Source organism: Sceloporus occidentalis, unplaced genomic scaffold, assembly GCF_023333645.1.
Source record: "Sceloporus occidentalis isolate IW3139 unplaced genomic scaffold, rSceOcc1.0.p SCAF_30, whole genome shotgun sequence".
Classification (NCBI taxonomy): Eukaryota; Metazoa; Chordata; class Lepidosauria; order Squamata; family Phrynosomatidae; genus Sceloporus; species Sceloporus occidentalis.
In genome coordinates, this window is record NW_028317010.1 from 1,079,322 (window position 1) to 1,223,500 (window position 144,179).

Below are 144,179 nucleotides of genomic sequence, written 5' to 3' on the forward strand. Positions count from 1 at the left end.
AGAAAACAAATTATTGGAGTGGGAAATAAGTGGTGTGGTGCTATTAGCAAAGTAAAGGATACCTCAGGTAAGAATGAATGCTTTGTCATCCCACTTAGCATATACAACAGGATGTAATCAAGCATTAATCTTAGGGACAGAATAGCATAGCACCTTCCCTCCCAAGGATGGATCTACAGAACATCAATACAGTGATGCCTACTACTAATATATGGACTGAGCGTTCGCGGATAACCAAAAAAGGAGATTTGAGGATAAAAATGAATAAATAAAAAGACTAAAGCCCCAATCCTATGGGCAGAAGAAATGGCCTCAATGAATGTTATTTAGCAGAATGTTCAATAAAGGTTCAGAAGGGTTATGAACAAGAGTGTGCAAACAATATGAAGGTCCCACAGGAGGGCTACCTAAGCAGCCAGAGCAGGCCAACGTCTCAGAGTAGGCAGATTAAAATGATTAAAGAAAGGCTTTCTTCTGTAGCAGAAGATCCTTTCTCTTACAAGGACTGCAATGTGGACACTTAAAAGGTAGCAGGTGTTTAACCCTGCTCAACTAATTCCTGTAAAAGAAATAAGATAGGCAACACCAATTCAGAAACAGCCTCCAAATCTTGAAACAGAAAGAGTGATGTTTTTCCTCAGTGGCAGAGATTCAATGAAACCTCAAGTTCTCAAAATCCTCTGTTCAGTTTTCATTCAACCACAACTCCAAAAATGATCACTAGAATATTTTTCTTTCTGATCTTCTGAAAAATATAGGAGGTAAAGTGTGGCTACAGCCTCTTTTATAAATGACAGAAAGACAAGCCAAATTTTCTTCAGCCCATGGACCAATCCTGTAGAAAAGAAGCCTTCTACAGAAATCATGTTAGAGATTGTAGAAAATCAATTGAGTTTGATACAGTAATATCTATAATATCTATATTCCTGCTGCAAAGAGAAAGGCTTGGAAAAGGATAAAGATGAAGAGCTCAAGGAACCATAGGAATGGTTAAAGACATTACGCCAAGAAAAGGCATCAGAGTTCTGATGGAAGTCTGCCATTCCTTCAGCAGTGAAGCCACAATAAGATGGACAGCCTTCAATCCTGGAGAAGGAACAAAAGATTTAACTTCAACTGTGGCCAAGAGCTTTATTTCAACTAATAAACCACCCTAGACATTGGAGGGTTGACAGAGCTATTTGAGTTAGAAACATTTGACCGCTGCCAGCCAGTCTTCTAGGTACAGAACTATAAGGATTTCAGGAGTCCTGTGACACGCTGAATATGCTTGGTGCTGAAAAAAGGCACAAAACGCAGAAAGCTTTTGAATCAATTGATGTACACACTGCTGGTTTGCTCCTCCTATCATGCCCAGGCATACCCAGATTGCAGCATGTACTGTTTGCCTTGGCATGATAGGAGTGTGATTTTATATAGCAATTTTATATACGGTATATATAAATATTTCATATACATGGAGTCATTTTTAAGGGGGGTCATTTTCAGTTTCGGCCAAGTGCATCCTGAATTTTTATTTCGGTGCATCCCTAGACTTAATCATAGGTCCAAAATGTTTTTGATCAAAAAAACTCTGATGTAGGAGAGGTTTTCAAACAATCTCAAGGTTGAGGTGTGTTAATATATATCTGTTTTGAAGACGATGTTGAAGCTTCAACTGGTAGCCTTGAGAAACAATACTTAAAACTCACTCTGAAGTTACCAATGTCCATTTTTGTAAAATAATTGAGTCTGGCCTCATAGAGGACCAGGTTAAATGAGGCATCACATAATTAAATTTAATTGTGGCCAAATTCTTAGTAATTTATTATCAAAAAGTCCTGTTGAGAGGAAAATTTGAGTAGGTCTGGCCACTAAAATTTACTTCTAAAATATTATGTTGTAGGGTTTTGTGGAAATGGAAAAGGTGGGAATTCTTCATAAATCCCAAAAGAGAAAAGTCTTTAGGTTCTCTTGTATTAGCAAATTCCTTAAAAGTCATAACCTCTTTGATGGCAGCAGTCAAAGTACCTGTTTCCCTTCAGGGATCCAAGGTTGTCGCTTTCTGAATTTGCTTTTCTTCTCCACAAGAAAAATAGACCCCTTTTAAAATGATCCCCCTCAGGTTCCAGAAAATCCAGAGCCTCTGGAAATGCTATTTGTTTCATAAAAGACACCAAACAAAAGAAAGTGATATGGTACACTCCAATAGAAAATAATAATAATAATTTACCCAATTATATATAGTAGCTTTGCCTCAAGTATGTTTTGCATATGAGGACATTAACATAATAAGGGGGAAAAGATTTGGTGCAATATTGCAAAAATATGACCCTTTAAATGAAGCAATCCAGTGCACTCACATTCAAAGTTGGTGCGCAAAACTCTCATATCCAATATGAAGAGTTAGATCCCAGATCTCTCCAGCAAGTTGAAGGTTAAAAGAAATACTCAGGTCAGTAGGTGGTATCTTAAAACCAATTATTTCATACATGTAGTGTACCATCTGTGATTCTAAGAGTAAAGAAAACAAAAATGCATACCCCAGAGGACATTACATGCAAACAGGCAGAGGCAAAAAAAGAAGCTTGCCACAAACATACTGTCTGTAGCTTCAGCAGGTTGAAGTAATTTGCCTTCAGTGGAGTGTGGGCGATGTCACAAAGCTCTAAAATAATTAAACATAAATCTCAATATCATAGCCCCTACACCAAGGGACTACATACAAAAAAAAAAGAAAAAAGAAAAAAACTCAAACAAAACCAAACACTGCCACCTGGTGGAGAGGAAATTTACAGTTCTGGTTTGTCCTGCCCGCAGTGTTTGCTGCCTGAGATACCAAGGGGAAAAAATGTAATCCAATAATGGCACAAAACAGCCCAACAGGAGCAATCCTATGCTTTACTTGTGTATTTATATTTTAATAAGTATCTGGTATGCCATGGAGTATTGTACCTACCTTCATGTGAGCTTTACAATGGCATGATTCACCTGTGGCCTCATAACTGTGAAAGAAGAGAGGCGCAAAAGTAAAAGAGGCATAAGCTGATCTGGAAGAGTTGACAGAGCGCAGGCAGAGCTGGTAACAAAAAAAAAAATTAAAATAAGTATTAATCACTCATTAACTGTGACATTGCGGTCTAACTGCAATACGCATAAACCAACTAGTAAAACGATGTAACCTTTCTACTTGTTACTTACCCCATCATCCAAAGGCTCAAAATACAACTCGTCTCCAATACGCGATAGTGAATGAATGGCTCGTCCAAGTGCTAAGACAAAGAGACACATGCAGGTAGTAAAGGTGACATGACCCGTTGCTATATAACCAGCAACTACTACAACTGTGTTTACCTTTGATACTGGCTCCTGTAATAACACACTTCACCACCGTCCCCATTTTCGTTGGATGAGTATTGCCAACTTGTGGGCTATGGTACAAGAGGAGAAAATGAAAATGTTTTCAAACAAATATGAATCTCTGTCTGTATCAATGCGTTGATTAGAAGTAAAGTAAAAAACCTAAGCCCTACTAAACTGACATAATATTTCAACGTTTACATTCATTTAACTGCATGGAACAGGTTTCTGGTTAAAAAAGGTTGATCCATGCGTAAGAGGTTCAGGCACTCCAGTAACACGAAGTATAGTCCGATTCTATAGGAGTCACCATTAGTTGAGCATGTGAATCACGTAAACCTATGATCTCTCTCATTGTTTTTACACCAAGGTTTATATTATTTGAAGACAAAACATTTAAAAAGCATATGTGTCTATTGCAACAACATATCAGTGCCTGCATCACAAAGAAGCAATTACATTTTTTAAAAGGAATTCAGACATTTAACGCCAATATAAACTGTTTCTAATGTATAAAAGAGTTAAATTCAGTTTTTTTACTTTTTTCTTAATATAATTTGATATTAATGAAAATAGCATCTTAAATATGGAAAATGTAGTCATGTTGGACCAAGAGAATAAGGAGTCTTTATTTAAAGTTGATACTTTTGGTGGGACAACCCAGAATCACATACGTTTTTGGGACTCTTATTAGACAAAATTCAACAAAACATCTTATGTATTTTGCACAGGTAGGAACCTTTGCCACCAGTACATATGAAATTAGGCTGTCATAAGACAAACTGGAGCATACTGTAGGCCGGGGATGCAACAATAGATGCGGTGTGCAACCTACTCGAGGCCGAAGATGCTGCCTATTCCGCAACTGTGCCCCAAATACGCTTTGTCAGCAACTTGAGACTGGAGATGCAGTCTACTCTGCTGAGCCACAAAAGAGGAACCTAAAGATGCTGCCTGAGGTAGGAAACCCCCAGTGGCCTAAAAGCTGGGATCTCTGATGACCTTCCCACTGGCCAATTACAGTAACAGTGTCTAAAAGATAGGAAATTATATATATAATACAGGCAACCGTTCTCCTGGCTGACAACCGAGGAGAAGAGAATCAGAAGAGAATTGAAGAAGCCGAGCATCATGTCCTGGATGCCTCAGTCACTTGAGAACGGAAAGGGCACCTCATCTCTTGTGATGTGAAAAGATCAGCTGGAGGAAACAACTGTGGGAGGCCGTGATCTCGTGTAAGTCACCCCTGGAGATGAGACCTCATAGCCTTCATGCAGGCTAGCTACAGTGAGTGCACTGAGAAGTTGCAATAATACAAAAGCTCAGTAGATGGAGCGAACGCTCCGTTTAACTCACACACGCAGAAAAAAAAAAAAATTAAAAAGAAAAACCTAACTCCAGCGGTTAAGGAGGCTGCTCGGGTGGGAAATAACCTTGTAGCACATGGGTTAAACACAGGAGTGCTATGTACAATGACCGATTCTGGAAAAAATGGGGCAAAGTGGAAAACTGAACCACCAAGTGGGAATAATTGCTCTGCATTTTACACTGTGTGCACAATTATGAGGCAAGTGGGTTTTTGACCATATCATTTTTATGCATATTTTCAAACTCAAAGTTGTATAAACTTATATCCAATGCTTATTGGATTAAAGCATATCGGGTGATGTGTATTTGTGTAATGAGGATAGGTGTGGACTAAGGAGAGGAACACCCTATGTCAAGGTGTGCATAATTATTAATCAGCTTCATTTTCTCTGGCAAAATGGACAGAAAAAGATTTAGCGGACTCTGAAAGGTCAAAAACTGTAAAGTATTTCAGAGGGATGCAGCACTCTTGAACTTGCTAAGATATTGGTGATCACAGAACCATCAAACGTTTTAATTGCAAATAGTCAACAGGGTTGCAAAAAATGTGTTGAGACTAAAAGACAGAAATTAACTGCCAGAGAATTGAGAAGAATCAAACAGGAAGCTATTATACTCCAGTGCTGTCAAGGTGTTCAGTGCTCAGAGACACGGCCATGGTACGGAAGGCTGAAACCCAACCACCACTGAACAAGACACATAAGTGGAAAAGTCAAGACTGGGCCAAGAAATATCTGATTTTTCAAATGTTTTATGGAGTGATGAGATGAGAGCGACTCTTGCGGGTCCAGATGGATGGGCCTGGATCAGTAACGGGGCACAGAGTTCCACTTCGACTCAGACGCCAGCAAGTTGGAGGAGGGGTACTGGTATATGCTGGTATTATCAAAGATGAGCCAGTTGGACCTTCTTGGGTTGAAGGTGGACTCAAACTCAACTCACAGACCTACTGCCAGTTTTAGAAGACACTTTCTTAAAGCAGTGGTAGAGGGAAAAAGTCTATCTTTCAAGACCATGATTTTTATGCAGGACAATGCCCCATCGCCTGCATCGAAGTAAGAGACTAACAAGACTTGTATTGAGGTAAAACATGAACTACTTTGTTCCCGGAACCGCAAGGGTTAACCACTTCCAGCACCAGACGATACTGTGAGAAAAGGGATCAGGAACTGGCTTGGTGTCCCTGTGGCCCCAAATACGGTGCTGTAATTGTCCTGAAAAAGAGTGATATAGGGAGCTCCTGATCCATTAGACGAGACTAATGTCCAGGTGAACAACAACAGTTTATTGGGAAAACACATGGCCTTATACACAGTTCAACAATGAAAGGGACATAAATCACAGTAACCACGGGGCATGTGATACACTGGGGATACAACAGGATAAACAAGAACCACACATAAACCCCCCTCCCAAAATGCAGGAACCTCAAATCTGTCCGAGCTCCACAGTCTTTAGAGCCTCTAGTACTTTGGGAAACGTGGCACTCCGTACCAGGGCCCATAGTAGGAAGGAGGCTGGCACTCAGTCCCATCCAGGGGAAGATGGCACAGTAGCTTCCGTGAAAGCCTCACCTAAACCCTATCGAGAACTTCTGGGCCCTTCTCAAACGGTAGATTTACGCCGAAGGAAAACAGTACACCTCTCCGTGTCAGTGTCTGGGAGGCTGTGGTTGCTCATGAACAAAAAGTTGATCGACAACAGATCAAGAAACTGACAGACTCCATGAACGTAGGGCTTATGACTGTTATTAAAAAGAAGGGTGGCTATATTGGTCACCGATTTGTTTTTTGAAATGTCACAAATATTTGTAACGTTTGAGCTGTTTGTTTAGTATTCTTGCTTTAATAGATGAAAACAAACACGTAAAATGGGAGAATTATCATTTTTTATTTAGTTGCATTATTCTGCACAATAAGTTACCCAACAATTGTACACATATAGATTTTCTCCTAAGAAAGCCAAAATCTCACTTTTGCTTTTTTAAATATTCAGGTTTAAAAGTAAAATGAATCCTCAAAAATACAACTTGCCCAATAAAGGATGCATTTAGATGTTTAATCCTGGAATTAGTTGTTTAGGTAACAACCATATAAACACTATACACTTTACCTAGGGAATGCTACATTTTTTGTTCTTAATCAGGACAGGTTAAAGTTGTTAATAGATTTTATCTGTTACCTTGTATACTCCAAAACACTAAAAGTAAATTGGCCTCCCTCCTACTGGTTATTCCAAACCCAGTGTCTGTGTCCCTAAATCCATAATCTGTCCCTTTATCCCAATTCTCATTAGTATCCTCCAACCTAAAAAGGATAAGAGTAGGCACTTAGAAGAAAAACAAATCATTTTAGTTATACAATTTGAGTTGTATAAATACAATCTAGTTTATAAACATATCTGATGTTTCTAAACACATTATTGGTACTTTCAGGTGGTACACTAATAGCCAACAAACATTTTCTGGTCACAGAAATAAAAAAGAAGACAGTGAGGTTGTAAATCAAGAAAGAAATATTTATTCCAAACATAGTCCTACGATTACATCAAGTTATCCTAATTAATAATTACAGTATTTTCCGGAGTATGAGACGACTTTTTAACCAGTGAAAATCTAATCAAAAGTCGGGGGTCGTCTTATAGGCCGGGTACTGAAACTTACCGAGCCGGACTGGACAATCACGAATCTCTAGGGGAGGTGCGAGCGGAGAAGCCGCCTCCCCTGGGCCGGTCTTCAGGGCCGCGCCGAGGTAGGTGCAAGATCGTGATCTCCCTAATTAGCCCTGATCAGCGGGCGCCCGATGAGCAGGGCTGGTTGGGGAGATCACGACCTCCCTCTAACTAGCCCAACATTAGGGAGCTCGAGGTCTGGCACTTCAGACCTCGGCTTCCGTGCTCCCTAATCAGTAAGCGCCGGCTATTGATGCCGAGTGCGGTGATGATGTCATGTCCCAGCGCTCGGCATCAATAGCCGGCGCGTAGTGATGAGGGAGCAGTAAAGCAGAGGTCTGAAATGACAGACCTCACGCTCCCACAACTGGATGGAAGACAGAAGATGAGAAAGGTGTGTGTGTGTGTGTGTGTGTGTGTGTGTAAGGGCAGTGTATGTCTGTGTATGGGCAGTGTATGTGTATATGTGTGTTTGTAAGCTGGTGTGTACGTGTATATGTGTGTAAAGGAAGGGGTGTATGAGGGCAGTGTATGTCTATACATGTGTGTGTGGACAGGCATATGTTAGGGACAGCTGACCCACCCAATCCAAGCAGGCTTTGTACACAACAACCAGCCAATCACCGGTAAGGTACATCGCTTGCCGTGATTGGCTGGTTGTTGTATACTGGGTAGAGGGGTAGTCTTTTACGGCGAGTATAGCCCAAACGCTATATTTTAACTGGAAAAGTTGGGGGTCGTCCTATACGCCGGACGGTACCCTTTAACTGAACGTTTACTACAGTACAGAATGGAGCACTGAAGAGTTAAGCATTTGAGATCATCAACAATTCACTAACCTTTTGACAGTCAACTGGGTGTCAATCCTGGCAATTAGGTATTCAAGCCAGCGAACAGGACATGATGCTATGAGCTCTTAACATTTTCTAAGACTGCATAGCAATGTTGGCAGTACCTGAAAATAATATAGGTGTAAATACAATGTTTCCTATCAACAATAGTGCTGCACTAGTAATATACTATGTTTTCCAAACGTAAACTACCAAACCGATGTAGCTACTATTTGCTAACGCGTCACGGATACATTGCACTGTTCCACAGGACCCGTGCACTGCAGCCTCTGCTACTTTAACGTTAAAAAAAATTGTCGTTTGTCGTTTTTTTGTGGGTTTTTTTTTACATTTTTAAGGAACCTTGGTATGTTGTATAAAATAATATCGTACGGTTAACGCACTACGAGACCCACACTCGCACTAACGTCTTAAACTTTACAATAACGTAAAACTCACACGCTGCCACTGTCCACCTCTTCAACGTTACTGCGGTAACCTGGCTCAATTTGATGACGTCGCAAAATCTCATTGGAGGACTTTCTCTTGTCAAACGCGCTACCTCTGGAACGCAGTTTCGACACTTACACGTAGTTGCGGGATACGTGTAATTTACCGATTCTGTTATACCTTGCAATAAATCCTTGTTTATATTCACTTATATTTGCGAGCGAGGCCGCAACTCGATACTTCCGTAAAGTAGAATAATTAGAAACTTGGTTTTATACCAGATGCATTTCGTTCTGATAGTATGAAAAAGGTAGCTCTCAAGTTTATCACCAGGGTCCTTTAACGAAAGGGACTCACCGATCTGAAGTTCTGTCATACATAAATAGGACAGTGTAATCTTTCAGTGAACGCACCCTGCACACCCTTTAATTTGTTGGCTTAATAAACAAGCCTCTTACTAAATATTTGTCTAAGGGGAACTGTACCTTTAGGTTTTCCTTTGGGTTCCATGTACCCGTCATACATTGATGTGTGTGTTAGCATTATGTATGAGATCGTATGGCCGGTGTTCTGAGCCACAAAAGCATATATGAAAGAAAAGCACAAGCCACAGTCCAGTCTTGTTTTAGTTTCCGTCTCTGCAGTCTGATGCTATGTTGTTGTACTCAGCATGTGAATGAGAGACCAATGAATGGCCAGCATTCTTGTCTAGCCATATACCTTGGGAGGTAGCTTTCTGTTTTTTGTTATATAGACGATTTTATTTTTATTTACACCAAGTATTCGTGCTAACAAAGGCATTGCAAATACACAAGTGGGAAGTGTTAATGTGGAATTTTAGCGCACCGTGACCCCGCTGCGTTCCTGCTTCCCCTGGGCAGTACAGGAAGTAAGCTGCCAGGCCGTGTAGAAGCGCTTGCCATGCAGTGGACGCCCAGTTGCTACCCCAGTGGTTTTTGCGTTCTCTAGGGGCCGTTGCTATGGGCCCCTCAGGAACGACTGGGCTCAGGGCAACTGCCCCCTTTACCGGCATTTAAGACAGCCCTGCTTGTATGATGCATAGCTAAATAGTTAAATTCCTTCAAAGTCTCACCACCCATTAAATTATATATTATAAAGGGTCAGCTCTGCCCTGGCATTGACCCTTTATAATTAGTTAGGGAGCAGTTAACCACCACTCTCCTAATTGTGACTAAACTCTATTGAATGAACCTTGAAACACTTTAAAGGAGCACTGCTGGTATTTCATTAAAACAAAGTTCAGTAAAACAGACCATATGATTACCCCATTAAGGTGGTGCCATGGGTTTGGTATATTTTTTACTATAAGAACAATAGACGTTATTATTTTCCAACATAGTGTTTAAAAGTTTATAAACCCTTTCCCTTCCAGAAAGAATGTTGTTGGCTTGACTTTTTTCCCCCCAACATTGTCAATCAAACAGTTAATATACTTTCTGATTTTGTAGATTTACAATTAATTACAGGAACAACCATGAAAGCACTCATTTCCTTCCAACCCCCCCGAGTGAATCAAGCACACGTGATCTCTCAAATATTCCCTTACGAAAAAACAAGACTTCCTCATTCGGTTCCTGAACCAGCTTGACCTCAAGCAGCCGATCTGCCCTCCCTTTTTTATATTACCTGCCCATTGTCCGTCTAATATATCGGACTGTCTCTTCGCAAACCCAACACTCTCCGCCCATAGGACAGGGAGCAGACAGGAAGCCGCAAAACAGAAGAGTTGAATTGCAAAAGCAGGGGAGAGAGAGAAGTGAAAAAAGAGGTGTGATTTTTATTTATTTATTTATTATATATAAATATTTATGTAGAAAAGCGATGTAGTTGTTCATATAACTCTTGGCATAATTTCTCTATGGTTTGTTTATATCTTTTCGATGTGCATGTATAAAAATGCTGATGTTTATTTTGTTTACATACAGCTTTGTTTTCCTTATCTGTCTCTGCAAGGTATCTACCAGCATGGCTGGATTATTTACTATGTTTTTTTATTCTTTTTATATTGCTTAACAAAACTTGGTTGCTGCTCTTGTTACTCCCCAAGTTCTTCCACTCTAAATTGTAACTTTGTATGGCTTTGGCTTGTAGTATTTGGTGTATATAGAACAATTTATTACCCTCCCAGATGTCACTGGATCTGGGTGTGCTATTCAACTACTTCCCTTTTTTGACATTAAATAACAAGTTTTTTTCCTTCTTCTTTAAAAAAAGACACATGTAATAATTGTATAAAAAAATAAATAAAAAAAATGGTATAAATGTGGATGGGGGCACAACTGGCACCTAGTTTGTGGGGAATACCCCTTTAGGGCTAGGCTGGAATCATGTGAAGTCTATGTACGGGAGTGGACCCTTCTTATCTACATTGTGAAGTGAGTGGCTCAGTGGATTTTAGCTCCTCAGAATTGTCTATTAAATTCAAAATGCTATAAACCTGGGCCCCCTTTTCTGGCAGGCTGTATACCAGAGGAACTCTTTCTCTAAACATTTCTAGTTATTGCTCAATGTTTTCATGTATGTATATATATATATATATATTTATATATATATATAATATATATATATGAGAGAGCTATATCTCTATGGTCTTTGCCCGATCTACTAGACACTATGTTGTAAACCTTATAAAGGATCGGTCTTAGTCACCTAGCCAGATGGTCTTTCTATTGGAAGCCAAGGAGGAATGGACTTCATTAGTTCAGTGTGGTGTCTGAGCAGGGAAAGGCAACTTAAATAACAAATGACTTACAACCTCTGGATCTGCACATAAAGGGAGTTTATTGGAACAAAAGGAGATAAAACCAGGTTTTGTCTGCTAACTACATTACTTTAAACACCATGGAATTTTATGGTCAAGATAAAAAAAATTGTTTTTTTTGGGGGGACTTACTTTTTAATTCTTTCCTGATATATGGTTTCACTAGCCAGGGTGTGTCGCTGAGCGGTAAACGCCGAGCCATTCTATTTACCATGAGGCAGTATGATGAGTCCGTGTTTTGGTCTAGAAGATCAGGCTAAAATAACGAAGATATAATATTTAGACGGCTGCACACATTATGAAAAAAACTACAACCGTCTCGAAACGCACTTTTTCTGAAAACTCCTTTATAAGGTTACGTGTTTTTGTATAAAAACTACATTTTGAGGGCAATTCCCCATTAAAGCAGCGGCTCAATGAGGTTTAACCCCTTGAAATCTGTGATTACATAAGTAAAATAACAATTTGGATGGCAAAAATCACAAGAAATGTGTTGACCTTACATATCCATATGGTGAAGAGAGGGCCCCAGACAATTTTAAACCCCTCAAAATTATTCAACCCTCAAATTTATTTCAAACATCCCATAAAAAAAGGTAACACTGGTTTTGCATCAAGAAAGTGTTATTATCTGTTCTAAATATGGAGTGAACTTTTGCATGTTTAGAAAACACCTTGATAAACGTCCTTGGTAGGGGGCAGATATAGAAGCATGGTGGTATTCTTTCTGAAACAATAAGAAAATACAATATTGTAAGATACTGTTACTGTGTATATTTATATTATACTTTTCCTAGGCATTTAATTCCAATTATTTGCTGATTTTACTTTTCAGATTAAGGATGGGCACAATGTACCGGGGGGAGGAGGTGTGCCTTGCTCAATTATTTTTGCAGTCTGGCTGTGAATATCAGTGTGTCAGTGAGCTTGGAGAACTCGGAGTGGTGGAGTTTAGAGATGTGAGTATCTCACCCTCAAATTTCATGCGTCTTAACGGGGCCACCTTTATTGGGGCATGTGGCTGGAAGTGGGAAAGCAGGGGTGGGGACATGGTCAGGGCAGGACCATACTGGACAAGCTAACGCATGGTGCTCTGCTCAGCATGACTGCCTGAAAGTTGGGAAAGTTTGGTGGTATGGTTATGTCTTTATATCTACACTCATATCTTTACAATTGTTTTACTATGAAGAATAAGTTAAGGTTTCTCATCTTGACTTACTTTATGTAGGTCAAGATGAGAAATGAAAACATTTACATTACAAAATGCAGATTACATAAGCTTAGCAACTAAATGTGGCTTGAAATATACCTTAGATTTAAATGTTTGTATATACTCTACCACTTATTTGTGCAAACACTTCTTTTCTCTTGTGCAGCTAAATCAGAATGTTAACGCCTTTCAACGTCGCTATGTATCTGAGATTAGACGGTGTGAGGAAATGGAGACAACATTTGGTAAATATCAAATCCACGACCCAGCTAGTAGAGGATAATATTTTGACAGTGTGGATAAATATGCACAGAGAAACACTGCTTACTTTACGGAGATGCATAGAGATCATTGATGTAAACCTAGCTTGTGTCACTGATCACTAGAGAAAATAATAGGACTCAATTGGCTCTTTTAAGAATTCTTTAATCTGTTTTTTTAGGATACCTTGAGCAGGAGATACGCAAAGCAGGTATGAATGTGCCAGAGTCTGCTCTGTCTCCGCCTGCTCCGTCACCCAGAGACGCACTTAAAATACAAGAAGAATCGGAGCAGTTGGCAAAGGAGTTGAGAGAGGTGTCTGGGAGCCGGCAATCTTTGAGAGAACGGTTAAGAGAGTTGCGGGAATATGCTAATATTTTGCGAGAAAGCCAGAGATTCACTGGACCGCTGGTGAGAGATTGAGCTGTTACTTACACTATATATCTTAAAAAATCTGGAAACAGACATGCTGTGCCAATACCATTGCAAATGGATATTATGTATGGCACGTGTGGCTTGTTTAAATGAGCACACTAGTGTATTATTTATTATTGTTGTTGTTTGATATAGGGCCATCGTATTCCACAGTATCATATAAGAGGCAAAGTGCTACTGTTAGGGATAGATACTGGCATTGCAGGAGAGGGACTAGGAAAGGTGAGCTAGGGAATATGGGAGGAAGGGCATTAACATGTAAATTTGAAGACATCCTTAAAGAAGGGGGTCTTGAGGGACTTTTTGAAGGACTTAAGGCAGGGAGAGGGCATGGCAGAGGATAGGGGCAGCCCTTGAGAAATCTTACAAGCGTGTGTGTATAGATGAGATGTTGTTAGTCGGGGAACCACTATGAATGACTTGGGTAGTAAGAGTCAGGATCTAAAAATGAATCCTGAAGCGCACGGGCAGTCAGTGAAGAGATTGTCAGAGGTGTTAATAAAGCAATGGGTGAAGAAAAAAAAGTCTGGCAGCAGCGTTCGTGGTGGACTGTAGAGGGGTGAGACAGGTATGAGGGAGACCAGCTAAGACAGAGTTACAATAGATAGATAAGGCAGATGATAATGAGGGGATAGACAAGAGCCTTAGTGGCATATTGTGTTGGGAAGGGTCGAAAGCAGGCAATGTTTTTAAGGTGGAGACGGCCATTTTTTTGAGACAGACTGTATATGACGGTGAATGAGAGGTCTGAGTCAAGGGTGAGTCTGAGGGGACATAGTGATGGCTGCACCGTTGACATTGAGGGAAACTGATGAGGTAATGTTAGTATTGTAAGAAGTTACGTTTTGGAGAGATTGGGTTTTAGGAAATGTGCAGATATAGGCAGAGGGAGAGAGATCACGAGAGGATAGGTAGATCTGTCATCGACATACAGGTGGCATTGAAAGCAAAATGTTATAGTGAGGTAGTGTAAAGAGAGAACAGAAAGGGTCCTCATACTGAGGCTTCAGGTACCATGATTGAGAATGGAAGGGGAGGGGGTAGTATTACTGGAGAGAGAGACAGGGTGTGAACTAGGAGAGAGCAGTGCTGTGTGAATATGGCATATGAAAGGACAATGAAGCCATATAAAATATATTGTATTATATTGTAACTAGCAAAATTCTAGCATAGATTTATGAACAATAGGATCTTGTCAAGTAAATCTATTTGCCGCTAAGTGTAGAAATGAGCATTTTGTAATTGGACAGAAAACTGATTAAAGGGCAATTGGCATTTGCTTCCTCCATGTGGTTCAACTGAGATAGGGGTGTCTTAGCTTGTATTGGTTTTTTAACTTCATTAAACGTGATGGATGGATATATATATATATATATATATTTATTTATTTTTTGACAGCCAGAATCAGAGACCTTGAGGGAGAGAGCTGATACGGATCCTCTGGTAGACCCTGCAGTAGCACACAGACAGGACCTGAGAGTGAGGTAAAGACCTCAAGACAAAGCTTATAGCCCGATTGGCCTTAGTTTCTATTATGTACAGCTTATAAAAACTCGGTTATTTGAGATTCCTCAACATATATGATACCCCACTAACTCTTAGCCCATGCATAATACTGCTATACGGTATACATACCAAAGTATTTTTATAATGGCCATAGAATAGCTATCCCACTTTTAATAGAAAAGCTAAAACTTTTTCTTATATGTAAAGCAGGATATTTCAAGTGTGTCTGTATATATTATACGCTATATGAACAAAAGTATTGGGACATCTGACCATTACACCAGCAGGGACATTTAGGGTAAATCAATGTTTATTAAGGTTTTTCAGTTTTATGGGAGAAGGAAGGGGGAAGGATACAGAAAATCAAAAGAATCAAAGGGGGGGGGAGGGAGCAGGTACAATTAACATTGAGCAATGTACAGATATCACGTCGACAGAATATGAGTACAAAGGAAAATGGTCACAACATAGAAATAAAGTGGATCAAACGGCATGGCAGGAACAGACCGCTCCAGAGCAATAGGGCACAAGGTTACAAATACACCTTTTCCACAAAGACAGAGCACGTGAAAAAGGGAGTGCGCCGGCACTCCGGCATTCGTTACCCACAAGGGGGGGGGTGCCGAGGCGTTGTGCCTACGTGCCAGGAGGAGCAGGGGCGCTGGCGCCGGGGAGCAGGGGGCAATCATGCGTGCCGAGGCAGACTTCGAAACCAGGCAGGCGGGTACAACTGACGCGGAGACTGCATGCCATGTATGCTCGGCGCGGGGACGCACTAGGGTTGGATGACGGGGGGGGCGAAGCGGGAAAAATGCCGACACTACCTGTGCAACTTTGAGTGAGCTCAGCGAGATAACCCGCACGGACGCCCCCAGCACCCAGCCTTGGTGGCATAGCCCTGGACCTGCAGGGAAGGAGGGCAGGGCAAGGATACAAGAGGGAAGGGAAGAAGGGAAGGCGAAAAACAGAAAGGAAGAAAGAAAAAAAAAAAAAAAAGGGAGAGAGGGGGGTCGGGAGGGGGCAAAGTGACCACGTTTCCACCACCCGGAGGGAGGCAAGGCAACTCGGAGGCCGCAGCTCAGGAGGGCACGCCGTCAAGCAATGGCCGAAGTTGGGGGCTAGCGAGCAGCTGCAACCAGTGAAACCAGATGCGGTGATGTTTTTCAGACCGGTCCGTGGCAGAGTAAATCAGTTCCTCAAGGACTCGAGTCCGCTCCACCCGTTGGATCCACTCCCGAATAGAAGGGGGGGAAGAATCACCCCAATGCAAGGGGATAAGGGCTTTCGCAGCTGTCAGAAGGTAGCGGACCACTGAATTCTTGTACCACGAAATCGGGTAGGGCATGTGGAGAAGGAGAAGGAATTCCGGCGAAAAGGGAATGTCCCTGTCAGTGAGGGATCGAACATGAGAGTGAATGGCCGACCAAAAGGGAGCTATGCTGGGACAGGACCACCACAGATGAAGCAAAGAGCAGGGAGACGCACCACACCGCCAACACTCATCCCTCCTATCGGGACAGAACCGGGCTGTGGCCGACGGGGGCCTATACCACAGGGCCATCAGCTTGTAGGACATCTCCTGGTCCCTGCTATTAAGGGAGCAGCGGTGAGTGAGCACGCAAATCTTTTCCCACTGCTGCTCGGTGAGAGTGAGCTGCAGTGAAGCCTCCCATTTGCCCTCATGAGGTGGGGGGGAGGGAAAAACAGCCGAGAGGAGGAGGCCATAGAGGAGCGATATGCCATGGGGCGGGGGCGAGGACTGGGTGCACAGCGCTTCAAACCGGGTTAGGTCCCTAAGGACCTGGTGTCTACGGCCCAGGGAACGAAAGAAATTGCCCAGCTGGGCATAGCGGAAGCGCGCGAGGGCCGTGGGAAGGGCCGTGCCCACCAGAGCCTCCAAGGGCTGTAAACCCGACGGGGAGAGGTATGCACGGATGCCCAGCGTCCCCCCGGCGGCCACCTCAGGGAAGACATCACCTCCCATACCTGGAGGAAAATCGGGATTGTCGCGTATTGGAGTAAGAGGAGACGGGAGAGAAGAGACTGAGGTGCCCCGCAGCACCGAATGCCAGACACTGAGCGTCGCCCGTATGAAGGGGTGAGGTGCCGCCCGCTGGCGGGCACACTGTGCCTCCAGCCAGGGTAAAGAACTAATCGACGAGCCCAGCATGCCGCTCTCCACCTCCAGCCACCGCTTCCCACCAGAACCACAGGCCCACTCCACTATCCGCAAGAGATGGCATGCCCGGTAGTATGTACGCGGACAAGCAGGGACATTTAAAACCTTTGGGGTGAACTTGAACAGATATTACGATCCTTCCCATCAAACACCCATGCTGGACCTCACAAATGCTCTACTGGATGAATGGCCAACAATTCCTACAGAAACACTCCAAAACCTTGTGGAAGCTGTTATAGAGTGGTGCAAAGTGTGGTGGGGGGGGGGGGCAACTTGATATTAATGTCTATGTCTTTTAGAATGCAATGTCATAAAAGTCCCTGTTGGTGTAATGGTCGTGTGTCCCAATACTTTTTGTCCATATAGTGTATGTATATCTATATATAGAGGGAAATATCTAGAAAACACTTTTATGGTTTTACTACAACATACTGTATTTATAATTGATACATTTGTAATCTCTTCTTTACACTTAGTTTCATGGCTGGCGTCATTCATCCATGGAGAATGAACTCTTTTGAACGCTTATTATGGCGTGCCTGTCGCGGGTACCTGATTGTTAATTTTGTGGAGATGTCAGAGCCCATGGAAGACCTTGTGACGGTGAGATCTAGCTATAAACCACTGTCGTGTTTTCACACGAGCAGTGAAATATGTTTAAACCCTGAGCGTATTATAAAAAGGTGATAGTTCTGCATTGCAAGCATGGAAGAATTTGATATAGGAACCTTTTTATGCTAAAATATGCTAACCTTCTTTTCTTGCTTGTTTATGCACACAGGGTGAGAGTGTAACTCAGATAATATTCCTAATTTCTTACTGGGGTGAAAGAATCGGAGAGAAGATAAAAAAGATAGCAAACTGGTGAGTGTGACCAAACATGCAAGCATTGTATGAATATGTATATAGGCATATATATCACTGTTTGTCATTTCTGTGATTTTATTGTTATTCTTTAAATCTATTATACCTTGTAGTTTTCACTGTCACATTTATCCTTATGCTGATGATGAGTCTTCTCGAATGGAGACACTTGCAGACCTCTTGGTTCAGATCCAGGACATGCAGAAGGTGAGATGCCCTACTGCGTGCAATGGGAAGATTAAACTTCCTCGGCCTTGCTGATGCGTGACAGATTCTGAATCTCTTGACTTCTGTAGGTTTTGTCTCAGACGGAGGGTTACCTGTCACAGATACTTAGTCGGGCCGTCTCTAGTTTACACCACTGGAGAGTCAGCGTAAGGAAGATGAAGCATATTTATCTCACTCTAAACTTGTGTAGCGTGCGGGAACGATGCTTGATTGGGGAGGTGTGGTGTCCCGTCGCTGACCTACCTATTCTCCAGGCTGCCTTGGCTCGAGCTTCTGTAAGTTTTCATTTCATTTCCTGGATGTTTTATTATTTTTGTAGGATACAATAATTTAAAAGAAATTATTCTGTCAATAACCACAGCTTTTTTAAATAATTATACACAATTGTTTGCTTTGCTGTTCATGGTCTAAAGAGCCATTTGTTATTAAAGCAGCTTTTGTTTAATATTAGTCTATTTACTTTTTTCAATATATTTTAGGAAAATATTGGAGGAGGTGGAGAATCATTCTGTCATCAAATCCCGTGTGCCATCAGCCCTCCTACCTTGATCCGCACAAATAAATTCACTTCAGGTTTCCAGGGCATTGTTGATGCCTATGGGGTGGCTAGCTATCAGGAGGTGAACCCAGGTACGGCTTAACTGGTATTTGCTATTCCATCATTACCTTTTGACGTTGGACTAATTTTTTTTTACTACTTTTTGGATGTTCCTGCAGCTCTCTACACAATAATAACCTTCCCATTCCTTTTTGCTGTAATGTTTGGCGATGTGGGGCATGGGCTCATCATGTTCCTATTTGCTCTCTGGTTGGTTCTTGGAGAGGACAACCCAAAACTTAAACATGCTGAGGGTGAGGTGAGTGCTTTCACAAGGCTCACGGGCTCAAAGGGACTGCTGTGCCCCAGACTTAGGCTTTTTCTTCTCATTCTTACAGATCTTTTCTATGTGCTTTGGAGGACGTTACCTCATACTTTTGATGGGAGCATTCTCTATATACACAGGCTTTGTGTACAATGAGTGTTTTAGCATTGCTAGCACAATATTCCCATCAGGCTGGAGCGTGGCTGCTATGGCAGATGTCAAAAACTGGACGTGAGTTACATAATTGTAATCCCAAATATGTTTTTTTTACGTACGTGTGTGTATGTATATATAACAAACAAATTTTACTTGTAGGGCACACTCGTTGACATCATCTATTCCAGCTCCTCTGGACCCCAACATAACTGGTGTCTTCATGGCTCCGTATCCATTTGGCATTGATCCGGTGAGAGTTTGAGTGTCAGAAAATCACTGGTGCATGTAGGAAGTCAAGCGTTCCAACCATTAGAAAAGTACTCCTTTATAAAACCTTTTTTGATTGACTTTTTTTTTTTTTTTTTTAACAGATTTGGAGCCTTTCCTCAAACAGACTCACCTTCCTGAACTCTTTTAAAATGAAGATGTCTGTTATTCTGGGTGTTAGCCACATGGCATTCGGAGTATGTCTTGGAGTCTTTAACTTCATGTGAGTTATGTGTCTGTGCTCTACATGTAATTTTTTTTTTTTTTTTTTTTTAAAGAAACATTAATATTGTCATGTCATCAGTACATGTGCTTTCATTTTTTTTCTTGTTTTCTTCCTCATGCAGTCACTTTAAACAGACGTACCGCATCTTCCTTGTTTCTATCCCTGAGCTGCTCTTCCTTCTGTGTCTGTTTGGGTATCTGGTGTTTATGGTGATATATAAGTGGTTGGTTTGGACCGTGGTCAATGCTGAATTTGCTCCAAGCCTCCTCATTCACTTCATTGACATGTTCCTGTTTACCAAGAATGATACAAACAGAGATCTTTATGAGGGACAGGTAAGTTCTTCTCATAACAGTAGTTGTGCAAATGTTGTATTGGCTGGTGATAGTGTAAAACATTTGCTCTACCTGTATGTATGTATGTATGTGTATATATGTGTATATATAATTTTTATTTATTTATTCTTGTAGCAAATTGTGCAAATGGTCCTAGTGGTTGTTGCTGTGGTCTGCGTCCCAGTTCTTCTTCTTGGAGATCCAATTTGTCTCTTTATTCAACACCGGAGGAAAAAACAGAATCAACAGATGGACACGGTATGAGCAACTTTCATAAAGGTGCTGAAGTGGAAATAATAAATAACGCAGCAAGCCTCTTATCACTCTTCAATTGCATTTTAGCATACAGTAAATGATGATGAGAGAAGTGCGTTATTAGTAGAAGAGGCCCCGGAACATGTAGAAGAAACAGAACAAAATAAAGAGACTCATGATGAAGAAGAGGTTTGTGTTGCCAATCATTTCCAATTTCCAATTCTTTTGCAGTAAACCAGCTTCTACAGGATTGGAATTGGGGTTTTTATAATGCTAAATGGTGCAATATAATGTAGTTATCTCAAACCTGAAATGTTACTATCCACCTATTCCTCTTCAGAACCTCTGTAACCAGTTTTATCCTTGCAGTTTGACGTGTCTGAGGTGTTCATGCATCAAATGATTCATACCATAGAGTACTGTTTGGGCTGCATCTCCAATACTGCATCCTACCTACGGCTGTGGGCATTGAGTCTGGCGCATGCACGTAAATATTGTCTTTTTATCTATTTTCAAACAAAAACCTGCAAACTAAAAGTAACGTTGGCGATGTCAGTGGGCTATCCTGGTGACGACCGTGGGTGGTCCTGATGACGTAGGGGGGAGTCCTGCCTACAACAGTGGGCGGTCCCACTGACAACATGGGGAAACACTCCCATTTAAAGGGGAAATGGACTGGGTGTGTCAAGACCCCGCGACCCGGAGATTTCAGGTGTTGAACCGGAGAAGCGGTACTTCTCTTGAAGTCCTCTGGTATGCATATGATGTATGTTGGATAGAGAGGGCAAAGGAAGCACAGACCAGTTGTGTGGGGGCAATGATGGCACAGACTAGCTGTCTTGTTGCACTGCATTTCATGCTTGAAATAAAAGTACAGCTTGAGTAAATAATAAAGTGCATTTGCTTTTTAAAATATTTTTTTGTTGCAAAGGGAACAAGGTCTCTAAATGTTAAGAATATTTCAACTATATATGAGATGAGACAGGTAACCCCCCCCCACCTCAAATGCAACACAATAAATGAAGAAACCATCAACACAAAAAAAAAAAGATCTCCCCTAATCTGCCTCCATGAATTAGACGGGGAGAACAATCACAATTGCCCAATCAGATTTGCACCTTAGCACCAATTACAAATGAAAAAGTTAAGTAACTGGCATTAGTTGTGCCAGTCGGATGTGGACACATTGCATTGGGGGGGTGTAAGGCCCACCTCAATATTTATGCTTCATAGCTAGCGAGGTAACATTGACTTCTTCAAGACTTGGGATGGATCCTACATTTAAAGAAATCCCATTTCTGGGTTTATGAAGGAAGCAAGATGCAAAATCTTACAGATCTCACTACTATTATGCATATAGTCAATTAAATGTAATTATAATATACCCTCAATGTGGAGCAGAAATTAATTTCAAAGTCAAAAAACTTTGTAGTTAATGTGAAGTATGATTTTATGTCCGTAATCTGATCTTTCTCTCTTTAGAGCTGTCTGAGGTCCTGTGGCATATGGTGATGAGAATCGGCTTTTCAAACATCAGCTTTGTTTGGAGCATTGTAATTGTTCCTGTCTTTGCGTTCTTTGCTGCTCTGACAGTCGCTATACTCCTTGTCATGGAGGGTCTCTCTGCATTTTTACATGCCCTCCGTCTGCACTGGTATGTATTTGGATTTATGCCCCTTAAATCTAAGTCTGACTGCTTTGTTATTTACAATATAGAGCTGGTATGGGCCTAATGGCCTTCTTGGCAAAAGGGGAGATCATGAGCCAGCTAAAGAGCCTCACTCCCTTCAGTCTGTCAGTTCCCACATGTCAAAGCACCCGCTATCTTTTGTGCTTACAAGCCGGGCTCCTTGGCATAGCTTGGGCGGCAGCTCGGTTTTCTGTTCTTAGCTAGCTCAACAACCTCAACCACAATCGCAACGGCTTTTCTTTTTCTCCTGTTATTTATACCTCTTTTTTTTTTTTTTTTTTTTTTTTCCCTCCTCCCACTATAGGGTTGAATTCCAAAACAAGTTCTACATTGGAGCAGGATACTCGTTCACACCGTTCCGCTTCGATACAATCTATTGATCTGCAGCAGCATGGATTTCTTTTGCTGGCGGAGGCAGAATATACTACTGCTTATGTACAATTCTTAAAGTGATGAATCTTCGATCATGATACTGCAAAACAAATTACTTTCAACTATCGCTCTATCACTGCTGTTCTGTAAGTGAAAGCCCCTAATAAATCTTCCCATTTCCCACCAAAGGTGTTTGTTACTGATTAAAGTGATGCTAAGCCGGAAGCAATGCTCCAGATGGGATCAACTGAGAAATGGCCAACGCCAAGGAAGTAACTTCTTAAATATCTCTACCATGTGTGTGTAGCACCAGGTTATTAGCAGGAGCTAAAGTAAATTCATGTGTAGCTGTGAAAGTTGTGTAGGAAGCGCAGTTTCTTTTTTAACAACCGGGTATACTGTAAAGTAGGGGTAGAATGCGCCTTGATGGTGTGGGGCTGCTGTACTGGGGGAGCAGATATATAGAGGGTTGGAGCAGGTTTTAAAATGGGATGTGGGGGTAGGGTAAAGAAAGGATTAGAGGTGGCTAGAGCAAATTCAGGATAAAATGCATTTAGCACAAATACTGGTAGTTACCTGACATGTTTGCTAGCGTCTACCAGCTGCCAGAGAGGTGGATCCCCCGCAGCGCTCAGGGGACCTGGATCATTCTCCCTGGCAGCCAACCTCTGCTGCTGCCGGGCACTACTGGGGTAAATCGATATTTCTTCATTTTCAATGTTGAGAAGAGGATACAGAAAAAAAGGAAAGGGCAGGGGTGCGGGGAGAAAATAAGACAAAACAAATAGTCAAATTCCTACATATAGGATATTCGAAATAATCACGGAAACGCTTGGAGAACCAAGAAGGAAGTCCGGCATATAAATACATACAATATCTCACAGAAGTGAGTACACCCCTCACATTTTTGTAAATATTTTATATCTTTTCATGTGACAACACTGAAGAAATTACACTCTGCTACAATGTAAAGTAGTGCGTGTACAGCCTGTATAACAGTGTGGATTTGCTGTCTCCTCAAAATAACTCAGACAGCCATTAATGTCTAAATCTTGGCAACAAAAGTGAGTACACACTTAAGTGTAAAATAAATAAAAGACATGGAAAGAGTTAAAGTAAAAGCATATTGGAGGGGCCGGGCTTGAAGATAGGGCATAGGCACAGACTGACCAAAATGGGGGGGGGGGGAGCGCACTTCCCAAATGTAGCTTTTTAGCCCCCAAGCACCAGACAAATCCATGCATGGGCGGTATCACTGTACTCGGGAGATGTTGCTGAACACGTTAGGGTGTTTGATAGTGACGTATAGTGATATACCTCGAGCTACAAACTTATACATGAAGTACAATTTGTGTGAAAAAAATACCATCACAAACTTTGGCAAAGGCTGGTGGTAGAATCTCATGCATGGAAAGGGTTAAATACTACCATTTGACATACCCTGGGGTGTCTAGTTTTCAAAATTATATGGTTTGAGGGGGTAGATTGCATTGGCCAGCTTCTAAGATACCTGAAATAGCACATGGGGCAGAATGACCAGATTTAGGAAAAAAAATTGTTTTAATTGTACTAATTGCCCAATAACTTGCAGAAAAAAACAAAAATGAAGTTTGTTTTTTTTTTACATTTTTCATATTTTTTTTTTAATAAGAAATTAGATAATATGATCAAAAAGCCTTTCTTGTCCTGAAAAAAACAATGTATAACTTGTGTGGGTTCACTAAATGAGCACCGCAAAAGTGTTAAAACAGCCACAGTCCCAAAGGGTAGAAAAGGTAAAACACAGCCTGGTCCTTAAGGGGTTAATGATTTATTTCCACCTTCTGGGTATAGAAATTTCGCTCCTTTGTACCCCAGATTACCCTGTTTCTGAGAGTAGGTCTAAAAAAATAAACCCTTTTAGTGCGGGTGGAAGAACATGCCTTTCCTCATTTGAGGAAGTATTCGTGACAGAATGATAAGCGTCACCTGATTGTTCAGTCATACTTGGCAACATTTGTGGGATTAACTCTATTAAACTTTCTGCCTCTGCAAAAGATTTGAATGGTACTAAAGTCATTTTTATCTCTTTGAAATGTACAATATTTTCAAACCTTAACTTGACTTTAAATTTATCTAGATTGCTTTTTAATTTCTGTTCAAAATCAGGGTATAAATTATCCATTTGGAACGTAGTAGTCTACTACGTTTCCGTCTCTAATTGTGACACAATTTAAAGGAACACTGCAATGGTATATTGTCCCACTTTGAAAGGAATCACTAGTCAAAGGATTTTTTTATTTTTCAAATATTTTCTCAGTTTGGTCTTCTCTCACCATAATTCTGTTTCCTGAATAAAGGATGAAGTTTTTTTGGTTTTTTTTTTAAGTGTGATTTTATGTCACTCACTCTCACTTTATCTTTCTCCAGCATTGCTGGCAAATAAATTGGTGGCTTCCTGTAACCATCCCTCAGTATTCAAAAGTTCAGCTAAGAAACTCCTATGAACAACAGTTTATGGGTTAATAAAACCCACCAACTATAATAAACTCAAAAGCAGACAGAAAAAATCCTCACTCCCATTATGTCTAGGACTGAAACATCTGTACAATTAAAACCCGGCCTTATACTACACAACAAATGGATGAAATGGGGAAGTGTATTTTTTTTGGGTTTAGAAAAATACAAAAAATTCATGAGACTAATTACGCAGAACAGCGTACGCATTCATAAACCGATACAAATGATACTAAATTATAAGGTAAGTAAAGTTGGATGTTGAAATCACAAGCATGAGGCGACATTGGCAGCAAGGACTCTGCGGACGGATTCTATGAATCGGGGAAGAAACTGATGCTCCAATAAGGCACTTAAAGGTCAAAGATAGGAACTTGTATCATATGTCTCGTTATTTGAGTAGAGGGGAGCTGGTTATGGCTTTTCTAGTTCAGGGTGTAGTCAAATTATTCCAGACTAACCAAATATCTGGAAATTGCCTGTAATTCCAATTTAATCTATAAAAAAACCCTCCTCCATATCTCATTGGGAGGGGAAGTGTATTTTCATTGCAAGTGCTGATTCTCCAGCTTTCCTTTTCTTTTCAGAATGCTGGACAACAAAAAAAAGCTGAAAGAGCAAATTGCAACAGGGTGCCACCTGCTGTGGGTTGCACAAGAAAAACCAGCAAACTGCTTCTGAGAAAAAAAGACCGCAAAATGTGAAAATGGTGGCATGTAACACTTGCCTATATGTAGCACATGTTTATGTCGCAAACTGCATCATGTATGATGCAATTCAATGATGTATTCCGATCTCCAAATGGTTAGCAGGTCGCAGTAATTCACTTTTTTATAAATCAAAGTATTGTGAGAGTACTATTTCTAGGACATTTTCAAATAAATACATATACATTCTATGTACAACCAAAGGACAACAGTACAAGGTTTTAACCTTTTGGTGGGAGTTCCCCTTTAAGAAGCAAATGAACGATAATAAGCAAAGAAAAAAATAATGGAACAAAGTGTTCCGTTAATGCTAGACCCTTAACGCGTTTCACATGAGGAAGTGCTTAATCATAAGCAGCCTGAGGCTTATGATTAAGCACTTCCTTGTGCGAAACGCGTTAAGTGTCTAGCCTGTGTTTCTACCTTGTGCCTGTTTATGTACCTCTTGTTTTGATTTTATGGTCTATGGACTTGATTAAATTTTGACTTGATTAAGTCGTCACCTGACCGTTTTTGCGTGACGTGTCTGACCCGTCAATGGACGTTAAGAGACCCCTTCTTGGTTAAAATGGTCTGCATCCTCTAGAGCAAGGGTGTCCAACCTGCAGCCATTCAGCTGCTGAAGGACTACATCTCCCATGCTCCTCTGCCAGCCACTTAGCTGAAAGAGCATTATGGGAGATGTAGTCCTGCAGCAGCTGAAGGGCCGCAGGTTGGACACCCTTGCTCTTGAGTGTTCTGTTATAGCCTAAAAGGAGCTTTAGTTACTTGTGACCAAAATGTACTCTGTTTGCCATATCGTGTCTTTTAACCCCTTAACGTCCATTGCCGGGTCAGGCACGTCATCCAAAACGGTCACTTAACGACCTATGACGTGCCTGACACGTCATCAGACTTAAACAAGCTTAGAAAGTGATCAACGATGTCGAGGCATTCAGCAACACCGAGATCAGCATGATGGGCCATCTCTGGCCCCTCCCCGGGGCGTCAACATCAGCCATACATTGTATGGCGGCGGACGCCCGTTTTAAAAGCGTTTAGGAGGCGATCAACGATCACCTCCTAAACTTCAATGGTGTCGCTGGAATGCCTCGATCAGGAGGCATCCAGCGACACCAAATACTTACCCCAGACTGCTGGGCAGGCAGCAGCGCCCCCACACGGGGGCATTTTTTGGTGGATGTAAGTGGCTGACAAACTCCTAGGCGCCAGGACAAAATTCTGAGTCGCCATGGCGACCTGGCATCTGGGATTTGTCGAGCCCTGTAGTAAGCCATATTCTCTCCTTGTAAGTATTGCTAATTCCAGACCATTATCCAAAAATCTACTAATGGGTCCTAATTCAGGACCTCATAAGCGTTCACATCATTATGTAGCTTCAAGGCTCCTTTGTGGTACTCTTCACTGAAGACGATGACTACCCCCCCTCCTAATCTGCTGGCTTGATAACAATAGTTTCATCATTTTGTGTGTCCTTTAATGCTTGTTCTTTATTTTACTAAAACTATAAGCATGTTTTATCTTCTGTGTTTTCTCTATCTCATCTATTGCTACCATTGAAAATGTCCATTGCTCCTGATATTTATGTATGTGGGAAGAAGGTGGATATTTGCTTGAGAGAAGTGTGTGTGTATATTTATATTTCTTCTTGATTATATGTCATAGACTCGGTCTGTTTTGTTATGAATTGTTTTTTAGACAGAGTTCCCTAGTAAACCTATGTAAGTCAACAAAAACAAAAAAATGATCCAGTTTGGCTGTAGGGGAAAACGTAAGGCCAGATGTAAGAACTCTTGTGGTGTCTATCAGGATATTTCAGATAGAAATGAAGTGAGCATACCATTTAAAAACTCTCTCTTTATTCAATGTCTTAAGAATTAACCTATGAATAACAGGCACTAATGGTGATATCTGAAATTTATAGTCACACATTTCTTTGAAATAATCAATTATGCTTTATAATCAGATGAACAGTTTCAAATGCATTAACCCATGATAACTAAATCATTTTAAATCCATATCCATTTACTTATAATGAGGTATTTTAGCCATCGTATTCATAATATAAACACTACAAAATACACCACCTGGTCGGGTCTCAAGGTCTCTTGGCTCGGTAAAATTAATACCGTAAAGATGAACGTTATGCGCCGGCTACTTTACCTTTTTTCAGACGCTCCCTATCCATGTCCCTCATTCCTTTTTCACATTGGTTCGCTCAGCTCTTCTTCGCTTTATTTGGGGACGTCGCACCCCACGTATAAAGTTCAGCACCCTGATTCTTCCCAAATCTCAAGGGGGCCTGGTGCTCCCATGTCCCCACACGTATTACAGGGCTTGCCACCTGTTACGGGTAGTGGAATGGATGCACTGTCCTTTGTAGAAGCAATGGGTTGGAGTTGAAAGTGATTTACTTGGTTTTTCCGTGAGGGCCCTGCCCTGGCCAGCTGTGAACACGGCTAAACATCACGCCTCCCCCCACCCTTTCATTTATGCTACGCTCAGGGTTTGGCATTCTTTATTACGGACCACAACCTTATCCACGGTGCCTTCCCCACTCACCCCGGTTCGTGATAATCCCGATTTTCCCCCAGGGCAGGGAGTTGACCTCTTTCCTGTTGCAATGTCGAGGGGCGATCGGACCCTTCGTACCTTTCTGACGGCTGATGGCCTCCGTCCTTTGGAGGACTTGTTAGAGGGGAGACGGGCCACTTTCCTTGACAGGTTCCATTATGCTCAACTCTCCGCCTTCTTCCGCTCATTCCATAGGCGGCACCATATCCTGCGGGACCTTACGACTTTTGAGGCCATATGCGTTTCTTCCATGCTCCCGCCCCATGGTGTGTCTTTACTATACGGACTGCTGTTATCTGTCTTAAACACTGTTACCCCGGTTTTCATGGGTAGGCGGGAGGCTTCTTTACAGTTATCCTTTACAGGTGCACAATGGAGGAAGATCTGTATCTTGACGCACCGTTGTTCTATAAGCAACAGGGATAAAGAAATGGCCTATAAATTGCTGGCGTTGTGGTATCGGCCCCCAGCGGTGGTTGCACGCTACGACCCCTCAGTTGCAGACGCATGCTGGCGATGTGGCACCTCACCAGGCTCTTTGATTCATTTGTGGTGGTCCTGCCCGTGAATAGTCCCATACTGGAAGGCCATACACTCATGCATTCTGAACTTTACTGATAAGCCTATCCCCCTAAAGCGTGAGTTTTTCTTGCTACAACATATGACCTTCTCATACGCATGGTACAAATCCTCTGTGACGCGTCATTTGGTGACTGCTGTCAAGGCGTTGATCCCCCTACATTGGGGCGATCCGGAGCCCCCGACCCTGGACGAATGGGTCCAACGGGTGGAACGTACACGCATACTTGAAGAGCTGATGCACTCAGCTACTGATAGAATTGAGCGGCACTTGTCGACCTGGTTTTATTGGAGTGAGTCCCTTTCTACTTCATGGTCCCGGCGTTCTGACAGTACCTGATGAGCAGCTGGAGTGGAGTGGCAGGAGGTCCCCCCCTTTTTCTTATTATTAGGTTAATTTTATTTACTTATGGATTTTATTATTTTTTATTATTTTTGAGGAATAAATAGGTTTTAACCACAGTTTAATTTGCAATAACATTGATTCAACATTTACTGGAAAAATATACTACACCTGAGAGACCTCAAAGAGTCAATAGGACAAGGGACGATTGAGCACTATATCCTTTGAGAGCAGGTCATGGCTCCCCTTAAAGTCCGATTTATATTTTATCTACCACAACACTATTATTAATTATACTGTACAGTGTTACGCTATTTTATTATTTTTTATTCTTTTGAGTATCTACTCTACCCTTGAGGGTGACCTAAACAAAGAGGAAGTGAACTTCACAACCCATAAAAACAGGGAACGGCTCCCCCTAAAGGCAAGAGTTGAATCCACAGCTATTTCATTACAACCACAATCTATTATATGGTTCTGTACTGTTTTTTTGTCAATGTTAATTGTACGCTCTAAATAAGAACACAGATCCACATACGTAGAGTATTTGGCACCCCACACACACACAAAAAAAATTAATGTTGGCAACAATATCTATTTCACAAAATGTAAAATGTATGTCAACTGGAAAAAACTAGAAATCTGAAAAACGAATTATTAAATTTAATTAAGTAACATTTACTGAACAGATATAGTACAGCATAGTAGAGCCCTGCGCGGGACTGCTTTTTTAATCCCGCTCCCGCTGATTTTTTGCCCAATCCTGCCCGCTCCCGCTGATTTTTTGTCCGCTCCCGCTGATTTTTTGTCCACTCCCGCCCGCTCCCGCAACATATGTGTCCAATCCCGCCCGCTCCCGCAAACATTCTGTCACAGCTTTTAGAGATAGTGTAGAATTTACACAAATGTGAGGGCTATGCTAAACTTTCAGAATACCACACATAAAACATTGCATTCCATTAAACGGACCATAGAATAAACACGTTCGTGTCAAGCTAAAGTAAAGCACCAGACACATATTTTTTATTATCTTAATAAAACTTTTGCTAGGCCACAAAACATCACAACATGTTAGTTTGCAGCAGAGCATGCAAAAACATATTCAAAATATGCGTAATAACTTCCACCTATAATCGGTGGTGTGTACAAAATCTTAAATAACGTGGTAATAAGAAACTTATCTGATAAATACCAATAAAAGGGAAAAATAAATATTGACTAAGGAGGCACAATAAATATATTACTTTAAAACTCAAATTAAGGCCTCAGAAATGCAATATATGAATGGTATAAATAAATGGAACAAACATAACAAAGGAATGAAACTAATGAATCCTTTGGCCTACTTAAGATTGCTGTGGAGGAAGAGAATGTTACTGACTGCTTGCGGTCCCAGGCTTGTGCGTCTCTCTTCCAAAATGCGCCCACACACACTAAATGCCCTCTCTGAAGGGGCACTAGATGCAGGAATACTCAAAATAAAACGTGCTAGTTTTATTCAAGGACACTGTCTGGGTCTGGCTTGTCCGAGAGTCGGGTGCTGAGATATTCAGCTATTTCAGCATCAACAGGCTTTGGTGCTGAACTGCAGTCTGTGAATCGATCAGAGCTTTTCTTTTTGGCTGGTGGTGGCTCACTCTGTGCTGTGGCCGGTAGGTCAAATCCCATCTTCTGGATAATTTCCGTTGCACCTTTGTTGGATTGGATTGTTTTAATTAAAACTCTTAAAAACTAATTTTATTATTATTATTATAGTTTTATTATTGTTTTATCTTATAAATTTATTTTCAAAATTTGTAAAGTTAGTTAGGTCCATTTTTTATCATAGGCTATACTATAGACTTTTTCACAAATATGAATAGTTAACTTTAGAACAAGGCTACAAATAACCTAATATTCAAAACTATATAGCCTATTTAAAGCATTCATAATATTACTTAACCACGTCGTCTCTTGCATCTGGACACAGCATTCGTGGCAATCTCATTTTAGGAGTCAGGAGCGTTGCAATCCTGTACATCATGTGGAGGGGATTTGCTAGGGTGTCACAAGTGCCCATCAGTTCTTCCAGACGTGAGGCACACACACCGGCGACTTCAGAGAGTAAGGGATCCAGGGATGCTGCTTGGCAGTGTTCAATCAGTCTGACGGACCACGGCAGCACAAGTGATGCGCCGGGAGTGGAGTTGTCAGACTCAAGGTCATTATTAGCATCCTTGAATAACTTGAGGAATGAAAAAACTGTTTTCAAAGTGTTCACATTGATCTGCGCAATTCTTTCGTACTGGTTATTGGTTACCAGTAATGTGGAGATCTCCTCATACTGTTGTAGTATGGAATCCAGCATATCATAATTCGAATTCCATCTGGTCTCAATGGATTGCTTGAGGGATTTCTTCAAGGTGTTCTGCAGACCTGCATGTTTGAAATATTTGACCATTTTTTTTGCATTGGTCAACAATTCAGACAGTTCAGATGTCTTGGCCAACACGTCTGGGGCAAATGCACTGGACAGGATGACGTTCAGGATGTGTGCATTGCAGTTCAGCCTGGTGTATCCACGCAAGGCAGCAACAATGTTGGCTCCACGGTCAGTGACAAACACAACACGGCCAACAAGCGACGTGTCTATTCCAAAAGCATGGAGTTTCTGGGACAGTAGTTTCCTGATCTTCTCTCCTGTTTTGGACACACCACCTTCAAAGGGAGCTGCAAACAGAACTCTTGAAACAAGACTAAAGTCAATGGTGTAATGAACGGTGCAGGATATGAATGATGTTTTACGGTAATCCTCAGTCCATATATCTGTTGTAATGGCACAACCATACGTTTCAATGATGGGCTTCATCTCCATTGCCACAGATGCCTGCAGTGCCTGTACTCTACCCTCGACATGTCTGGATACAGTGGTTGGGTGAGTCAGAGCATCTTTTACATCAAATTTGCCATATTTAGCAGCTACATTCACAAAGTGTTGAACTATGTGAACAAAGCCTTTCCCAGCAACGTCAAATGCCCGAATGTCTCTACAGCAAAGTGCGACACATTTCTCCGTAGTATCTGGCTTAATATGTGCAGGAAGAAGTACTTTGTTATTGAAGGATAGCTTACTTTGACCTTGGAGACGGGTGCAGCTGTGTTGCCTCAACCCAGAGGTACCAGATTTGTGCCCGTTGTATGTTAATACTTTTGCACATTTGTTGCAACATACAAGGTCCAATTCTTTTCCATTTTTGTCAGTAACAATGGAGAAATTTGTCCAAATGTCAGACTTGCCTTGCTTTGGTTTTGAATTGTATAAACCTGTTTTAATCTTCTTTTCAACTTCATTTGTTGACTCCATCTCCAGTGACGACTCTAGGAACAATATGTAGGTGAGCACATAAGAACAGGGTGAATTGAACAGTTTGAATTGAATACAAATGCTTTGTCATTCACCCCCCCCTTTTGTGTTTTTGCCCCTTATGTATCGCCCCCAGCCTGCCCCTCACCTTAGTATTGATTTATGTAATGACCCCAGCTGGCCCCCTTGTGAATGGATGCTACCAACACAGATAAAATGCTGCCCTGCAGTATGGGGGATGTATATCTGACTAGTTGGTATACATCCACCATACTGCAGGGCTGCATTTTTATCTAGGCTGGTCAGTAATATGTAAAAGTTCTATGTGCCCCCACACCCTTGTGTATTGCCCCCAGCTAGCCCCATTTTGTATAATTATCCCACCACCTAGCACCCCTTTAATATTGATTTATGTGATGCCCCCAGCTAGAACCTCCTTGTGAGGAATCATGTCAGCCCTGGCACCCTGATTGTATCCACAGGATCTGCCCAACATCCAAATTGGAAGCATAGGACTTGCCACTAGGGCTGCAACTAACGATTATTTTCTTAATCGATTAGTTGGCCGCTTATTTTTTTGATTAATCGGATGAAAAAACCCACAATATGCACATTTTTGTTTATCTAAAATCATTTAATGAACAGACTGGGTGTTAAAAACAAACATCAGAATAAAAAACTTAACATTTAAATTAACATGTGTCGCACTCTGCACACACACATTACTTTTATCTCAGAGTGGCATTTCTCAAACTAGGTTTTAATACCTAAAAAAAGTTTTCATATTTAATAAAAAGTATAATTGAGAAAAATGTATTTCTTGTTTTTATTTTTCTTATTTGCCAACCTGTCCCCCAGTTATGCATATCTGACCCCAGGCTTGCCACTCTGCCCCCCAGATATGCCATATACCCCCAGATATGCCACTCCACCCCCCAGATATGCCTTATATTCCCCTATATGCCACTTTCTACCCCAGATATCCCTTATATCCTCCTATATGCCACTCTGCCCCCCAGATTTGCCTTATACCCCCCAGATATGCCACTGTGCCCTTGATATGCCACATACCCCCTGACATGCCACTCCAACCCCTGATATGCCACCATGCCCCGTTATGCCTTACAGACCCTTATATGCCACTGTGCCCATGATATGCCACTCCAACCCCTGATATGCCACTGTGCCCCCAGTTATGCCTTATATCTCCACATATCTCACTGTGCCCCCCACATATTCCACTGTGCCCCCTGGAGTGCCCTATAGCCCCCTGGTGTGCCTTATAGACCCTTATATGCCACTCCAACCCAGATTTGCCTTATACTCCCAGATATGCCACTGTGCCCATGATATGCCACGTACCCCCTGATATGCCACTCCAACCCCTATGCCACTGTGCCCCCAGTTATGCCTTATATCTCCACATATGCCACTGTGCCCCCTGGAGTGCCCTATAACCCCCTGGTGTGCCTTATAGACCCTTAGATGCCACATACCCCGTGATATGCCACTCCAACCCCTGATATGCCACTGTGCCCCCAGTTATGCCTTATATCTCCAGATATCCCACTGTGCCCCCTGGTGTGCCTTATAGACCCTTATATCCCACTGTGCCCCCCACACATGCCACTGTGCCCCCTGGAGTGCCTTATAGCCCCCTGGTGTGCCTTATAGACCCTTAGATGCCACATATCCCCTGATATGCCACTCCAACCCCTGATATGCCACTGTGCCCCCAGTTATTCCTTATATCTTCAGATATCGCACTGTGCCCCCTGGAGTGCCTTATAGACCCTTATATGCCACTGTGCCCATGATATGCCACATACCCCCTGATATGCCACTCCAACCCCTGATATTCCACTGTGCCCCCAGTTATGCCTTATAGACACTTATATGCCACTGTGCCCATGATATGCCACTCCAACCATTGATACGACACTGTGCCCCCAGTTATGCCTTATATCTCCAGATAACCCACTATGCACCCCAATATGCCACTATGCCCCCTGGTATGCCACTCTCCCCCATCATAGAAGCCCCAGCAGAAGTCATTCACAAACATCCATTCCCTCAATCATACATACTGGTTAATACAAACTTTCACTGCCTTACCAGAATTGCAGATTTCCCGCGTCTCTTTTCTTGTCCCGCAGGAACGGAGCAGAGTCATTTGATGAGATGAGATCACGTGACTCTGCTGTGTTCCTGGGCAGAACAAGAGAAGTGACGCTGTGAGGGAGCAGCGTGAAGGCAGCCTTGCGGGACTGCGCGGGATTACTGGGACCCACAGGTACGCTGGCTGACCGCCCGCTCCCGCCCGCAATATCTGAAAAACCGCCCGCAAGTTCTTTGGCGGGTCCCGCCTCCCAATGCAGTCCTCTACAGCATAGCTCGCATTACTATATACTGAGCCAGACATTGACGGCAGTGCAGCATAACCCCTATCACTATACGGTAAGCCAGACTTTGACATGGTAGGCCTCTGCCCCTAAAACAGCTTCCCCATGCCACCGCTGCCCCTAAAACAGCCTGCCTGTGCCACCGCTGCCCCTAAAACTGCCTGCCTGTTCCACCGCTGCCCCTAAAACAGCCTGCCTGTTCCACCGCTGCCCCTAAAACAGCCTGCCTGTGCCACTTCTGCCCCTAATGCAGCCTACCTGTGCCACCGCTCCCCTGAAGCAGCCTGGCTGTGCCACAGCTGACACTGAACCAGCATGCTTGTGCCACCGCTGCCCCCCCAAAAGCCTTCCCATGCCACAGCTGCCCCTAAACCAGCCTGGTTGTGCCACCTCTGCCCCTGAAGCAGCCTCCCCGTGCCACTGCTGCCCCAAAAACACCCTGCCTGTGTCACCGCTGCCCCTAAAACAGCCTGCCTGTCACACTGCTGCCCCTAAAACAGCCTGCCCGGGCCACCTCTGCCCCTGAAACAGCCTGCCTGTCCCATTTCTGCCCCTCTAAGCAAACTGTCTGTCCCATTTCTGGCCCTAAACAGGCTGTTTCAGGGGCAGAGGTGGCACGACCAAGCTGCTTCAGGGGCAGAGGTGGCACAACCAGGCTGCTTTGCCTCCTTTGCCCCTGAAGCAACCTGCCTGTGCCACCTCTGCCCTTCCAAACAGCCTACCTGTCCAATTTCTGTCCCTAAACACTTACCCACTTCATTCATTATTCATTCGCACCCCCTTACCTTTTTTGCAGTCCGGGGGCCGGCCGATCATCACTAGCGCCGCTCAGACGTCTATGCGGACCGACGGCCGGGTAACGCGGGCCTGCAGTTCACTGCTGTGGCGCCCGCGCGCACTGTGTGAGGAAACTCTTTCCCCGCCCAGGTTTCTGCTCCCCCTGCGCGGGAAAAGATTTTCCTCACACAGTGCGCGGGCGTCATCGCAGCGAGCTGCAGGCCCGCGTTAGGCGACAGTCGCGGCACACCCCTGATGAGTGGCACTCGGGGTGGACCGCCCCCTTTAGGTAAGCTACTGGATATCATCCACTTTCTGTATTGGTTTTGCATGTTATTCATATCATATGTAGTGAGACATGTTAAGTTGTTTTCTGTGCTGCGCAATTAGTATTACTGTGTGAGTTATAGGCGTCCGCTTACATATACCCACATGTTTTTTTTTATTTTACTCAGAATATACATTTCCCTAAAGTGGGTTTTTATCCGTCATATACAGCACCGAGTGTTACCGTGTTTGTCTAGCAGGAAAGCTGAAAGCAAATCACCCAAACCTTTTTCTGGTCAGGAATCTCTCACAATGCCCATGAGTTCTGTCAGAATATTATCTCCCCTTACTTTCCATCTTCTACCTTCCTTAATTCCTATGATGGAAGCACAAGGTCTCTCCCTACATATTTCGCAGTGTTGAGTTCCAGGATATCTGCCATTCCTCTCACGAGAGCAGTGAACAGACTTTGGGCTCCCTTTATTTTGGGTTGATTTTAAAAATTAACCAGTTAGTCAGCACAACAGAGGCCTTGGCGTGGGATACTGTCATATTTCCCAAGCTCAGGAACCTGTCCCTAAACTTTGCATTCATCATCCCATTTGTTTATGGTAATGCGTTTTAGAATGAAAAATGCCCCTGCCTCCTTCCAGAAGTTAAGAGACATCGCCTGTGCCTACCTAAATGACATAACCATCGGGTCAAACAAACAAACAGGTAGGGGGTAGTAGAGGTCAAATACTTGGGGTACGGACAACAACGTCCTGAGTCAGCCAAAATTGACTATTTTAAGTTCCTTAATCGTACTACAATAAACAAATACAGTGGATCATTTCATTCAGATTTGTCAGATTTTGTTGTGCAGGAAGAGTGGTTGGAAGCAAAGCTGTCCGTACATTGTTTATGTAGACCTGCAAATGCAGGGTTTGTATGTCTGATTCAGTGTGGCCAATATTTTGATTGCATACTAGGGAGCGTGGAGCACGGCCCAATTTTTTCAATAGAAAATGAATTGGCAACAGGGTCTAATATTTATATATATATATAGATTATATATATATATATATATATATATATATATATATATATATCGGCAGCAGGATCTAATATTAAGTTCAGTTCAGCTGTTACTTTGAAATCATATTTCAATCAGTCTTTACTTCAAAGAGATAAGTACATATTATGTAGTTAAAAATGCATATATATATATATATATATATATATATATATATATATATATATACACACCTGTGTTTTTAATCTCATGTGCTTCATAGGGTGTCCCTGAATGGCAGAAATAAAATATGGTCACCCTAGTCTATGAGTAATAAAAAAAATGCAATCAAATATAAAAAATGAAATAAATAAGTAAAAATATAATTTTGTTGTTAGGGATTTCTTAAATGTAAAAAGCTAATATAAAACCCTATATACTCTAAGCCCTGTTATCCTAAGCCGTTAAATAGTCGGTTTCCTAAAAAAAAAAAAGACAGGCAACATATTCAACTCTTCAGGGTTTTTAACAAGGTTGCACCTTGCACAGACACTAACATCAACAACCAGGCATTCAAGACTAACACACAGACACTAACATACCCACATTTACACATGTAATGAACACTAACACATGCAGACACACAGACAAGTACACTAGCGGACACAATCACACTCATCCAGAGACCCACACTACTAACACACCCAATCACTCACAACACAACCAGACACTCAACAATAACATACCCAGACACTGACAACATAACCACTCAGACACTAACGCACCCGCTAACATACTCAGACACACACACACCAAAATAACCAGTCACCATATTAACTTACCAACACACAGTCACACACAACTCCCTATTGTAAAGCCCCAACCTGTCCTAACACCACTCAACCGCCTTCTTGTAGTTTCTTTTCCTTTTGGTCTCCCTTTCTGCCTGATTCTTGTACAAATTATTTTGTTATATCTTTTTCTGACTTCTCTTCCTCCTTTTTTCTGTGTTTTCAAGCCTCTCTTTTCTCCCCCTTTTTTCTAGCTGTCTTCTTTTTTTCTGCCTTATTTTTCTACATGAATCAGAGACAGAAAAAACGAGATCAAAGGGAAAAGAGTTCAGCAAGACAAAAAGTGCATAGAAAAAAGCAGAGTGACTTGGGAAAACACAGAAAAGGGAGGCAGAAGTCATTACAAAGAGATGCAAAAAAAGAGATACAGCAAAAGAAACCATATAAGAAGACACAGAAAAGGGGAGTTCAAAGAGAAAAGGGACTGCACGAAAGCTCTTGCATGAGACAGAAAAAAGCGTAAATACAACCACCAATTAAACTGACATCCTAGCAACCTGAAATTAAATAAATTCCATTAAAACTTAACTTTTAATAGTCATCAATAAAAGTTATGATTTCTGTAGGTAGAACAATGCAAAATGCACTTGTCTAAGATGCAAGGAAGAGGTTAAAACTATAGATCTAGCTCTCAAACCTCTTCCTTGGCAGACACTGGGATTCTTTGTGGCGGACCATTTTTGCCGACCACCGATCCCACCTCACTCTCTCATACCTATCCAACATTGCTCGCGTCACTCATAACTCTCCCCTTCACTGTGTATTAGCATCCGTAGAGCTTTGCCGTCTCACAAGCGCAAGCATAAAATGGGAGGTGCGATTGGCTGTAATGTAATGTAAATGTTATGTAAAATATAGAGGAGAGCTTTGAAGGAATGAGAGGACTCAACTGTAGCATTTTAAAAACTTTTAAGCACAGTTTTAAGTTACAGGGAGCATTAAGGAGAAAATGTTTTTTTTAACTTATCTGTAAATAATGCAGCTGTTACCTGAGGATATTTTATAAGCTCTCCGAGGTGGAAAAGCACCTTTACGTATAATCATTAGATCACTCTTCTCTATACTAATATTTGGGTTTCAAAATTATCCCATCTGCAAACATCTGAAGCTCTATTTCTAGTACACATTGAAAAATATCCAAACAAAATTATTTTAATAAAAAGAATCTGATTCAGAACAAGTATCAGTTTATTTTTCATTTTTTTTTTTTTTTGTGTCAGGGTAGCTTTAACCCCTTAGCTCTCCGGAGTGATCACATTTGCCATATTGAAAGGCAGTATGCCTATCAAATATAGGGGAGCCCTGCTGCTTTAAAGAGCTAAGAAAGCAATCACATGCACCATATTGGAAGGCAGCATGCCTTTCCCAAGATGGCGGCACCCTTCTGCTGGCCGGAACCAGTGACAGTAAAAATGACAGATCTCTCACAGGTACTGTGACAGCAATACATGGCAATGGAGCCCTGTAAATATAAAGTCTTAAAAAATTAAGAATAAATAAAAATGTAACAAAATAATAACTGCAGTGATGTCACCACAACATCATAAGGGGAACAATCCAGTTCTAAACACATGTAAAAAAATGTTTTAAAAAATGTAAAATAGTGCAGAATGTATTTGACAGCTAATGAAATAGCAATACGCTACTTATACTTATTGCCCAACAACCTGCAAAAAAACAAAACCAAACCATAAAAACATTGGATATTATTAAGCTCAGGACAAATAATAGAATCTAACGTTAGCTTTTAAAGTTTTTTCAAATAAGTCAGAAAAAGTGCTTTTTGCGCTTCAATTTTTCACCATGTTATTTTCCATGTGATATGATAAAAATAATGCAAACGGAAAAAAGCCCTTCTTGTACAGAATTAAGAAGTATATAAATAGTGTGGTTACAGTAAATAGAAAAAGGAAAAAATTACAACTAAATACAAAGAGTAAAAAATTGGAAAAACAGTCGGGTCACGAGGGGTTAGTTAGAGGGGGCGTCTATATTTTAGATGTATTTTCTTAGCTGTACTAGGTGCTTGGGAGCTATTATGGAGCGGGACTTTACAGTCATCTTTGCTTTAGCATATTTAGGTGTCAAATACATTAACTTAGTGTCAAAAGCAAAAATGTTCAATGTTTTGACTGCGGACGTATTCCGCGATCTAAGACCAAAACACTTCCCAGTTCTATCTATGTAGACAGATCCTGGCACGACCTATTTGTTTTGCCCCATACCGCTCGGCAATAGGCTGCTTCGAATCACGTGAGACCCCAATCGGCTTCAACCAGTCTGCCATTACACACGTGAGAAAACAAACGACTGCTGGCGAAGCCATGTGACCGGAAACATAACTATACTACGACATATTGGAAACGGGCAAAAGCAAAATGTTCCTGAAGTAACCTTAAGTAACTGTAAGTAGGAATATAAATAGTACGAAGTAATAATATGAACATTGTATGCGAATTATACAGTACTATATCCTTACTAGGATTATAGAGCCAAATACATTTAGTGCTCTAAAGTTGCCAAAACAAAAAAAAGACGCCCCCTCATGGTCCTTGTATCGTCAAAATCATCTCATAGGAGTTTATTACAGTTTCAGAGGGGATTTCCAGACTCTTAGCGTGTCACACTATGTTGTGATGGTAAATCGACTTTTGCGGAACTTCATTATTCATTATCGTCAGTCTAACGTTTAATTGGTGTAGTTTTGCAGCGGTTTTTATCATTGGCCACTAATGCCGACTGTGTAGGCGCGGCCGCGGAGAGTACCACTGACTTGATTGATCGGCTCCACCAATAAGCGTGTAGCCGTGTAGCTCCGATCTTGAATCTTCTTTCTCGCAAATTCGCTCTATAGTTCCGTCTGACAGACCACGCCTTCTGGCGCTCTCGTCACTTCTTGTCTGGTCCAAAATGGCGCAGACGGTGTACATCGATCTGGTCCTTTTCGAGTGCATCTGAGGGGACAACTTCCTGTGTAAGCAACGTGACGTCAGGGACGCGACTGTGTGACGTCATGTCGATGGACCGATGACCAAAAAGACGACGGGGCGAGTTCTCTAAACCCGTTGACATATCGGTATTGTGGCTGTAGTGTGACAACAAAAGCTTGGGATGAATGCTGCACGCCCGGGTTTGTGTTAGCGGGTGTAGTTGGATTGAGTGGGATGAGGGAATGTGATGTGACAGCGCTTTTGAGGCGGAATTATTGGGGATTGTTTTGGAGTGCCGGTATATAAGTATCGTGTTCGGAGTGAGCAGCGGTGCATGGCTTTCAGAGCGAGTCCGGAGCGTTCCTCTGTTTGCCGGCCCCTGTCGGGATGCGCTCCGTTGTTATTGTAAGCGGGTAGCGGATTCGGGCTGCTGTTGGTTACCGGCCGTGTTTTGTTACACGCAGTAGAACACATGTGTACGCCGGGTGACAGCGGAGCTGTGTCTGTAAATGCCATACGTTAGCACTACGGAGTTGCCGTGGATCGTAGATGCTGTCCAGTTAACACCGCGTTCCAAGAATAGCGTGAATGTAACTAAGGAATTATTCTTAATAGCAAAACTGTACTGAAGAGCGAGGTATTCGCATGGGAAACGGCTGTTTACTTTTTAAGGTGCTTATTTGCATGAGAACACAGAATATCCGTGCAGATGTTAATGACAGCGTGTAATAATGACACTTACTGGCATTCTGTTACCTTTTAATTCCTCCACTCGACCAGCATCCTTTTTTTTTAGATTATTGATGGATATGGCTTTGAATTACTACATTTTTAACATTATTATTATTATTATTATTTTAATTTTTGCAATAGGTATCTCTGCAGCAGAGTTTTTTTTTGAGGCTTGCCTATCCCTTAAAAACTAATACGGCTTTAACCAATATTCATAACTCTACAAGGCAGATACAATAGGTCCGTATCATACAGTGTATGGTTTGGATCTCATTAGCTCTGCCGTAATTACAGAGTATGGGGGGGGGGGGTGTAAAGAAATGCCATATCAATTTATATGAAGTCAACTGTTTTTATTTTATTTTCGTTATGCAACATTGTACCGTGTCTACACAGAGAAAATACAAATATTCCTTTTTCTTGACACTTTCACAACCATTTAGGCTTTGCCTTGATATTCACATTTGTGTGGCGATATACGGGTAGTGTCATAGTTGTGGTCCAGGAGATGGTCCAGTGCATTGAAGATTTGTATACTGTTTTATTGTACTAACCTATGAATCTGAATGTGTTGCTTTACTAATCTAGTACCTGTAGACATATGCAGGTTTATTTACTACACTCTCTTGGTCTAGATGGGTAGACCTTTTGAAACTCAATAAAATGCCTTTTTTGGACATTTTGTTAAACAGTATGCGGTAGTGGAAGTGTTCTCATTATTGTAGCGGTAGAAATTGAATAGCTGCGTAGGTATGGTGTATGTGACGTAATTCACGCTTGGCTGCCATTTTCTGTACTATAATCTGTGGTATTGTTCGTAGTTGATAAACCTTTGTGCCTGTAATTGTCAAAATTGTGTGTTGAGCTTCCCTTGTTTGCTTTCTCTTGGCAGTAAGCTAAATATTCAGATCACCATCTACTGACTCGTCCTCTTGGTGGAGGGAAGTTCTTTGAGACATGGAAGAAGAGCGAGTGCGTTCCAGCCGTAGACTGGTGAGTTGATGGCGTTCTCTTACAGACTGCACCTTGAGTGTTGTGTCTTTAAAAAGAAAATAAAATAAAATAGATGCGCATTGAGGCTTTGCAGACTATAATCTTATAGTGGTGTTTCCTGTTTGTAAGGTTTAAAAAATGTATTTGTAGATTTTTACACTAGAGGTCTTACCTTCAGGGTTACAATTGTGTTTAATTCCTAGTGTTGCTCTCAGTTTATTGTGTGTTAAATATTCAATTTTCAAATTATGAGGGGTATAATTTATAGAAATATTTGACTACACATGGCCTTTTGCGGTCTTTGTTCTTTGTCAGAGACGCACACTCCGTCGGCGTTACGAAGATGACGGCATTTCCGATGATGAGATTGAGGGCAAGAGAACCTTCGACTTGGAGGAGAAATTGCAAAGCCCCAAGTATAACTCCAACTTTATCATGTACATGGATGGGAAAGGTTAGACCTACATTTGTCCCTTTGGAATTTATTGTCCTGAATAGAGCGTCTAGGCGTTAAAGCATCAAATCTCTGTTTGATGTTAGGAATTTAAAAAAAAAAAAAGTATTCCTGTTGGATTTATTCAATGAGCTTCTTATTTGGGAACTGAGTAGATTTCTCCCTGCGTTTGTTACACAGATTGTGCTGTATGAGGTATGCAACCTTCTCTTTTTTCTTTTTCTTTTTCTTTTTCTTCTAGACTTTAACATGCAATACGTTCAGGAGGGAGGACTCAGGGACCCAGTCATTTTCACTAGTTCTGATGGTCTGGGCATCAAGTAAGTTTTTACCGAGATGCATGTCGTGTGTATGTGTGTGTGTATTTTTTTATATATATATATATACACACACACACTAATCCCCTATATTTGCTTTTGTCGATAATTTTAACATGCATGTATATTTTCCCTTTAACAGAATGCCAGACCCCAACTTTAGTGTGAATGATGTGAAGATGTTTGTAGGTAAGTATTCTATCATGTTTTGTACTATTTTGTTTTTTACCGTATGGTAAGCAATCCTTTGATTCGGTAGTTCAAGGTTAGTACATAGCAATGGTTCTGTCTTTCAGGGAGCCGGCGCATCGTCGATGTTATGGATGTCGGTACTCAGAGGGGCATCGAAATGACAATGGCACAATGGGCAAAATATTATGAAACTCCTGAGAATGAGCGAGAAAAATTGTATAACGTTATCAGCCTGGAGTTCAGCCACACAAAGCTTGAAAGCCTAGTGCAGAGACCAGCTACGGTCAGTATCCACAGCTTGCTCTGTTCAACTCTACCTCTTTTCCCATTGTATTGTTTTATTTTTCCTTGGTGCCTCAACTGTCCTGTTCTAGCATTATTTATTATCTTATTTGTACTAGTAGATTAACATTCCATTCTTGTTGAGAGCTGGATAGTACCCCATGCCCTATAATTTAGAGATGTACCACCCTACCCGTCTCTTGCTTTATAAATTATGTCCCCTTGTCTTCACCTTTTATTACTAGCTTTTTTGTCTCTTCTGTAGCCCCCTTGTTAAATCCCATGATCAAGTCTATGCGATTGTGGCATTCAAGGGGTTTAACTGCTGATAATCAAATCACTCCTATTGACCAGGAGTGATCTGATTATTATAGCAGCCTGTAGATGACCCCTCCCCCCCCATCAGTGACACCTGTGAGTGGGATAGGGAGGGGGTCATATGGTGATAGAAACACACACACTAAGTATTTTTATTGCATAACTGAGTAGCATCTGATAACTTGTCAAGTTATCTGATAATGGCTACATATTTTTATTTTACAGTTTATTTTTTTACCTAACAAAGCTATCTGATTAACGACTTCAGTCCCAGGGGGTTTTGGTACCTCAAGTTTAGGAGCATTTTTGCCGCATGTCATTTCAGCAATTATTCCCCTTTGCTGTAAATAGTGTACCCATGTAAACAATATATTGTTTTTTCAAATAGAGCTTTCTTTTGATACCATAGTTAGATAATTAGCTGAAAATTTAGGATGAGAAATTTAGTAAAAACTAGCGAAAATTAGAAAACAAACAACCTAATTTTTTAACTATATTTTCCCATCTGAATGCTCACAAAACTGTGTCCTGATTTCAGAAATAACTCAGTTATATAGAATTTCCATACTTTCCTGTAATTTATAGGGAATAGGTGTACATTATTTTTTACAAAGCCGTATAATTTTTACATTAGGTATGTTGAGAATGCAACCCTAATTTTAAATGTCCATAGGGGACTGAAGGGGTTAATGACCCATGGACCTTGATCAGTTGATCGATAATCAGCCATTCACCTAATCTGGAGGGTGCGTAAAATACTATACTACCCGCATATTACATGCACACACTGCAAAATTTTCAATTTTCTCCTTTTTGTTAGAATGTCTGAAATAGCAACAAAAAGGTGTAGTAGGAAATCAATAATTGCATCTGTAATATCGGTCATGCAATAATAGTTGGCCATGTACTCATCCTCTTATTATGGATCTCTTGCATATAAATATTTGGCATGTATATCACCTGGTAGCTTATCGTATCCTGCCTTTGCTTTTCTTTTGTTGTTATTCTTGTCGCAGGTGGATCAGATAGATTGGGTTGACAATATTTGGCCAAGGCACCTTAAAGAGAGACAGACCGAGTCTACCAATGTCATTCAAGAGATGCAGTACCCCAAGGTTCAGAAGTGAGTGATTACTGAATATAGTCCTATGATGTTGCAGAGCACTATGTTTTATTACTGATACTTACACCACACCTACAGTAACTAAACCTAAACATCAGATATTCTGTTATGCTGGCATAAAAGGTGTTGTATATATGAATTCAGAGAGAAGGTGTGAACCCCTGATATACTGCAGTAGAACCAATAAGTGTACTGTAAAATGTAACTTTCTTGTCACACGCATTGCTTGTGTGTGTATATATTTATGTATGTATGTATGTATGTATATATATTTGTGTGTGTGTGTGTGTGTGTGTGTGTATATATATATTTATATATATATATATATATATATATATTATACAAATAGAATACAATTTCAAAAAAGCAGTATGCATTGATCTGTTATATTTTTATTGCTATTTACGACAAGCTTTTGAGAGTTTTACTCTCTTCAGGTATGAAGCAATACAAATCAACGTGACAGAGGTTCCTACTTGAAAAAGTGATGTTTAGAGAAGTGGAGAGTGAGTGGCGTGTAATAAATAATGGGCCTGGGAGTGAAAACTGCACATCAGAGATAACTATAACAATTATACATGCATTGTACATTTACAGTGTGTGTATATAATATATATAAATATTACACAACAAATTATATATATATATAATATATTACACATACAATTCAAAAGATGTCCATTTTTTAGAATACAGCATGCTTTCCCCAAATTTAGCAAGAATAAATATTGTTCTAAAGTAACTGTATGCGTATAGTTTTCTGTATATTTTGGAGTTCAGTGTGTCTGACACTAACAAAAATATTGTGCTTGAATTTCTTTTGTCCATAGGTACTGCCTCATGAGTGTACGAGGGTGTTACACTGATTTCCATGTAGATTTTGGTGGTACGTCTGTGTGGTACCATATTCTGAGAGGAGGCAAGGTATTCCCTTTTAACATTAGAGAAACAATCCTAGACTCCTATTGCTTTGCGGATTTGTTGTGAGTTTTCTTTCTTTCTTACCCCATTATGTTTTCTTTGCACTTCACAGGTGTTTTGGCTGATACCCCCTACAGATCAGAACCTAGAAATGTATGAGAACTGGCTCCTGTCAGGAAAGCAGGGTGACATTTTCCTGGGCGACAGAGTGGCAGAATGTCAGCGTGTTGAGCTAAAGCAGGGTTATACCTTTGTCATCCCCTCAGGTATTCAGCATTTCAATACATTCATATTTGACAACCAATGTGGTCTATCCATTTGTTCCTGCTGTAAAAGCATCTAACCTTCTTTGGTACTTTGGTCTTGCCTGTAACCATGGGTCTGTTGACTTGGTGGATCTTTACTATTAAAATACATCCATCAAATATTAGAAAACATTTAATACCGTATTGTCTCGGGGTTTAGATATTTTCAGTGTCTCACATACCGCTTTTTCTTGTCACCCTGTCTCCTTTCACCTGACTTGACTACTTCTCTTCTTATCTTGTTCTGTCTCCTTTCTTCTGTTGTCCACCTGTCCCTGTGTGTTCGGTCTTCACTGCCAACATGCTCAGCAAAAGGGCGGAGCTTCCGGGCACACAACGGGAGGAAAGGGGGACAGGCTGCCACTGTGACTCCGCTCTTTTGCAGAAATGCCCTAAGAAACCTGAATATTGCAAACAGATTCGCAGAGAGAGACTAGTTTCTGCACCCCTGTTTCTCTGCAAATTTGTCTGCAATAGAGAACATGAGTAAGCTTTCTTGTATTTTTTTTAAATGAATTAATATCAAACTTTAGGAGTGTGGCCTATATTCAGGACAATACGGTACATTTCATTTGTAAGAATTAAGACTGTGTCATGAAAGGAGCATTTTTAGTGCGCTCTGAGAGCAACAGATTGGGATTTATGATGGTGCATTGATTATATTTTAACTCTGTGTTCTAGGATGGATTCATGCTGTGTATACGCCACAGGATACCTTGGTTTTTGGGGGAAATTTCCTGCACAGTTTTAACATCCCAATGCAATTGCGTATATACAGCATTGAAGATAGGACAAGGGTGAGTCTAAAGGATATTCAAAGCACCTTAAATATTGAAATCAATGATGTCTACATTCTAATGTTGTGGGTTTTTTTTGTTTGTTTTTATTAACCTTGTAGGTGCCCACAAAGTTTCGCTACCCATTTTATTATGAAATGTGCTGGTATGTGCTTGAGCGATATGTGTACTGTATCACCAAGCGTTCTCATCTCACAAAGGAGTTCCAGCGCGAGTCTTTGAGCATTGGTGAGTTTCCTGTCTGTTGTCTACTTTATGTGAACACGGTTACACCCTTTCACTGTAAGCATGATTGGTAAAGTGTACCCAGGATGCCTCCTAATGTTGTAGTCTTCTGAAAATGGGCAAAAAAAGCAACGCTTCTAACTACATTTAAATTTGACCTGCCACATTGCATTAAAATATATTTTTTTTAAGGTGTAAGCCCCCAGTTCCACGTGAAAGATTAGTTGAATGATAAAATTAGTGAAGCCCATGTTAACTAGTCAGTAAAACGCATTTATGGGTCTAAGGTGCACACAGTCCATTTTGCATTAGGTGGTTATCTTCTATGCCGCAAGAAGTCAAAATCAGGTTCACACTGAAAACTGTTAGACCAGTAATAAAAAAAACTTTCTCTTTTCATCTCAGCTAAAATCATCCATTAAGTAATCGCGTAGCCCACACTAGTGATATAGCTTCAGCTGTTGGCTCGTGCTATGGTGTCTTTATACACAAAGCACTGCAGTGATTGCTAGCTTTAACCAAAAAGTTTGTCAGCTTTTCACATTGCCTGTATTAGAAGAAGACGTTCAGAATACAAGCTGTTAAAGAGGCCGTCATTTTTCCAAGAAACCAATGGGGCATCCAGTGGGGCATTTTGTCTATAAAGTACATGCAAGATGTATATATGTGTATTTCAAAAATTCACTGACTTTTTAACTTTTTCTCTTTTCTACTTCTAGATTTGGAATTGAATGATCGCAGGAGGCTAGAGACACCCTCTTCTTCCTCATGTTCTTTGTCCTCTTCATCATCATCATCATCATCCTCTTCCTCCACTGATTATGATGACTCCTCGGATCAAGACTGGGAGGAAGAAGAGGGATTAAGGAAAAGGGAAAGAGACCGTCGGAGAGTGGAGCGAGAACTGCAGAGGAGGAGGGAAAAGGAGAGGCGACACAGAGAGCGAGAAAGAGAGCACCAACATCACACCGAGGGGATAATCATCCCCCCTCTCCCTGCCTCGCTTCGACCTCTTACACCACCACCCTTCCTTCCACTGTCTACACCTCAGCCATCACTCAACAACCCTATCTACCTGACATGGTTTGAGATGGAAGGCTTGCGATGCCTGGTGAAAAAGCTTGAATCTCTGCCACCACAGAAAAAGTGCCTGCCATATGGGATACATGACCCAGATGCACTCATCTCCGACATCAAAGTGAGTGTTTGTTTCAAAAATGTGTATTAGTGTGTGTTTGTATAGAGGGGTGGGATGTGCTCTGGCTTCTAACTAACAATGAAAATGTAGCATACAAGTTGCTTTTTCTATTTTTTTGTGTGTGTGATCTACCGTGATCAACTGATTTTATATCTAGCCACTTTCCTAAAAACAAAAAATCAGTTGGTTCTTGAAATATACTTATGTATACAATCATGTTGGGTAAAAGTTGGGCTGGTAGAAATATATGATTTGTGGTTCAGCAGTTCCATATGTTTTGCATGTTTGTTGTTTGCCCTCAGTGGGCGCCTTTTGTGAGGAGGGCCAGATAACATTTTAGTGAATGGCTTGGGAGGAATGTGATGTTAAATCTACGGTAATGGTTTTTCTTGGATGCGGGCCACATGATAACATTTAAAAAAAAATGTACATTACCCCATAATGTGACTTTGTAAATGCGAGAGAGCATAAATATCTTTCTAATTTGGACATGACGGCGACTATATTGCTGTTCTTAGTTCCTGATTTTCAGTCTTCTATGGAAAACATAGAAAAAACTTTGCATTCCTTTGGCAATAATTCAGTTGTGATTGGTTAGTATTTCTCTTAAGATTTAGTGCCCCCCCCCGTGTGTGTGTGTGTGTGTGTGTACATGTGTACATATATAATTCTAGCTGTTTGTTCCCTGCTGCTTTCTGTGCCTCTGCTTACAATGTCTGTCCTGAAGCTGGTACCTTAACTTGTCTAACAGGCAGGACCCGGCCACTAAGGAGATGGCAATGCTTTATGATACAGTGCTTTCCAATGAAAGAACACTAGAATCGTATGGGGATTCTGCAGAAATTCCCCATGGAACGGGGACACAATTTATAAGAACGACACAACTGCCGTATGCGAGAAAGCGCATATGATGGCCGGAGTGTCCAATAATACCAATAATTAACTATATATCATAGCTATAAAAAATTGAATGCAGTTTTAGACAATTGAAGAGAATGGTGTGACCCAATATTAAGCCTACTATACAGGTGACCGAGTTCCAAAAAAACCCCCAAATATGTACCACTAGTATTTGGCCCTACTTCATCTTTTTGAGTTGTTTTTATAAGGTTGCCAAAATACGGATTGCTGTGCACTGCTGACAAGTTATATGACCAAACGTATGTGGACAACCAGCCCAATTATTGAGTTTAGATCTTTCAGCCACATTGCTAACGGGTATATAAAAAAGCACAGAGGCATGCCAGGCTCACAGATGAACGTTGGCAGTAGAATGGTTTATACTGAAGAGCTCAGGGACTTTAAACATGGAACGGTGATAGATCCCCCCCCCCCCGCCGTACACAGTTTTCCAAAATTTCTGACTTGTAAGTGCCGTTAGTTTGAAGTGGAAGCATCAAAGAGCTCAGCCATAAAGCAGGAGCCCATGCATACTAAAAGAGCGAGGCCACTGAAGTGTGTAAAAACAAAACAAAAAACAAACAAACATTAATTTAAAAAGTCACCTGTCCTCTACCTACTGAAATGCATAGTGCCTGCTGTAAGGTTTGGTGGAGGAGGGCTAATGGTCTGGGGCTGTCACTGGTCGAAGGTATTATTAATGCTGGAAGGACGGGTTGCAGCTCCATAATAAAGCCCATGGTTTAGCAATGGGATGTCCAACAAGCTCCTATAGGGGTCACAATCAAGTGTCTACATACTTTTGGCCATATAGTGTAGTCAGATGCAGAGTGGTTTAGTTTACCATATAGGTGTCCGGTTCCTGCGGTGAGCACATGCATTTACTTCTGCTTATCACTTTACATACCTTTTTTGTATGTAAATGTTTGTCAGGCAGGGGGCATGGTGCTAGCTGGCAACCTTTTAATATTGATCCACAGGACTCAACCCCTTACTCCTGTAGGATTTTTTTTATTACTAGAAATCATAATGATCGCCACGTAAAATAATTTCAACACTTACAGGCAAAGTGAACATGCTGGCAGATGTATTTGGTAACCTGTACTGATTATCCTTCCCGTTAAAAGCAGAATGTAGGTGCATTGATACAGTTAGGTCATTTTTCAATCCTGGGTACAATTTTATGATAAGGTGTCCCATTTTAGTGGGTAACATTTCACCTATACATCTTGCTAGCCGATACGCCAGGAAATTGTATAGACAAAAATAATAATTAAAAAATTTACCCTATTACCTCTATTCTCGCACTAAGCTGGCATTGGGATAAACACTACAAATACGGCCACTGGATGGGCCGCATACATTTTACAAAGTTATTCTGGTGCCGTTTTTAAAAGTGGTCACTATATCATCAAACAGTGATATATATTCCAAGTTACCGGACCATTCTGTTTGTGTTTCTGATCCACAGCAAAAATATTTTCTTGCACGCTTGCTGGTTTGTTTTTTTTTTTGTTTGTTTTTTTGCAAAGCAAAGAAAATTAGCCTTATTTGTTTTTGTGGTTCCTAGTACTGCATGTAGAGATATCAGCGAATCCATCTTTGTTCCGCTGGTTAGATTAGCAGTGGCCAGCTTTTAATGTCGGCGGTTGTGCAGGAGAGAGAACCCCCAGCAGCCCATGTCTGTGGAGCAGTGCCTGCCAGTACTGCAGGCAGCAGAGCTTGACATGTCCTCCCACCTCTGTCCTGACGTGGACTCCCATAGGGAGAGAGTCAGGAAGAGAGCAGTTGTGCAGAGGGAGGAGTGTCATATTTTAGCCAATGGCAACATCCCTTGTGTCTACCCCACCCATTCCCCCTCCTCCTCCTTCCTTCCTTTTTCCCTCTCTGCAAGGGTTTTCCCCCTTCCCCCCTCTTCTTTGTGTGTGACTTCTCCTCCCCGCCTGCTGCAAAGCACTGCTGGGAAGAGTGTGTAAGCAACTACAGACAGCCAAGAGGGAGTTGCAGGCGAGAGGGTAATGTTGCATCTGCCTTAACCAGTAGGAAATGCGGGCAAAGAAAAAAAAATACAAGAGAATTAGACAATATGTTTAAGACGGAAAGAATTTTTCCAAAGGGGGCAATGCTACATGTCCGGCTGACACCTACAGACAGGAAGTAAAGAAGCCATGCGAAGCGGCAGCGAGTTAAACTCACACACAGCAGTGTTTTTGTGCAGAAGAGGCGCATAAAGACTGCAGAGCTCCCACACTCACCCAGTCCCTCCCACAGAGTGAGCTGGCAGAGCGCACGAGACCGTTAGGAGATGTGTTAGTCTGGTGGAGACTCCTTTATTTATATTAGATTCAGCCAGGACTGCGACAAGAATCAAGTGAGGTGAGATGGGAGCGGTTTGTGCATGTCACTTCATCTTTGCCTCCGTGCATTTTTTTTCTGTTTGTGTTTTTTTTTTTTGCCTTGACAGCTTTGGTTGTCTTCCTGTGCCTATGTTAGCAGTTTCCTGTATATGTAACTTCTTGGTTGCTTGTTATTTCTCCTTGGCTACATTTTCTTGATCACTGAAAGTCTTGCCTAAGCTTACCCACTAGCCATGCCTCTTGTCTGATTACATCTCTAGATTTTCTTTATGGTTTATTAGGAGTTCTAGCCTTTTGCTGGTCTGTTATATGGCTTCTCCGTAATAATTAAATATTTGCTTTTTATGTTTTTGTACTTCATTGATTTGGTGTCTTAAAAGATCTACCCTCCCTCTGTCTCTCGTTTTACTCTGTTGCTGTTTCCCCTGGGTAGGCACCTGAGAGTGGATTGCTGCTAGTTCCATTTCCGGTTTTGTGCAGGGAACATTTTTCCCAAGCCTGAAGGCTGTAGTTTCTAGCTTGACGGGGCATCTATTCAATTGCTGTCTTGCAGATTTTTTTTTTTTAATGCCATTAGTGTGTATTTGCACCTTCTCTAACCTTTCCCTAAATATTCCCTCTCCACCTCCTATGGGTAACAGAAACTCTTAGAAGAACACGCACAAGATCCACCTGAGCTTGCACTGACCGGAGTACCGATTGTTCAGTGGCCCAAGAGAAATCAGGTGAGCCTGCAAGACTATTCCTTGTATAACTGATATTACTTGAATCTGTGATATTTCAATGTGCTGGTAATTGAGTTTGGTATGAGGCTTTTTGTGTTATTTTCCGAAATTGCTTTTCTTGTTTTGGCTTGTCATGGTAGCTGCAACATTCATGTTTAATTTCTGTCAGTACAAGGTACATCTTCAACCTAAGATCCAGTTTACCAAACCTCACACGATGCGGCCAGCTTCACGCCATATCCCTGCTCCTCCACGACCTTCGAGCAATCCACCTGCTACTGCTGCCTCCTCTGGGGCGCGTAGGCGAAGGGTTAGATGTAGAAAGTGCCAAGCATGTCTCCAGAGAGAGTGTGGCACCTGCCACTACTGCAAGGACATGAAGAAATTTGGGGGTCCAGGCCGAATGAAGCAGTCCTGCATGTTAAGGCAGTGCCTAGCAGTGAGTTTCAGAACCTTTGGGTTTTTTTTTTCTGCTGACATTGTATACTCTTCTGCTAGGTCAGACTCTCATAGTCTTCTTTCTTCTCCAGCCCAGGCTGCCACACTCTGTGACCTGTGCCCTGTGTGGGGAAGTGGATCAGACAAATGAGTCCCAAGACTTTGAGAAAAAGCTCATGGAATGTTCAACGTGCAATGAAATTGTGCACCCAGGATGCCTAAACGTAAGCGATGTTTAAAAAGCGTAGGGGATTTATCCACTGTTCTACCTGTACACCCCATAATACTCTTGTCTGTTTGTCTGTTAGATGGATGGCGAAGGCCTGCTGAGTGATGAGCTCCCCAACTACTGGGAATGTCCTAAATGTTACGAGGAACAGAAATACATGGTAAAAAAAGATCAAACTAGTGTCTTGGCTCATTTACCATTGAAAACATTTTTTCCCCCGCCTAGGGTTAGGAAGTGTTACCATGTCAGTGTCAAATGTTAAGCTCCTGGCATTTCCATTCCCTTTTACAAGGTACTGTGTATCGGCAAGCGCCGAACACAATTCTGCTGTAAACTTTTACCTTAATGAGCGTTATATATGTAATGAGCAATATCCTTGCTTACTTCACACAGGAGTGATCTTGATATGCTTCTTTGCTAACACGAACATTAAGTGTAATGGTGAGGGTTGCTCATGGAATTACTTTATGATTCCGATAAATTCACAGTGCCAACTGAGGATGGACATCCAGGAGAAAAAAAACTATTGTTAATGGGGAGCTCTCACTATTTTTATTAACCCCTTCAGTCCCCCATGGACGTCCATAAAACGCATCCCAAGAAACCCTTATGGACGTACCGGTACATCCTGACCTCCTTGCAGCGGCATTAATAACATGTTCAAGAGGTCCCTAAGAGGACCTCTAACCATGTTGTACTGATAACAACAAAAATTATAAAAAAGATAATAATGATTAAAAAAAACCTTACATCCCATTGCCCTAACACTACATCTAAAAGGTATAACCCCCTGCCCCGTCCACAAACCCTATAAGTCTAAAAATACTACCCTATAGGGTACTATATGTAAGGGATGGATATGGCCCTCTAGAAAGAAAGGGAAAAAAAACAAGGATGTTTTGTATCTCCGTAATCAGGAATGCCGCCTTTGACAGTGATTGGTGGCCAAATAGCTGCATGAAGAGTGCCCGAATACCCCTGATACGACAGTCTGGCTTGTCTGCTTTACAGAAATATATACAGAGTATATAGAGTTGCAATCCCATCGTATTCTATATAAATGAGGTATTTCTGAAATCAGGACACCTGCATTGATAAATTTGCAGGGGATTTTCTGTCACTTTACCTAATTTTGTGAGGATTCAGAGGGGAAAATATATAAAAAAAAAATTAAGGTTTTTTCTAACTTTCGATAGTTTTTTACTAAATTTCTCATCCCTAAATTTTCAGCTAATTATCTAGCTATGGTAGCAAAAGAAAGCTCTATCTCTCCTTGAAAAATGATATATAGTTTACATGGGTGCACTATTCACGGGAAAGGAGAATAATCGCCGAACCGACATACCGCAAAAATGGCAAAATTGCCTTGGGACTTGAGGTACCAAAAACCCCTGGGACTGAAGGGGTTAATAGTATCAGATTAAAAATAAGTGTTCAAAAGTAATTTTTGCATAATAGTTTCAGCTAGCTGTATGTTTTGTCCAGGGGTCCGCACATTTGGTTTGGATCTAGGAGCTAGCCAAAAAAGTTAGGAGCCCTTTTTTTTTTCTTTTTTCTTTTTTTTTTTTCCCCTCATGTTTTTATTTTCCTGGTTTCCGATGTTTGTCAAGCCTTGCCATACATTAACACCATACACTAACAGACACACGCTAACATCTTAAAGTAACTCACATGCTAACATTCTACACTCATGTTTACACACGCTGACACCATACATTAATATACACAACACTATATGCTGACATACACACTCATGCTAATGCCATACACGCTAGCACCACACTCTATACACATACATACACTGGCAAACACTATACATATATAAAATGATACTTTACAATTATGGAATCACACACACACACACACTGAATGTGGCACTACACTTCAGTAGACATACTCACACTACAATATACACTGACTCTGGCATGACCGTATACATCCACTGACTATATACATATACACACAGACTCTGACACTATAGTATACACATACACTACTCTCCCTCTCACCTTGTTGAGATCAGCCACGTCGCTTCCTATCTTTCGCCATCATGAATCTGGCACACTATGCTTTCGCAGTGAGGTGAGTGCTGTGCGTTACCAACCCTACTGAGAGCCTCATGGCACCGCGGGAAGGGATAGGAGGCCAGAATCATGATGGCGACCCTGCAATACCCTAGATGCCAGGAAGTAGTTTCTAGTCGCCATAGTGACCTGGCGTTTTTCACTTTTGTCAAGCCCTGTATTGGTCCCTTTTTATAGTTCTGTTATCTACTAAACAAAAATCCTTACTTCTTACCCTATTGCCCGTGGCAAACAATACAGTGGCTCATTCATTAGCCTGACACTGGCTAATGAAACTCGGCAGAGGAATATACTGCTTTAGCACATCTCACTGTGGTGTTTGAGTAGTGAAAGTCATCTAAAATATCACATAATGCCAAAGTATACATGCAATATGATTAAATGTTTTTGTTTTATTGTTTTACACATTTATAATGTGACTAAGGGAATTTATCATTTTACATTTTCACTTTTTAGGTGGGAACAGAGCAAGACAGACTGTTACTGCATAATGTAAGTTGAAAAGTGGGGGTTATTCCCTGTCTGGACAAATTGACTTGTTCTTTTGTACTTGGCAATAAGAGTAGTATCTTAAGCCTGCTATAAAGGGCTGCTTGTTATGTTTGCATTAACTTTAGAAGAATGTTCGCACAACAAAACTAGTTTAGCTAAAATAAGAGAATAGTAAATTAGCTATATATGTAATCATCGAAACAGGACCTACAGTGAAGGGTGGAAGTTGGTTTTAAGGATGAAATGGTCAAATGGCTAAATACATAGATGCATGTTTGTGTGTGTAAGTTCTCAAGAGCGGGACCCTCTCCATCTGTATCAGTAGGTCTTAACATGTGTTAAAGTTATTGTTAATTTGGCTTCATTTTTACACATTTCATCACATAAATGTATGTGTACATATAGGCAGATGTAGATATATATGTGTACATTAAACAAAACCCTATGCAGACCATAAGAATTGATTTTATACTTTCGCTTTTATATCAAGTAATCGTGCTTCTCCCCACAGAAACGTAAGGCTGTAGAGAACTATGAGACTGAATCACACTTTCCAGCCAAGGTTCTCCGACCTCCCCTGGGGCAGAGTCCTCCATCCCCACCGCTTCTCCTCCTACCTCCTTCTCCGTCTTCTGGACCTCCCACACCGCCTTCTGCCACACCGCAGATTACATTTGCAAGCCGCGAAGAACGAGCTAAGAGACGCCAGCTAGCCCGTGAAAAAGAAAACCACCCTAGCGGACGAGAGTCTGAGGGAGACAGATTACGGCATCGGAGTTCCTACCACACAGTTACTCTTCAGAGACCCCCCAAAGAGCTGAGCTCCTCCTCTATCGTACCCAAGTTGCAAGCTATTACATCAAATCGCCAGCCTTTTTGTGCATCTCCGCAAGCTCCTGATTATTATTACGATGATGATGATGATGATGATGAAGACGACGACGAGGAAGAGGATGATGAGGAAGAAACAGAAAATGGCCCCATGTCAGAACATAAGACGGCACATACGGCGATGCAGAAAGAAGTCTGGCTGTCTGTTTTCCGGTACCTTACACGCAAGGAACTGTGTGTATGCATGAGAGTCTGCAAGGCTTGGTATAAATGGTAAGTTTGATATATTTTTTTTATTTGCGTACACCTATTCTCACTGTATAGTAAAATATGCATTTCCTCTGCATTCTAATACAGAGATTGTCCTTGGCTAGTATATTGTATCGTAATTTCCGCTCTCCTTTGGAATCATCCTTCCACACTTGAGATTATTTTTTGGAGGAGTCATCCACATTTCACGTAACGCTTGTAGCTTTACTTTTCTAGAGGGATATTTTTGTTTCAACTCTTAACCTCGCACATTTTGTACAAAAAGGTCTAGATGGCCACCTCGAAATAATACATCCTATGGGTTTTTTTTGGGGGGGAGGTTCAACTGGCAGGTACGTTTCCATGCCAATACATATATATAACTTTACCTGCACCCGAACCAAAAAAAACCAAAAACTAGTGTATGTAAGGGAGCACTTTGTTCTTTTCTACAATTACAAAAATCTATGCATGCCGGGTATTCTGTGTGGGGGATGTTGCTGAAAATAAATCAGTAGATGATCAGATATCTGGATGCAAATGCGTCTCGCTTTATAGAATAAATGCCACATGACTAGGGCTGCAACTAATGGTTATTTTCATAATCGATTTAGTTTACCGATTTATTTTATCGATTAATCGGATATAAAAATAATGTACATTTTTTGTTTATTTAAAATAATTTAATGACCAAACTGGGTGTTAAAAACAAACAGCAGAATAATAATTGCATTTCTTGTTTTTATTTCCCAACCTGCCCCCCCCAGTTATGCACATCTGAGCCCAGGCTTGCCACTCTGCCACCCCCAGATATGCTCCATACACCCCTCTGATGTCCCCTCTGATATGCCACTCCGCCCCCCCCCCATGCTCCAGACTCCTGGCCGGCAATTTCGCTGGAGCTCCTATGACTGAGTACCGGAAGGTCATGTGATGTGGGTGCTCCTTCATAGAAGCCCCAGTGGAAGCGGATCCTGGACTCCTGCAGCACTGCAGGGGATGCTTCTCTGTGGCAGCTGGCGAACGTTGCGCAATGCGCGCAGACAACCTCAGCTTCTGCTGGCTGGTACTTCTATGATGGAGCACCGGAAAGTCATGTCACGCTGGAGCTCCATCATAGAAGCCCCGGCGGAAGTGGAGGGCAGTAGCGGAGGATCGCACAGACCCCCACCGGCTGCCAAAGAGGAGGATCCAGGTCCCCTGCAGCGCTGCAGGGGATCTGGATCTTAGAGTTATTATCCGACCATCTTATGTTCAATAAAATTGATTCAACAAACCAATAATTAAATTTGTTAGCAATGATTTTCATTATCGATTAGTTGTTGCAGCCCTACACATGACCCATTGCTTTTTATACTAAAGCCAACAATAGCAAAGAGATTTTTCAATTTCACAAAAATTAGGTCTTTTGGAGAAGTAATTACTTTAAGCATTGATTTTCTATAAATTTCCATCAGACTTTTTAGGGTTTTAAGGGATCTTATCTGTTGGACCAATGAAGAGGATATTGTCTGGCACTAATGTAATAATTTGTGTGCTATAAGGGCGCAATATGTTTCATGTTTTGATGCAGTAGGGAGAAGTTCTACACGGGCCACGTTAGTGCTAGTTATAGGTCTGCTATAGTCTTCCTGCTTGGTCACAGGTGACGTCACATAGGGGACATCTTTTCGTGATGTACTTGGTATTTCATTAGTCACAAAGTGTTTAGATTACTCTGTGTACTTTTTATTATGTACTGGAAAAAAAAAGCAGCCGTCGGTGGAAAAAATTAAAAAAAAAAAAAACTCCAATTGGACAATACCCTGCCTTGGTGTTCAGAGCGAGTGCCGCGAAGCACAAGTGTCCAGGCAAACACGTCTCTTGTATGGCCTATAGCTGGGTGGTGGGGAATGGGCAAATGTATATGGAAGGATTCCACAAAAAGTGATAGGGCCCACACAGCAATAATATACATTAAAGTGCTTGTGAAGGCTGACGTGTCCATTTTATTTTAATTTGATAGAATCTTTTTTGCTGCTTTGTTTGCTTTTTTGCTGTTTTTTTTATTAGTTATCAAATATACAGAAACATGGGAAACTTTTCTGCAACCGAACTTGCCCATTTTTATATAAATGAACTTGTGTATGTATGCTATAGCGTATTTTCTTTATGTTAAGTAAAATTTAGGTCTGCAATTAATGATTATTTTCATAATCTATTAGTTGGCCGATTATTTTTTTTTTTTTAGATTAATTGGGTAAAAAAATATGCAAATTTTTCGTTTAAAATAAAAACTTTATAATTTACATTAAGATGTGTGATTAACACTTTTATCTGTTTATCACAATGGCATTTCTCTATTCGCCTTCTTATTTTACTGACATAATTAAAGCTATATCTTCAAAGGTACAAGAACCCAAAAAACAAAAAAGGTTTTACTAGTAAATATTCATGTAAACTGTTTTTTCATATTTAATGAAAAATGCCTGTGTTTATTTTCTTTTATTTGCCAACCTGCCCCCCCGTTATGCACATCTCACCCCCAGCTTGCCACCCCCAGAAATGCCTTATACCCCTTATATGCCACAGATGCCAATGTGCCCCCTTATATCCCTTATACCTCCTATATGCCACTCTGTCCCCTGATATGCCTTATAGCCCCCTATATGCCTTTTACTCTTGATGTGCCACTGATATGCCACCATGCTCCCGATATGCTTTCCCGACCTATATGCCACTGAGATGCCACTGTGCCCCCTGATATGCCTTATAGCCCCTTTATGCCACTGTGCCCCCTGATATGTCTTATGCCCCCCCGATATAAGAAAAACTGACATCGCTAAGGTATAAAAATATATGCTTTAATAAATATAGACAAAAAAAAATAGATAATACACAATACAATATAAATATATATATATAAATATACGGACAATACAAACAATAAATCCAATATTACAACAATCAAAAAATAAACACAAACTAAAGAATGCACATAATTAATAGATCCCGAAAAAATTCTATCTGCCCCACCAGGGGTTAATATATCAGCAGAAGAAACACAGGGCAAATGAGCATAAAGATAATACCCCAAGCTTAGCTTACCCAATGGTGTTTATTTGTCACATTTTTCTTCTGTTGATATATTAACCCCTAGTGGGGCAGGTAGAAGTGGAAGTGAAGGGAAGTAGCGGAGGTTGTGCACATCGCACACTGCAGGGGACCTGGATCCTTTCTGGCAGCCGGTGAGGGGTCTCCCCTCCGCTTCCGTTGGGGGCTTCCATGGTGGAGCACTGGAAGGTCACGTGACGCCGGCGTTCAGTAATAGAAGCCCCAGCGGAAGTGAAGGGGACTTGGGGAGAAGCGGAGGCTGTCTGCGCGTTTTGCACAGACCCCCACCGGCTGACAGAGAGGAGAATCCAGGTCTCCTGCAGCGGGGGATCTGGATTCTAGTGTTATAATCTGATCTCTATTTGAGGTCGGATTATAGAAGGAGGGGAGGTTTTCAGAGCATTTGCTCTGAAGAAAACATTTTATAAATCGATTCAACTAATCGATAATGATTATTGATTTTATCGCTTCGTTGTTGCAGCCCTAGTAAAAATAGGTCTGCACTCTTTTAGTTAATTTTACTACTGTACTACTTGGTGTGTTTTACTTAAGTACACTTTATGTATCCGTAGTAGAAGATATGACTTATAGTCGGGAAAAGCAGCATCTCCAGAGCTACAGTGCACAGACCCCTCCATGGTTGTGATTTTCGCCCCACGCTTGGATGGATGTGGGTGGTCTCGATAGATCCTCTGGAGCCATTTCCTGAGCCAGCTCTGTAGCCAAACACAACTCCTCCAGGCCTAGGAGCCAGAGGGTGGGGGCGAAGTCAAGTGCATTTACAAGAAGGGGGGAAAACTAACGTCAAGGGGTCACTCGGCTATCATGCATTTTGCCGGGAGCAAAAAGAGAGCATGCGTTTTCCTCAATGCGGCAGGGCGTGCGTAAAGTCATATAAAGTGGACCCCCGTGAAAAGATTGCTGTATATTGATACCTCCCTCTCGTTTTTCTCCCATTAGAATATTTGTATCTAAAACTTTGTATATATATTTGTGTGTGTGTGTGTATATATATATACACTATTATTTCATTTAATGTAATCTTACACATAGTCATGTAATTTTTATATGGTAATCCTCTGTAGGTTATACATTATAATATATTGCAGTAAAGTTTGATCAAGGAGCGTCTGAAAGTGGAATCAAGCATATTTTTTTCTTTTTAAAAACAAAGTGAACATGTAACCGTCGAAAAAAAGCTGTGATATTTTGTATATATAGTTATGTTATATAAATAAAAAATGGTGGACTTTGTAATATCCATGACCTCAGGTTAATTCACATATTGCAAGCCTATTTACATCCTCAATGCAGAGATAATGCTCCACTATAAACAAATGTACTGGAAAGGAGAGTAGTAAGTCTTGGCATTTGACAACCTCCTCACCCCCCAAAAAATGTCTTGTGGTCTTTTGCAGGGGATGTGATAAGCGCCTATGGGCCAGGATAGATGTCAGCCGCTGCAAGTCTTTGGTTCCGCAGGCTCTTAGTGGTATCATTAAACGACAGCCGGTTCATCTTGACCTAAGCTGGACAAATGTTTCCAAGAAGCAGCTCACATGGCTAGTGAACAGGCTGCCAGGTATGTGGTGTGTGCATGTGTATAGAAAAGCTTCTATTGCATAAAAAAAAAACAGGACACAAGCTTTAAGACTTAAAATATCCTTACATGGTGTATTAGGAAATGTGGTAGTTCATATAGCTGAGCGTTAATTTCTTCATATGGCTCATACCAGCACCGTTTAAAGGGGGGAAAAAATGTAACGGGACACTATTTTTGAAAATGTATTTGTAATCCTATACTAGTAATGGAAAAATTGTAGGTGTGTATGGCAGTGGTTAGTGCTGATTTTCTGTAGAGTTTCATAGGTTGTTGAACCAGTTACCTTTTGGGGCTCGGGGTTGCAAGTCTAGCTGTCAGGATGTCATGGTCTAAAAAAGTTGGTGTCAGCTTTGAAGAGACTTGTGATTGCTAGTAACGAAAAAACTTTACTGAGTCTGCACCCTCCGTCACCAGTGCCTCACTTTTTCTTCCTATGTCTGTCTATGCCTTATATGAGTGCCTGAGTAGATGTACAGAAAAGTATTGCTCATGTACATTGTGCAATCTGTATTGCTAACTAAAGTCTGCACTTTTTGTTGAGAATGTAAATGTACCTCTGTAAATCCTAGATGTGACAGCAAACATTTTAGATCTACGCATTTTCTGGGAATTTTTAGTTTAAAATGCTAAATGTTAAATGCTGAAACGTCAACTGCTATTACTATACATGTCTGATCCAAGCCAGAGGCGATACCAGAACTAAAGTACCGTAAGAACTAAAGTACAGCCTTTGCCTACCAGGCAAGAGATCCAGACATCTAGCAGAGGTTGTGGCTGCGAGCACATGTAATCAGAACTCCAGTGAATCGGCTTTTTGAGCCTACACAGAAAGCCACAGCTCGCTGGTTTTGATCTCCGGCAATCTGAATTCGCTGTCACCCACTGCAGCCATGTTCCTCTGAGTATCCACTCATTTGGGAGACCAGGCTTAACCACTTTATAGCCCATACCATTAAACTGTCTCTAATGTACAAATGCAGAAAAAAAATTAACACTGACTTTGACAGAGCCTCTTCAGTCCTCGCTAGAAATGCTGGATTTTATAGTGAGGATAACTGGAGCCTTAAAAAAAAAACAAAAAACAAACAAACAGATCCTTCAATCAAAATCTGTATACATGCTCACCCGGCTAAGAACTATGCTTAGTTGCTCTTGCCCCTATTTTCTTCACCTGCTGTTTTGGGAGGTAAAATGTCACAGGAAATAATATTCCTATTATTTAGTGTTGATAAAATATAAATGATTTGCCGGTGAAACATATCTTGGCTATGAAGGGGTTAAGAGAAAATTTGTTGGAGCAACCATAAATCTGATTTCTTCTTTTAATATATTTTCCTCTTCGCTTTTATGCCCCTAACCCTCTTTCCACCAACACAAGAAAAAATTATATCCTGCCATTCCTTGGAACAAACCCTCGCTGAGCTGGTGTTGCTGGAATGCCTCGATATTGATCGTTTATCACTTTGTAAGCACTCTGGAGCAGCAGGGCACCTTCATATTTAAAAGGCGTAGTGTCTTCAATATGGCTCTTCCCTTCTGGCAAGGCCTTAGAAGCGATCAATGACTGCTTCCGTTGCTCGAGGTGCGTTGCTGCATCTCCAGCATCCAGTCATGTGCATCCAATGCTGTTTCTTGGTAGATTCATTGCAGTGATCTTGCACGGTAGCACTTTTTTGCCATCTGTGCATTTTTTTAAAGGGTTTGTTTATTTAATCCACAAATTAAATTACTACATTTTAATTTAAATAATTTATCTGGTATATTATAACTAAATAAATTAAAAAAAAAAATACATTTTTTATTAAATCATTTCAGGTGCACCTTTCAGTTTTTCCTATTTGGGACATCCTTCAAGCAGGCCAAATTAATTTACCCCCATCAAACTATATCATTATGAAATCTACACATCCTAGGGTATTTCAAATGGTGAAGAAAAAAGGAAGGTAGTAGTGCACATCATTAGAAATAGAAGGCTTTCCCTTATTGTTATGATTCCAGTCCTTCAGTTATGGTCAATTCCAGAACCGAATAACCCAGCAGAAAAGAAAACACAGGTAAAATATTATAGTGTGATAATCCAATAAATGTGGAAACGGTATGAACAAATATAGAGACTCTTACACTTTATGGAGCATCAAAAGCTCCTATATGATTACATTAAATGGAAAGCATCTGCTTTCAAGATCCCATCGGTGGTTAATGTGGTCATATATTGTCAGCGTTAGGCAAAATACTGGGGGGGTTATACGATAATATACCTTAAATAAATAAAATATCCACGCTGGATATTATCACGGGCTTTCGTCCTGAAACTTGGGTATTGACATTACGCGGGGGAGGAGCCAGAAGAAGATGTCTACGCTTTCAGAACGAAAGCCAGTAGCGCTGCTACGATCCGGGGATTCGGACTAAAGAGCACATTTTGGGACTTTGGATCCGGTTTTTAATGTAAGCGTGGATCTATTGTAGTCTGTGTCTATTGGTTTTTAGCAGCACTCGGTCAATTGTTACATACACTATCACGGAGCTTACCAGCACCTGTTTGTTTATATTATTTCAGTTGGTGGTATTTTAACACTTTCCATGCGCTTTCTACCATCAAACTAAATTTGTGGAAGTAATTTTTAGTGAGTAATTAATTTAAAGGAGACCAACTCAGGATGACCAGATATAAAAAGTCCAAGTTGAAACATTGACATGTACATTTCCAAATGTGGCCTTTTAGCCCCCAAACAACCTATGCTATGCATGGCAAGGGTAAAACTATTAGCATTTGAAATACCCTTGGGTGTCCTTGTTTTTAAAAATATATGGTTTGATGGGGTAAATTGAATAAGTCTGCTTCAAAGGTGTCCCAAATAGGACATAGGGGCAGGATGACAAGGTTTGGAAAATGGTTTTGAAATAACAATACTCTACTCGTACTTATTGCCCCATAACTTGCAAAAAAACATTGGGTATTTCTAAACTCAGGACAAATATTAGAATCTATTTAGCAGGTTTTTCCATTAGTATTTGTAGAGGCATAAAATATTTTTGAAAGAAAAGTCAGAAAAAGATCCTTAAGGGGTTAATAGATAAACATTCTAAATAGGGACTAATGAGAAAATCAAAAGAAAATGGGGAACTAATTGTGGCGCTTAAAGAGCAAACAAACCAATTACAAGACACAAAGTAACCAATGGTACCCACGAATACACTAGGAAAGTGGCAAGTGTGGGCGGGATCATACAGAGTGACCACTAGCCCTCTAACCTGTAATTAGATACGCTAAAGGAATGTACGCAGGCAGCTTGATTAACCCTTAAAGGCCCGTGACTACCGAATGAGGAAATGCTTTGCTATAATATCTTTGTACCTGAAATAAACATCATATTGATGTGTCGTATATAAGTCCGAAAAGCATTGTTTTGCTCAGCAAAAGTGATGTGTGTGTACCTTTTTTATGCAATGCTTCTCAGCAACGATTCCTGTCTAGCAAGTGGGTCGCCAATAGTTTCATCCCAAGGTGGGAAATTAGTTTTGTTTGCTGTTGCATACACAGATACCTACAGCTGGTTATGTTATGCAGTGATGAATAATATGGCTTTACTTATTCATAGTTGTATGTATACAACAACATTAGGCAAAAGAAACATTTGTATGCCATTTTGGGTGCCTTATCTGTGTCTATACAATGCCTCACTCCTTCAGCAATTTATCCATGCATGTTATTTGTTATTTCTTAACAGGACTGAAGGATTTATTTCTTGCTGGTTGCTCGTGGTCTGCCGTTTCTGCACTTAGTAGCTCGAGTTGTCCTCTTTTACGCACTCTGGACCTACGATGGACAGTAGGCATAAAAGACACCCAGATCCGTGATCTACTTATACCACCTTCTAACAATCTAGGTAACTGCTTGAGAGGTTAGAAGTTTACTTAGTTTTAATTGTTTTTATTCCTTCTCATCTGCAACGTCCTCTGACTATCTTGTGTCCGCTTTCTGTTTGTCCCTTTAGGTAATGACTGTCGCAGCAAGCTCCGTCTCCTGATTGACCTGCGCCTTTCAGGTTTGGACATCACAGATGTCACCCTGCGGTTGATCATCCGTCATTGCCCCCTTCTGTCTAAACTTGACCTCAGCTACTGCCCTCTCATATCTGATCAGTCTGTTAACCTGTTGACTGCTGTGGGCTCCTCTACCCGTGCTTCCCTCACAGACATCCACCTTGCAGGTGACTATTTGTATAATATGTACATTTGTGCAGTTTAATTCTGTTTTTATTGCAGATATTTATCCTAGACAGGGCCAGACCTGTACTATAAACATGCCCTGGAAATAATAAAATACCAGCCCAGTATGTACTGTCCGCAAATTAACGCACTTTAAAAAGTCTGTAAGGTCCTATATACCTTTTATAATAACTCCTCACACCCATCATAGCCCCCAAGGTCATCATATCCCCACTGAAGAAATGCCCCAGATAGAATTGATGTAAACTCAAAACAATGTCAGGGAAAGACAACTAATATTTTCAATCAAACGACATACACAAACATTTGGATACACAGTTCAACCATACACACTTATTATTGTCTTTACCAAATTTTTCTTCTCCTTGATAACTGGTCTTGTATTATCTAAGTAGACTGTCCCTTCTTATAGACGGTAAGATGTTTGTTGTGTCTAATATTTTCTACACGTTAAATCGTTACTCTCCTTTGGTTTCTTTGATCACAGATGTGTGGTGCGAAAAAAAGGTTGAGTGACACATTCCAGTAAAAGTTACACTGGCTTATTTGATGAAGGCCAAGGTTATTTTTAGATTCTTGCTGCTACACCTTACTTTTTGTAGCTGTCAGACTGAGAGCTGATGGGGTTCAGACGCATTTGGATAATGCTAGCGCACGTCGTAACTGACCACCTGACGCCAGGTGCTGACAGAATTATTCTCTCTCAATGCACCTGCAGCAATTATCGCTAATTTTGTCCCTTCTGTCAATTTTGATTAAAAACGTCATCACTTCTGCAGGAGAAGTGAGCGTCTGCTTTTGGATCCCTGTCTGCAAGTAGGCGTTGCTGGTGTTATTAGGGTCATTGAAAAAATAACGTTGGCTTTGCTTAATTTTCGGTACTTTAAAAATCATGAGCATCATCATCTACTAACTTATTGAACAAAGAGGAGACATATGCTACTGCTGAGCACCGACACTACATAGGAAAGCACTGTTTTAGGGTTCTCTTAAATCACATTCTGACACACATACACAAAATACCATTTTAGCATTTGTAGGTGCCTGGCTTCCCTCACTGTAGTAGTTTGGGGTTACATGACCCCACCGGGCTCCCACCCTCCAGACACTTCTATATGCCCAATAAAGTACACTCCCCCCCCCCCCCGGTCTTCATGGCCGCATACAGGAGTTGGCTGGCTTCCAGCAGACCTCAGAGCAAGCAGCCTCCTGGAATCATACTAATCCCGCCATGATCCCAGAAGACAGAAGCATTTTCCCAAAAGCAAATAATGCAAATGTACAGTGCTTATAGTTTGTGTTTTTTATTCTGCATCTTTAATTTGTTTGATATTCTAAAATTCTGTCACTGTGTAAATACAAGGATTATTATTTTAAAAAAGAAGTTTAAAGATTCAAATTTGTGCTCTCTCCTAGGGTGCAAAGGGGTGACTGATGAGTCCCTTGTCTACCTGCGACGTGCCTCCAATCTTTCTCTTATTGATCTCCGAGTCTGTAAACAGGTGTCACGAGGGGCATGTGAGGGATTTATCTCAGACCTTTCTGTGAGCACCTTGTATTGTCTGTCAGAGGACAAACTCATACAGAGGATCAGCTAGAACAGTGGCCAGCCATGGGGCAGGAAGAGTGCGTGAGGAAACTTCCTCAAATGGCTGCTCCCTCTCGCGTGCTTTCTTCCTGCTCCCTCTGTCAGCAGAGATAATCAAGGAGCAATAATCAGCCTTACCTGCCTGCGGTGGAGTGATGATCTGAGGAAAGGGAGTGGGCTAAATCTGAAACGGGTATTTAACCAGTTCTAGCGGCCCTAGTGGTGGGGGTCACTTACCAGGGCTGAAAAGTCTAGAATTCTAGAACTGGATCTCTATTCTAACAGAGCAAAAGAACACGTTCTATTTTCTTACTTTTTGTTTTGGCTCCTTAATGCAAAACATAGTCTCTCCTCCAAGCTGGTCAAAGGAGAGGTTACTGGGGTGTGGATTGGATTTTTTTTTTTTTTATATATATATATTTTTTTTTATAATTATTGGTATTTTATTTTGAGAACAGCTCCACCCCCATGTTCCATCTTGTTTTTGTTCCTGTGTAGCATTAAAATGGTCAACTGCTCAGTTAAAGTTATTTCTGTGGGTGTTTGTTGTTGGGGGGGGGGGGAGTGTTTGTGTGAAAGTGGGAGAGGGAAGCGGCATCTTGATAAATAGGTTTAATATTATATTTTTGGATTGTTAACTTAATTTGGGTTGTTTTTGTGCCCACCCCTCTCCATGTAGAATGCAAGCTCTCATTGCATTTTTTCATCCACATGGGGAAAGACATTTGTGGATATATACATACATATATGTATATATATATATATATATATGCGCTAATGTTGTGCACACAGAAAGTATGTGTGTCGACTGTTTTTCTTCCCCTTGCCTGGGGGCTAGATTGTATAAAAAGAGCCTGGATAATATTTTTCTCTGCGGAGGCGGTTTCGCTTACCCTTTATTTCTTTTGCAATAAAAAAGTTTATGATAAACGTTTGGTTTTTGTTTGTGGAATATGCACACTGTGAAAGAGTACTTATTATGGGAGATTATCTAAATGACCGCAAGAAGATACACACGACCACTAGGCTTGAGAAGTGGCAAGTATGTACTTAATCAGCTAACCAATATATCATGAACACTTGGCAAAATGTTTTAAAATGGTCACTTTTCAAATTTCACAGGTAAACATTTAAACAATAGAATGGTGTATACATTTCAGTGATTTTCTTGGTGGTTTTACCTTTTCATGTTGACTCCTGCTTGGACATTCAGTTTCTAATTCTTGAACACTTGTGATACTTCACTGAGTGGTAAATTGCTCTGGAGATTAAGAAGAGGTCTGAGCGAACGTAATCTGTAGATGTCAAGTGCAGGCATAATAAACCTTGTGATGCCGATCCAATGTGGAACATATGATGGATATGTGAAAAAGCCTCCAATCATAAGCGGTAGAGGTTAATGCAATAAGTGAATATAAGCATAAATGGGACAGGAATAATCCTATACTGAACACTAGAGAGTCAAAGAAACACCAGAAACCATGTATAAATTGTATGAATACACTTAATGTAGGACTCATAACGGCTAAAGCGCTCTGGTATGAAAAACCCTTTTAATATATCAAGGAATGGGGCGCATGAACATGTAAAGAGAAAAGAACAAAACACAATAGTGTAATATGTCCAAATAATAAATATGAGTGATAACAACGTGATGCACTCACAAAGGTAGTAAGTAAAGGAGGCCCATCAAATTAGAAAAATTCTTCTGGGTGTCTGGAAAGCAAATGAAGAAAACCACAAATGGTGCAGTATAATGAAACTATATTTAATAGAAAGAGAGCTTATATAACTCACAAAAAACCGAAATGTTATGCAAAATAGCAGATTAAAAACGTCCAGCAGATCAAAGGAAGTCCAAATACGATAAAGGCTCAGTCTCAACGCGTTTCGCCAAACTCCGTTGGCTTCTTCAGGAGAAAAAAAAATAAGTGTATTCCAACAAGGTAAATGATCTGTAAGTCCGCATAAAGTGAAGGATTTGACGATGCGGACTTACAGATCATTTACCTTGATCTGCTGGACGTTTTTAATCTGCTATTTTGCATAACATTTCGGTTATGCCAACCCTTTTGTGAGTTATATAAGCTCTATTTCTATTAAATATAGTTTCATTATACTGCACCATTTGTGGTTTTCTTCATTTGCTTTCCAGACACCCAGAAGAATTTTTCTAATTTGATGGGCCTCCTTTACTTACTACCTTTGTGAGTGCATCACGTTGTTATCACTCATATTTATTATTTGGACATATTACACTCTTGTGTTTTGTTCTTTTCTCTCTACATGTTCATGCGCCCCATTCCTTGATATATTTGCTGTTGTACACTTTATGAGGAGTGTTGTTTTTGGGAGCTGCTAACCTTATTAGGGTATTTACTTTTTTATATTTATCACGTGGAGGTGTTTCGCTTTTGTTTATTATGAAAAACCCTTTTCCCTGTTTGAAGGGGTTTTTTTTTGGGGGGGGGGGGGGTTTACAAATCGGGCAATAACACAAGCTCATGACTGCAGGCTACTATGAAATGATATGCACAGTGCAGAAAAAACACTTATTTTAGAATCCAGTCCTTTTATTTGCATTTCCTTGTAAAAAAAAAAAAAGAAAATTCCCTCGCCAATGCCTAAACAATACTCGGTTATGCTGTACAACTGTGTGTCTACATTCCTGATCAGAAAGAAAGATCTTCATGTAGAAGTTTTGGAAGTACATGATCAGGGACATTCAATTTACTAACCATTTATTGCATTTCCTCCTTTCGCCAAAATTTTTTTGATTATCCACATGTGAAATTTATATTACTGTGTGTATATATATATATATATATATATATATATATATATGTGTTTGTGTTTCCAAGACTGGCCTAACATATAGACTGCTATTGGCAGACCCCCCCCCCCCCCCAACAGCAGTTTCTAGCCTTGTATCATGTAGCAAGTATGCCTGGGGGTGCTAGCAGAGACATGGTTTGTCTAGCTTGCTAGGACATCTAAGCCCAGCCCTGAACTTTGTGTTTTGTGACATTGTCATTGACAACCGCACAATGGGAGAGCTGCGAGCCTTTAATGGAGCAGCTGCCCTAGCCGATTTTTTCCTCTACTGAAACAACCCAGCCATGATTGGGAAGCAGAACAAGACCACTAATGATCAGATGATTCCAAGGGTTACTGTCAAGAGGTGTTTATCTACCCTGCAGGTGTTTTTCTTTTGGGATGTCGGTAATCCTTGCTACTCGTTTAGATGACAAGATGCCAGTCTTGCTGTCATGTTTCCCCTCAGATTGCAACGCTTTGTTAGGGGTTTTTATGCCTCTAACATCCATCAGGGACTCCCTACGTCAAATATTCCAGTCTCCTACAAGGGCTGACCCACTGCAAAAGAGGTTAAACAAACTGTGAAAGAAAACATTTCTCCATAGCCTAACGCATGAAGAAAATCGCGGCTTGTCTGGACACCTTGTATTACTCAGTTCAGTTTGAGACCACAGACCAATATTATGGGAAATCACTCTTGCAAGAAATGAGACATCACCTTGAATGCATAGACAACCAAGGCCATGAAAATAACAGGGTAATCCAGAACTTTGCTACCCATCTGATCTCCTTGAGTTATACTGTGTGGACAAAAGTACTGGGACACCTGACCATTACACCAACAGGGGCTTTTATGATATTGCATTCTGTATACAGTACATAGACATTCATATTTAGTTGGCCTGCCCTTTCCAACTATAACAGCTTCCACTATTCTAGTAAGGCTTTCCACGAGATTTTGGTATGTTGCTGTGGGAAATTTGGCCTATTCATCATCAAATCAGGCACTGGTGTTAGACAAGAAGGTCTGGCTCATAATCTCTGTTCCAGTTCATCTCAAAGGTATTTTATGGGGGTGGAGGTCAGGGCTCTGTATGGGCCACAAGTTCTTCCATACCAAACTCATATAACCATGTATTTATGGACCTTGTTGTGGGTCACAGTCATGCTGTAGTAGAAAACGGCCTTCCCCAAACTGTTCCCACAAAATTGGAACAGCATTGTCCAAAATGTCTTGGTATACTAAAGCATTGAGATTTCCTTTCGCTGGAAGTAAGGCGCCTAGTCCAACCCCTGAAAAAAAAAAAAAACCCCAGCCTTAAACCATTATCCCTGTCACGGAGCTGGATAGTCCGACCGACTACCTCTGCTGACTTGTGCTCCTTAAGTCTGGGACAACGCGCTCTTTCCCCGGTTTCCCAGTCACTAACCAAGTGTAGGGTATAAACAAAATGAAGACTTTTTTTTTTTTTTTTTTTTTTTCACACATGGCTGGATCTAGCCAGCAAAGCACACATTAACATACATTAAGGCATTGGGATACAATGGGTACACAGTGTCAGTAAAGGGATTAACAATGCAATGGGGTCCCAGGAAAACGGATGGTTTGGCCGTGGTAAATGTCTGTAGTGATGGAACTTGGGGGGGGGGCAACACAGGGAAAGGTAATTGCAAAACATCATCCTCAGAGTCTCTAATGCTTAGGAAATTTGGTAAAACCTGTACCAGGGGGAAAATGAGTGGAAACTGACCCCCTACACACAGAAGTCTTTACAAAGCCAGGGCCCATAGTCGGTAGGAAGGAGGTTGGCCATCGTTTCTCTCCAGGGGCCCCAGTGATGGAGGGTTCCGTCACAGGGAGTTTGAAGTACTATTTTCTAGAAACCCTAAATGGCTAGTGAAACGTTCACTTGGGACCTTCTCTACATTTGTAGACAACATAACACCATGTTTTGTATAGGTGCATGAAAGTGTCCTTGTACTGTAGACTTTGCACTTCCTCTCCCTTCCTAGGCTTGAGTTTCACATTACGAGGAAGCAGTAGCGTACCTAAATGAGGGTGGTCCGCCCCGGGTGCAACTCATCAGGAGTTTGCCGCGATGGCCGCCTAACGCGGACGTGTAGCTCACTGCTGTGGTGTCCGCACACTGTCGTGAGGAAACTTTCACCGCCCAGGTGGAGCAGGAAACTGGGCGTGGAAAGAGTTTCCTCACACAGTGCACGGGCGCCACAGCAGTGAGCTGCAGGCTCAGGTTAGGGGGCCGTCGGGTTACATAGACAGCTACGCGGCCCCAGTGATAATTGGCCGGCCCACAGACTAGTGATCTGCAAGAGAGGTAAGGGGATGCGGGAGAATGAATGAGTGTTGAAGGGCAGAAGTGGCTCAGGCAGGCTGTTTAGAGGGGCCGATTTGGCACAGGCAGGTTGCTTCAGGGGCAGAGGTGTGGCACAGCCAGGGTGCTTCAGTGGCACAGGCAGGTGGTTTTAAGGGCAGAACCTACCACGTCAATGTCTGGCTTACCGTATAGTGATAGGGGTTATACTGCACTACCGTCTATGTCTGGCTCAGTATATAGTAATGGGAGTTATGCTGTACCATATATGTTCAGTAAATTTTATTTATTTAAACTTATATAATTTATTTATAAGTTCATTTATTTTTTCAGATTTTTTCCAGTTGACTTACAGTTTACAAATTTGTGAAATAAATATTCTTGCCAGCATTAATTCTTTTGTAGGGGGGGCACATACTCTAGGTACGTCCCTGCAAGAAAGGGGTGAACTGGCGACAGGGTCACGGGCGGCCAAGGTTCATTGATGCATGTCAGTGGTGAAGGCGGGTCTCCGTGGTCCAATCTAACCGATGAGCTACTGTATCTTAAATTGCTGAAAAAGTTAATGTCGTATATGGGGGTGCGTAGCTGCAGGACAGTCTTGGTGCCCATGCTGATCCCTGTTCACTGCCAAAAATGCCTACAATGGCCACAGAGCAATGGAAGAAGGTGGCCTAGTCTGGTGAATTTTGTTTTAATTTACATCATGTGGATGGCCGGGTGTGTGTGTGTCCAGTGGCATAACTATAGGGGTCTCAGCAGGACAGTAAGCTGCAGAAGCGGTGAGTGGTAAGCGGGGAGTCTATGTATGAATGAGCATGAATGTGTATGTATAAATGTGTGTGTGTATGGATGTGTAATTGTGTTTGTCACTGGTGTAACTACAGGGGTCACAGGAGTCGCAGACCAGCTGTTTGCGGCAAAGATGGCACTGATAAGATGTTTGGGGCAAAAGGCACTCACAAGCTGTTTAGGGCAAAGTTGGCATTTGGGGCATGTTGCTTGGTGAATTGGGGGGATCCAGGGCAATTTTTGTACCAGGGCCCTGTGGTTTCTTTTTTTTTTTTCCAAAATCCAAAGTATATTTGTTTTTTAGAGAAGGTAAGGTGTACAGGAAGTAAAAAGGGAAGGGAAGACCCAAGGCTTAGTATTTTTATCCACCATGTTCCCCTTGATGACGCTCAACAAATGAGTAGCCTGGTAGTATTTTTAATGTCTGATAATGCTAGTCCTCCCCTGGACTTTGGCCAGGTAAGCTGGGAGAACTTCTGCCGTGGGCTTTTATTGCCTCAAACAAATTTGATTATAACAGACCTCGAGGAGGCAAAGAACCCGTTGGGGATATGGATTCCCCTGCTGTGTGCCATTCCCAATTTGTACCGTAAAGTGGCCAGATTGTTAAAATGAAATCCGGGATATTTTTTTTTTAATTAGCAAATGGTGAAAAACTATTTTAGAAGCATATTTTCTTCAAACTATATATGCAATGTATTTGGTACGTGTTTATGAAGTGATTGTATGATATATGCCTCGCATTTTGTCCATGAGATAAAAAGAAAAATACTTAGAATCTTTTGGGCAGAGTCAGATTAAGCGCATCATGGGCTTGGTGCTGAGGATTTTGGTAGGCCTTAAATCTTAACTCCTCAGCATCCATGTGTACTGGATAAAGATGACATCAGATAATATATGATAGAATCTTATGTGATAGGATTGGGAATAAATCAGTATACAAAAAAGTCATCATAAATGGGATACCCGAAGCCACAATTTAGTGCTAATCCTGTTTAATAAAATATGCAGATTGAAATAGAGTAAATAACACAAAATATTTACTTTTCCTCTCACTGATTTCTGGGCCTAGAATGTTTTGTTCCCTGAAGCGACAAATTCAGGAGGGCGTGTTATCTCTGGATAAGTAAAAATTAAATAGTTCAATTTATTTCTACAGTAAGTAAAGTGCCAGAAAACAGATACACACACACACACACAGGGCCGGACTGGCCCACCGGGATACCGGGAAATTTCCCGGTGGGCCGGAAGGTCCGTGGGCTGGGCGGCCGGCAGACTAACCATGAAGACAGCCGCTGAGCGGCTGCAAATGGCATTGAACGCCTCCCTCGGTGCCAGGGGCGGGCTGGGCAGGGGGGCAATTGCCCCCCAGGCTGCCCGAAATCTAATCAAAGCGGCCCCTGGGTGCTGACGCGGCCGGCCGGCATCAGCACCCAGCAGCCGTGTGCGATGGCCGTCTAGTGATGGGAGCAGTGTGAGGGGTGAAAGCTCCGCCCCCTCACACTGACCTTTCACCCCTCACTCTGCTCCCATCACTATGCGGCCATCAGACTGCTGGGAATGTAATCTGAACGGCCGATGCGTGCTGATGCCGCCGGCCGCCTCTGCTTCAATACTTTTTTTTTACTTTATATGGCAAGCCGATCCAGCTTACCATATAAATAAAAAAAAAGTGTTAAAGTAGCTCCGGCCGGCGGCATCAGCACGCAGCGGCCGTTTAGATTACATTCCCAGCAGTCTGATGGCTGCATAGTGATGGGAGCAGCGTGAGGTGGAAGCTCCACCCCTCGCACTCAGACTGCTGCAGCACCGGATGTCAGGTCAGTGGCATCCTGTCAGCATAGAGGAGAACAGTGTGCAGCTACCAGGAAGTCAAGACAAGTAGAAGGTGAGTAAAATAATGTATTTTTTGTACTGTATAATGTTTTTTGTATTTGTTAAAAACAAAAAAAATCGGCATGTGTGTGTATGTAAGTGTGTCCCCCTATATGCCACTCTGCCTCCAGAAATGCCTTATACCCCCCTATATGCCACTCTGTCCCATGATATGCCTTTTAACCCCCTATATGCCAGAGTGGCATATAGGGGTATAAGGCATTTCTGGATGCAGAGTGGCATAAAGGGGGTTAAAAGGTATATCATGGGGCAGAGGAGCATATAGGAGGGTATAAAGCATATCGGGGAGGCAGAGTGGCATATAGGGGGCATAAGGATTTTCTGGAGGCAGAGTGCCCCATGATATGCCTTTTAACCCCCTTCATGCCACTCTGCCTCCAGAAATGCCATATACCCCCTATATGCCACTCTGTCCCATGATATGCCTTTTAACCCCCTATATGGCAGAGTGGCATATAGGGGGTTAGAAGGCATATCATGGGACAGAGTGGCATATATAATTTTTTATTTAATATGGCAAGCTGGATCGGCTTGCCATATAAAGTAAACAAAAATGTCCCATGATATGCCTTTTAACCTCCTATATGGCAGAGTGGCATATAGGGGGTTAGAAGGCATATCATGGGACAGAGTGGCATATAGGAGGGTTGAGGCATATCAGGGAGGCAGAGTGGCATATAGGGGGGTATAAGGCTTTTCTGGAGGCAGAGTGCCCCATGATATGCCTTTTAACCCCCTTTATTCCACTCTGCCTCCAGAAATGCCTTATACCCCCCTATATGCCACTCTGTCCCATGATATGCCTTTTAACCCCCTATATGCCAGAGTGGCATATAGGGGTATAAGGCATTTCTGGATGCAGAGTGACAAATAATGAGATAAAAAGAATGGCGAATAGTGTGACGCGGGTATGTATAAGGGGTGCGTGTGGGTATAAGAGCTTCACCGTGAGATAAGCTATATGGGGCTGGTCTCCAAATTTTTCCAGGGCTGCTTTTCAGTCCCAGTCCGGCCCTGCACACACACCAGGGTGGGCTCTGCCACACCGACACCCAAACACACACAAGACAGGCTCTGCCACACCGACACCAAGACACACAAACCAGGACAGGCTCCGCCACACTGACATGAGCCTATGCATCACCCATACTGCAGGGCAGCATTTTATCTGGGCTGGTCAGCAAAATGTAAAAGTTATACGTGTTCTGGAAAAGATAGCTGATGTGGTCACCCTAAAGCAGGGCTTGACAAATTTGTTGTGAATCTAGGCGCCAGCTAAAAAAGTTAGGAGCCAGGATTTTTTTTAAACTAACAGTTGGTTAGGAGTGATCTGATCATCATCAGCCCACTTACTAAACTCACAGCATTTGACCTGGAAGAACCCTCTCCCCCTGTCCCTGAAGCTGCCTCTGGCAGCTCGGAAGCAATTGCTGGTCTATAGACGAGCCATTGCAGGGGGGAGTCTGATGACTGCTGTAGGCTTCCATGCCTATAGGAATCAAAGGGCTTGTGGGAGCTCGTTTTTGCTGTTGCTGGTTTGCCTGGGCTTCCAGGCAGACCACCAGCAGCAGAGCCCCTTACAAAATGGGAATTAACCCCTAAATGCCGCGATCATTGAAGGGGTTAACACTGCCCTGTCGCTCTCATGGAGCGATCAGGCAGCAGGGGGATGTTGTGTCAGGTCCCCACACTTGTGTGGGGACCCAATCAACACTGAACCCCCTTTCCTGAAGCTGCCTGTGGCTTTCCTGAAGCTGCCTGTGGTTTTTCTGCAATCGGGGTTTCAGCCTACAGGATCACTCCGTGGGAGTGATCACAGGCTCGGGGGCGGGCTCTGAGTTGCTGTGCTGTCTGCCCAGACTCCCGTGGTGACGCGGGGGCATTTTTTTGTGGATGTAAGAGGCTGACAAACTCCTAGGCGCCAGGACAAAATTCTGAGTCGCCATGGCGACCTGGCGCCTGGGATTTGTCGAGCCCTGCCCTAAAGCCCCACACTCTTGTGTATTTTCCCCAGCTAGTCTCAGTATTGATTTATGTGATGCCCCCAGCCAGCACCCCTTGTGAATTAATGTCCCCACACTCTTGTATATTGCCCCCTTGGTATCATGTCAGCCCTGGCATTGCATCCACAGGACCTGCCCAACACCTAGATTGAAAGCATAGGACTTGCCGTTTTTGCAACCAAACAGCCTGAGGCATCCTAGCCTCAAACAGCCTGGAAGGCGGCCTCTCTGGTGGTTGCAAATTTCTCGGAGGTGGTGTGGGAGAGAAGCCATTATGAAATAAATCAAAGATACAGAAGGACACAGAAGATAACGCAATATATCTACAAACATAAAAGATATTTACAAATAAGACACAGCATGATCTTCAATATCGTCTAAATGGCGGGAAAACGCAAAGTACTTTTTTTTTTCCATTGCACACAAAAAGTGAAAAGAAAGTAAAATATGGATGATAAAGAAGTCATGGCCCTAAAATTATAAAGGGTGAAACTCAATATAAGTTTTAAGAGATAAAAATATCAAATCTAAGCAAAAACAGAATATATTGATAATGAACATAATATACATAATATGTATGTCATGGCACCCAAAAAAGATTAAGGATAAAGACAAGCTTTTGGACAAAACAAAACCCATTAGTAATTTTTATTCACCCAAACAGATGGAATTAGAAACGATAAGATCAAGGAAATATTTAAGTGGAGACTCCAACTCAAGACTGCTGATGCTTCAAATATATCTGAGAAAGAAATTCCACTTTAAGGATCACTAATCAGTCACTGGGTCAAATGTTAGATGTACTATATAACAAACTGAAACAAGATATGGATAAAAACTCATCTGAATTAAGGAAAGAAATGGAACATTTAGCAGAAGTAGCTGAGCTGCAGGCGAATCAACTCAATAAGATGCAAGATGAAAATATGAATCTACAGCTCTTAAATGGCTTGATTGATAAGAGTTCATTTCTTAGAGAATAAGGTGATTGAATTAAAAGACCGTTCCAGACGTAAAAATATTCATCTCGGAGGAATTCCAGAATCCGTCCGAAACGATCAGATGGAGGCCTATTTGGAAGGTCTTTTTAGTTCCATTATACCTTTAGAACAATTGGGACCCCACTTTATAGAAACCTTCCATAGATTACAAAAACCAAAAGAAGTGGATGTCTCCCTCCCCCGAGACGTGATAATAAGATTTGCAAATTTAGATTTAAAAAATAATATTATGCAAGGCTTCAAAAATAAATTGACGAATTCTGTTCCAGAACAATATTTTTCCAGATTTTTCGTTCACAACCCGACAACTAAGAAGAAAATTCTTTAATTCAACACTAATTCTCAGAAAAAATGAAATCAGATATAGATGAAGATTTCCTACTGGAGTATTGGTATACTAATAAAGAAAACACATATCTTCTAAAAGACCCAGAAGCTTTAAAAGAAAAGATCTCATACACCCAAACATTTTTCCTGCGGCAGCTGCAGGACACGAGTTAATAGCGTTATATAATATGCTTTATAACTCATATGTAGTAGTATGCATGAGGAATGTGTGGAATAAGAGTGTTTGGTATAGGGGCCGGTATTAAGATGCCAAAGGGATAGGGGGCGATACCTGATGTCCCTTAGGATAGCAACTTAAAATGCTAAAGGATTGAATTCACCTAAACAAAAAGAGGATACCTTTATAAGTTTTTAGTAGAAAATAAATTAGATGTTATATTTGTACAGGAGACGCATTGGAAAGAACATCCTAAAAAAATTTGGAAATTTACTAAACATATTGAAATTTATACAGCATGCTTTTTGGGTCAAAGTAAAAGAGGAGTTGCATTAGTATTTTCGAATAAGTTAAAATTAGAACCAATACATGAGACAGCAGATCCAAATGGAAGGTATCAAATAGTAATTATAAAAATAAACGATGTATTGTATACTTTTTTAAATGTTTATTCTCCATTTAAAACATTCTTGAAAGAAATCTTTTTTGAAACTAGAGAACTTTACAATTGGCATCCTTGTGTGGGGAGGTGACTTTAATTGTGTAGTGGATGCCAAAATTAATAAAAGCTATAGGCAGAAAAGGGAATTAGATCCACATCTTGAAGATACATCTTCAGCTTTTCAAAATGTTTTATCACAAAACTCTCTATGACTGCTGGAGGGGTTTCCATCCAATAGAAAGATATTATTCTTTTTATTTAGCTGTGCACCAAACACATTCCCGTATAGATTTATTTTTATTGAGACCTCAGATTCTAAGTAAAAAGTTATTAAGATACATATAGGTTTAATTTCCTGGTCTGATCATGCTCCCGTTATTCTTGAATTAAAAAATAATGATCAATATAAACTAAAAACAAAAATGGAAACTTAATGAAAGTATTATAACTATTCAAACTAATTTAGACTATCTTCACATTGAGGCAGAAACCTTTATGGCTGCTAATGATAATGGCGAAGTATCCTCTGGGACGGTATGGTGTGCTTTTAAGTGCTATATGAGAGGTTTAATAGTAAAGCTTGGTGCAGAAAGGAAAAAAAAATAATAATAATTTAACTATTAATGAACTATATATCAGGTTATCTGAACTTGAAATGACAAATAAAGCAAGATTTCATCAGAAAATACTTAAAATTAGAGCAGAAATAAAGATAAAAACCTATGATAAAATCAGCAAGTTATTAATTACTAAGCTGAAACAAAAATTGTATTATGGAAATAATAGAACTGGTAAACTACTAACCAAAAAAATACAATTTAATAAAAGAGCAAAAATAATTAAAAAGATAGTAGTAAGCGATAAATATCTGGACCCAGTGGGTATTGCAAAGGCATTTGGCGATTATTATAGTACACTATATAATTTATCTGACACTAACGTTAATAACACAAGGGATACTGATAACTTCTTAGATACGTTAAACTTACCCAAAATATCTAAATTTGATTTAGACATATTAAATAACCTATAACAATTCAAGAAATAGATGAAACGATTAACAATTTAAAACCGGGGAAAGCACCAGGCCCAGATGGCTTTTCGTCACACTTTTATAAAGAGTGCATAGAGATCGCAGCGTCTGTGCCTCTCTCATGGTCCGTCCAGGGGAAACTTTGAACAGCTGCCACTAATGTTTTTGGACCACTATACTGTGGTACCCTGCCTTCCTTTTAATCTTGCTGCGGAAAATAAAAATAAATGTTTTTTGTACCCAATGATATATTTTCATATATTGTATCACTAGCTTCTGTAGCAGAGGGTGGCCAATGCTCTCACTGCTGCTGTCCCCAGTTAGCTGACTTGGCCACAAAGGTCTATAAGTAGGGCTGCAACTAACGATTATTTTAATAATCGATTAGTTGGCCGATTATTTTTTCGATTAATCGGATAAAAAAATGCTATTTTTTTTTTACTTTAAAATAATGTAATAAAAAACTTACAATTTACACTTTCATCTCTATCACAATGGCATTTCTCTATTCACCTTCTTATTTTACTGACATAATAAAAAAAGCTACAAGAACCCAAACACAGTGTTTCTCAAACTAGGTTTTAATACAAAGTTATTAGTAAATATTAATTCATATTTAATAAACACAACAAATATTTAATAAAAACTATGAGAAAAAAGCCTTGTTTATATTTTCTTTTATTTACCAAACTGCCCCCGGTTATGCACATCTGACCCCCAGCTTGCCACTCTGCCCCCAGATATGCCTTATACCTCCTATATGCCATAGATTTCATTGTGCCCCCGATATGCCTTATACTCCTTATATGCCAGTGATATGTCTTATGCCCCCCCTGATATGCCTAATATCGATATGCCCTATACCCCCTATATGCCACTGTGCCCCCTGATATGCCTTATAACTTCCAATATGCCACTCGCCCCCATTTATGCCTTATACCTCCCTATATGCCACTGTGCACCGATATGCCACTCCGCCCCCCATAAATGCCCTGCACCACCCTGTAATCCATTATACTCCCTGATTCAACACTCTGCCTCCCCCAGATATGCCACTCTGAAATTCATTATACCCCCCATACGACTCCCTAGTGTTTTGTGAACCTCCGTTACTGACAGGCACTTTCACTGCAGCTTCATAGAAGCCCCAGCGAAAGTGAATGGTAGTAACGGAGGCTGTCTGTGCGCATCGCGCAGACCCCCACCAGCTGACAGACAGGATGATACTCTGCAGGAGACCTCGATTCTCCGTCAGCTGGTGGGGGTCTGCACGATGTGCACAGACAGCCTCCGTTACTACCCTTCACTTCCGCTGGAGGGGAGAGACGGATGTTGTCTGTGCGCATCGCACGGACACCCACCGGCCGACAGTGAGGGGAATCCAGGTCCCCTGCAGCGTTGCGGGGGATCTGGATTCTAGTGTTATAATCCGATCTCTGTTTGAGGTCGGATTATATAAAGAGAGGAGTTTTTCAGAGCATTTGCTCTGAAAAAACCTCTTTTTAATAATCGATAAAAATTAATTCGATTAATCGATTTTAAAAATCTTTGTCAACGATTTTCATTATCGATTATTATCAATTTTATCGATTAGTTGTTGCAGCCCTATCTATAAATCTTTATGTTCACTAACTAATTAACATTTTACAGAATTTAAAACAGTGTGCAATGCTATGCTGCAAATAGCAAACAATACAGTAAACGTACATACAGTGGAACAAAGACAAAGTAATATGGAGGATATCACTGTACAACTGCAAAATGAGATAGCAGTCTGACGTTCTTTCATTCAATCCCTAATTAACAAAATATGTGTAGTAGAGGAAAAAATAACCTACACTTCATTGGCCCATTAGAGTCTATTATTAGCAACCATAAAGTCTTGGTTGCCAAACAAAAGCATTCAATCTGCCATACAATGATATAAACCCATTGTGCCTTAAAATGGCTCATTGATTGGGGCCTGGCAGGAAATCAGAAATGCCTGTGCTCTGCCAGGAATTATCCCAGTGCTGAAATTTTGAGATAAAGTTGCGTCAATCCTCTGATCTTCTCTGACCAACCTAGAAAGGCGAAAGTTCAGTGGAGGTCTTTTGCTAGGTGGCTGTTCTGGTAAGGAGAGGCAATGTGAGGCATTTGGGTACAGGTGCTTTTCAGATCTAAATATGGGTCCCTGGGTTGGAGCAATTGGAGAGCAGGGTGGGCCAATGCTCCATTCCCCATTCTGTGGAAAATCCATGCCAGCTTTTCCAGGAGGGTAGAAGTCTTCATATGAAGTGCTGTGGTCGGGCCGATGTTGTCCGGGTTATACAGGGTTAAAAGTCTGGGGGCAGGACATGTAGCACATGGATAGGGTAGGACATGAAAGAGAACACACTATACACAAGTAAACACCACATATATGGGGAAAGTACATAAGTCACCAATACTTAATATATCCACACATAACATCGGCTGGTCACAACCACTACTACAGACGGCCCGGAGCCTCCCTCTTTCATCTCTCTCTCACTAATTTGCCTATACATGGGTCAGCATAGCTTCCCGCAGCAGAAGCTCAAGTGAGGCAGGCTATCATAATGCAGTGATCATAACTTTCCTGCAGACTCTCCTGTTCCTTTAGACTCCAACACTGCCCAGCACCACACCACACACACACACACACACACAATACTATCACACAACCCTATCCAGCAGGCCTTCCATTCTTCACTTCCTGCACACAACATGATCCAGGAGGCCCTTCTTCTGTCCATTCGCACAACACAGGCAGGCAGGTCTTCCCTTCATCTTTGCACACAACACAATCTGGCAGTTCCTCCCCCATACAACACAATCTGAGTGCTAGCGTGAACTGTACATCATGCTGGAAGGAGCATACTGCGTTGAATCATAGTACACTTTGCTTTAAGCCCTGCCCAGTGTGACCGACTTATATTATTGCTTTAGGATTTTATTTACTTTTATTTTGGTGGTCTGATGCCAGTCTACATATATGTAGAAAAGCTGCGCCGTACATCACGTAACATCACAAGTCTCACATGTCATGCTAATTGGACATTCCAGCCATCATTACTGGTACCTTGTTTCCAGACAGATCCCAGTCTATTAAGCTCACAAAAGGATTGCCAGTGAAACAACGTTTAAAATGTAAAATAAGAATAAAATTGGGGCGTAAGAACTCTACAAAGGTAAGTCATGTGATATTGAAAAGAAAGCCTTATGTATAATATAATAATATTAATATATGCTAAGAATGGCAAAAAAGCTCTGGTCCCCATAGTGTCAAAAACCCTGGTCATGAAATGGTTAAACACGAAAAACCAACGCCAGGGGGAGGTAAAACACGGTGGCCAGTGGGCTCAGCAGCCGATTCCGTGGTTAACGCTTTAAGATAAATTGATTAAACTCTAGTCTACTCGTTCTTTAGTGAATACGTCCCACAGGAGGACATTTCTATCTATGACAGCGCACCTCAGCCAGCAAGGCGTATATGAACGTGCGTGTAACAAGCTGCCAAATATTGGTTACAATAAAAGAATTAAATTCTGTCGAAGAAATAACCCGCCCGCCATAAGAACACGCAGATACATATTTTCCCCGTAATGCACAAGGCAGTTCTACCATCTCCCCCCCCCTTTATTAATGCTATAAAAGGCAATGTATTTACGTCTTCCTTAGTAAATTTCATGGTGGTGCCCCATGTGACCGTGGCGCATGAATAACTAACAGCAAGCCACCTCCGATGACCCCGCAGTTATGTTGCAGAGGCGTAGCGCGCCGGATTACCGAAGCGGCGGGCTGTCACAAATGTATCTCTTATCCGGGCTGCGAGATACGGCAGTCTCTCTCTGGCCCGAGATACGCCTGCGGAAGCCTAATCTGTCCACCCAACTCTCCCACCCAAACACTTCCCTCCTTCTAGGGGCATGTCTCTTTCTCCGAAGCACTCTCTTCCTCTTGCATACCTCTCTGTCGCTATGATGGCCACTCCTTAAAGGGGCTGTCTCTTGGGGTTTTTTTTCTGTTTCTTCCTGATTTTTCAAGTTGAAGCCAAGAAACAGAAATAAGTAACTCTTTGCAAGAGACATCTGCGCGGACTGACACCACCACCATGTCCCTGGTAACCCTGCAGCTCTCAGCTGTGGATGGGGCACCCAACTTCGCACCTGCCCAGGTGAGGGGTGTGCTAACCAGCTTGCGATTTCCGGGGTGATCCCCAAAGCTTACTCACCTTTTACATACCGGAGCGGGAACTTTACCCTTGCATTGCCAGGGGCGGCGCAGTGTGCACTAGTGCACACATGTTTTGGTATGATATGTTGTCCAACTGGCATCAAAGGGTTAACTGATTGTACCTAGACACTGGATAGTAAGAACTGAAAAGTTTAATATTCAGTATTTCTGTTCTAGTACTAATATTGTATACATATATTATAATGTAATGTTTGTATATGAAATATGATTGGATTTATATTCATAGACATTTTTTTTATATATAACACATAGTATATGTTATTTATGCTTGTTTTATGTTTTATGCAATGTCTAATAATTCTGATCTTTTTCATTATTTTTCTTTCTTCCCCTTGCTTTGGTGCATTGTTTCTATTTTTCTATATTTATTTATCGAACCCTGCTAGAATAACTGTTTCTGTATTCTATAGTTATGTCATGCATAATAACCCAGACACTAAGCCACGTTCCTAGTAGTTTATTAATATGTATATAATTATACCAAATAATTTTCATAATTATACCACCCTATGGCTATTTTTATGATGCTTCTAATAATGAATGTTCAGCCTCAATTTTGCAATGTAGTAATAACAATACCAGGGATGCCCTCACGATTTTGGGGCTTTGGCAAGAGGAACTTGCATTTAGGAAAGGGAAAGCATGGTGTGACTTGTTTCCGATGCACGGATAAAGCCTCTGTCCGCTGTCACCATGGATCCATCTTTCAGGGTCCCAGGATAGGCTTGTTGCAAGGAGAAATAACAAAATGAACCGTTTATCTGGGGGAAACACATAACTTTTTATCATCTAAGAGAAAGAATTAAACAAAATATGGATTCTAATTGGACAGGAAGAAAAAGTAATCAATAAAAATTATTAATGCCAAACAACCAATGAACAGCTGGAGAGGGGTGTTAACACACCACCTATGGGATCGAGATAGGGCAACACAGCGACCGATGAGTGGCGCCTACTCTCTCCATGTTGGATTATGGAGAACAGTGCCCAATCTTCAGCAAAAGTAGCTAAACTTATGATGCCAGTTTCCCAATCAGGGGACCTTTCCCAATCAGGGCAGACATATTCCCTCTCTTCATGTCAATCATTTGACATGATATCCTAGTGATCTGGTTGACTCACCTGGAGATCATGTGAGCGAGGAGGAGGAGTAGTAAGCAGTGGCACTGAAAGTTTTTTGGGGCAGGAGTCACACTAACCGTGCCTAAAGGGTGGTCCTGGAATTTTCAAACATACGCAGATGAACTAGCACTAGGTTGAATGTGTCATGACCTAAGGAAAAGATTGGTGTAGCTGGGTCTAACATCGTTATTTTGTCATGTTGTAGGGCTCTCTCCGCCTAATGTATCGGTTTGTCTTAGTCTGTCAATTCTCGTCTTGTCATACCCCTTGAATGTATGTATTGTATTAAGCACTGCGTAGATTGTTGGCGCTATATAAATAAAAGATAATAATAAAAAAAGTTAATAATGTGAACTCGATGAGAAATTACAGAACTTGACAGCTCGATCTGAATGTGTCAGGGGGGTTTACTAGCCAGCGACCTGAGGTGAGATTCGCTTTTTATCTTGCCAACTTCACTCTGCATTATAAAGGGTCAAACGTGGTGTGTTCCTCCTGCAAGAAAGGTCATTTGGGTCTTCAAAATGAATAGTTAAATCAATGAGATTATTCCACCTTATATAGTTTAGTTATTAAACTGCACTTTTTTACTGCAGTATTACTGCACATTTACTGCAGTTGTACTGCATTTGTACTTCACTGTACTGCAGTTTTACTGCAGTTATTTTTGTACGGAAGTACAAATGCAATAAAGCTGCAGTATATTGAAGTACAACTGTAGGTTTGCAATATAAAAAAAAAAGTGCAGTAAATGTGCAGTAAAACTGCAGTACAGTGAAGTACAAATGCAGTAAAAGTGCAGTAAATGTGCAGTAAAACTGCACTAAAAGTACAGTATTGCAGTTTTTTCATGTCCAAAAAACAGCAGTATTACTTCAGAAAAACTGCAGTAATTTTTCGTAAGGGGCATCCTGTCGCCACAGATTACAGATCTCCCTAACCTGCCTATTTAAAGCATAGAAGACTTGGTCCTGTCAGCACAACCTCCATAGTTCATTTCTAGTCATCATCCTTTTCCGGTGCTTAGCAGTAAGGATGGTGGCAGGGAGGGGGCCCTTACGAAAAAATTACTGCAGTTTTTTGGACATAAAAAACTGCAATACTGCACTTTTACTGCAGTTTTACTGCACATTTACTGCAGTTTTACTGCATTTGTACTTCACTGTACTGCAGTTTTACTGCAGTTATTTTTGTACGGAAGTACAAATGCAATAAAGCTGCAGTACATTGAAGTACAGCTGTAGGTTTGCAATATAAAAAAAAAGTGCAGTAAATGTGCAGTAACACTGCAGTACAGTGAAGTACAAATGCAGTAAAACTGCAGTAATACTGCAGTAAAAGTGCAGTATTGCAGTTTTTTCATGTCTAAAAAACTGCAGTATTACTTCAGAAAAACTGCAGTAATTTTTTGTAAGGGGGTGGCTGATGCCACTGGCCAGGGGCAGCCCCAAAGGTGAATATGTCACTGCATATAACCCCATATGTAACGAGAGAAACAGTCCCTTATACTTCACTACTAAATTGTTTTGTTTTTTGTTACATTTTATAATTCTTCTGGGAGGGTTAATATTGTTACCCCTGTCAACCCAGGGTTAGTCCTATAATTTTAGCACCCAAGGTGGCAGAATTGATCCTGCTAGAGCGATGCAGGAAGGGAGTGTTGGCGACAGATCACCCAGCGCTGGTAACTGGAGACAAAAACTACACTCCATATTGAAAAGACTACATTAAGGTTTTACATGTCAAGTGATTTACATTTTTGCATTTTCTTTAAACAGGAAGATGAGAAAAGCCGTAGAAAACGAATGCAAAGGAGGTACGTGAGTATAAATTAACCAGTAGCCATACTCGTAAGCTTGTATTGTTTTTCTTATCTGAGTGGTCTGTATCTTTTTAACATACTTTTTTCCATATTTTCTGCTCAAACAGGCAGAGTTTTGTTATGGTTAAAGGGGCAGCAATTCTTCTGCAGGATGAAGGAGACCAAGAACAGGCTGCAGAGCTCCCTCCGACATCAGGGCCCAGTGAACAACAACTTCATCTTCAAGCTATGCTGAGGCTACTCCGGGCAGAAGACATCCTAAAGCTGGTGAGTTGCCAAACCAGAGGGCATAGACATAGAAAATGATTGTTGATCATTGTTAAGGTGGACATTATAGATGATAGCATGCTGTGACTCGAGGGAAAAAAGAGACAGACAGAGTGTGAGACCTAAGGAGGAGCAGGTATTGTTGAACCCAAGCCTGGGCAGACTGCTTGGTCAAGCATAGTTCCCTCCTTTTTGTCCAACTCTACTTCTACATATCTATTTCTTAACTAAATCTTTTGCATGCCTTTATTGTGTATTTCTTTTTCCTCTTATGCTTAGTCTTTTTCGTCCCCCAACTTTTCTCATTCTTCTCAATACTTCTGCACCACTGACAGATACCAAGTATTGTGAAAGGTAGGATATACAAAATATTTCCTACATACAAAGAACACATAGCGGATGCTGAAAAGAGGTTCTCTTATTCTGGATACCAATTTTAATTAGGCATGTGGATGTCCAGCCCACACTGTGCCTTCCTGTATTTTCTGACCTTTCATATTTCCTATATTAAATGAATATTTTTGGTTATTTTCCAGTAGGAAATGGGGGACATCTTTAAAAGCTGTAAAACTTGAGACGGTCGATTTTGCTGAGGTCGTTAGCAGTGGTGACTGAAGTTGGTTAAAAATAGAAAGATTTTAGCTTATGAAACTTATTAACTAGATGTAACTTTTATAACATGAATTGAATCAGAGTGTGAGAAGGACTCTATCGGTGGTGAAAGAAGAGTTTGAGTCTGATTGTGAGATCCAGCAGCAGTCTATTAAAAAAGTACAAGCAATGGGTTTTAGGGTTTAAAGTTCCTAATTCTAATACTGGGTGCTATCTCTTCTCATCAGGCAGTGCGACTGGAGCCTGTACGCTTATGTCTTATACGCTATCTGCTTGTGGTTTCCTCCGCGGGAGCTTCAAGCGATGAGGAAACTATCCTACTGGGTGTTGACTTCCCCCATGATGGGTAAGGCCTATCTATGAAAGATTACTATGGAATCAGCTCTTGTTTTTTTAATGTTGCCGTATGTTACAAAATGTTTTCTCAATGCAAGATGACGTTAAAAACAAAAATATGTAAAGCATTTACTTCTTAGCCATTTCATTCTACTTTTTTATTATTAATTGCAGAGGAAATCCTGTTTGACATTTTGCCATGCCATGCTAAGTATTAACAAATTTAGAATGTTGGACATATCTACTATTGTTTCTTTCACTTTATCTGCAGCATTGCTTACCATTTTTCTAAAATTGTGGTAAATTTAGTCCTTAAAACAGGTTAAAAGAGAGATATCATGTGAGGATTCAATTTGGCTGTTAGCGTTTAAGAGCCCTTCTCCAGAAGTAGATGAATGATGTAGCCAAGATGTGTAAATGCATTATGGTACTATATGTACTAACATGTTTTCAGCACAGGCCATTTCTACTTACGAGTGTGTACTCCAGTCTGGATTACCCAGGTGCCAGGGAGAACTCCACCTTGTGGGACTAGCCTTTCTAGCCACTATTAGCTGGTCATGGTGCACCCGTGTCTGGTTCTGTTATTATTAGATGTTTTTTTTATTAAGCGTTGATTTCTTGTTGCAGATTCTTTCATCTGTTACAGGGGACAGATTTAATCTTGTAGTTTGCACACTTATCGGAGCCACACAGTCAGCTCACTTAAATTCCGTCAATTAAGGCATGAGGCCACTGAACATCCACTACTCCTCTTACACCACCCAAGCTCATTCCACACTTGATATAGACGTTCAGAATTCTCCCCCAGGTACTAGGATATCTGAATCTACCTTAAGTGGAGACATGTTGTCCACTGAATGGTTTCCCCCTTCTTCTTTAAACCTTACGGTCTGCACATCAGTTTCTCTCATCTACCATGCACATTCCTTGTAAAAGTGCACATATCCTAGTTATTCATACTGTGCTGTACAGCTATGGCCTGTCATGGGAGCGCCCACTACTCCGGGTGGTAAAAGGGTTTAAATCTGTCTGTCCTAGACTGGAGATAGTGCTAAAAATCCCCCTTTATACCGTATTTGCTCGATTATAAGACGACCCCCCAAAATCTGAATATTAACTTAGGAAAAAAAGAAAAAGCCTGAATATAAGACGACCCTAAAGGAAAAAAGTTTTACCAGTAAATGTTAATTCATGTAAACTATTTTTTTAAATAAAAGCTATGATTGAGAAAAATATTTTTTTTATTTCCTTGTATTTTCCAACCTGTTCCCCAGTTACGCACATCTGCCCCCAGGCTTGCCACACCAATATGGCACTGTGGCCCATGATATGCCTTTTAACCCTCTATATGCCACTGTGCCCCATGGTATGCCTTTTGACCCCCTATGTGCCACTCCTCCAGAAATGCCTTATACCCCTATATCCCATTCTGGCATTTAGGGGGTTAAAATGCATATTATGGGGCAGAGTGGCATATAGGGAGGTATAAGGCATTCCAGGAGGCAGAGTGGCATTAAGGGAGTTAAAAGGCATTGTATAGAGCACTCTGCCTCCAGAAATGCCTTATACCCCTATATGCCACTCTGGCATTTAGGGGGTTAAAAGGCATATTATGGGTCAGAGTGGCATATAGGGAGGTATAAGGCATTTCAGGAGGCAGAGTGCTCTATTAAATGCCCCCTTAACGCCACTCTGCCTTATACCTCCCTATATGCCACTCTGCCCCATAATATGCCTTTTAACCCCCTAAGTGCCAGAGTGGCATATAGGGGTATAAGGCATTCCAGAAATGCCCTATGCCCCCATTTAACACACACACGCACACACACACTTACCGGTGCTTCCAATTTCCTGCTGTATTGCCGGGGCAGCGGGTTGACGTCTCCTTCCGCTGCAGCCGGAAGGAGGTGGAGTTGGCAGCGGGGGTTTGTCTGCGTCCGTCGCGGATAGCTTCCCCGGCTGTCAGAGATCAGAGTTCCTCATTTCTGACAGTCGGGGAAGGTGTGTGCGTGTGTGTGTTAAACCCGTCAACCCGCTGCCCCGGCAATACAGCAGGAAGCACCGGTAAGTGTGGGGGGGGGGGGCAGGAGGATCTGTTGCGGGGGATCTGGATCTTAGTCTCATAATCAGACCTCTATTTGAGGTCTGATTAGAAGACGACCCCGAATAGAAGACGAGAGGGGTATTTTTCAGAGCATTTGCTCTGAAAAAAACCTCGTCTTATAATCGAGCAAATACGGTACTACCCACACTTAATTACAATTATATAAGTAATATTATAACTGCCACCACCAAGACAATTTAGAAATGGGGTGCCTTGGTCCTCCAAGCAAATCAGACTAAAAAACCCCAAAATATGGTTTAACGCAATGTGATTTCAAATTACCAATAAATCAGTCTAATCAGGTACCGTGAGTCTTTACCAGACAAAAGCAGAACTTAAAGGAATTTATTGTGGACAAAAAATAGTCACATGTGATAAACAGATTATTTACACCAAACAGATGAAAATAAAAAGGAGAAATTAACAGAAAACCCAACTACTCACTCGGAAGGTAAAGTGACAGTTTTACTGTCCGTGGGGCTCTGGCAAGGAAAGATGGCGACTTAGACTTAGATCTTGGCCCCTAGTAAGCACACTGACCAATTTCCTATCAATAAATGTATACTTTTTCAGTTCATCTCGTGTTTCCAAGCCGGACCAGAGGTGGTATAAGTGGAGGGAAGGTTTACCTATAGGAACCATAAGTGACTTCCCCTTGTGTTGTGGAACCATACCAGTCCAAATAGAGAATTTTGATTTTATTCTCTCTCGTGTGCTTGCCAGAGATAATTCTTGCATCTTGTAATTTCTTGTAAATGATGACTTCCATATACATATCACACTTGCTACTTATGACTCAGTACTACGGACTTTACAACTTCTTCTAAACGGCTTAAGTTGCACTAGCCATATTTGTATTCTTTTTTGTAGGGGGGCCTTTAGATTTAAAGCGATATGATTATGAATCTATGGGTTATTGATGTATGTGTTGGATATGACCCTGGAATAAATGGTTTCTTCACTGATAGTGGTCACTTAGCATATAAAAAGAATCCACTACCTATGAGGGGATCCAGGCATATGGTGGATTACGCAGCCACTTTACATTAAAGCTAGATTTAGAGGCACCTTATCTGTAACATTTCACACATTGCAGAGGGCCCTGGTTGGAGTCCCAGCTTCAAAATAGAAATTCGTGTTTTTTGGCACCACATTCCTCCCGTGCTTAAATTGGCCATACCATCTCTACCAGGTAGCAAGTCCATGTATGTACTACACGAGTCACTGTGACAGGCCCTTCATCATGAAGTTTCTGACTGTACTACTCACCAATTATCTGATCTTACACCACTCTAAGGCTTTTGCATAGCTCCTTCCACTTGGATGTACCATTATCCTGCTCCCTATTGACTCCATCAAATTTTGCCCCAGAGGAAAGACCAGATTAAATAAAACTTAATGAAGACCTACAAACCTGGTTGGATGCTTATTTAATGGTTAAACACAAACAGTGAGGTAGCTCCTTAAATTTAGCGACAGGATCACAACAGTATGTGCTGAATTTTTTATATGACCCCGTTGTTGTGCCATGACCTTATCATGCCATGAAAACATCACTGTACTCCCAAAGCCAGGCAAGGATCATGATAACCGTGTCTCCTCTAGGTCAATTTCACTCCTGAAGCTCAGACACGCAGATCAGGTGGGGTTTGTCCATAAACAAACATCTTCAATTCTTTTAAGGTGAAGGGACTCTGTTCTTCAAAAAAAACCCTTTCAACTTGTGGCAACCCCCTTTTCATCACTGGTAAATCTGACAAAAGGCCTGTGTTGTAATGCACAGCATGCATTATATGTATATAGTAGACCGATGCTCTCTGAAATCATTAAACTTTATCTTGGGTAGCAACTACACTACTTCTCTACAATACGTTTTCATTCAGCTATTACAATAGCATTCCTCAGAAGCACAACTTTGACACTTCACAGCATTCACAGCCTTATGTAGAGAAGCTGACCCACTTAAGCGTAATATCTCAGTGAGACGTTACTGTTGGATAGGTGGGCCATGTCACCGCTGTTTGTTGCAAATTAGAGAGCATCCTAAACACCTCTTTCTCTAATAAGGAGTGGGACAAAATTCTCTCTGTTACGTGTTGTATCTGAGTATCCAAAAAAATGCATATAAGATTTTTGGTCTATGATACCGATTCAGTTGCTTAATAGGATTAACTCCAGCAATGTAAGTGAATCAAATTTTATATAGTTTATATCACCCATAGGACCCATGTTGGAGACAAAAGTAATTCCCTGTGCTGGGTACCATCTCTTTAGCCATGAATTAAAATCTCTAATTTGCAGCATTCTACTATACCGTGTCCCATACACTGGTAAAAATGTACTTTATCATACTGACCTTGTTGCATTGACTATTTAATAAATGCACTATTGTATCCAACTTTTTGGCAAGTGTTTCATAAAAGGGATACGTGGTGGTTGTATGGTATTTTTTTTTTCTTTCTTTGTAAATTTGCTATGGGAGTACAATGATGACTAACACCATAGTTAGTTCAGGTTTTGAAGGTCCTCAAAATGGGTCCAGTCTTATTGGGGCAAGATTTCAATCTTGCTTTCCACTTCATACTTCTATGGAAATACCCATGAGATGTCTTAATTCAAGTTTGGTTTGTCTATAACTAAGTTGATGGTAGTCTATTCTGTCTGTAATGCATGTCTATCCATCATCCCCATCATCCCCTTGGATGAACTAGTAGTCAGGATTAGGGCTGAAACAACTAATCGATAAAATCGATAATAATCGATAATGAAAATCGTTGTCAACGATTTTCATTATCGATTAATCTAATCGATTATTATGGATTATAAAAATTATAATCTGACCTCAAACAGAGATCGGATTATAACACTAGAATCCAGATCCCCGCAATGCTGCAGGGGACCTGGATTCCCCTCACTGTCGGCCGGTCTCTCACTTCCGTCTCTCTCCCCCTCCCATACACCCCTCTGACTCCTCCCCCTCCCATACATCACTCTGCCTCTCTACCCGGCTCCGTTACTGACAGGAACTTTCACTGCAGCCTCAGCGTAAGTGAAGGGTAGTAACGGAGGCTGGCTGTGCGCATTGTGCAGACCCCCACCGGCTGACAGAGAATCATCCTCTCTGTCAGCCGGTGGGGGTCTGCATCGCACAGACAGCCTCCGTTACTGCCCTTCACTTACGCTGAGCCTTCTATGAAGCTGCAGTGAAAGTTCCTGTCAGTAACGGAGCCGGGTAGAGAGGCAGAGCGGTGTATGGGAGGGGGGAGGAGTCAGAGGGGTGTATGGGAACCACTCTGGCTCCTCCCCCTCCCATACGGCACTCTGCCTCTCTACCCGGCTCCCTGGTGTCTTGTGAACCTCCGTTGATGACAGGAGGCAGAGTGGAGTGTGGGAGGGGGGAGGAGGCAGAGTGGAGTATGGGAGGGGGGAGGAGGCAAAGTGATGTATGAGAGGGGGAGGAGCCACAGTGATGTATGGGAGGGGGAGGAGGCAGATGGTGTATGGGAGGGGGGAGGAGCCAGAGTGGAGTATGGGAGGGGGAGGAGGCAAAGTGGTATATGGGAGGGGGAGGAGGCAAAGTGGTATATGGGAGGGGGAGGAGGCAGAGTGGTGTATGGGAGGGGGGAGGAGCCAGAGTGGTGTATGGGAGGAGGAGGAGCCAGAGTGGAGTATGGGAGGGGGGAGGAGGCAAAGTGACGTATGGGAGGGGGAGGAGCCAGAGTGGTGTATGGGTGAGTTATAGTGGTGTATGGGGGGTATTATGAATTTCAGGGCATATAGGGGGTATAAGGCATATCGATCTTAGGCATATCAGGGGGGCATAAAACATATCTGGGGGTAAAAGGTATATCAGGGGGCTCAGTTGCATATCACTGGCATATAAGAGGTATAAGGCATATATGGGGGCAGAGTGGCAAGCTGGGGGTCAGATGTGCATAACCGGGGGCAGTTTGGTAAATAAAAAAAAATTTAAACAAGGCTTTTTTCTCATAGTTTTTATTAAATATGAAAAATAGTTAACATATGAATTTATATTTACTAATAACTTTGTATTAAAACCTAGTTTGAGAAACACTGTGTTTGGGTTCTTGTAGCTTTTATTATTATGTCAGTAAAATAAGAAGGTGAATAGAGAGAGGCCATTGCAATAAAGAGATGAAAGTGTAAATTGTAAGTTTTTTTTTTTTTACATTATTTTAAATTGAAAAAAAATTTCATTTTTTTTATCCGATTAATCGATTAATCGAAAAAATAATCGGCCAACTAATCGATTATTAAAATAATCGTTAGTTGCAGCCCTAGTCAGGATATCCTCTATGATAATTTATCTGTTTGTAGCCCTGATAATTACAGAACACAAAACGTTGTTTGGCACTGGGCAGTGACACACTTCTGAGCATGTGGTTGCGTCCCAATCCATACAATCCACTTTTAGGGAAACATTGAGGAATTATTCATGCTGAATGACACAGCAAACTCTCTTTATTTAAATCCTGTGGTTAGCCCACAAGGCCTTCATTCATGGTCACGTAATTAAGCAGCTAGACTTAAAAGGGAGTGCGATTTATTTTGTTCTAATTTTGTCTTTTTCTGCTTTCACTGCATCAGACATGAGGGCATTTAGTACTAGAGAATTCTCCTAATTCAAATCCCAAACACTGATGGTTTCATAATCCTTTGGTAGATGCAGTAACCTTTTCGTTTATTAATTTTCTGTTTCTCAGAGCCATGAAGTCACTTTTATTTTATAATGAATTAAACCTGACTTAAGTCAGTTTTTTTAATAACTGTCTTGTAAATCAGAGCAACACTTAAAAAAATGGAAAATAACATCACTGTGGTGTCTTAGGGGACTAACACTGCCTGGTGTCAATACGATAACGTGTGTAGGCCTGCACCAGGAGTGGGTGTAGTGAGTACAAAGAGAGAGAGAAGGGGGAAAAAAGAAAAGAGAGAAAATGCTAACCATACCTGGGAACTCTCAGGATTTCACTCAGAAGATCTAAGGATTTGGGTCAATATATAAAAAGTATGATGATATCACTGGCATCTGAGCCTTTCTGATCTTGTTCCTCTCCTTACTGCAGACTAAACAAGTCATGAAAACAATAAAGGGCTAGTTAACTCCCAGCACACCTGGCACACATTTTTAAATCTACATTACGCACCATTAAAATTATGATTATGGACGATAACTGTGAACACGCTGACAACCCGACTCTGTTTTGGGAAACTGCGAAGGTGGTGTTGAGAGGCCATATTATCTCCTATGCTTCTAATCGGAAAAAAGACTGGAACGATAAATTTACTAGCCTTAATCAGGATATGAGTGTAGCGTATTTAGATTATATCCGTGACCCCACTGACGTCACAAAAGCTCGTTATCTTACCACTAAGGATCTTTTGGATACCTTTTTACAGGCTCGAGGTCAGTCCCAGATGGACTATACTCGTGCACGTTTTTTTAAATGGGGAAACAAATCGGGTAGCCTGTTAGCAACTATGGCTAAGCCAAAGGTTCCCAGACATAACATCACGCACGTTAAAACCCCACTCAATAGACTTGAGACGTCGCCCACGGTTATTAATAAATTTTTTCAAGATTATTTCTCCACTCTTTATAAAGCCGCTCCTGACGATTTTGATATTGGGATTGTCCTGCTTCGGCGGGCATCTTTACCCAAGCTTACCCCAGCCCACAGAGACATCTTGGACGCTCCTATTTTGGAGGCGGAGGTCCAGTCCACCATATCGTCCCTACACAACAAAAGGGCTCCAGGTCCCGATGGCTACCCAGCCGAATTCTATAAAATCCTTCAGCCGCACATTAAGGGGTCACTGACATCGTTGTTTAATTCCATTATTCAGGATAAGCCTAACATTGCTAATTTAACTGCTGCCTGCACTATCTTACTACCTAAGCCGGGTAGAGATGCCACATTAATTACTTCCTACAGACCGATCACTTTAATCAACCAAGACATGAAGATCTTGGCGAAAAATCTATGCTGATCGCCTGCAAACCATCTTGCCTTTCATTCTCTGACTCGGTACAGTTTGACCAAGTCTCCTGGTCCCATTTGTTTCGGGTTCTAAAATTCCAGCATTTTGGCCAAACCTTTTTGACATTAATTTGGCAGTTATATTGTAATCCCTCCACGGTCATTACGACTAATGGGTTGGATTCTCCCCCGATTGTCATGGAACGGGGTGTACGTCAGGGATGTCCCCTTTCACCGCTGCTTTTTAATTTAGCTTTGGATCCTTTGCTGCGGTTGTTTCTCTTATCTCGCAATATCCCAGGTATTGATGTGGGTCCCCATCAATTGAAAGCTTATGCATTCGCGGATGATGTCCTTCTCTATATTACTCACCCGCGTCTTACCATACCGCTTATTTTTGACCAATTGGATACGTACGGGAAGGTTACGGGGTTTGTTGTTAATAGGGTTAAATCCCGGGCTTTATGTCTGCGCCCCTTGAGATGCCCCCCAGGCATGCCTAATCTGGGAATACAGTGGGGATCAAAATCGCTCTTATATCTGGGGGTGAAGATACCTAAATGCCCGACTCATCTCAGCTTCAATTATAAACCTATGGTTCGGAAGATTGCAAGGGAAATGCAGGGTTGGAAACACTTGCCGCTCTCTTTTTCTGGGAGGATAGCCCTTCTTAAAATGGTGACATTCCCCAAATTGCTATATCTTTTTCAGTCTTTGCCACTTTTTCTTAAACGAGTCGACGAGACACTTCTAAATACTTTATTTCGACGTTTTATTTGGAATCACAAAAAACCCAAAATCGCGACCTTTAGTTTGCAACGTGAACAATCAAAATTAGGTCTTAACCTCCCTGTCATTAGGGATTATAATGTTGCGGCCTTATATCGATATGCGGTGGACTGGATCTCTTGCTCCACCACTTACACGGATTCTAAGTTGGATCAGTGTTTTAGCCCCTCTGTTGCTATCCAGGCACTTCTCCATACACCCTGCACTCAACTTCCACCACATGTTAGAGACAATCCTTTGCTTTACTCCACTATAAAATCCTGGAAGTTGGTCAGACTACGCTTGGGTCTCCAATGGCGATACTCTTTATTCCAGCCTTTTCTTCAGAACCCGATTTTTCCGAATGGTCAGGCGTCCACCGTTTTTCGGGTCTGGGCGACACAGGGGATACGCACTATTGCCCCCTTTTTGGACCATTCCTCAAGGACGCTTCTGCCCTTGATATCTTGTAGGGATAGACTTGCGTCTATTACCATACCTTGGTTCAGGTACAGAGTTTAGTCAGGTCGCAGTTGGGCCCTCTCACACTGCCAGACTGGACCAGTCCCCTTGATGGACAGCTTAGGCAACCTTCTTCTACTGCGACGTCTACGAAGTTTATCTACAAGCTGATACACACCATACCTCACCATGACTATTTACCAAAAGGTTTACTAGCGTGGTCCACACATTTTCCTGCTTCATAGCGCACTAACCACCTGTAAATTATTACCTGCTAGCTCCTACCTGGACATGCAACTTAGGATAGCGCATCAGGCCTACTTATCTCCCCATAGACAATTTTTAATCGGCATAATACCAGTGGACGCTTGCCCAAAATGTGGTTTTGCAGGTGCTGACCTGTTTCATAATTTTTGGGCTTGCCCTCTAATTCGTGTCTTCTGGAATACTATCCAAACCTTTTTGAGGCAGTTATCAACTGATGCTTATTGTATTGACCCGGCTGCGGCCATTCATGGTCTCGTTAGGATGGGGGGATCCAGGGATGTGACATTAATCAGAATAATTTTGGCAGTGGCTAGGAAATCTATTTTGCATCATTGGATACAGGCGTCCCCACCATCTCTGTCCCTGGTTCGTTCTAAATTGTTGTATTTGCTTCGAATGGACTGGTTGGATGCTTCCCTTAATAAAGACAAGGGTACTAAACGTTTCTTCACAAAATGGGAAACCTTTATTAAAACGTTGGACGAACCCCTTAAGACACGAATTATACATACTTTTCAGGATACCTCGTGGTTCACTGCCCGCTTACTCCAAGGTGCTACCCCTTGCGCCTAAGTTGTTACTATGTTTGACTAGACAACTGACGAACAACATGTATATACATATATTTATGCATTTTCTTTTTTCTTTTCTTTTTCTGTCCATGGCCATGGGTTTAAATGGTTGTTGGGTGGGTGGGGTGGGGGGGACTTGTTTTCGTTTTTGTTTTTCTTTTTATGTTATTGTGTCGCTTGTCTCCCTTATCTGGGACTGTGTACTGTTCCTTGACGTCTCTGAGACAGTGGCTGTATCGTTTTGTCACGATGTTCTTGTTCTTTGTTAAAAATTAATAAAAAGTTTTTTAAAAAATAAAAAATTATGATTATAGAATTAACAGACTAAGAAAAACTGATACATTAGGTGGAGAGAGCCCTATGTGCAAGCTTACAATCTTGAGGAAATGGGGTGACAAAAATAAGGCACAGAGAATGGTGAGAGGTAGTGTGGTGGTTGTATCAGTGACAGGGAAGTTCTCACAGCTAAGATGGTGCGTCTTCTCTGAAGAAGTGAGTTTTGAGATGTTTCTTGAATGTTGGGAGGGTGGGTAAAAGCTGAAGGTTCGGTGGAAGTAGGTTACAGAGATATGGGGCAGCCAGAGTTAAATCTTGTAGACGGGGAAAAAAGGCGATAAGTGAGGAGGAGAGCCGTAGCCCATGGGAAGAACGTAAAGATCAAGTAGGGGAATATTTGTTTATGAGTGCAGAAATGTATGGAGGAACAGTGTTATGAAGGCCTTATATGTTAGTACCAGGATTTTAAATGTAATTCTAAAGTTAATAAGGAGCCAGTGGAGGGTGGGAAGGCAGAAGAGGCTTTGGGCCTGGATAGTCATGTTGTTAATGGCGATAGAAAGTTCAGGTTGTGGAGTGGAGATGGAAGGAGGGAAAATAATGAGTCCAGTTTTAGAAAGATTAAGTTTCAAGTAGTGTTGTGACATCCATGAAGAAATAGCAGACAAGCAGTTGGTAATACGGGACATGAGAGATGGAGAGAGATCAGGAGAAGACAGGTAGATTTGGGTATCATCTGCAAATAAATGATACTGGATGCCAATTGAGTTGATTAGTTTGCCAAGAGATGAAGTATAAAGAGAGAACAGCAGAGGGCCAATGACTGAATCTTGGGGGACACCAATCGAAAGTGGAAGAAGTGATGATGTCTTGCCAGAGGAGCTGGAATGGTTAGACAGATATGAGGAGATCCAGGAGAGAGTTGTATCTTGAATGCCTGTAAAAGTGAGTCAAAAATTAAAGTGATGATCAACAGTATCAAAAGCACCAGAGAGATCCAAGAGTATTAGAATGGAGAAGAGACCTTTTGCTTTGACAGAGAGCAAGTCATTGGAGACATTTGTTAGAGCTGTTTCAGTAGAGAGAATGGGTTTGAAACCAGACTGTTGAAGGTCAAGGGGGGAATTAGAGGACAGGAACTTAGGAAGGTGTTTGTACATAATCCGTTCAAGCAACTCAGAGGTTAAAGGAAGCAGAGAGATAGGGTGGAAGTTAGTGAGACAAGTGAACATGCTTACTCGCAGCAGGGCTTAATGAAAAAGAAAAAAAAACACCCACCCGGTGCCCGAACCTGCATGTCCCGGGGCTAAACCGTGAATATATATATATGGGCCAATACGGTAGATTTGTGTGCTTTTGCTCAATTTGCTCACTTCCCCAATCCTCGCCTTAACTTAACCACTTGGAACCTTGCCCAGATATTTTGGAAACTCCCAGTTAATTACCACTTGTTACATTTTATTGTAGTCATAATGAGAATCTTGGTGAGGTTACAAGTGGTTAAGATGAAGAGGGAAAGGAGAAATTACCCTAAACAAATAATGTTTTCCCCAGGGAATGTAATCATTTGGCATAAAATAAATCATTACTTTGTCAATGTATACAGTATATACTAAGGTGTGTAGAAAGAGAGAAGGGGAAAAAAACATAAAAAGGGGCGACTCTAAAAGATCCTGGTATTATAAAACCAAAGTATAGACATAGAAGGTCCTGGCACCATGAGGGAGGTATCAGCCACCAAACTCTTTTTCCTGTTTTGGCAAAGTTGTGGTCTTGAGGCTTTTTATGCTTGGTATGGTTATTGCTACATCAAAAAAATTTGCCAATTTTTTGTCTGAATTATTTTGGTCAATCACTACTTTTACCCAGGTGTCATAGTTTGGAGAAACTTTTTTTTTTTTTTTTTTTGCTATCTCTTTGGAAACAAATGGTGGGGGAGGTTTTTTTCTCACTTTTATTCCAACTGAATACTTCTAGTTAGATGAGGATTTGCTGCAGTATAACTACTAAGATCGCATGATGTCTTATTACTGCGGGAAAATAATTTGGTTCTCACATGATACTTTTTCAAGGAAAGACTACAAATATTAAACTAAACGAAATTAGACAAAAATACCAAACAGATTACTTAGAAGTACTGCTATATCGTCATTATTATCAGTGCTGCTTGCTGTTTCACTTAGCTGTTCCAAGGTGCATAACGAATGTACTGCAATATCTAAGCCTCATTGATACAATTTTCATCTTTTGCTATGTATCCACTGCAAGAAGGGCAGAGTTTATGCAGCATCATATCGAGTTAATGTGGGAAAGTGTACTATCAAAGACTTGTATATTAGATATAACCTGGGCTGCATGGTGGGTCCTTCATGATACATGGTGCAGTAAGGAAAATGAAATGTGCTTCTCGCCAATAAATGCAAACTGATTGTAAACTCAGAGTTGGCATATAACAGAAATATCAATAGAAAAATCAAGGGTGATACTAATATTTTAAAATGGCATCTAAATATTATTTATCCTGTCCACAGGTCCCAGGACTGCACAATTGGCACTGTTCTACCTGTGTGGAGCAACACACAAGTTTTTCTAGATGGTGATGGGTGAGTTACCAGAGGATGTAATAAATAAGATCGTTGTTTTTAGTTGTGTCTTTAAAACCCTTGTTCCTTCTCTCTAGTGGTTTCAGCGTCACTTCGGGAAAGGATGTCAGGGCATTTAAGCCCATATCAGTGCAAACAATGTGGTGAGTTTCACAACTTAAAATTTGAGATTTCGAGGTGCAATGATTATGTTCTTAATCCTGACAGGCTTTTCTTGCAATTGTCCTTACTATAGGTCACTCCTTCAGATGCTCCATAAAGCCTGTGAAGCTGCTGAGTCTAGTAATGTCATCCCCGAAAGTATCCTCCATTCTGGGGTTACCTACTATCAGGGACATCGTGGGTCACCCCAGGGTTGCCTAAATGCATGGATGTCCACCTCTGACATCATTTCCACCCGTAGGGACCCCACCACACCGGAGAGGTTAGAGTAAAAACGTGTTCGATGTTGATATATGAATATAGAGTAGTTGAGATGATTTATGGAAATGGATGCTTTTTGTTGAAAATAAGTGGTTTTATTATCAGGCAAGCATTATTATAAATGTAGTCATGAAATAGGTAAAGCATTTTGTGTCTGTTCTTAGTTACCACTCTTATGGCAGGTGAAGGTGAAGCTAAAAAAGGGAAAAAGAACCTTGGCACTGTTACAATGTTGCTAGCACTAAGGGTAATGTTTTATGCATCTATCACACAGAGAAGAGACGGAAAGAATCATCAGAAATAAATTAAGAGATATCCTGAGGGCGAGTGACCTGGAGAACATAACATCCAAAGAGGTGAATGGGGAGGCTTCAGGGAATCTGCATACTTTCTGCATATACTAAGTACCCTCTCTCTGTCACTTGCACCCCTGCTCCTATTTTCTCCCCTCGTAAATCTCAATTTCTGTTGGTTGTTTTTGTGTTTCTGTAGGTACGGAGGGCCTTAGAACAGCACACGCTATGTAATCTGCAGGATTACATGGAGTTTATAGACAACGAAATGATGATGATCCTCGCACAGATGGACAGACCTTCAGAGATCTTCCCCTATCTTTATTTGGTACAATCAATTTCAAATCGTTCACTCTTACCAATGATCTCTGTCTATGTTCATATGTTTAAAGTGTTTTCTCTGTCTCTGAAAGGGATCTGAGTGGAATGCATCGAATCTTGAAGAGCTTCAGAAGAATAAGTACGAAATGTTTTTTTCTGTCTGCTTTTAAATTTGCTTCTTTTGCCTTTTGTTTTTTGATGAGACATCTTTAATGACATTTACATTAAACCATTCCCAGTAAAAGCTATTAATAAGGCAAACTTTTACTTGATCAAATAACTATTTCTGGGAAAAGTCTGACGATTTTATAGTACAAGGGGTGATGTTTCTACTGCTGGATTTAGTTACAGTGTAGCAGAGAAGGTGGAACAACACATTTTAAGGATCTTAGAAAGCTCCATTGACATTGCTAGCATGCAGCATATATCACACTTTTGGTTTTCTTTTGCTTCATGTTATCTATTTCTGTTGTTAGGGTCACTCACATCCTGAATGTTACCCGGGAGATTGATAACTTTTTTCCTGATATCTTTACGTATCTCAATATCCGAGTTTTGGATGAAGATAGTACAGACCTCATGCAGCACTGGAAGGAGACTCACCGCTTCATCTCCTCTGCCAGGTGAGCCATGTTAAAGACCTCAGGACTATATGATTGCAGTGACCCATGTTATAAAACAACAAGTGACTCTCTGCTACCCTTTGGTGCGTGCATACTGCTTGTTGAATACTCTTTGACAATGTCATGTTTCCATGCCAGCAGTGTACTGAGTTCATGAAGAAGAGGACTTGTTCTTCTAATATAGATAACTATAGGTAATATATATATATATATATTTAATAAACTTTTTGTTTTTTAACTTCCCTCCTGCATATGGCATTCTGGTTTGTTACTGAGCTACAAAACGCACATGGGGGTAGGAACCGGGGGGGACAGATCCCCCCCAGTAACTCATGCGGGGGGGGGACCGATAATTAAGAAATCCCCCCCAGGGCAACCGATCTTACGCGGTCCGCACCTCAAGCCCTGCTACTTACCTGTGGGAGGGTCTTCTGTACTGCACAGAGGAACCGGAACCCAGCAGAGTTCACGTGACATTACATAACATCCTCTGTGCAGTACCAGAGAACGCAGAGGGAGGCCGCGCCCTCTGCTGAACCCTGTGAGCGGCATCGAGGAGCTGCAGTGCAGGTAAGGGGGTGGGGAGGGTGTTTCAATGAGTATGCGTGATTGAGGGAATTAATCTGTGAATGAATGAGTATATGAATGAATGAGTGTGTGTGTGATAGCATGGATGTGTAAGTGCTGGAACCTAGGCATGATGGGACTGTGATTGATGTTAGCAATCACACTCCTATCATGCCAAGTCAGCCAGTACATGCTGAAACCTAGCTAGCTGCCCCCCTTGTGTATTGATGCTGCCAGCAGTATGGGGTCTGCACATCACTTACAGCCACCCTGTACCAGCATGTACTTGCTGCTTGGGTATGATAGGAGTGTGATTGCTAACAGCAATCACACTCCTATCATGCCAAGTCATATTGCTAATTTGTTTTGTCCAATTGTGGTGTGTTACCTACTTTTATTAAAAATGTGAGTTTTTATTATTATTTTTAAAGGTGGGGGGTCATTTTCGGTTTTGGCTAAGTGAACCGTGAATGTTTTGGTCCAGAATTTTCATTTTGGTGCATCCCTAGAATAAATAGAACTATTTCATTTTTAATTATCCTGAGTCCTGAATTTGTAGTCACAAAACTTTCTAGGCCCAGAAATCAGTGAGAGGAAAAGTAAAGGTTTTGTGTCATTTACTTTATTTTAATCTGCATATTTTATTAAAGGCCATATTTTCTCACAGTGAAAAATGAGTGCGGCCCGCGCACCTATACAATTCTGATGAAGTGGCCCACTGCAGAAAAAACTTGGACACCCCTGGGGTAGACAGTGAGAAGGGGGGGTAGGGAGAGGGTAGCTTGTAAGAAGGGGGGGGTAGGGAGAGGGTAGCTAGTGAGAAGGGGGGGTAGGGAGAGGGTAGCTAGTGTGAAGAGGGCGATAGGGAGAGGGTAGCTAGTGAGAAGGGGGCGATAGGGAGAGGGTAGCTAGTGAGAAGGGAGGGTAGGGAGAGGGTAGCTAGTGAGAAGGGGGGGTAGGGAGAGGGTAGATAGTGTGAGAAGGGAGGGTAGGGAGGGGGGTAGATAGTAAGAAAGTGTGAGAGGGGGGAGAGGGGGTAGATAGTGTGAGAAAGTGGGGATCTGATGGGGGAAAATGCTGTCCCCCCCCCCAGATTTTTAGGGGTTCCTACGCCCATGAAAACACAGGATATATGTGTCATGATGTCTGTAAATTGCAAATCTTTATTGGATTAATAACATGAAACGGTATTATTCTAATGATAACTTTGTTCAGTGCCAATGTAGCAGTTCCTAATCGTTGTTGTTCCACCCACTACACTGACCGCATCAGCTTGTGCCTCAAGCAGCTACAAAAACACTGCACATCTTAGTAGATACTCAGAGATACCACATGTATTTAAATGGTTCATTAACATATATGTATGTTGTAGCATGCAGGTTATATTTTGAATGTATTCAGCTTTTATATAAAACAGAATAGTGCTTTATATGTATATGTGCAGTATGGAACTTTAATACTGAGCCTTCATCAAACAATTAGCCTCTCACTTAACCAATATAAAGAAGAATACATGAATATTGGATTATTAAAGAGTCTGGCATCAGCAGGGGGGCATGCTGAGGCAGGTGCCAAAGGTGCACGGCTCCCAGGCACGCAGTAACCAATGCATTATGTGACCCGATGGTAGTATGGTGTACAGAGAGTATGAACTGCGGTGGAGACAGGTCTCCATGGGGTAAGAGGCAGAGAGGGAGTATTGTGAATGTGTACTGTAGTGTTTGCGTTAGTGTGTTTGTATGTTTATGTATAGTGTCAGTGTGTATATTTTATTTATAGTGATTGTGTGTGTTAGTGCAGGTTATTGGACATTGTGTGCTTGTGTATGAGTATAGTGAGCATACGGTGGTGTGCTGTATGGCATTAGCATGAGTGTGTATGTCGACATATTGTTTTAGAGTGTTTGTGAGAATATGGTGTTAGCATCTGTGAGTCTGTTACTAAATGGTGTTAGAATATGTAAGTCTGTTTGTATTTGGTGTTACCATGTGTATGTGGGTGTGTGTCAGCTTATGACTGGTAGGATAAAGAATGTGTATATGCATATAAGTGTACTGTGGATGTTAGTGTGCATGTGTGTTAGTTATGGGGGCACCAAAAATATTGCACCCAGGCACCACAAACCCTAATCGAACACCTCCTTCTGTGTATAACTCTTAATTTTTCCAATGCGAAATATCATTGCAGTAAAAGTGTTAAAATATGTTATTCTGCCATCATTCAAAGGCGACAAGGATCCTCTGTGCTTGTCCACTGCAAGATGGGAGTCTCTCGCTCAGCCTCCACGGTCATTGCTTATGCTATGAAGGAATATGAATGGACTTTGGAGGAAGCTCTGAAACATGTGAAGGAGAGACGGAGCATTGTCCAGCCAAATTCTGGGTTTCTGAGACAACTTCAAATATATCAGGGCATTCTAGGAGCCAGGTGAGAGTATCACTGTGAGATATACAATATGTGAGAAGCAACTGGAAAAAGAAATACCGTACTTGCTCGATTATAAGAACAAATACTCTGAAAAATAACCACGTCTTATATTTGAGGTAGTCTTCTAATCGGACCTCAAATAGAGGTCTAACTACAAGACTAAGATCCAGATCCCCCGCAGCGCTGGAGGGGACATTGATCCTCCTCTCCGGCAGCCGATGGAAGTCTGTGCGATGCTTCTATGACGTAGCGCCGGGATCACATGACCTTCCGGTGCTCATTCATAGAAGTCACGGCGGAAGTGCCAGCAGCAGCAGCGGAAGTTGTCTGCGTGCATCGCACAGACCTTCACGGGCTGCCCCACTGAGGAATCTGAAGCATGGGGAGAAGCTTAGGGAAGCACTGGTAAATTTGGGGGGAGGGTAATTGTTTTAATTTCCTTTTATTTGCCAATCAGCCCCCAGATATGCCTTATACCCCCTTATATGCCACTCTGTCCCCCACAAATGCCTTATACCCCCCTATAAGCCACTCTGCTTCCCTGATATGCCACTTTGCTGCCAGATATGCCTTATACCCCCCTATATGCCACTCTGCCTCCCTGATATTCTTTTTAACCCCCTATATGCCACTCTGCCTCCAGAAATGCCTTTTAATCCCCTATATGCCACTCTGCCTCCAGAAATGCCTTATCCCCCCTATGTGTCACTCTGTCTCATAATATGCCCTTTAACCCCCTATATGCCAGAGTGGCATATAGGGGTATAAGGCATTTCTGAAAAAATAGTTTACATGAATAAATATTTACTAGTAAAACTTATTCTTATAGGGTCGTCTTACATTCAGGCTTTTTCTTTTTTTCCTAAATTAATATTCAAATTTTGGAGGGTCATCTTATAATCGAGCAAATATGGTAGTAGGCATTGGTGGAATGAAAGTGAAATTAGCTCCATCTATCAAAGTTGTACCACCAGATCAGCTGCTAGGATTTGGCTAAGGAGCAAAGATGTAGTGGACATTTATTTTATTTTGTCAGTAAGTGTTTGAGCCTCGGGTCCAGACCCTGATTCTCTCAATGGGCCTTTTTTGCCCACCTCAGAGCCTTAGTTTTTATGTTTTTGTTAAGGGGGCCACAAATCCTCTGAGAGTTTTATTGATGATGCCTGCTTTTTTCTGGGTATACTTTTCTTACACATGGCCAATAATATGGAGCCACAGTCAAGGGATTTCATTTGAAAGTTATGGGAAGTTTTGTGAAGGAAAGATAATGGTCTGGGGCGTATTATCAGGGTTTTGGCTTGGTCCCTTAGTTTCTGTCAATGGTAATTTTAATGCTACAGCATACAAACACATTTCGATAATTGTATGCTTCCAACTTTGTGGCACCAGTTTGGGGAAGGCCCCTTCCTGTTCAAGCATGACTGTGCCTCAGTGCACAAACGATATTGATGTGGCCTGCAAAGAGCCCTGACCTTAACCCCACTGAAAACCTTTGGAATTAATTTAATTAAACCATAGGCCTGGTAAAAGTGATGGTTGGTCTGGGAATATGGGGCCATTTGGGCAGATAGGGAGAGGGGATTGGTGGCAGAATGGCAACAATATGGGGGGATCAAGTAGGCCAAATCTGAGGTCAGGAGAGGGTGTTAAAAGACTTTAGATGAGGGTGTAACATGACTTGAGGAAGGGAATTAAAAAGGTGGGAGAAAATTGTTCGATAGAGGTGTTGATGAACTCGTGTGCATGGCGGACTACTGTGGCTTCAGAGAGGGTGATGTAGTATTGGAGAGGAATGGAACTGTTAATGCTTGGGGAGAATGATGATGTCGGCAACAACAAAACTATGTAGGTAACCAATTGACAATAGTTTATATTTTTCCTTCCCTAATATTACATACAGCAAGCAAAGACATTGCTACCTTTGGGATCCCAGCTCAACTCCACCCATCTCTCAGGCGATAAGTCCTCTTGAAACATTGCATGGCACAAAAGCCTCGGCCCGTGTTCCACGAGCATTGAAGATAAGCTTGCGTACTCTTATGCGCTCTATCAGTGAAATGGAGGGGGCAGAAAATATTACATCACAGGAGGAAATCATAGACATAGCACAAAGGAAGACCATGTCAGAGAGGGATGAAAGTGTGTCGGAAAAAGTGGATACTGCATCTGAGAGGGAAGACGGCATAACAGAGATGAACAAGGACAGTATAAAAGAAGGTAGTGTAGAGGATGTGACGGAAGCAATAGTCAATGAAGTGCAAAATGAGACGATGTTGGAGGAAAAGGAGATCAGAGAGCCTTTTATGCAACAGAGCCACAACACATCCCAAGACAGTATTCCAATGCAATGCGATGAAGACAACACTTCTGTAGATGAGGTAAGAGCTATTGTTTTCGAAATATTTTATGTCTAATATGAGTAGTAGACCCTCAGTTATATTGTTTTCCCTTTGAACTGTTGTAATTGTAATGCTGGAAGTTGATAGATTGTGTGGGACACGTAGTGGTTGTGTAGTCATTGCTCAGTCTGCATCATCTCCACTATCTTTAAGGGTCACACATACAACATAACACATAGCTCAGTGATGGATAATTTTAACAGCAGTGAACTATGTTCGTTGTGAAAATAAGTGCAGAAATTGCTGGAGAGTAGTGATGGGAAGTTCGGATCATTAAAGTGAATCGGATCATTTCGATTCGTTCACTGAAATGATCCGATTCATGATCCGGATCTTCGGATCACTCAGTGTGTCTGCACGGAGTTACTGTTTGTCCAGTAACTCCGTGCAGGCACACTAACGATTGGCCCCGCCCCTTTCATTATGAACCCTCTCCCCTGCCTCCAGTGATGTCAATGAAGGCAGAGAGTCGTTCAAAGATTCGGATCTTACAGGGATCCGAATCTTACAGTGATCCGGATCACTGTAAGATCCGGATCATTGTAAGATCCGGATCATTGTAAGATCCGGATCATTGTAAGATCCGGATCATTGTAAGATCCGGATCATTGTAAGATCCGGATCTTTGAACGACTCTCTGCCTTCATTGGCATTGTAATCATTCAGAGAATGTCACCATACTGTTATAAATAATACATTCATAATCACTGCCCCCAGGATTTACATTCCCCTTTACCTGCAACTGCACCTTAAGCTAACTTTATTAAATTAATTAAATTAACCCTCACCATTAAATTAACCCTAAACACCCCATCAACCATGACTGCCCTAAAATTAACCCTTAACACCCCATCAACCATGACTGCCCCTAAAATTAACCCTTAACACCCTATTAACCATAACTGCCCCCAAATTAACCCTAAACACCCCATTAAGCATAACTGCCCCAAATAAACACTAAAGACCCCATTAAGCATAACTGCCCCCAAATTAACACTAAAGACCCCTTTAAGCATAACTGCCCCCAAATTAACACTAAAGACCCCATTAAGCATAACTGCCCCAAATTAACCCTAAACACCCCATTAAGCATAACTGCCCCCAAATTAACCCTAAACACCTCATTAAGCATAAATGCCCCTAAATTAACACTAAAAACCCCATTAAGCATAACTGCCCCCAAATTAACCCTAAACACCTCATTAAGCATAACTGCCCCTAAATTAACACTAAAGACCCATTAAGCATAACTGCCCCCAAATTAACCCTAAACACCTCATTAAGCATAACTGCCCCTAAATTAACACTAAAGACCCCATTAAGCATAACTGCCCCTAAATTAACACTAAAGACCCCATTAAGCATAACTGCCCCTAAATTATCCTTAAACACCCCATTAAGCATAACTGCCCCCAAATTAACACTAAAGACCCCATCAACCATACCAATTTATTAGGTAATTTATCTGGAGTACATGCAATTAATTTAGGGGCAGTTATGGTTAATGGAGTATTTAGGGTTAATTTCAGGGGCCGTTGTGGTTAATGGGGTCTTTAGGGTTAATTTCAGGGGCCGTTATGGTTAATGGGATCTTTACGGTTAATTTCAGGGGCAGTTATGGTTGATGGGGTATAAGGGTTAATTTTATGCTGATGATTGAGGGTTAATTTAATTAATTTAATAAAGTTAACTGTAGGTGCAGTTATAGGTAAAGGGGGGCAAACTCAGGGGAATCTAAATCCTGGGGGCAGTGTGAACATTATTAATGTATTTATTTATAAAAGTATGGTATCAGTGATTTTCTCTGAATGATTCGAATCTCTGTAAGATTCGGATCCTTGTAAGATCCGGATCCCTGTAAGATTCGAATCATTCGACTCTTCGGTTCATTCGACTCTTCGGTTCATTCGACTCTTCGGTTCATTCGACTCTTCGGTTCATTCGACTCTTCGGATCATTCGACTCTTTGAACGAATCTCTGACTCTATGAGTCATCGTTCCTGTGAGAATTAATGAGCTGTAACCTGACCCCAGAGTGCTCTGCAGATGACTCACAGCTCTAGGATCAGGTTACAGCTGCATGATGATTCACAGACTGAACCGCTACAAACGAATCGTTCAGTCTAGTGAACCGACTCATCCGGATCACTAAAAAGAACCGGATCAAATGAACGATTCGTTCATGATCCGGACATCACTACTGGAGAGTAGATCTGTTGCAATTATTAGCCACAATAGATGTTTGTGTCTCTAACAGGTATTTGGAAACCGTTCTCCTTCTTCTCAGTCCCCACGTGCAGCATCCTCTTCTGCTCGTAGAAGGTCACGGCGCAGAAGGAAACACCTGGCCCAGCAGTCTTCAGACCACTCTCAACATGGCATTTCAGTCAAGTCACCATCTGTGTCAGATCTAGAGGGGGCAGGCATAGTGTCCAAGCGTCTGCAGAATGAGCGCAGGGCAAGGATTGTTCGACAGAGCAACATTGCTGAGACTTCAGAAGATATATAGTCCTACAAAAACAGTACAGTTTATTCAAAGAGAGACGCATATTTTATTTTTGTAAGTTTTTATTCTGCATTCTTTTCTCCACAATAAACCCGGAGAATGCCATGCCGCTGCAGAGGGGACCCAAAATTCTGGCAGACATATTTTTTTGTATTTTAAACAAAATGCATTGTTTTCCTTTTTAATTATATGCACTCTATAATAATAAAGTATATAAAGAGGAGCAGTGATGTAGCATTTACCATAATATGATGGAATGTGCAATGCAGCAGAGAAATGCCAGAGAATATTTCTAAACATGCATTGAATAATTTAAGAGACATGTAACCGATACATATACTAAATGTACTAAGACTTTACATTAAAATGTGGCAAATATATCAGTTTTGCCCTTCCCTCTGCGTTTGTTCCTGTTTCTTCTTTTTCTGCTCCTAACCACATAAAAATGCTATCCAAATATCATCATCATTTCTTAGACCTCCACTACCATCCAATGCTCTACCCACTGTCTCTGAATGTCTTTCTTTGTCAATCCACTGCTAATCACATCAAACAGCTCCTTAAAGAGTCAGGTCCATGAACCGAGTAATACTGAGTGCAGAGAAAAGACAAGTGTCATTAAGGACATAAGGTCAAACTGCAAATAACACCAAATGTAACACCACCATGGTTCAGGCATTATTCAAGAAATTTTGCAGCTTTGTAAAATGCTTTTGTTTCTGTCTGTTAGTATGTGCACTCATTAAATCACACAATACATAGTAGTGCTGAATATTTAACTCACTATACATCGTGAAAGACCAACATAAGTGAGCTTCTCCTACAAGAAGACATGAGCTCTCCCTTCAAAACACACTCAGAATGCACACCAATACGTAAAAAAGTAGTTCCCTTTAATGGGGAATTGCCATTGGAAAAAAGTATTTTAAAGTAAAGCATAAAATACAGTAATGTATACATTGATATAGGTTAGCATTAACAAGATATTAAAGCCTGAGCTTTTTGGCTTTTATTAAAACCCCCTTATCTTGTGGGGTTGAGTTCTAATATGAATTATTTATGGTCATAAAAGGTGCCTTTTAACAGTTGATTAAATGGACAGTAATGTCATAATACCGTATTTGCTCGATTATAAGATAACCCCCCCAAAATCTGAATATTAATATATTTTTTTGTTTTTATTTCCTTTTATTTGCCAACCTGCCCCCCCCCAGTTATGCACATCTGCCCCCAGGCTTGCCACTCTGCCCCCAGAAATGCATTATACCCCCCTATATGCCAATCCGCCTCCCTGATATGCCTTTTACCCTCTTATATGCCACTCTGCCCCATGATATGCCTTTTAACACGCTATATGCCACTCTGCCTCCAGAAATGCCTTATACCCCTATATGCCACTCTGCATATAGGGGATTAAAAGGCATATCATGGGATATATGTTTGTGCTGATATGCTGTGTTTGGTTTTCACCAAATGTGGTGCTAACTGAGACCTGTAGAGTCTCTTGGGTTTTTTTTAATTTCTCTGAGCATTGTACGGTCTGACCTTGTGGTGACTTTGCCAGGATGTCCACTCCTGGGAAGACTGGTATCCTTCCCAGATTGATGGACAGCAACAATTGCTTCTCTAAGATCATTGCTGATGTCTTTCCTCCTTGGCATTATGTTAATACTAGACTTGAGCATTCGTATTTGGGCAAACATGAAAACGAACATGAAGGGTGCGTTTTCGTTGTTAAGCCCGAATACAGAAGAAACGAACATGGTGGCGGCAAAACATACACAAATACACAACGTGAAGAATCTTCATGTTCTTCTTCGTTAATATCCTAACTAATTTCCCTGGACCGTTCCTTCTCTAGCCTACCTTGTCTACGCAGCATTGCAGGGGTTAACAGCAGCGGGAATATGTAGGATTGCGTAAGGAGTTAAAGGTCTGTGCCAGCGACCAGCAGGAAGCTCCTCTGGCATCAATCAATGAAGAACAGCTGCCCTTTATTGGTTGATGCCAAAGGAGGCCCCTGCCGGCAATCAATCTAGTCGCATGCACAGACCTTTAACTCTTGGAACCTCGCCAGGCCTAGTTTCTGCATCAGGAGTTAAAGAACAAACATCTGAATAAAAAACTTAAAATTTACATTAACGTGTCATCAACCCTTTTATCTCTATCACAATCACATTTCCCTAATTCCCTTCTTATTTTACTGACATAATAATAAAAGCTATATTTGAACCCCTTAATGACAAAGCCCGTACATGTACTGAGTGCCGGCATCACATGACTTTCCGGTGCTCCATCATAGAAGCCCCAGCGGACGTGAAGGGCAGTAGCGGAGGTTTTCTGCGCGCAGCCACCCACCGGCTGTCAGACAGGTGTATCCTCCGCAGCGCTGAAGGGGACCTGGATCCTCCTCCCTGGCAGCTGGTGGGCGTCTGCCATGTGCGCAGACAACCACCGCTTCTGTCCTCCACTTACGCCGGTGCTTCTACGATGGAGCACCGGTAAGTCATGTGATGCCGGCACTCAGTCATAGAAGCCCTGGCAGAAGTGGAGGGCAGAAGCGGAGGATGTCTGCGTGCATCGCACAGATGCCTGCCGGCTGTCAGAGAGGAGGATCAAGGTCCCCTGCAGCGGTGCGGGGGATCTGGATCTTAGTATTATTATCATTTGCTCTGAACAAAACCCTCATCTTACAGTTGATAAAATCGATTCAACTAATCAATAATGAATTTCGTTGACGATTTTCATTATGCATTATTATTGATTTTATCGATTAGTTGTTTCAGCCCTAACACTAATATTCGCCCGGACCGAACACAGAAACGGTCGATACTTCTTGATTGTAGGTTTTCTGAGATTTCATTTTTATTTGGCATGGTTAACATCAGATGCTTCTTAAGAATGGCAAACAAAAATGTTTGAGTGATTTTAATTTTAAAGTATCAATAAAACACTGATTGGACTACAGGTTTGCTAACTCCTGACTCCAATTAGCTTTTGTTGAAATGGATAGCCTATGGGTTTACATACTTTTTCAAACTCACACCGTGAATGATTGAATGATGTATTCAATATGGACATAAAGAATACAATAATTTGTGTGTTATTAGTTCAGACAGATTGTGTTTGTTCATTATTGTATCTTAGATCACATTGTAGTTTGAGACAAATGTATACCTAAATGCTGGTACTTTTCCTGCCACTGTATATATATAAACTGATGAAGAAGGCCCTGTTCAAACAATGGTAATGGAAGAGTCTGAAGGCATGTCAGGTGCTTTTTGCCTCCCAGGGCTTTTTCAAGTGCACACCCCCTTTCTTCTGTATCATTCTTTTATAGTCTCCAATTGAAACTCTTCCCCTGCCCATCTGTAGGAGATAGAGGGCGTGCACTGGGAGGCAACCTCATCTTTTTTTGTTCTTGTTGGTTATTTTACGCGTGTTCCTGCTCTGCTCCTGCTCAGAAGAAACTGCTGCTGTAAAATAGGATTCAGCGTTTCAAGACGGAAGGAAGCCTGGAGGGGAGTGCCTATATTTAAAAGGATTCTGTTGGATTGTTACATTTGCGAAACCGTAATTAAGCCTTGGTTGGCTATTAAATGTCAATTTTTTAAACTTGACACACAATTTGTTGTTTTCGTTACTTACAGAAGAAAAAACTTTTATTTTCTGTCCTTTGATGTAATTGGAGTCAAGCTACATTGTGTCTTTTAGAGTCAGCAGACCAATATAAAATAATCCTTATTTATAGAGCTGTGCATTGCTCTTAAAATTGTGAGTGCATTAATTATTTTATATTTGTGCTTTATGAGAGACAGCACTATATTATTTTTGTTTATTTTAATTTTTTTGTTTATATTTCCCAGGTACAACTACAAATGTATAAGATCTTCAAGCAATTAGAAGCAAATAACTTTTTTGATATATGTCACTTTTTTATTTTTTTGTATGGTTTTCTTTGTAAAAAGTAGTATTTTACTTGGTTAAGTGAGCAGTAGTTATGTAATTATGCACAATTAATTTACTTTAGCACCTTATCCATATAACCTTCTACTTACTGTAACAGCGCTGCGGAATCTGCCAGCGCTTTATAAATAAATGTAATGTAATGTTATCCCTTTTCCACTAATTTTTACCTGTTCAAACAAGCTTAAAATCTAGAAATAAACATTTTGCTAAAAAAAAAACCCAAAAAACAACTAATAAACAAACTCTGATATAACAACTAACATAGAGCAGTTAGAACAGGTAATTTTACATAAGGTATTCAACCCTGGCAGGAAATCAGTGCACACCTAGTACTTAAATACTATTTAAGAGCATAATTTCACTCTGAGCTTTGTTAAACAGCTCTTTGATGCTGCTGGGGTAATATCAAAACAGAAAATTCATACATGTGCATGTATTTTCCTTGCAAATTCCCTCTATCACTTGTCCCACACCAATATTTTTGCTTGCAACATCTGTTTGTAGGTTAGTATTTCTTGTTACACTTGGGGTCAAGGTGGATAAGCACTAGCTAGCTGAGGGTTGTGACATTTTGTAGTTTTAACAGCAACTGAAACACTAACCCTGGTGTATCCTGGAGCTAACTTAAAACAAAGGGTAAAATAGTGACCTCTTATTTCCAGCCGGTTCTATGTTCGGTCTTTGAAGTCAAAGTATAGACTTGCAATAAATATCCAGTATAATAGACAAACCATTATCACGACATTTCCATTCAGCCATACTAATGTCATATTGCTTATTCTTCTGAGCTCCTGGCAAGGAATACCAGTATCCTTGTAATGCAGAGCAAAATGGATGTCTTGGGTTGTGTCCTGGAGCCATGAAATCCTGATGGATTATTGTTTGTTATACAGCCTGAAGATGATGGGTAATTCAAAAGCTAGGTCTTGCGGCCTTGCATCCAAGTAGCCATAATGCGCCAATTTTATGGTTTCGCCTGTCTGCCTGCAGTGTCCAAGTTTTTGGGTTAGCACTTGGCGCTGGTAGTTAAAGATTTACTGGTCTCTTTTGGATATGTAAAAAAAAACAAAGAAACAAAAAACTTCTAGAGCAAAATAGATGTCTGTGATATATCTTAGAGCAGTGAAGTCCTGATGATGTCATTGTCCATTCTTAAAGGTTATATGCATGCCACAAACTGTAAAACAGTGAGAAGATAAATTACATTACCTAGTAATAATCTGCCATAATTTCTTCTGGCAGACTAATCATTCCTGATTATCACCCATCCCTGCCTACAAAAGTTGTGTGACAGGGTCTCTACTTCATATAATCAAGATCAGTTATTGCTGTGTGCTGTATATGTCAACCATTATGTACAAAACATCAAAACATTATATACCTGTATTGATAGGCAGGATCAGATGGGTGATTCAGGAGTATTTGCCTAATAGTTTCAGGCGGTGAAAGCTTGAGTTCCTGTGCCCTCTGCCACCTCTCCAGTCTGGTTATACCTGAGACACATGTAAATTTTATATATATGTATACATGTGACATACTTTTGCACAATAATATGTCTGTATATAATGCTAGCCCGCTATACATTTATGGAACACACGGCTATGAAAAAATATAATTCTGAGATTACTTACCTGAGCATGGTCCAAAGTGCCAGTTCAGGTCAAACTCTCTCAATTTTTCCAAGGCAGACAAACCTGATGAAATGTCATCACATTAGTAAGAAAGACTAAAAATCAGGGGGGGGATTAATTCAAGTAAGAATAGTGTAATATCGAATATAGGCCACACCCTAAAAGTTCGGTGCTATTTTAAATAAAAAAAATATTTTTAAAGAAATAATACACAGTGGAATGGTAAAACAGTAATTTACCTAATACACAGGAATACATGTATTTTAACATTTTTGGTATCTATTATGCAATTAGTCAGCATATGTTGTATACAAAGAGTAAACCTATAGCCATTTTAAGGTTCCCCCCTTAATTCATAATGCACCTTACTTATAGATATGCCCTTCTGCCCCCCAGATATGCTTTATGCCCCCTAGAAATGCCACTCTGCCCCCTAGAAATGCCAATCTGCCCCAGATATGTTTTATGTCCCTCTGATATGCCACTCTGCTCCCTAGATATGCCACCTCCCCCCAGACTTACCAATGCACTCCCAGACTCCCAGGGGTCTAGCAGGGCCAGCCACTGGACGTCTGTGCGATGCATGCAGACAACCTCCGCTGCCGGCACTTCTGCCAGGGCTTCTATGACGGAAAAGCACCGGTGGAAGTGGCGGCAGCGAGGTTGCCTACGCGCATCGCGCACAAGTAGGATCCCAGTAGATCAGCAGTTTCTGAACTACTCACAGCAGCCTGCCTGGCACCAAAAATCATGCCACGTTCAAAGTCACTTAAATCCCCTTTCTTCCCCATTCTGATTCTTGGTTTGAACTTCAGAAAGTTGTGTTGACTACGTCTACATCCTTAAATGCATTTAGTTGCTGCCATGTGATTGGCTGATTAGCTATTTGTGTTAACAGGCAATTGAACAGGTGTACCTAATAAAGTGGCCAGTGAGTGTATATTGCTTAGTAGGATAGGGATAGGATTGGAATCTGGCTTGGGTGCACTGTGTGGGCCGCACCTACCTGATGCATGGCCTGAAATTAGTGCCATTAGAAGCTCAGCAATGCCATGAAATGTGTTGTCACTTAACTTTGCACTGGTTGTGTAGTAGTTTGATCTGTTTGAAAGAAGGAGTGCTTCCTGAGAGAGATAAGTTACGGGTCAAACTTCTTGTTTTTGCTTCTGCACTTGGTTTATACAAAGATGTTTGGCCTTTAGAAAGGTGACTCTTTAGGGTTTACTTATTTGACATAATTCCAGGTTTAGGGCTCTGGCACAGTTATTTCACATTTTGGTTATTTTTTTATTTGAAGATAAGTTAAAAGGCTTGATGCTAAAGGAAATGTAATAAATGTAATTATGTTTGTGAAGTAATTATCTGCTTTGAACTTTCTCATGATTCATTCAGTTATTTTATTTGTATTAAAAATCTGTCATAATATTTTAATTTACATACTTTATTTTAAACGTTGTCAATGTCTTCTTGAGTCTTAGAACCATAGAAACACAAATTGATGACAAGAATATTTCAACCCTTCTAGTCTGCCCATTTTTTTCTGCTATACAAATGTTAATAAAGTATAGCACCCTTTCTGAGTTTGAGAATAAGAGGTTGAATAAAGAATGTTGGCATAGAATAGGGTATTTACAGTATTGGGCAATTGTGTCCTGGTACCAAAATATTGCTGGATAACTTGTTATTTATACATAACTAACGCTGGCAGCTTTTATACTATGTGGATTCTACTTTAACCCCTTGAGGGCCTGGTGTCAGGGCACAATCTTTTTTTTGCTATAGTTAAATTTAGGTGACAATCCCAGACACCACTTACACTTAACTAGGGGAAACCATATATACGGTAATTTGTTTTTCTTTGAGCATTAGTTACACTATTCACAGATAGGATAAACGGATTAGTCTAAACTAGCTATTACCTGATATATTGCTAAAAATAGCCAAAAAATAAAACAAAGAATGCATTTTTCCCCTGTTAAATCCCCATGACCGCCAAACCAAATAGTATAAGTAATGTAAGTAAAACAATTTTCTAAAAAAGCCCTCAGTCCCTTAATAAATGTATGCAATAGATATCCTTGTACACGCAAGTAGACTGCAAGGTATTGGAAGGAGTTTAAGTCCCTAATTTTGCAGTGGACACAAGCTCTAGTTAGAAAATACATTTGGGCAGATGGGTTTAGGTAGGGACACCTGTGGCCTCGTCATCAATGATCCTTGCATGGTAGCAGGGATTGGGATGTTGTAAAAACATAGATAAACTGGCAGCACGTTCGCACTTTAAATCCCCCCCCCCTGCACACTACATATTGCGCCCTGGTATGCAGCAGCAATATAGGGGTACCTATATTTTTATCTTCATTTATTAGCACATTTGAAAGTAACTGTATGGCTTTCCTCTTTAATGGAAGTCTTGAATGTACTTTCCTCTTAAAGAAGAAACAGAGGTTCAAGAGCCACTGGCAGTCGCCCCTGTACTACATAAAAGTCTTCTATGTGATCTACACCAGTGGTTCTCAACCTTCCTAATGCCGCGACCCTTTAATACAGTTCCTCATGTTGTGGTTACCCCCAACCATAAAATTATGTAATTATATTATAATATATTATATTATATTGTGAAATATGTGTTTTCCGATGGTCTAAGGCGACCCCTGTGAAAGGGTCGTTCGACCCCCAAAGGGGTCGCGACCCACAGGTTGAGAACCGTTGATCTAGAAGGTCCCCTACAGTGCCGCTACATATATGGTATATAGCTGACACTCTAGCCTTAGTGGGCCAGCCACATACTCTGTATATAGCTGGTACTCCAAGGGTTAAATAAAACATTTCTAATACATTTCCAGAAAAAAAAATGTACCAGTATTAGCTGCGGAATGTATATTTGTAGTCTATTTCTTTAAAAAAAAGAATACTATATCCACAGTGTGCTCTGCACTAAATTATGTTGTGTGTGCAAATACACAGACAAGCAGGGTGTTAAAGCAAATTAGTTGTTATGGCCAGATAAATTACCTGCCCAATCAAGCTCCCAGTGTTATGTTGTATTGCACAGCTGTTTCTATGACAACTGTTGTAACTGATGTTTCAGGGCCTCACAGGATTAGCATTCAAGGCCATTCAGGAGGGCTTTTGGCTCTCCAGAAGTGTTTCCAGATGTTGAGACTGCCTCATGTAAACTGACCATTTTGCAGGAACAAAATGTGTGAAACATTATAATGGTTTACAGGATGCCAATCCCTCAATTTAATACTGGACAACAAAGAATGATAGGCGCTCAATGCCAGTGTTTGAGGTGGATTCACTAAGGCTCTTGTTACTCCAAAAGTTATGTTTATCTTATAGTATTTATTAAAATGTTTGAAGGACCAGTACTTCTCCGTACACTCTGACCCTGCCAGCCTCATTGAACCAAACTAAGCTCTTCTGCAAACTGTCCAGACTAGGGCTGCAACTAACGATTATTTTAATAATCGATTAGTTGGGCGTACAACGTACAATTTACACTTTCATCTCTTTATTGTAATGGCCTCTCTCTCTCTATTCACCTTCTAATTTTACTGACATAATAATAAAAGCTACAAGAACCCAAACAGTGTTTCTCAAACTAGGTTTTAATACAAAGTTATTAGTAAATATTAATTCATATGTTAACTATTTTTCATATTTAATAAAAACTATGAGAAGATTCCACGGTGCCCCTGATATGCCTTATACTCCTTATATGCCAGTGATATGCAACTGAGCCCCCTGATATACCTTTTACCCCCAGATATGTCTTATGCCCCCTGATATGCCTAATATCGATATGCCTTATACCCCCTATATGCCTTATAACTTCCAATATGCCACTCGCCCCCATTTATGCCTTATACCTCCCTATATGCCATTGTGCACCCTGATATGCCACTCCGCCCCCCCCCATAAATGCCCTGCACCACCCTGAAATTCATTATACTCCCTGATTCACCACTCTGCCTCCCCCAGATATGCCACTCTGAAATTCATTATACCCCCCATACACCACTCTACCCCCCCTATACACCACTCTAACTCCCCCAGATATGCCATTCTGCCTCCCTGAAATTCATTACACCCCCATACACCACTCTGCTAACCTGAAATTCACCCTCCCATACACCACTCTGCCTCCTCCCCCTCCCATACACCACTCTGCCTCCTCCCCCCTCCCATACACCACTCTGCCTCCTCCCCCTCCCATACACCACTCTGCCTCCTCCCCCTCCCATACACCACTTTGCCTCCTCCCCCTCCCATACACCACTTTGCCTCCTCCCCCCTCCCATACACCACTTTGCCTCCTCCCCCTCCCATACACCGCTCTGCCTCTCTACCGACTCCCTGGTGTTTTGTGAACCTCCGTTGCTGACAGGCACTTACACTGCAGCTTCATAGAAGCCTCAGCGTAAGTGAAGGGCAGTAACGGAGGCTGTCTGTGCGATGCAGACCCCCACCGCTGACAGAGAGGATGATCCTCTGCAGGAGACCTCGATTCTCTGTCAGCTGGTGGGGGTCTGCACGATGTCAGCAACGGAGGTTCACAAAATACCAGGGAGTCGGGAGAGAGGCAGAGAGATGTATGGGAGGGGGAGGAGTCAGAGGGGTGTATGGAAGTGGAGGGGAGAGACGGAAGTTGTCTGTGTGCATCACACGGACACCCGCCGGCCGACAGTGAGGGGAATCCAGGTCCCCTGCAGTGTTGCTGGGGATCTGGATTCTAGTGTTATAATCCGATCTCTGTTTGAGGTCGGATTATATAAGGAGAGGAGTTTTTCCAGAGCATTTGCTCTGAAAAAAACTCTTTTTATAATCGATAAAAATCGATTCGACTAATCGATAATGAAAATTGTTGTCAACAATTTTAATTATCGACTATTATCGATTTTATTGATTAGTTGTTTCAGCCCTAGTCCAGACACTTGTGCACTAGTCATTCACTAAAGGGAGAGTTGGTAGAGCCTTTTGGTTTCATCTCTTTGACTTCACTATATATGATGAATGTCTATACCCAGAAAGCTTCTGCTGCAGGAAGAGCTTGGCTGGTCCTGTATAATGTATATTTAAATCAGGGAGATTTCTCTTTACGCATCAAATTATGCGTTATGCAGAGCCAGATCGGTTCTTCTAGCTAGGAGCACCAGCAAGTATTGGTTATTTGCAATGAACAGAGAGGTGAGAGAGTAGATACCTGACCAATGGTGAATTGTCTAATCACCTGCCACACAGCCTCTGTTAGCTTGGCAATTAGTGACTACATACCCTTGCCACCTAAAAGTGTATGGAGTACACTGTCATGTTATAAAATGAAGGGCATGAATCATCCCAAAAGCTTTCACTGAGTAAAATGCAAATAAATATATAACTTATTTGAAATGCGTTATTCTGGAGTTTTTGTTGTTATTCTGTCTCTCACTGTTCAAATTATAGACTGATCATGAAAGTTATGATGCTCTTCCTGTCTACCTCTGGCAACCACCTGAAAGCATATAGTTCTGTGAGCTGTCTAGCATGTTAAAGTAGAGCTTATCGCCTTGATTTGAAATCTCTAGGTGCTGCATGGTATGGAGTGCCACAATATGGTATCACAATATGTGTTTGTATCCGAGCTCTCTTGCAAGTGGCACCTGCCTTGGCCCTGTGCTTCATAGTTCATAGTTTAAATCTAATGCAGCTGCAATATTGTATCATTCTCTGCAACTGTCAGTGTTATATCACACTCCACCCATATGACACAATGTTTCTACCCATTCTAAAGCAGGCCTTCCACCTGTGCAATGGCCTGTTATGTACTACTGAGCATGTGTCTAGACCAGTGGTTCTCAACCTCTGAGTCGCGACCCTTTTGGGGGTCGAACGACCCTTTCACAGGGGTTGCCTTAGACCTTTGGAAAACACATATTTCACATATTTATATAATTACATATTGTTTTTGTGATTAATCACTATGCTTTAATTATGTTCAGTTTGTAACAATGAAAATACATCCTGCATATCAGATATTTACATTACATTACATAACAGTAGCAAAATTACAGTTATGAAAGTAGCAACGAAAATAATTTTATGGTTGGGGGTCACCACAACATGAGGAACTGTATTAAAGGGTCGCGGCATTAGGAAGGTTGAGAACCACTGGTCTAGCGTAGACCAACATCTAAAAAAACACTTACTTGGGGCACTTGGCAACTATTCCTTTTAAAAGTATAATACAAAAAAAGTATAGAAGTACTGGTGTGGTGAACATTGGCACCTTCTTTCCTCAAGACTAGGAATATCACAAGACTAGGTTGTAACATTGTAACCCCCTAAGGGTAAAAGAAGCCGGAGTTTATTTTTGAGAACTTTTGGTAACATGACACAAGGCAACAACAACAACCCCAAATCAGTGATTAATTACTGTGTATAAGGAGCGGTAGAAATGTCTCACTGTTTGTCTCTGACTTTTGCTTGGTTGGTGTCTCCCCTGGCTTTCCTTTAGCTGTGCTTCCTTTATAATGCACAGCTGTTTTTCCTCTGTTAGGGGTTGTCATCCTCTTTTTGCCATCTCTGACTACCTGAAAGCAGTCTGTCACTCGTTTCTTTTTGTCCATGATCACTACTGCTGAGTATCGCAGTCTGCTCAGGCTTTTTCTCCCTCTGTCTCTCTTCCTTGTTTGGTTTCTCTGTGGGTGTTACTTGGTATCTCATAGGGTTTCACTTGTAAACAAACTGCTCCATCTAATGGAAGAAAAGAGAAGTTTAAACATGTCTGAACAAGTTTGTATGATATCATCTGTGGACCTGTCTGTTTTAAAAAAAAACATGAATTTGGGGAGATTTCCTGTATAAACAATCATATAGCCCAGAACTGCAAGCAAGCTTACAGTTAACACTTGAGAATACTTGCTTCTGTTCCTTAACAAAGGGTGCAGTGTTTTATATTGGCTTATTGAATGGAATTAATATCATGACTAAATACGCACAAAGTGCAAATGTGCATAGATACATGAAGGGTGTTTTCTTATTTTCTGCTTTCCTTTAACCCAACGCACATGTTCCTGCCCCCTCATGGTACCCAATATCTTGTCAACACTTGTCGCTCTCATGGCTGGCCCAAAACATTGTGCTGCCTAGGACAGAGAATGAAATACCTCCCACTGCCAAAATAAAAGAAAAAATCCTTCCCAAACCCCTCCAACAAAACCACGTCCATAACTAATATTACAGCATATATATGTATATGGCAATGTTTTTAAGATGGAGATGGCAGTTTTTAGAGACAGACAGAATGTGGGGTGGGGGGGATTGAAAGGTCAGAGTCAAGGGTGATACCAATACAGCGAGCATGAGGTGACAGGGAGATGATAGCACAATTAACATTCAGGGAAACTGATGAGGGGATCTTAGCATTGGAGGGCGGGGAGATGAGAAGTTCGGTAGTGGAGATAGTTTTATGAAACATCAAAATATCTAGGTAGAGACAGATGTGAGACAGTTAGTTACACAATGTAAGATAGATAGATCGATAGATAGATCATCAGCATACAGGTGGTATTAAAAGCCAAATGATGAGATTAGTTTGCCAAGTAAGGTAGTGTAAAGAGATAACAAAAGGGGTCCTAGAACTGAGCCTTGGGGTATCTCGACTGAGAGGGGAGGGGAAGTGTTACTGGAGACAGAGATGCTGAATGTACGATCAGAGAGGTAGGAAGTAAACCAGGAGAGAGCAGTGTCACAGAGGCCAAGAGCATGAAGAGTTTGAAGGAGAAGAGGGTGGTCCACAATATCAAAACGGCCCTTGGATTTAGAAGTGAGTAGGTCATTAGTAACTATAGTAAGGGCAATCTGAGTAGAGTGTTGGGGACAAAAAGCAGATTGAAGAGGGTCAACTAAGGATTTGGAATCAAGAAACTTTGTTAATTGGGTATAAACAATTATTTCAAGAAGCTTGGATGTACCTCCTCTTCAGTGACAGCAGAGAAATGCTTTAATGCACTGAAGGAAGAAGAGGTCAGTGGGTAGGAAGGCATATAGTCAGAGAAAGAGTAAGTCAGGGTGGTGATTGTGCAGATATTTCATATCTGATAGATTTGATTTTATTATTAAAGTATATGGCAAAGCTAGAGGCATTAAGGTTAGTGGAAGGGGTAGTTGGGATAGGTAGATTAAGGAAATTGAGTGGTTTAGGGTTATGAGACAGGGAGGAGATGAGGGAGGTGAAGTAGGTTTCCTTAGCAAGGTTGAGAGCAGAGTAGTAGGAACGTAGCATTAATTTATGCAGAAAGTCACACATGGAATGAGACTTTTGCCAGCTACGTTCAGCAGTGTGGGAACAATGTCCAAGGTGTAGGGTTACAGTTGTGTGCCAGGGTTGTAAACATACACGTTGTGAAGAGTGAGTAGTAACGGGCTACATCCTCAAGAGCAGATGTGAGGGTGGAGTTATAGAGAGAGGTAGCATTGTTAGGGCACAACATGTTTCAGATAGGAGAGAGGAAAGGGAGTAAATCGGTTGAGAATTTCTGAAGGTTTGTAGAGCTAAGGTCTCTGGTTAGGTGAGGTTGGGGTGCAAGGGAGCCAGTACTAGACAAGGTTAGAGAGCAAGACAGGAAGTGGTGGTCAGAGAGGGGGACAAGGGAATTAGAGAATCTAGTGAGATACTGTAGCACATGCTAGAAATAAGGTCAAGGTTGTGACCATCATTGTTAGTAGGGGAGTTAATATGTTGTATGAGATCAAAAGAGCAGGTAATAGAAAGAAATTTTGAAGCCATGGGACTCAAACGGGTGTCAACTGGAATTTTGAAGTCCCCAAGAATGACAGATGGAACATCAGACAAGAGAAAGAGAGAAAGCCATAAGAAGAAGTGATCGAGAAAGATGTTAGCCGGGCCAGGAGGACGGTATATAACAGCAATTCCAGAGTGCAAAGGTAAAAGGGGTGTAGGAGGAGCGGCAGGGTATGTGGACAAGGTTATTGAAGTTTCTTGAGGGTTGACAGGGAGAGAATAGAGAACAAAGGAGGACCAGGATTTGGGGAAATGTCCCACACACACACATGCAGTAACATATTTTCACACACACTTGCACACATACACAATCACATAAAACATACTAACACACACCTAAACTAATGTACTTACATAGTCACATATAGATGTCATATTCCAGCACTCAGAGTCAGCATATTGGGCCTGAGGAGGCATGGTCCACAGTCCAGCCTAGCTGTGAATCTGAGGTGGGGGAGCTGGTGTTAGGAGCCAAGGGGGCATCACTTCCCTGTGGCAAAACAAGGTGACCTGACCACCTTGCCCAGCCGGGACTAAAAAGTACCATCACGACCCCCCCATGGCAACACTGAACTGCACCACTACCACAAGGTCCCCTGCGGCGGATCCTCCTCTCTGGCAGCCGGTGAATGTGGCACGATGCGAGCAGACAACCTCCGCTGCTGCTGGACGATACTTCCGCTGGGGCTTATATGGTGGAGCACCAGAAGGTCATGTCACGCCAGTGCTCCATCATAGAAGCCCCGGTGGAAGTGGAGTGCAGTAGCGGAGGATGCGCACATTGCACAGACATCCACCGGCTGCCAGAGAGGAGGATCCAGGCCTGGATCCAGGATCTGGATCTTAATATTATAGTCCGACCTCTATTTGAGGTTGGATCATAAGACAAGGGGTCTTTTTCAGAAAACCCTCATCTTATGTTCGATAAAAACGATTTAACTAATCGCTAATTAAAATCATTCTGGATTATTATCGATTTTATCGATTAGTTGTTGCAGCCCTATAAAACAGTACAAGGCGGTAATTTACATACAATAGTCTCTAAGAAGGAGGCTGGCCCTCAGGAGCCCAGGGCACAGAGGCTTCCGTGACACTTACCTCCATCTTTCACACAAAGCACTGGTTCTTCTCTATGGAGTGTGATTCATGGTCACCTGGCCCCGTTTCTGTTGCAGACAGATTTTACTCTGCGACTTGCTCCAGTTACCTGTGGTTCCAGTGCAAGATTCTGTGTTGATGTTTTTTTTAGTCTATTGCTGCGGTCTCAGTCACCACATCATGTTGACTTGGAATATCGGCTCTTGGTTGGAGCCCCGCAGAAACATATGGCAGCTGGTAGGATTTACACACTTAGCAAGCAAGATGACAAACTATATCACTATACTATGCATGACATTTTTTTGTCAAGAAGGATTTTTTTCGGAGTTCCCTTTGTTTGTTTTGGCCCACAAAATTGCAATGTGATCATTTAATTTCCTGGATAAGCATTTTATAGAACTGTGATGTTTGGTGGACACCATGAGTGGCTTCAAAAGATTATCCACAACATCTGGACAGTTATTTGGATATTTCCCCACTATATGTTTGTGTTTTTTTAAACATTTTATGTGTATATATTATGTGTAAAAAATGTATGTAATGTAATTAAGAAATAATACTATTAAAATTGTACGTCCTCAGCCAAAAATACCTTATTTTGAGTATGCCATAATTCTAGTATCATTTGTGGAACAGATTGAAACAAAATCTCTGAAAGCGGTAGAGCAAAGCGGGACAGTTGGGCGACATGCTTTAGTGGATGGAATCGTCACAGAAAGTCTGATTTTAAGATGAATAAATCAGCTACCAATTTGCATGTAGAAGTGACATGTATAGTGTAGCGTGTACCAATATACACCATAAATGTGGAGCACTGCCTGCAAATATATGTAGGCATAAATACCATGTCTACACTGTACATTTTCGCAGTTATGTACTCTAATGCAGCCTAGTTTCATATTGATAAATGAACTGATTTCTTCAGTGCTGGACAAATGCAACAAGAATAATGAATAAAATGTTTATTAGACATTTAGGCTGAGGCACATATAGTGCCTGTCTCGTATGCATACCATTAAGACTGTTGTGTACATGGTTTACATAATCTGATTTTACATATTTATACCTCTGTGGTGTATATACATAGAATTATTTTGTACCTCTAGAATGCAAGGATATATATGCTGAACTGAGTTTGTGTGGGCCATATGGTGTACTTTAATGAGAAGAATTTACTAATATGTGGATACTACAGGGCTTATAAGGCTAATGTTTATTCAGTTGAAAAATATACATATATATATATATATACATACAAACACTTTTTTTTTTATTTAAAAAGGGCGCCTATAGCAAAGCACAAAGGTGCTTCTAATTACAAGACCACATTCTTAGCCATTTTTACCCAATTATATCCCATTAGCACATAAACTCATTAAGATGGTTTTGGTTTTGAATTTCAGTTAAGTGTAGTGTATATGGAAGGTTTTATATTATAATCTGTAGAATATTTGGTATATATGGGCAATTTATGTATATACAAGCAGTCTTATAACTCCAAGTGTATGCACAGAATATAAAGTATATATTACTCAGTCTTATCTGAATCTCAAGTCCGTGACTTATATTTAAGAATATTTAACCCACTGAGTCTCAGAGCGGTGAAAAATGCATGGAGGAGCATCAGTTTGCAAGTCTACTCACCATTCAGGGGGTTAAGTAATAGTATGTGGACCTCTAAGGAAATACATTTACCTTCGGGGAATTAAAAAATAAATACAACATAAAATAAATAACATTTCAAATAGCAATAAATAAATATACATGCTCTTGGTCAAGTAAACAAGGGGCAGACCTATACAAACACTCACACTGATACAGGGGAAATAACCTAACAAAAAGAGCAGAAATACACAAAAAAGTCATTATATATATATATATATATATATATATATGTTACACACACGTAAACACACACACTATCTATGCAATATTCTTTCAGATTTACAGAAATACCTCCTTCTGTATGTACCAACAAAGGCAGCATGATTTAAGCAAACTGTGGTAATGTGGAGTGTTTATAGTTTATGTATTGGCTCTTTTTTGGGGTTCATTTCCAAATGGAAACAAATAAGGAAATATTATATAAATAACATTCTTTTTTTGTTATACTTTTCATGCCCTTTGAAGCAGTGACCATTTTCGCTTTTCGAGCTGTACCTACCAAATAATAATCTCCTGAGATTAAACTCCCTCTGCTGTATTGTTAGTGTTCAATATTTATAAGCACTTCCAGATGTGCTAAAAAAATGTTTGTCTCTCATATATACCACTGTTGATGAAAATTCACCAATAACTACCTTGTATGTGCCGCAGGGCCTGATAATTTTAGCCTTCTTCCCTGTAGGGTCAGTATTGCCTGCTTGTGTTTCACTGTTCCTTACTTCCCATGCGCCGTGTCTGCTTTATATGACAAGCAAGGTTCCCAGTATCACCGATGACACAAATAAGGGAAGGCAGATATTTTCCATCAAATGCTATACTATCTATTAGTATACCTCACTTCTCTTCCAACCACACTTTCTAATCTACTCTGGTGGTTATTTATCTGAATGTTTTTTTTTATCATATTAAAAATGCTTTTATGACTTCTCTCCGTGTTTTTGTATTTCAGAGGTCAGTGCTCTTAAAAATCCAGATGCATGTCATGTTCTTCAACCTGCTCTCCTTGTCCTGAGCCATTGAACATTCAATTATTCCTACATGGTCTGCTTTTCATGTTTATCACTAAACTCTCAGAAATTGCGTGAGTGGGAATTTATCTTCTGCAAACCACCACATCAGTACCCACGGGATTCCACTCTGAGGGAGACAACAGCTGGAACTTTCCGCTTGAGCCTGTTGAAGTCTTTAGCGGACCTCCATAGCCAGATCTGCAGCTCCTTCAACAACCAGAAGTCCTCCATCTTACGTAGAAAGTCATTACCTCTACCATAGCCCATGGCTGGGAGTGGAGAGGAAGTAGCAAGTTCTTGTGGGGGCTGATACCCCAGGGAAGACATCACTCCAGCAATGCTAACCACCAGGCCTTGTAAACTGGTGCAAAATCGGCCAAGGCTCCGTCGCAGTTCTGCACGTGCCACCTCACCATCAATGGACCGTAGATAACAGAGAAGAAGGCTATATGCCCGGTGATTTTCTGCCAAACGTAATCCATCATTTAGATTCCTCCACATGTGAAAGTCCACAGAGGCACTAGGTATTGTTTCTGGCCCCCCAGCACGTGGTGGATTGAAGTCTGGGTCATTAAATGGAGGGCCAAGATAATTTAACTGCAAATGTAAGAAGTATAGGGATTAGTATATCACTCAGCCAGGAAAAGAACTTAACCCTATTTCACACCATCCTTCACAAAACAGTATGAACAATCTTCAATATACAAATTTTCTGACATTCCTAGTGGCAACACGTCATAGAAACATAGAATTTTAGGGCATATAAGAACCATTTGGCCCATTTAGTCTACCAAATTTTCCTGATGTGAGGTGTTTAAACCTCTATTAGTCTTTTCAAGTAAACTTTCCTCCTGTACTTTGTAAAATCCCTTTAACCCCTTCAGGACCGACGTTTGCAAACTGCGACTTCCCTTGAAGACCGCAGTTTTTTTTTAAATATTTAAATTCCGTGCTCGTGATTCGCTTCAAAGCGATCACGTGCACGGAATTGAGGTGGAGTGGCTGCCACGGATCGCTGGGGACACCCAGCAGTCAGTAGCAGCCGCCCCTTGCGATCCCAGCGCTCATAGCGACGCTGGATCCCGCATCATCAATGACGTATCTGGTAGTCCCAGTCTGCTGGTGACCTTTGACCAGGAAGTACCAGGTACGTCCCGATCTTGAAGGGGTTAATTATTTAAATGTTGTGTCTGCCCTCTCTCTTCTTTCCTCCAAGCTATATATATTAAGATCCTTTTATCTTAATGATAATTTCTCTCCTACAAACTACTTACCATTTTTGTAGCTCACCTCTGAACTCTCTGCGTCAATACTCTTCTGGAGGATTATTGTACACAATAATCTAGGTGAGGCCTGATGATAGATCTGTAAAGGGGCCTCCCTCTTTCTGATACTAATGCCTCTCCCTGTCCAACCCACCTCCCTGCTTGATTTTTCAGATGCTTTATTGCATTGTCTGCTTACCTTTAACGCATCAGAAATAATTACTCCTAAGTCCCTTTTTTCCCCATTGTCACTGACAGAACAGTGCCCCCAAAGCTATTTTCTGCCTTGGGGTTTTTACGTCCCAAGTGCATTGATTCACATGTATCCACATTAAAATGCAGCTGCCACACTCTCGACCGTTCTTCTAACATACTTAAATCATTTTTCATTTGAGTTGTTCCACCCAGAATGTCTACCCTGTTGCAGGCCTTTGCATCATCTACAAAAAGAGATACCATACCATTAAAATATTAAAAGTACAGGTCCCAATACTGATCCCTATGGTACCCCACTAGTAAGCCCTTCCTCTGAATATACACTATTAACCTTCTGCCTCCTATCACTCAACCATTACCTTATCCATTCAACTACTCCGGCATCCAAACCCAAAGACTATAATTTATTTATGTCTTTAATTGGGGAAAGTGTTAAATGCCTTACTGAAATCTAGATAGGCGGTATTGACAGCTCTTCCCTGGTCTATTATCTTAGTTCCCAGTCTAAAAAAGTAAGTTAAAAAGCATCTTCCTGTAGTAAACCTTTGTTGTTACTGATCATGCAAACCATTTACTTCCAGATATTTAATATCCTTTAGTATGGTTTCTGTTAATTTGCGAACTACCGATGTAAGGCTTACTGGTCTATAGTCGGCCAAGTCTTCTCTACCACCTTTTCTGTGTGCAGCAGTACTACGGTTGCCAACTTTCAGTCTTCTGGAACTACTCCTGTCATTAGTGACTGGTTAAATAGGTGTGCTAGAGGGTTTTACCAGGACACATCAAAGCTCTTTTAATATCCCTGGGTGTATCCCATCAGGTCTAGGATTTGCCTGTTTTTACTTTGTAGAGTTCCAGTAGAACGCCTTCCTCTGTAAACACAGGTGTTTCACATGTCACCCTATTTCTCTTGGCTAACAAGGGTCCCCCACATGCATCCATCTTTAACCTCATATATATAATTCTCATCATTTTTCTTTATTTAATTATTCTTGATTTAGATTTTTTTCTCTCACTTTAATATCTAAAAAGTTGTCTCACCCTTTTTTGTCATACATCTATCCACCTCAGACTAGCCTCTACCTCGACGTCAGATTCAGCCAACCTGTATGGGAGACATAACGATCTCACATACACCACTGAATACTGAAACATCGCAAAAACATAGCCAATATTAAGAAGCTTTGCTACCCATGTAATCTTAGATTTCCTGCCAACCCATACCCCAAAATCACTACCACACTTATGAATATACTCATATAATTAGAAGTGGATCATATCATAACTTTGTTATAAGCAAAAATACTAAAAATGGATCTGCCACTTTTTTCAAATACTATGTACCCTAAGCCTTACATTTTTTTTGAATAAAAAAAAATAAACACAACAAATTAATTGAATGTTACCATGTATATTAAACAAATGTTGTATACTTTTGGTTTTGCAATGAACTTAATATGATTTCAGGCACCCATGTTTTCCCAGGGGCCTATTAGGCTCAACTAAGCACTTAGGTTTAAATATATATACTGGTTTTCTCCTTGAGCACAAACTGACACAGTGGATTTGTGTATCGTGGATAACAAGTGCACATGCTTGCTGTCTGTGTACCATAGGGCCAACAATTAATTCTGCCATTATAGAACAGCACCTTTGCTTCATCTACACCAGTTGCCGGGGGTAAATGTGTTTGTTATTTTTCTGTATGGTCTCACAGGCCACAATCTCAAATAGAAAAATGCTTTGAAACAAGATGAATCTTGGAAAATACTTGTGTACACGATAGCTGTAATTGTCACCGCAAAGTCACAGCACATTGAAGCTTCAAGTGCATGTCCTTCTCCCTTCTGTGTATAGGTGTGTGTAAAGGCAGTCGTGTGTAATGGCAGTTTGTGTGTATATGTGTGTTTATGTGCAGCTGTGTGTAAAGGCAGTGTGTAAGGGCAGCGTAAATAAAATAACCTCTGTAAAAAAATATATATAGCTGGGGGGCACAATTTTCCATTCTTGCCTCAGCCGCAAAAGGTGCTAGCTATAGCTCTGTTTTACACAGTAACCTTTATTTAAAGTCTAAATAAAAAATATGCATAATTAACCCCTTAAGGACAATGGGCGGTCCCTTAACCCATTGAAAACAATGCATTTTGAGCCCGTACATATACGGGCTTTGTCATTAAGGAAAAATGTAACAAAAAACAAAGATAACTCCAGCTCACCATTTAGATGTTTTGCAGAGACGCTTCAAATTGCAGGGAGCAAGGGATAGAAGGCCGAGCCATATCCTCGGTTAATCCAAATAACAATGTAGATAGAAGATCCAGCTCCACAAATAAGGGTTTAAAAATTCAAAATTTAATTAGACCAGTTAAAACATGATAGACAAAAAAAGAGAAAAAAAGAGATGTGCTCAAGTGATTGAGAAACAATACGCCAACGCGTTTCAAACCTTACGGTTCTTAATCATGGCTTAAGAACCGTAAGGTTTGAAACGCGTTGGCGTATTTTTTCTCAATCACTTGAGCACATCTCTTTTTTTCACTTTTTTGTCTATCAGAGCTGGATCTTCTATCTACACTGTTATTTGTCATTAAGGGGTTTATATATTTACACTGATTGTCAGGGTTCAGCCCCAGCCCTGGAAACTGCCAGGCATGGCCGCCCCTTTAAGAGGTCTGTCTGGAGTTGAACTCCTCTCCACAGCTTGCTGTCTTGTTTAACTGTGTCTGTATTTTATGTACCTTTGCCCTCTTTCCCTTATACATCTGAGGATCTCAGCTCCTCACTCTATCCCCTGTAATCCTTGCCTTGTTCCCTGTCCTTTGTGGCATCCTGTACCATGTTTGTATTATCTGGCTATGTATATAATCAATGTTCTGTGTATTTATGTTCAGCTGTGTATTTATGTTCAGCTGTGTTTTGTTAAACCATTACCCTGCCTCCCTCACCTGAAGCCTAGACAACTCACACCTGATCTAATGAACAGGCTTTATATCCCTGCCTCCCAGTAACAGAGGTGTGAGTTCATTAACTTCTTTGGAGCCATAGTTCTTGCCAGATGCTGGATCTGTCTGTTACACCTACCTACCTACCTACCTACCTACCTACCTACCTACCTACCTACCTACCTACCTACCTACCTGTTACCTCTTTAACCCGGACTGCCTTTTGGATTTACCCTTTTGCCAGCCTGTTACCTGTTTGACCCGGACTACCTACTGGATTTCCCCTTTTTGCTTATACCTGTCCCAGACCCTTTTGAATACTTACCTGGACTTTTCTACCCTCATACTCCCCAGCAGTCTGTATGCATGATATGCCTCCTACTCTGCCGCTTCTGGTGAGATGTCTTGCTTTGCTTTGTGTAATATAACCTATAACCAAACATTCCACTTGTGTCATTTGTGAAGTTTGTTTCAATCACTGTGTTCTGGACTCCAACATCCAGTTAAGGACTGCAATATGATGAGCCTGACACTGATTTTACAGCTTCATTTGTAAGTAACGGGAGATCAGAGGACCTCCCCATCAGGCCAATGGTCATACCTAGGAACTTTCTAAATAAGGCGGCCATAAGACTCTTGAAATAATAACCCTTTAATAGCACAAAATGGCTCTAATGCCTGTCCTCATGGAAACATTGACATATCATTATTTAAAGATACAATTGAGTTGCATGCATTCAAGCAGGCATAGTCTCTGAGACCCTGAGATTTGGGCAAAATCCTTGAGACTCATGGTCAAATCCTGAGAGTTTCTGTGTATTTCCATGATGACTGTTGGGAGGTATGTGTCTTATAAAATTACTGCATGGTAGATTCTCTACTCACTAAGCATCTTGTTACTTCACCAAGCTGTGCCCCGATAAGCACAACTTGAAGGTTCCACCCTTCTGCAAATTTAGCGACTCACAAAAACTCTTTAAATCTAACTTGTAAGGAACTTAACATTAACTGACAGTTTTTGGGGTTTTTTACAAGCTCATTTCCGAACTCTAAAACGTGAATAGCAGAGAACAACTGCCATGGTGTAAAACATGGAGCATTCCTTATAATATTACTTTAACTCTCTGTGAGGTTTGAGCTGTGCATTCAAATCTGATCGCATGGCTCATTCTGTCCTCTTTTACATATGTGCCTGTGGCATGCATAGGGGGGTACCTAAGAAACGTAATTAAGGTGTTAAATGTGGGGGGAGAAAGATAGGATGTCCATATCTTACTAGGTACTCAACAGTTGGAAAAAAACAGCCTGGTGCTGCTTCCATATTAATCCTGTTAGTGGCTGAGGACTAAATAATATGTAACTCTGAATAATATGCCACCACTGAAATGGTTAAGTGTGTACACATATAAACAAAACTAAAGAACACATACATATATTCAGCTCCTTCATAAGATTCAATACTATGAAGCAATTTAGAATGCACTTGTGTATACACCACAGTGTTAGCAGCTGCACCAGTAAATATGAAAAGCCTGCTATTATAGTTATAAAGGCACAGTGCCTATAAAACATGGTTTGGCTTATTAAATCCCCCCTCTTTATGCCAAACTGAAACCAGATTGTGCGTTATTATGTTTGTCTGAACGTATCAGATGTACGTAGTCTGATGCGTATTTAATATATAATATTCCTGTATAATCTAGAACTACTGGGTAAACTAAAGTATGAGAGTATTAACTACAATTCAGTACATCTCACCAGCGAAAAATAACTTTCCTGAACTGATAACTAGTTTTCCCCTCAATAAATTGTGTCTATTACCTAAATCCCTATCACAGCTTTAGCTGCTGGAGTCGTCCTACGTTTTTACAGCTCCTAAGCAAAATGATTTAGGTGACCAAACTGATAAAAATGGATACATATACATAAACAAATAAGAATAATACTTCAGGGTAGTATATTTAAAAATATTGTACTGATATACATTAAATAATGATATGTGCTTCACTCCTCTCACAAACTTTGATACTGTAAGTGTGATCATTCAGGTAGAATGAGAACCAGGAAAATAGACTGTCACAGAGAACGTGAATGGTCCACAGTGTCGAAACTTGCAGAAGGACTTAATAATAAGTAAAGAATGGTCTCAGAGGAGCAACATCCAGATACAGGTCTCTCATGTAAAGAGTTGGCATCAAGTTAAGCATACAAGCAATATATACAAGACGTTTAGAGGACAGAGGAAGTAGAGATATTATGGACACAGATTTATGGTCGCATATGGGGATGATCAAGTGGACACATAGAGATTGGAGATGTTAGTTAAGGTAGGTATTAAATGGACAAGAAACACCAGTGTAAAGGGTCAAGGTCATATGAAAAATCACTGTCAGGTGTGAGAAGTGGGAGAAGGTGGTAGAACGTGCAGAAGTTTCATGTCCAATTGTATTAAACATATCTTTAATTATAGTTGGAATGTCATGGGATGTAAGGCTATTGTAAGGGCCAGTCCGAAGCAAATACAAACTTCCTTAATTTATGTTCAGCACTTCAGAAGCAACATTGAAGTTGTGTGGAGGCTAGCAATGGAAACACAAGCATCATATCAAGTAGGTTGTGGTTGGGGCTACCTTCTTGAAAGCCAATATGGCATCATGGAAATAGTGTCAGTTCCCCTTTAAGTTGAACACTTCCACCACTAGCAAGTCATTCCAACGGAATCTTTATGGTGGCCATTTAAATGCCTGAAGCCTGGACAAGCTAAGCTATGTAAAATTTGTCTATGGCAAATCATGGATCACATAACATTATATAACTGTAAAAATCCAGTAAATCTCACCCTTTATGCAAAACTGGAACCAAACTATATACCTGGCTGTCTTAGTCGAGCTTTGTCTGAAATAAAATACTATTGTCTAGTTGTTGAAGTTTATATATATATATCACACACTAATTATATATACTGTGGCTCTGGATATCCTGGCTATTTAACTAGTTTCAGAAAAAAAATATCTAGAAAACCAGAGAGTAAGGAGGAGACCTTGAAACGATAATTATTTGTGAATGTGTGTATATAAAGCAAAGAGTGTTTATGTGAGTGTACACATAGATATGCAGATCTAGTGATACCTTGTGTGTATCTTTTATGAAAACACTGCTGATTTTTGCCTCTGGGGTAGATTACCAACTATACATGGGTAAGTTTATCTGCTTGTGTACACAGAAGGTATAAGTGGATCTGCATACTGATCACGTTTGTTTATATGCAGACATTCCTCAAATAAACACAGAACTTCATCTCATCAAAGACCTGCACACTTTTACTCTACACCAATGAAGACTGTCAAACATACTCTCATATAAAGTTCTGCACAGAGAACCTTGTGTTGTTTCACAAGAGTCTAACAAAGTAAAAGTCTAGAAACGTACCTAGCGACATTGCTGTCACAATTAATTTCCCAGTAATCTGGCAGTCTGATAATACTGTATAGGTTCTTGGCCTATCTGTCATGCTTTTGTAAAGGGGTACGCTTGAACACGCTTGATTGGGTTGGTATGTAATGGATATGTATATTTTTACAACACCAGTGCCCCATGTGCTGGGGCAATCTGGTAATTTTTAATTTTGTATTCTCACTGCAACTTTTTGTTTTGTGCACATGAGACACAAGGCTTGATTAAGGTTATTCGTGGTTTGGCCCCATTGGAGCTAGGTTCCAAAAAGATCTTTTGCCACCACCTCCATCTGAAGACTTCAGTGTTTCTCCTATGAAGGGTGGACCATGAAGACCTAGCTTTCTGACGGGGCAACATATCCCTCAGGGGAATGCACATCAGGAAGATAAGGATTGGGGTCTTGGTTATGCACATGGCACGATTGCCTTCACCTTTCTTCAGAGACAATGGGAAAACATCATAGCTTGAGCTTTGGAAAAGAAAAAAAATCCTTCTGATATCTGTTGTGATGTCTGCCTAAGCAGATCATTCAGGGCAAAAGTTTAGGAAATATTAAAAAAACTGCGACCAAGCTGAAATGTTATTTTACTTTAGTTTGAACATAGTATACAGAATCATCTTTTATTGATGTCTAGGACTTGTCTTATACTGACTGCACTTTAATGTATGATGTGTATGATACTAGCACTGTTTTATAAATCAACTTATTAACGCTTGACAGAATAAAGTGCCTGTTTATGGTATACAGTGTGCAGGGTTTCCAGGGGTCTGGTTTTGAAGTAGACTGTCCAGTAGTTGGGAGTTCACCCATGAAACCAGTTGAGTTTATTTCAGCTCATCAGTGGCTTAGAGCACACTTACTTTGAAGGCATCTTACCAATGTATTAGCTATGCATTACAGAAAACCAGATTGTCCCATTCTGCGTGATAATCTTGGGAGAGTTGGCCTTAATACTGCACACTGTGCACGGTTAAGTCTATGAGATGCAGGTATTAGTTTAATTTACAATTTAGTTAATACTGTAAGTCCCTTTGCCCAAGAAACAATAAAAATACGTGGATTCCTTTTTTATAACATCAAGCCTATATAAAATTCAAAACATCAGTAATGCAACACTATACAAAAATTATCAATTTTACAACAATATAACTTTATATAGCTTCTAAGATGATATTAAGCACCAGGGACAAAAATGTAAATCAATAGCATACATTGGTTGATAAAGACTAATAAACAATTTTTTTGACAAACATGAATTTCGCCTGTGTCCCAGAAAGTATTTTGTAAGAACACATCTCTTGCATGGCAAATAGCTTGAGAAAGGGAAGCGGCAAATGCATATGGAAAATTTGGCAGAATCCCCCCCCATGTCTTTGCAAGAAGACACCACAACAATTTCAATGGACCAATCGGCTATTTTATGCACGTATTGGCTGAAGTGTCCCTTTATAGAGTTAATGTATGGTGAGACCATGCTACTATTTTAATGCATGATATAGGGAAAGGTATATGCTGTAATATTGACCCGGATGCATAATGATGCCCCTTTAATAATAGTCACCATAAAAAGAGACTACAGACATGATAATTCCTGTGAGTTTGTTGTCAGTCCCTCACTCAATATTATGAGACAGGTCTCAAAATGCAGAATATTTCTATTATTTGTACCAAATCCTAAGGCAATGAAGATAAGTAAACAAGAAAAAAGTGAAGTAGAATGATGGGAAAGTTCAAATGACAGATGACAAGAAGTGGAATAAAATTATAACCATGGTCTGAATTTTCTATAAAAAGGGAAGGTACATTAGAATAAGAATGCAGATAATGTGTGAGCAGTACTATGAAAATGAAGACGGCATGATAGAAAGAAGCAGACGGAGGGAAGAGAGGGAAGGGGGAGGATGGAAAGACAGAGAGCCAAGTTGGAGTGGTCTGAGGAGAGACAGACAAGGAGCGCTGCCTTTAATCACTCAAAGTTTACACAGTGTGTAGAAAGCGAGACCGCTGCCATCTCTTATATTTTAACCAGGCCCTCTCACAGTCAAAACATCACTGCCTCTCACTTCAGTTCAATCCTGTCTAATTTTTACTATAGCAGTATTTATCTCTGACTGTTACCCTGACATTGGTCAGTGCTGGGACACTCAAAACTTTCATGTCTCTCATTTGTAATATCTCCGAATGGCTCATTTTTTCCAGTAATGATTTTCTTGTGTACATCTGTCTCTTTTTTCTCGCCCTCTTCTGGCTCGGTATAACGGAAGCGGTCTCATTTTAGACAGCATTGAGCCAAACATCTTGAGAACTGGAGAGAGTGAAATGTGTGGAGACGAGAGGGTCTTATAAACCAATGTATACAACGCTGCACCTGTGTTTATGTGTATACACCAGTGAGGTTGTGTGTGTTGAAGAATTTATGTGTTGAGCAATTTGACTGCAACACTCCCGTGAATACCTCCTACATACAACATCCTGTCAGTAATCAGACACTAAAGTATAGTATTTGGTGGCAGACGAGAATTAAGTGACATACCTAGTCAATTGCCTTCACTCAAACGTGGCTCTTTAATGTAAGTAAATGTCCTCATTAGCTGTTCCAAAATAAGAATTGTCTTTGTGCGCCACTATTTTTAACAAACACATTCACAATAAAGACAAGCATGCATATAGAATTTTTGAAATTGTAAAGTTGCTGGTTTATCAACGGACATACAAATAGATTATGTCCAGCCGATGATTCATTGTCACAGAGCACAGCCCTCTCCGATATATACTCATAGAGACCAAAAGGATCTTAACCATCTACTGGTTTACAAGGACCACACTGGAAGTCATGAACTCCTGCCCTTACTGACCACCCTCTCACACTTCAAGATTTCAATGGCACTGGCAGGTCAGTCAGTAAATCCCAAACTTTTGGGGACCAAATAATTTACTATACAACCCAGGGAAAAACTCTTAGGGAGAAAAAAAACGAATTGACCATTTAAAAGAACAAGGAAATGCCGTATACCATGCCAGAAATTCGAGGAGCCAGAAAACACGGCTACCTGGCTCTTGAACTTCATCCTAAAATCATTATTTTGATTACAGTACATGCATCTCAGTCTTATACATCCTTATCGGTTTTTCAAGCCAAATTATATCCCACCAAAAAGGTGCCAGGTCATTGTCCCCCAGACTGGAATTCAGTAAGACAAAATCTTGTCATGTTCTAGGTTCCAGACAACCTCGATTTATGTTATGAAACTTCTACAATACAAGACCTTCCTAAAAGTGATTTTTCTATCCCCCTTGGTTACCACAGACAAATACATAAATATATTTTAACAAACGGACCATAAATACTAGAAGATGTCACACCTCGGAAGGCAGTGACATGATAAACCAGTATCCATCCTATGTGACAACATGATCATTATCTATCCAGCGGCACACACTTGAAGTTTATTTTCGTTGGTTACACATGGTTCCATGACCCAGCTGCCGCCTCCAATAATTTCATATGGTGCATTGTTTCCTATCTGTAGACATTATTTTTTTATTTTGTTTCCTCTTCATTTGGTACCTGTTTGTTCATGTTTGCTAAGTAGCTGATAAGCTGAGGATGCAAGTGGCTTGTAAAAGCAAAAAAACTTACATAGCCTTACATCCCATGACATTACAACTTTAATTAAAGATATGTTTAATACAATTGGACATTAAACCTCTGCACCTTCTACCACTTTATCCCACTTGTCCCACCTGACAGTGTTTTTTCATATGACCTTGACCCTTTACCCTGGTGTTTCTTGTCCATTTTAATACCTACCTTAACTAACATCTCCAATCTCTACACAGAGGCTACTAATGTCACAAAGAGGATTATAACTGTAAGGCATTGTCAAGATTTCAAGATCTGCCCCCCACCCTGAAAAAAGTTAATACTTACATATGGACCAGCCAGGGAGCGCAACTGATGCTCCAAGTACTTGGTGAGATCGTAGCTTTTTTGAATGGAGGTTCGAGCAAGAGGGTCTGTCACATTTAGAGCATTAAGAGAAGCCATGTGCAGGATGGACACCAGCATTGCACACAGGACTCTGTAGGAGCCCACTTCAGAGAGAGACGGAGAGTTTGGGGCCGAGAAAGAAAGAGATAAACAAGAGGGAAAAATATGCAGAAATTGGTCATTACAAATTGGCGGATAATTTTTTATTTATTTTTATTGATGTTTTATATTCAAACATTTTACCACACATGATTGATATATATATATATAAGAATACAGGCAAATAGATAAATCAGTCACCCCTGAATGAAAGGTGTAAGGGCACCTTATACAGGTGCGCACAAACGTACACTACGTCAGGCTTAAAAATTACCTATTGACTGTGGTCAAAGGAGTACTTTACTGCTACAGAGATATGGCCACCCCATAGTCATTTATTATAGATTATTATTTTCAGCAATAAAAAAAACCACAAACTATTTCTACATGTTTCCCTTACGCATAGCCCTTCAAATAACCTATGATACTATATGAGGTCATTAAAGTCATTATTTCTTGGGTTCATTGGGAAATGTTTTTCTTCACATCTCAAGCTATTTTACACAGCAAACGTAGCACACATATTTTTTAGTCATTGACATTTTCCTATTGACGTTGAGTTACTTTGGAATCAGAAGTTCCTGGGTTACATGGTGACACACGCAATTAGTACTGAAAATCGATTTTTTGATTAAGAACACACACTCGCATATATATAATGAAATCTCTCCCGTTCTCTCGCTGGTTGCCCTGAATCTCTGTGTTTCTGTTTCTCTCTCTCTTTCTGTTTTTACATGTAATAGGAAGCACATGTGGGCTTTTTAAGAGTGAGAGGAAAGAGAGGGAAATGAGAAAGACAGGAGTTGATGAGGCACAAGGTTCGACAAAAAAATAATAATTAATAGCTACAGACAAATATGACAAGTAAAAGAGTTAACACTATTATTATTATTATCATCTTTTATTTATATAGCACTTCTTACAATACATTTATTCAAGGGGGCATGACAAGACTAGAATGGACAGAGTAACACAAACCGATACATTAGGCGGAGAGAGCCCTGCTTACGTGAGGACAAACATAAGGCAGAGAGAAAGGTGAGAGGTGGTTTGGGGTTGTATCAGTGACAGGGAAGGTCTAGCAGCTTCTCTGAAGAAGTTGGTAACAGAAAGATGCAATTTAAGAAAAAAAAAATGAATGGATAATGATTAATGAATGGCATTTGGAGAAGACAAGAAAATTCTGTCAGTAGCTGATGGGTATCATTGTGAAGTAAAGTAAGGAGGTGTAGTAGATTCGGTGAGCGTAAGATATCAAGTGCAGGTACAAATTGCAGATATAAAATGTTTATTATTTCCATTTAAAGGGATCAAAATGCGTTAAATGTTAATTGATTTTATATTGGACATAAAGAGAGCATAAAAACATAGGGCCATAGAGTATGAAAGCAGAGAAGCCTTTTTGGTCCATCTAGACTTCCCATTTGTTCTTGCTGTAAAGACTCAAACCTTAACCAGTACTTGATCTCATCTTAGATGGAGGATAGACATATGCCTATTCCATGTATGATTTACTTCCCTTACCATTTTAATCTCTACATTTTCTCCTGGTAGGCTGCTCCAGTTATCTACCACCCTCTCAGTAAAGTAAAAATCCCTTGCGGTACGTCTAAGCCTCCGACACTCTAAGATTTTTCCACCATTTAGTTGTAGTCTATTTGCAGTGACGTACTACTTTATTAACCATATATTATGTAGTGTCAACTCAAGTCTGCTGGCAGGTGGAGCTCACAGGGGTTGGTCCTTTATAATGCATTATTGTGCAGCTCATTGTTTAGAAAATAAGCCCCACAACCAACAGAGGCAGAGACAGGGAGGACAGTAGATAGATGAATTATAGAAGATTATAAAGCATGTGGAAGTGGAGAAGACACAAGGCAAAGGAGAGGAAGTAAGAACAAATTAAAAGAATAACTAGAAGCTAAAGAGAAGAAAAGGGGACAAAGGAGCAAAACAAAAATGCTGAATGACAGAGATCAATAGTGTGAGTTAGAGAGGATTTTAAGGGTGAAAGTTGGGCAGAGTACAATAAATTAAGAAGACCGGAATGTATGCTTCAGAGTATAAAATAAGGAGATGCCAAAGAGATGGAGGAGCATGAAGATGTGATAGAGGAGATGAATGGAAGCAAAGACTGATGAAGATGGAGACACAAAAAGTACATAAGAAGTAATCAACACTTCTTGTCAGAGAGGACCTGCACTATTGTCCTTTTGCTGTTCTGGGAGGAGAGTTTTTAGAGATGTCACAATCTGTCTTTGATATTGACAGTCTCTTACAAGTGTCTGTCTCAAGGGCTGCTCTCAAGTTTCAGCCTCATATGACACATACCTCCCCTCCCCTTTAACTCCCATTTCTCTCTTCCCTACCACTGATTCCCCTTGTGTCTTGTCAATAGTCCATCATGCGTTCTTGCCTTTTATTAGAGAGATGTAGTGGGATCAAGAAAAAAAAAAATAAAACATAGAGAGACACAGGGTGGAAAGGCACATTGGGAGACAATACGCTGCAAAAGAAACAGGAAAAGCAGAAGAATGGGCAGGGTATGACAGGCAGACAAAAACAAAATAGGTAAAAAGTTTTTCAAAACAGTGATGTAATCGTAACAATGAAAACAAAAATGTTTCTTAGAAGACCACGCGTGATAACCTTTGGTGTGTAAGAGACCGCTGACCAAAGTGGGATTGATATTCCAAGAAAGGATGCAGTGAGCTAAGTCAGAAAAAAGTGTCCTGATGACGGCCCAACCAGATGAGGAACAGCAAAGAAACGCAGAGAGAGAGAAAAAGGAGAGCTAACCAGGTACCTGTGATAAGCAGCATGTCTGGGCCCAGGGTGGCTAGTGAGTGCTGGTCGCTAGTAGCCCAGCTGTCTTTCTAGTAGTCAGGGCAGAGAGTGCCATCTCTCTCTCATACCTTCCTTTAAAAACCAGGCTGGGTGTTCTGTGGAAGAGGGGGGAGGGAGAG

At 41.0% G+C, this 144,179-nt stretch overlaps 3 protein-coding genes and 2 pseudogenes across 3 annotated transcripts; 3 read left to right on the forward strand and 2 right to left on the reverse strand.

The window, feature by feature from the left end:
* LOC149298869 (cell cycle checkpoint control protein RAD9A-like) overlaps positions 1-3,379 on the reverse strand; it is a 15,622-nt pseudogene extending 12,243 nt beyond the window's left edge.
* An 8,902-nt stretch (positions 3,380-12,281) lies between these two features.
* On the forward strand, positions 12,282-22,294 carry LOC149298870 (V-type proton ATPase 116 kDa subunit a 3-like; annotated as a pseudogene).
* Positions 22,295-42,238: 19,944 nt separating this feature from the next.
* On the forward strand, positions 42,239-67,238 carry LOC149298871 (lysine-specific demethylase 2A-like). The gene is made up of 21 exons (XM_089486882.1): positions 42,239-42,274; positions 42,590-42,728; positions 42,970-43,048; positions 43,188-43,234; positions 43,342-43,520; positions 44,854-44,960; positions 45,791-45,884; positions 45,994-46,147; positions 46,868-46,983; positions 47,085-47,211; positions 47,928-48,406; positions 52,305-52,388; positions 52,558-52,827; positions 52,919-53,050; positions 53,135-53,215; positions 55,596-55,631; positions 56,143-56,735; positions 61,223-61,386; positions 65,139-65,297; positions 65,406-65,621; positions 67,057-67,238. The coding sequence occupies exons 1-21, from the start codon at positions 42,239-42,241 to the stop codon at positions 67,236-67,238; spliced, it is 3,474 nt and encodes a 1,157-aa protein (XP_089343008.1).
* Positions 67,239-84,164: 16,926 nt separating this feature from the next.
* On the forward strand, positions 84,165-111,085 carry LOC149298872 (protein phosphatase Slingshot homolog). The gene is made up of 14 exons (XM_089486746.1): positions 84,165-84,227; positions 87,208-87,245; positions 87,359-87,518; positions 88,358-88,476; positions 101,452-101,523; positions 101,601-101,666; positions 101,759-101,947; positions 102,221-102,302; positions 102,439-102,567; positions 102,653-102,699; positions 103,037-103,183; positions 105,977-106,177; positions 108,078-108,555; positions 110,834-111,085. Exons 1-14 carry the CDS (start codon positions 84,165-84,167, stop codon positions 111,083-111,085), a joined length of 2,043 nt encoding a protein of 680 aa, XP_089342872.1.
* An 18,263-nt stretch (positions 111,086-129,348) lies between these two features.
* Positions 129,349-144,035, reverse strand: LOC149298873 (cardiotrophin-like cytokine factor 1). The gene is made up of 3 exons (XM_089486999.1): positions 144,020-144,035; positions 141,055-141,218; positions 129,349-129,840 (listed from the first exon to the last, which is right to left on the reverse strand). The coding sequence occupies exons 1-3, from the start codon at positions 144,033-144,035 to the stop codon at positions 129,349-129,351; spliced, it is 672 nt and encodes a 223-aa protein (XP_089343125.1).
* Between the last annotated feature and the right edge of the window lie 144 nt (positions 144,036-144,179).

Excerpts from the sequence above, each read along its gene's own strand:
- LOC149298873 (XM_089486999.1), bottom strand. Across the intron at positions 129,841-141,054 it reads GCTCCCTGGCTGGTCCATAT|TTAAATTATCTTGGCCCTCC; the intron begins GTAAGTATTAAC and ends TTACATTTGCAG.
- LOC149298872 (XM_089486746.1), top strand. The coding sequence starts at position 84,165 with ATGTCCCTGGTAACCCTGCAGCTCTCAGCTGTGGATGGGGCACCCAAC. Across the intron at positions 87,246-87,358 it reads AGAAAACGAATGCAAAGGAG|GCAGAGTTTTGTTATGGTTA; the intron begins GTACGTGAGTAT and ends CTGCTCAAACAG. Across the intron at positions 88,477-101,451 it reads GTTGACTTCCCCCATGATGG|GTCCCAGGACTGCACAATTG; the intron begins GTAAGGCCTATC and ends TCCTGTCCACAG.
- LOC149298871 (XM_089486882.1), top strand. The coding sequence starts at position 42,239 with ATGGAAGAAGAGCGAGTGCGTTCCAGCCGTAGACTG. Across the intron at positions 53,216-55,595 it reads ACGAGGAACAGAAATACATG|GTGGGAACAGAGCAAGACAG; the intron begins GTAAAAAAAGAT and ends TTCACTTTTTAG. Across the intron at positions 65,622-67,056 it reads CACAGACATCCACCTTGCAG|GGTGCAAAGGGGTGACTGAT; the intron begins GTGACTATTTGT and ends GCTCTCTCCTAG.